Below are 144,179 nucleotides of genomic sequence, written 5' to 3'. Positions count from 1 at the left end.
ACGCTCTTATTTGTTTTAGGTTGAGAAAACCAGAAAATTTAAGGAAGTTTAATAACTTTCCAGAAAAAGAAAGAGAAGTAGAATTTTATCCTAGGTCCGATCAACCTCAAAGCTGTGTTCTCTCTGCTACACCCAATGGTGTGATGTTAAATGTTTAACAACCAGTGGAGGGGTGTGGGGAGAGAGCTGGTTTATCACATTTGCAATTCCATGATGTAATACTCCCACCATGATCAATTCAGGCTAACTGTAATACAGACAAGGCTGGCTGTAACATCACAGTTGGCCTACCATATTTGTGATTCCATCTGTGGTTGGTTGAACCCACCGATACTATGCCACTTTATATAAAGAACTGGTGCATCTGTGGATTTTGGTATTCAGGGGAATCCTGGAACCAATCCCCTGCAGATACTGCGGGACAACTGTATTAACATTTACCTATTTTTACCAATGAAATAATGTTGATAATGAGACAGTTAATATTATACATTAGCCTGACAGATTGTCATTGTGTAAAGTAAACCAAAATACTAAGAAAAACCAGTTTGAGATGTGAAAACTTATACAACAGCTTTTTAAGAAATATTAATCATAAAGGACTTATGGTAAAGATTGTTCAGAGTGATTCAGGGTCTTGAAGCTCTGTAAGTGTTTCTGACATTACCAAATAGATTAAACTGATGTTACAAACATTCAGCTATGAGGGCAATCCCCATTAAGAGGGTTTCTTAAGAAAAATTACTTAACTAATTTCTCCCATCCCAGGCACCAGAATTTTGACTGTAATATTCCAACAGGGTCTACCCAAATCATTCACAAATAAATAACAACGCTTAGAGGGTTCATTTACCAAGGGACTATGAAAGTGACAAACATACTTGCTTGCAAACAACTGAATACAATCTCTAAAACAGAAGCAAATTCATAATACAATGGCTTTAACTAAGTTATAAATACATACATAAGCATAGCTGATTCTCCATAGTGGAGGTCTAATATCAAGTTCTGAATGCTCTAAGGAATTAAGAATCTTAGCCAGTGAGACCCATCCTAGAAGGCCTAGATCCCTCTCCTGCCTTACATTTGTCATGATATCCCATAATGGTGACACCATTAGGCATCCTCTGATGGCATCCAGCTCATGGATATTACTCTGTAATCACTTTACAACCATTTTCACTGCACTCCATGAAGTTGTCATCACCCATCAATTACCTGCTGCTGGCTCAGGAAGTCAATGACAAGAGATGGGAGCTCCCCCATCTCTAATAATATTTATTTCCATAAAACTTCAGTAGAGCAACAGAAGTGTAATTTCCCATAGAGGTCCCATTTGGAGATTTGACTTGTTATGTGGTTATTTAGATATGAATTACTAACCTTGCTAATTTTGCCTGACCCCTTGCTGCTGTCACTGTTGCTGTTGCTGTTCCTCCTTCCTTCTCTCCCTTTTGGTCATTTTACTGGCATCATTTGCACTTTCCCCAACAGGTAAGGAAGAGAAAATACATGTGATAAAACCCAAACAAATACACTCATCAAAATATATGGTAAACAGGGGCTTCCCTGGTGGCGCAGTGGTTGAGAGTCCGCCTGCCGATGCAGGGGACACGGGTTCGTGCCTCCGTCCGGGAGGATCCCATATGCCGCAGAGCGGCTGGACTCGTGAGCCATGGCCACTGATCCTGCGCGTCCAGAGCCTGTGCTCTGCAGCGGGAGAGGCCACAACAGTGAGAGGGCCGCGTACCGTAAAAAAAAATAAAATAAAAAAAATAAGGTAAACATTTCTACTGAAGAGAAAAATTAACATATAATTGGATAATATAAATCTTGTTATTGGGCTTCCCTGGTGGGACCGTGGTTAAGAATCTGCCTGCCAATGCAGGGGACTCGGGTTTGAGCCCTGGTACTGGAAGATACCAAATGCCACAGAGCAACTAAGCCTGTGCACCACAACTACTGAGCCTGTGCTCTAGAGCCCACGTGCCACAACTACTGAGCCCACGTGCCACAACTACTGAAGCCCATGCACCTAGAGCCTGTGCTCTGCAACAAGAGAAGCCACTGCAATGAGAAGCCCATGCACCGCAACAAAGTGTAGTCCCCACTCACCGCAACTACAGAAAGCCCGCTGACAACAAAAACCCAATGCACCCAAAAATAAACAAAAAATAAATACATGTATTTTAAAAATTTGTCATTAAATTAATATTTTTAATTTTCTAAACCTAAGTAAAAAGACTTGGGTTTCCCTGGTGGCGCAGTGGTTGAGAGTCCGCCTGCCGATTCAGGGGATGCGGGTTCGTGCCCCGGTCTCGGAGGATCCCATGTGCCGCGGAGCGGATGGGCCCGTGACCCATGGCCACTGAGCCTGCACGTCCGGAGCCTGTGCTCCGCAACAGAAGAGGCCACAGCAGTGAGAGGCCCGCATACCACAAAAAAAAAAAGACTTAAACCTAAGTCCCTCCCTTGTAAACCTAAGTAAAAAGAACTAACTATACATATTACATTTTTGGGACTTCCCTGGCGGTCAGGTGTTTAAGACTTCACCTTCCAATGCAGGGGGTGCAAGTTCAATCTCTGGTCAGGGAACTAAGATCCCACATGTCTTGCGGCCAAAAAACCAAAACATAAAACAGAAGCAATACTGTAACAAATTCAATAAAGACCTTAAAAATGGTCCACATCAAAACAAAAATTACATTTTTATGTGAAATGAATTTTCCAATTGTAAATCTGCTAAATAAAAAGTAATTTAAGCAGCGATACTGTAAAGCTGTTACCACAAAAAAAAATTTGTCATAATCAATGATTCTAATTCTCTTAAAAATGTGCACCACGACAATAAGTATAATGATCTCATTTGACTATATTATAAATATGATATGTAATTTTTGAATAGCCAGACTTTCAGATTCCTATAACTTCACAGAGGGATTACTACAAGAGAAGTAAAGTCAGGATAGGATCAACTAGTCTGGCATTTATTATCTCTTGAATAACAAAATGTCTTAAGAGAACCACAGAAAATACCTAAGAGAAATTACCACAGGGCACATCTCCTTCCTCTCTTTTCACTCCTAGCTGTTTAAAATGCAAACCAACTCACCAGGGTCCTGACTTATTCTCTCCAATTTCTGAATGTCAAATACAGACAGCAATTGTTGGCTGTCAGGGTATGAAGTCTGTGGAAGCAGAGAAACTGGACATCTGGCATTTCAACATTCTGGAGCAAGTGATATAATTATTTAATTAGGGTAAGAGAAAAGCATCTACACAAAGATCCAGGCATCCACTCTGTCATCAAAAATGTCTCTAAAATAGCAAACACATATTAAGGGACTGAGAAAAGGAATAATATTGTATAAACTAGATTAACATTTCAATGATAAAAGGAAATCTAAAGTAACAAAAATAGGATTTAATTATCATAAGTAAATCCATAAAATTGCTGTTTGCTGAAAAATACTTTTTATACATTTATGAAGTTACTGAAAGTTTACATTTTCTATTGTTCAAAACTAAAAAAGTTATCTCGGTTTCGAGAGAAGATGGCGGAGGAGTAAGAAGCGGAGATCACCTTCCTCGCCACAGATACATCAGAAATACATCTACACGTGGAACTGCTCCTATAGAACACACACTGAAAGCTGGCAGAAGACCTCAGACCTCCCAAAGGGCAAGAAACTCCCCACGTACCTGGGTAGGGCAAAAGAAAAAAGAAAAAAAAAGAGACAAAAGAATAGGGACGGGACCTGCTCCTCTGGGAGGGAGCCGTGAAGGAGGAAAGTTTTCCACATACTAGGAAGCCCCTTTGGGGGCTGAAACTGCGGGTGGCAGAGGGGGAAGCTTCGGAGCCACGGAGGAGAGCACAGCAAGAGGGTTGCAGAGGGCAAAGCGGAGGGATTCCCGCACAGAGGCTCGGTGCCGACCAGCACTCACCAGCCCGAGAGGCGTCTCTGCTCACGTGCTGGAACGGGCGGGGCTGGGAGCTGAGGCTCGGGCTTCAGTTGGATCCCAGGGAGACGACTAGGGTTGGCAGCGTGAACACAGCCTGAAGGGGTTAGTGCACCACGGCTAGCCGGGACGGAGTCCGGGAGAAGTCTGGAGCTGCTGAAGAGGCAAGAGAATTTTTCTTCCTTCTTTGTTTCCTGGTGCATGAGGAGAGGGGATTAAGCGCGCCACTTAAAGGAGCTCCAGAGACGGGCGCGAGCCGCGGCTATCAGCGTGGACCCCAGAGACGGGCATGAGACACTAAGACCGCTACTACCGCCACCAAGAAGCCTGTGGGTGAGCACAGGTCCCTATCCACACCTCCCCTCCCAGGAGCCTGTGCAGCCTGCAACTGCCAGGGTCCCGAGATCCAGGGACAACTTCCCCAGGAGAACGCACGGCACGCCTCAGGCTGGTGCAACGTCATGCTGGCCTCTGCTGCCGCAGGCTCGCCCCGCATCCGTACCCCTCCCTTCCCCCAGCCTGAGTGAGCCAGAGCCCCCGAATCAGCGGCTCCTTTAACCCCATCCTGTCTGAGCGAAGAACAGACGCCCTCAGGCGACCTACACGCACAGGCGGGGCCAAATCCAAAGCTGAACCCCGGGAGCTGTGCGAACAAAGAAGAGAAAGAGAAATCTCTCCTAGCAGCCTCAGAAGCAGGGGATTAAAGCTACACGATCAACTTGATGTACCCTGCATCTGTGGAATACATGAATAGACAACGAATCATCCCAAATTGAGGAGGTGGACTTTGGGAGCAAGATATATTATTTTTGCCCCTTTTCCTCTTTTTGTGAGTGTGTATGTATATGCTTCTGTGTGAGATTTTGTCTGTATAGCTTTGCTTTCACCATTTGTCCTACGGTTCTGACAGTCCGTTTTTTTTTCTTTTTCTCTTTTTACTTTTAAAAATTTATTTTTCTTAAAAATTATTTTTTATTTTAATAACTTTATGTTTTTATCTTATTTTATTTTATTTTACTCTCTTTATTTCTTTCTAATTTTTCTCCCTTTTACTCTTAGCCGTGTGGATGAAAGGCTCTTGGTGCTACAGCCAGGAATCAGTGCTGTGCCTCTGAGGTGGGAGAGCCAACTTCAGGACACTGGTCCACAAGAGACCTCCCAGCTCCACGTAATATAAAACGGCGAAAATCTCCCAGGGATCTCCATCTCAACGCCAAGACCCAGCTTCACTCTACGACCAGCAAGCTACAGTGCGGGACAACCTATGCCAAACAACTAGCAAGACAGGAACACAGCCCCATCCATTAGCAGAGAGGCTGCCCAAAATCATAATAAGGCTACAAACACCCCAAAACACACCACCATACGTGGACCTGGCCACCAGAAAAACAAGATCCAGCCTCATGCACCAGGACACAGGCACTAGTACCCTCCACCAGGAAACCTACACAACCCACTGAACCAACCTTAGCCTCTAGGGACAGACACCAAAAACAACGGGAACTACGAACCTGCAGCCTGCAAAAAGGAGACCCCAAACACAGTAAGATAAGCAAAATGAAAAGACAGCAGATGAAGGAGCAAGGTAAAAACCCACCAGACCTAACAAATGAAGAGGAAATAGGCAGTCTATCTGAAAAAGAATTCAGAATAATGATAGTAAAGATGATCCAAAATCTTGGAAATAGAATACACAAAATGCAAGAAACATTTAACAAGGACGTAGAAGAACTAAAGATGAAACGAACAATGATGAACAACACAATAAGTGAAATGAAAAATACTCTAGATGGGATCAATAGCAGAATAACTGAGGCAGAAGAACAGATAAGTGACCTGGAAGATAAAATAGTGGAAATAACTACTTCAGAGCAGAATAAAGAAAAAAGAATGAAAAGAACTGAGGACAGCCTCAGAGACCTCTGGGACAACATTAAACACACCAACATTCGAATTATAGGGGCCCCAGAAGAAGAAGAGAAAAAGAAAGGGACTGAGAAAATATTTGAAGAGATTATAGTTGAAAACTTCCCTAATATGGGAAAGGAAATAGTTAATCAAGGCCAGGAAGCACAGAGAGTCCCATACAGGATAAATCCAAGGAGAAACACGCCGAGACACATATTAAACTATCATAAATTAAACACATAGAAAACATATTAAAAGCAGCAAGGGGAAAACAACAAATAACACACAAGGGAATTCCCATAAGGTTAACAGCTGATCTTTCAGCAGAAACTCTACAAGCCAGAAGGGACTGGCAAGACATATTTAAAGTGATGAAGGAGAAAAACCTACAACTAAGATTACTCTACACAGCAAGGATCTCATTAAGATTTGATGGAGAAATTAAAACCTTTACAGACAAGCAAAAGCTGAGAGAGTTCAGCACCACCAAACCAGCTTTAAAACAAATGCTAAAGGAACTTCTCTAGGCAAGGAATACAAGAGAAGGAAAAGACCTACAATAACAAATCCAAAACAATTAAGTAAATGGGAATAGGAACATACATATCGATAATTACCTTAAATGTAAATGGATTAAATGCTCCCACCAAAAGACACAGAGTGGCTGAATGGATACAAAAACAAGACCCATATATATGCTGTCTACAAGAGACCCACTTCAGACCTAGGGACACATACAGACGGAAAGTGAGGGCATGGGAAAAGATATTCCATGCAAATGAAAATCAGAAGAAAGCTGGAGTAGCAATTCTCATATCAGACAAAATAGACTTAAAAATAAAGACTATTACAAGAGACAAAAGAGGGCACTACATAATGATCAAGGGATTGATCCAAGAAGAAGATATAACAATTGTAAATATTTATGCACCCAGGGCTTCCCTGGTGGCACAGTGGTTGAGAGTCCGCCTGCCGATGCAGGAGACACTGGTTCGTGCCCCAATCCGGGAAGATCCTACATGCCACGGAGCAGCTCGGCCCATGAGTCATGGCCGCTGAGCCTGCATGTCCGGAGCCTGCGCTCCGCAATGGGAGAGGCCACAACAGTGAGAGGCCCGCATACCACACACACAAAAATATATGTATATATATATTTATGCACCCAACATAGGATCACCTCAACACATGAGGCAAATACTAACAGCCATAAAAGGGGAAATCGACAGTAACACAATCATAGGAGGGGACTTTAACACCCCACTTTCACAAATGGACAGATCATCCAAAATGAAAATAAATAAGGAAACACAAGCTTTAAATGATACATTAAACAAGATGGACTTAATTGATATTTATAGGACATTCCATCCAAACACAACAGAATACACATTTTTCTCAAGTGCTCACAGAAAATTCTCCAGGATAGATCATATCTTGGGTCACAAATCTAGCCTTGGTAAATTTAAGAAAATTGGAATCACATCAAGTATCTTTTCCGACCACAATGCTATGAGAATACATATCAATTACAGGAAAAGATCTGTAAAAAATACAAACACATGGAAGCTAAACAATACACTACTTAATAACGAAGTGGCCACTGAAGAAATCAAAGAGGAAATCAAAAACTACCTAAAAACAAATGACAATGGAAACACGATGACCCAAAACCTATGGGATGCAGCAAAAGCAGTTCAAAGAGGGAATTTTATAGCAATACAATCCTATATTAAGAAACAGGAAACATTTCAAATAAACAACCTAACCTTGCACCTAAAGCAATTAGAGAAAGAAGAACAAAAAAAAATCCCAAATCTGGCAGAAGGAAAGAAATCATAAAGATCAGATCAGAAATAGATGAAAAAGAAATGAAGGAAAAGATAACAAAGATCAATAAAACTAAAAGCTGCTTCTTTGAGAAGATAAACAAACTAGATAAACCATTAGCCAAACTCATCAAGAAAAAAAGGGAGAAGACTCAAATCAATAGAATTAGAAATGAAACAGGAGAAGTAACAACTGACACTGCAGAAATACAAAAGATCATGAGAGATTACTACAAGCAACTCTATGCCAATAAAATGGACAACCCGGAAGAAATAGACAAATTGTTAGAAATGCACAACCTGCCAAGACTGAACCAGGAAGAAATAGAAAATATGAACAGACCAATCACAAGCCCTGAAATTGAAACTGTGATTTAAAATCTTCCAACAAACAAAAGCCCACGACCAGATGGCTTCACAGGTAAATTCTACCTAACATTTAGAGAAGAGGTAACACCTATCCTTCTCAAACTCTTCCAAAATATAGCAGAGGGAGGAATACTCCCAAACTCATTCTACAAGGTCACCATCACCCTGATAACAAAACCAAAGATGTCACAAAGAAAGGAAACTACAAGCCAATATCACTGATGAACATAGATGCAAAAATCCTCAACAAAATACTAGCAAACAGAATCCAACAGCACAATAAACGGATCATACACCATGATCAAGTGGGGTTTATTTAGAAATGCAAGGATTCTTCAATATACACAAATCCATCAATGTGATACACCATATTAACAAATTGAAGGAGAAAAACCATATGATCATCTCAGTAGATGCAGAGAAAGCTTTTGACAAAATTCAACACCCATTTATGATAAAAACCCTTCAGAAAGTAGGCATAGAGGGAACTTTCTTCAACATAATAAAGGCCATATTTGACAAACCCACAGCCAACGTCGTCCTCAATCGTGAAAAACTGAAACCATTTCCACTAAGATCAGGAACAAGACAAGGTTGCCCACTCTCACCACTCTTATTCAACATAGTTTTGGAAGTTTTAGCCATAGCAATCAGAGAAGAAAAAGAAATAAAAGGAATCCAAATCAGAAAAGAAGTAAAGCTGTCACTGTTTGCAGATGACATGATACTATACATAGAAAATCCTAAAGATGCTACCAGAAAACTACTACAGCTAATCAATGAATTCGGTAAAGTAGCAGGATACAAAATTAATGAACAGAAATCTCTGGCATTCTTATACACTAATGATGAAAAATCTGAAAGTGAAATTAAGAAAACACTCCCATTTACCATTGCAACAAAAAGAATAAAAAATCTAGGAATAAACCTACCTAAGGAGACAAAAGACCTATATGCAGAAAATTATAACCCACTGATGAAAGAAATTAAAGATGACACAAACAGATGGAGAGATATACCATGTTCTTGGACTGGAAGAATCAACATTGTGAAAATGACTCTACTACCCAAAACAATCTATAGATTCAATGCAATCCCTATCAAACTACCACTGGCATTTTTTTACAGAACTAGAACAAAAAAATTTCACAATTTGTATGGAAACACAAAAGACCTCGAATAGCCAAAGCAATCTTGAGAATGAAAAATGGAGCTGGAGGAATCAGGCTCCCTGACTTCAGACTATACTACAAAGCTACAGTAATCACGACAGTATGATACTGGCACAGAAACAGAAATATAGGTCAATGGAACAGGATAGAAAGCCCAGTGATAAACCCCTGCACATATGGTCACCTTATCTTTGATAAAGGAGGCAAGAATATACAGTGGAGAAAAGACAGCCTCTTCAATAAGTGGTGCTGGGAAAACTGGACAGGTACATGTAAAAGTATGAAATTAGAACACTCCCTAACACCATACACAAAAATAAACTCAAAATGGATTAAAGACCTAAATGTAAGGCCAGACACTATCAAACTCTTAGAGGAAAACATAGGCAGAACACTCTATGACATAAATCACAGCAAGATCCTTTTTGACCCACCTCCTAGAGAAATGGAAATAAAAACAAAAATAATCAAATGGGACCTAATGAAACTTGAAAGCTTTTGCACAGCAAAGGAAACCATAAACAAGACCAAAAGACAACCCTCAGAATGGGAGAAAATATTTGCAAATGAAGCAACTGGCAAAGGATTAATCTCCAAAATTTACAAGCAGATGATGCAGCTCAATAACAAAACAACAAACAACCCAATCCAAAAATGGGCAGAAGCCCTAAATAGACATTTCTCCAAAGAAGGTATACAGATTGCAATCAAACACATGAAAGAATGCTCAACATCATTAATCATTAGAGAAATGCAAATCTAAACTATAATGAGATATCATCTTACACCAGTCAGAATGGCCATCATCAAAATATCTAGAAACAATAAATGCTGGAGAGGGTGTGGAGAAAAGGGAACACTCTTGCACTGCTGGTGGGAATGTAAATTGATACGGCCACTATGGAGAACAGTATGGAGGTTCCTTAAAAAACTAGAAATAGAACTACCATATGACCCAGCAATCCCACTACTGGGCATATACCCTAGAAAACCATAATTCAAAAACAGTCATGTACCAAAATGTTCATTGCAGCTCTATTTACAATAGCCAGGACATGGAAGCAACCTAAGTGTCCATCAGCAGATGAATGGATAAAGAAGATGTGGCACATATATACAATGGAACATTACTGAGCTATAAAAAGAACCGAAATTGAGTTATTTGTAGTGAGGTGGATGGACCTGGAGTCTGTCATACAGAGTGAAGTAAGTCAGAAGGAGAAAAACAAATACCGTATGCTAACACATATATATGGAATCTAAGGAAAAAAATGTCATGAAGAGCTTAGGGATAGGACGGGAATAAAGACACAGACCTACTAGAGCATGGACTTGAGGATATGGGGAGGGGGAAGGGTAAGCTGTGACAAAGTGAGAGAGTGGCATGGACATATATACACTACCAAACGTAGGGTGGATCGCTAGTGGGAAGCAGCCGCGTGGTACAGGGAGATCAGCTAGGTGGTTTGTGACCACCTAGAGGAGTGGGATAGGGAGGGTGGGAGGGAGGGAGATGCAAGAGGGAAGAGATATAGAAACATATGTATATGTATAACTGATTCACTTTGTTGTAAAGCAGAAACTAACACAGCATTGTAAAGCAATTATACTCCAATAAAGATGTTAAAGAAAAAAAAGCAATCTCAGTTTGATCTTGTTTTAAAATTTATATAATTAAAATTCATTATTTCTTTCATTAGTCTTCAAATGCTCATTAAATGTTTTCTCCATAATTTATCATTTACTGCTATCTTCAATACATAAATAATGATAAATTTGAACATTAATTGGAAAAAGTGTCCATTAAAGTTTTCCTTCGAATATCATTTCATCTGATATTATTTCAATTAAAAAATGAGACTTGAACAACATATATCAATAGCAGTGTGTGAATAGGTCAGCATTTCCCAAAGTGTGTTCCTTGGGAGGCTAGATCTAAGAATCTTTTTTAAAATAAATTCTTGTTTTGATATAAATGCCTTTTTAAGCATACTTTTTAGTATATCAAACACTCAGAAAAATACTCAAATTTTAAGTACATTGCTCAATGTATTTTCACAAAGTGAAACCAACACCCTGACCAAACCATTTCCAGCACCCCAGAAGCCCCTTTGAGTCCCCTTCCAGAGTAAACACTGTCCTGATATCTAATAGCATAAACTCATTTTGCCTGTCTAAAACTTGATATAAATAAATCATCCAGAATGACTTTTTTGTGTCTGCCTGTTATAGCTCAAAATTATATTTGTGATATTTACCCATGTTATTCTTTGTAGTTATAGTTTGTTTATTCTCATTGCTATTACATTTCACTGTGTGAATTTATCACACTTTATTCACTCTACTGTTGATAACATTTCAGTTGTTTCCAGTTTGCAGATCCTAACAAGGAGTACTGCTATGAATATGTCCGTGTCTTTAGCACCTGCCTTTTGCTGAACGTATATATGCGCTTTTGTTGGATAGACTAAGAGTAGAATTGCTGGGGCATAAGGTAAGCATCTGTTGAGCTTTAATAATATTGCCAACCAGTTTTCCAAAGTGGTTACACTAATTTACACTTCTACCAACAGTGGATGAGCACTGCCATTGGTTTACATCCTTGACAATACTTAAAATTTTGTTTTTATTTTAGCCATTCCTTTGTAACCACATTTTGGTTTTACTTGCCTTTTCCTGTTGACTAGTGAATTTGAGTACTTTTCCATATCTCTGTTAGTGCTTTAAATATCTTCTCTGTTCAAATATTTTGTCCACTTTTTCTATTGGATTGTCTGCCTTTTTGACACTGCTTTACAACAGCAACAGCAGTTTTTAAAACCTTTTGTCAGATATATATAGTACAAATATGTTGTCCCAGTCTTCAGCAGAATTCTTAATTTAAATGCAGGCAATTTACCATTCTTTTTCCTTTATGTCTCCCATTAAGAAAATATTAACCTCCATGTCGTGAAGATATTCTCTGTCCTCCATGTCATAATGACAGCCTCCTATATTTTCTCCTAAAAGCCATAGTTTCATCTTTCATATTTAGATATGAGGAAAGGATCTTTTTTTTCCTCCTGTGGACATCTAATTGACCCAGTACCTTTCACTGAAAAGACCATACTTTATCCACTGTACTGCAGTTTCACCTTCATCGTTAATTACTGTGAGGGTCTGTTATTAGACTCTGTATTCTATCCCATTGGTCTGTTTGTCTACCTTTATACCAAAAACATACTGCCTTAATTACTAGTTCTACGAAATCTTAATAGGAGAGATCCCATTGGGATGACTATTCAACAAAGTTAAACTGTTTTTTTTTTGCTTTTGTTTTTCAAATTAAAAACAAACTATTTGAATTATCAGAAATCTTATTTAATATGATAAAATGTATTATAATTTTCTAACAGGAAGATATATCTCCTACAGTGTTTCCCAAACAAATTTAACTATGGAAATTTTTTTTCCTACAAATGTCTTATAGGGCTAGTGCTCTAAGTAATGCACTTTGGGAAATAAATAGATGTATGTTTTCAGGTTTTAAGAGCTGACCCCCAGGCCAGGTCCAAGTTATTGATGAAACATAGCTCTCAGCATGACATAGGTTTCCAATTTTCATCACAACCTGTATGAGGTCAATTACATTAAGCTCTCAACATCCAGGTGCTTAAAAGAAGACAGATATCTATGTATTGGAATACACTGGGCAAAATAAAAAATCCTCTTTCAGACCTTTCCTTGCACTCCTAGATCCAAGAGGCTTTTGGTGCCTCATCCTTGATTTAGAATCAGAAGGTATAATAAAATGAGGGTTTTTTAACACAATCTTAACTACCTGTCCTTTCTGGCTACCTATAGATACTTACTCACTTGAGGCATATTAAAGTAAGCTCAGAAGAACTCATCACAGCAGGGCTACCTGCCTGGCTTCCCACGGAGCTCTAAGCTTTGAAGCTCTACTTCTTGTTATCAAAAATGGCAAAGAGTTCTAGAGCTGGAAAGAGTTCATATCTGTAAATCATGTGACCCTCTACTTCAAGTTTGTCTTATTTAAACCATAGTCAAGACTTTGAGAGCTTTTATCACCTAACACAAAGGCTGCTCCCTTGCCAAGTCAACATCATCCTGATGTCTGGTTAGAAAGGGATCCTTAAACACATTTTTCCATCACAGGATATTCCAAGTCATAAGGATACCATAAATAGAGTTCTAAAATTTCACAGTTTTTTCTTACATTCAAAACACTCAGGATTTCAATTTATGAAAAGAAACCAGTGTTATTCTGTCTATATTTAGCTACTGTAATGAGTCACTAAAAAATTAAATTTATGTATTTTACTCTAAAAGTACTGAATATTTTAACAGTGTCTTTCAATCAGTCATATATAGTAAATTAACATATCAAATGTGCTAGTTAAGGTGAGATTTATGAATATTACAAGACTCTTACATAACACCGATATCCAGCCCCTATAAGCAGCATTTTAGCACTCCTACTGGGGTTCAGGGTCTTTTAAAGACTAAAGAATTCAGTGAGGCATGGTGGGAGGAACCCAAGCCAACAGACCTGAATTCAAACACTTACCCACCACTTATGGTCTATGTAACACTAAGAAAGTTATTTAGACTTTTGGAACTCCACCATCCTGATTTAAAAATTAATATAATAATACCCACGCCTAAAGTTTTATTATGAATATTATATAAGATATTTATGAAAAGCACTTAACAGATCACCCATCAAACAGCAAATGTTCAATAAATATTCATTCCCTTTCTTCACCCCCTCTACTATCACCAGATGCTTGAAGATGTTACCAAATGATCGTTACATCTTAATGGTTATGTCAAGTTGATTACCTTCAGCTTGGAAATTCTGTACACCTTTGGACTTCTCAATACTTCATAATGACCTGGATTTCTAAGATGACAAATATAGCACTATGGTATCAACAGCAGAAGAACTGGGAATGATTTCCAGAAGAACAACATTCAGGTATCCACGTGATAAGAGCAAAATACCAAATTGACATTTCAGTGCCACAATTTTAGGGGTACTGCAACTGCTGAAATGCATCTTGGGGGGCTCTGAGGAGCTCCAATTCTTTATGTCTCAGGGCAGAAAGAATTCAGTGAGAGGCAAAGTGATTTATTAGAATAGGATGCTTGTGAGGCTTAAAAGCGGGCAGGCGAGAGGGTGCCATGGCCCAAGAACTTAGTGGGCTACAGTTTTATAATCAAAGGAAAAGTGGGGAGGGGGAGAAAACCACCCTTTTCCTCATTCTTGAGTAGACATCATGCTTTCATCATCAATTCCTCCTCCATTTCAGACAGGGAAGTTTTCTTGTCCCTACATGGTCAATCCAGGACTGTCATGGCGCAATGGAAATGAGCAAAACAGTGGTAACATATGCTAAAAATGGTAAATCATCTCAGGTTTTAGTATAATGTCACCTTTTCCTTATATTTCCATTTTTAATGTGCACAGAGGAGTGTGTCTTAGGAATTATTAACTTACTGACATCACTGGGCAGGATGTGGGTCTCATTCCGTCATGGCTTTATTGTATGGGGGCATGTCTCATGCTTCTGTTGCATGGTTTTGTTGCTAAGCAAACCTGCTTTCTTGAATGATCATTAGCTTACAGGGGTCTCCCATACTTTTTTCTTTACTTACAATCCCCTAGTGGGATTAACTATTTAATCACCTACTTTGTCCCTTTGTCCCTTTACTCTGTCCCTATCAGTACCAGAATTTCTCCATGCAGGAATATACACATGCCATCTATAACATATGCTACTCTAAGAGCAAAGCAGGTATTTCATTCTTTCTTTAGACTACTTAAGTTTGTATCACTTTCTTTTCTTCAGCCAAAGGCAGGCATAGCTGAGTTACTTTATGCTAGAAAATAGACTCATAAGACACTTCCAAAATGGGAAGCAGTTAAAGGTTTCTGTTCTCAAGCTATGACATTATGATGAATGCAAATCACAATCTTATCAGAAATATTTCAAGTTTAATGTTAGAACTGTTCTTAGCTATAAAAGTCTAAAGTGTGAGGGAATGGACATTGCTCAAGAATTATGTCACCTAAGGATCAGACTCCAGCAAAAACTGACAATGGAACACCTACTGTTACTACAGGAGTCAAGAAGTCCCACAACTACTTCTGCTGCTAACTACTTAAAATTTGTGCTAATCACAAGCTTATTATGGACCTTCTTTCTCATAATCTCTGCTCACATTCTTAATTATGTCATTAGGTAGGCCATGCTGGAGTCTTCTGCTCAAATATTACTGCTACATATTTGTCTATCATCCTAAAAGCAATACTGAATATAAAATTCCTGAACTATATGCCACTGAAATTCCCAGATTACATCATTTCCTATATTGGAAGCATTAAAGTTAGGAAAAAAGGGATGCGGGAACAACCTTCTGACGCACATCTTCAGACTGATGAAACAGAAAAATTAACCTACTTTTCAGATAAGCTTGCATTTAAACTAGAAATGGAGAAACTTCCCTCGTGGTCCAGTGGTAAAGAATCTGCCTTCCAATGCAGGGAACACAGGTTCAATCCCTGGTCAGGGAACTAAGATCCCACATGCTGCAGGGCAACTAAGCCCTCACGCCACAACTACTGAGCTCGTGTGCCTTAACTAGAGAACGTGCATGCTGCAAACTACAGAGCCCATGTGCCCTGGAACCTGTGCACCACAACTAGAGCAGACAAAAAAAAACCCTGCACACCACAACTAGAGAGAAGCCTGCATACCACAACTAGAGAGAGAAAACCCACACGCTACAACTAGAGAGAAGCCCATGCACCACAACAAAAGATCCCACATGCCTCAACGAAGATCCTGCATGCTGCAACTAAGACCTGATGCAGCCAAAAATAAATAAATAATCTTTTTTTAAAAAACAAAAAACTAGAGATGGAGAGGTGGGAAATACCAAATATTGGGCTGTCCCCTTAAACAGCAACTGAAATATGCCCATGGGAGTGGGATCAAAGACTTTTGAAAAAGTACTACAGCAGCAAAGAGCTGCCTTCAACTTATCCCAGACCTTCTGCTTTCTAGTTTCCCACGCCCTACTGTATGTTGCCTCTTAGATGCAGTGACTCCTTCACTGGACTCAGTTTTCTTCACATCCAATATCCATATTACTATACTCCATTTTGTGGAGCAACCTCACTAATACCAATCATCACCATTACATCTGCTATTCTCGCTCTTGAATGCTCTATTTCCTATTTTCTGTTACCAATTCAGTGCTGACAAACTGACAGGTTTTTACCTCCCCCAAAATACCAGTAGGGAAACTACTTAGGGAATTCAAGCTATTCGCAAATAATTATCACCAGGAGTGGTTTACCATTAAAGACAGTGTCTATGAGCAAATTCCAGCATTCAAATATCTTAGTCTTATTGCATGTATAATTAATCTAAGAATTATTACCAAGAGATTTATGGCATTGGCTATAAACTACATCTTGAAGGCAAAATGATTGGGATTACAAAAAACACTGTGAAGGCTTCTTCCATTTTCCCAAATAAAATGAATAAGAAAGTTAGGTTTAAAATCTATATTAATTAGTAAAAACCAAAGCCCAGAAATAATGCATATTTCCACCAATAAGAGACTAGAAAAAAAAAAACATGGTAAGTTCATACAAGGTAAAACTATGCAGTCTTAAAAAGGAATAAGGAAAATCTTTATATACTGCTGGGAATTATTATAAGAATATATAATTAAGTAAGTGAAAAAGGGCAAGATGCAGAAGAGTATTTGTAGTATGTTAACTTTTGTGTAAGAAGTGAAGGAAGAAAGAATGCAAATATAAATACTTATTTTAATATTAAAAAATGAAAGGATAATAAAAAACTAAAAATATGGTTACCTCTGGGGGAGAAAAAAAAAGGGATAGAAACTTGACATCTGTTATTAAGTGTTCATATTTTTGTTAAGTGTTCATCTTGTTCATAGTTTTGGCTTTGGAACCACATAATGTTTTACACAAGTAAAAATGAAATGAAATTTTAGTAATTCAGGTTCCAGTTGAGATAGAATAAACATGCTTCATCCTCTTCCTCACACTGAATATAACTATAAAACCTGGACAGAATGCACAGGCACATAGTTGAAGACTTTGTAAATAACAGCAAGTGTTACCAGAATTCAAAGAATCAATTGTGAGTTTACCAGTTTTCTGGTATAGGCTTTATTGAGTTCACCACAGCCAGAAACCCAGAAGTGAGCACTGTGATACAGACGGAGAAGCCCATAGGCTCTCCCTTGAGGGTCAGAAAAAGGTACTTGTGACGCTCAAAGGAAATGTAAGAATCCCCTGGCTTTTTCCCCCTTTCTTTTCTAGCTCCCCAGTCACCAGGCTATCCTGTGGTGGGAAGTCACTGACAGCTACAGGAACCCACAAGAACCACAAGAGCCACAAGAACCCACAAGGGCTAAGGAGGCCACCCTCCTCTCTGGTAGGTGGAGCTGCAGTTCTAAAGTGTGAGGCAAGCCCCTATGGATTCTCTCTCTCCCCCTCAACCCTCTCTCCCCCTCTCTGCTTGAGGCAGAACACAGACTCAGTCACAGAGGTGAGCGATAGAACACAACAAAGCAGGGTAACTAGAGCCCTAAGTTTCTGGCCAGACGATAAAAAGGAGAGTCCCAGAAATCAGAAAGTACTGGGGGGAGATTAAAGATGCATGGATCTAATCCTAATTACCATGGCAGCAATGTTGAGAAAGAAACAAATAGATATACCAATGCCCAGGTTATAGACTGACTGCTGGATGGCACACGCCCAAGACAGATCCAAAGAGCACTACAAAGGCTTTAAAAAGTGACCTGACAGGGCTTCCCTGGTGGCGCAGTGGTTGAAAGTCTGCCTGCCAATGCAGGGGACGCAGGTTCGTGCCCCCGGTCCGGGAAGATCCCACATGCCGCAGAGCTGCTGGGCCCGTGAGCCATGGCCGCTGAGCCTGCGCGTCCGGAGCCTGTGCTCTGCAACGGGAGAGGCCACAGCAGTGAAAGGCCCGCATACTGCAAAAAAAAAAAAAAGTGACCTGACATTGGAATTATCACCCATAAAAATCAAGTTGGAACTTGCAGCCCGAAACTAACCAGGTCTGTTGCCTGCTAAAACAAAAATGTCAACATTCTCCACAGAATTTAAAACGAGACACAGAGTCTCACGGCGTAATGTTCAAAGTATTTAGGGAACAATCCAAAATTACTCAGCATATGAAGACCCCAAAAAATTTCAAGTCACATGGTAAAAAACAATCAACAGACACCAACGGACACACTATTAACATAGATGCTGGAATTACCTGCCAAAGACTTTAAAGTACGCTGGAACAAGCAATTGCAAACATTCTTGCAACATATGTTAGAATAAAAGTTTCCGCAAAGAAAGAGAAAACATAAAGAAGAACCAAATAGAAATGGAAAGAACCACGTGGGAATTGTAGAACTGAAAAATATGATAACCAAAATAAAAATCTAATTGGATGGACTCAATAGCAGATGGATATGACAGAGGAAAGAGATTATAAACCTGAAGACAAGATAGATCATTAAAAATGATCCAACAGGAACAACAGAAAGAATAAAGATTGAAAACAATTATCAGCCTTAGGGACCACTGAGACAATAACAGAAGGTCTAACATTCATGTTTTCAGAGACTCAGAAGGAATGGTTAAAGAATGGAATGCTGAAAAAAATCTTTGAAGAATAATGGCTTTAAAACTTCCCAATCTTGGTGAAGGACAAATGTACAGTTTTAAAAATCTAAATGAACCCCAAAGAAGATAAGTTCAAACAAACCCATGCCCAGACCGTAATTAACTGCAGGAAAACAAGAACAAATAACATTAAAGCAGTCAGAGGAAAACGATACACAGTTTGAATGATTGAATTTCTAATCAGAAACCATACAGGGACCAGAAGTAAGTGGCACAATATTTTTAAAGTGCTAAAAGGAAATAACTGTCAACACAAATCTATATCCAGCAAGAATATCCTTCAGGATTAAAGGCAAAATAAAGACATGCTCAGATGAAACTAACAGAATTCATATCAGGTAGACCTGCTCTAAACATTGCTGAAGAAGCTTTTCAGACAGAAGGGAAACTTGGGCTTTCAGGAATGAAGAAAACACAATAGAAAAGGTACCTGGGTAAATATAATAGACCGGGGGTCCCCAACCCCCGGGCCATGGACTGGTACCAGTCCGTGGCCTGTTAGGAACCAGGGCTGCACAGCAGGAGGTGAGCGGCAGGCGAGCGAGGGAAGCTTCATCTGTATTTACAGCCGCTCCCCATCGCTCACATTACCTCCTGAGCTCCATCTCCTGTCAGCATTATGGTGAGTTGTGTAATTATTTCATTATATATTACAATGTAATAATAATAGAAATAAAGTACACAATAAATGTAATGCACTTGAATCATCCCGAAACCACACACACTCCCCGACTGCTGGCCCCTGGAAAAAATTGTCTTCCACAAAACCGGTCCCTGGTGCCAAAAGGGTTGGGGACCTCTGTAATAGACCATTTTTCTTCTATTTAGCACTTTAAACTGACAGTTGAAACTTTAAACTTGATAGTTGAAAGCAAAAACTATAGCATTGTTGTGATGCTTTATGTTTATAGATATAATATATAACACAACTGTAGCATAAAAGAAGGAATGCAAAAGGGATCATTATAGATCTATAATGTTTGTAGATATATGTATAATGTTTGTAGGTATAATATAGAACACAAATGTAGCATAAAGGGAGAGGCAAAAGGGATCTACATTCTAATTTAAGTTGTAAATTATTGATTCCAAGTAGACTGTGAAAATTATTTTTAAGCCCTAGAAACTACTAAAAACACTGTACAAAGAGATAGTCAAAATCACAATAGATAAATTAAAATGGAATACTAAAAAATATTGAATAAATTTGAATTTGAGATATTAGTATACCATAATTTATTTTTCTCTTCACAAAATATACCTATTTCCTAGCTCTGTCCACTAAAGGGGCCAAAAAATGACAACCCAATAGCAATAAAAACCCTCAGTGTCCAGATTGTGGTCTCTAAACACAATTACCCACTAAAAAAAACCCAGAGCATTTGGAGAAATCACTGATTTCAGGTCTGGAATAAAAAAATATACAAAATAAGCCTATAGTACCTTGCTTGTACCTGACAGTAAAGAGATGATGAAAAACAACTGGGCTCATATTTAAAGAACTTGAGTGGTCATTCCCCCTGGCCAAAGATGGGACAATTTGAACAGTGAAAAAAAAATGATGACTCCAGTAGATTTATGACTCCAGCACTATTGAAGTGTATGTTTTTTAAAAAGGAACTTAATCAAACCTCTAAATATAACCTCATTTATAGAAAATTCAGGGAATATAGGAACAGGAACATGTTAAACAACATCAGAAGAAACAATAAGCTAAATCCAAAACTTGAGAAAATCTACAGGACAAATGACCCAATTTGCTCAACAAGTTAATGGAAGGAAGAAAAAAGAGAAATTACAGATTAAAAGAAAGTAAAAAGGAGAGGAAACTTAAGAGAAATAACCACCAAATGCAATGTGTGTGTCTTGTCCAGATCCTGATTCCAACAAAGTACAAAAAGATATTTTTGAGACAATGAGGGAAAATAGAACAATGGACTAGGTGTTAGGTGATATTGAGAAATAAATGTTAAATATGTTGGCTATGTTAACATTATTTATGTTTTTTTTAAGGTCTCATGTTAGAGAAACATTTAAATATTTGTGTGTGAAATTATTTAATGTCTGGGATTTTCTATAAAATCCTCTAGATGTATTTAGGCGTTGCCTATGCACTCAATTACATTACAAACTAAGTAAAAATTTTAAATCCATATTGATTTTACAGCACCATGCAAGAGAAAGAACCATTTGATTGTAGTAAATAAGTAGCTCATGATACTCCATGTTTCACACCAAATTTCAACTGGCTACAACTAGTTCTGCACTAGTTGCGTGTAATGCATGGCCTGAACTATTAAGTTCTATCTGAACTATCACCACTGTACCCCATCCTTTTCTTGTAGGTGGTCAGGCTGAAATGGTACAGACCCCTAGAGAGACTCTTGTTTGGGATACTGAAACCAACGCTCTCACTAATTTTCCCATTATTCACCACATCAATCTTTGTGATCAGCAGAGTTCAATCATGCTGAATTGCTTACATTTTGTCATTTAACTTTTCTCCACGTAAGGTTCGGTGAGCATATGGATCAGTGTGTCACTAACAGATTAATCCAGTCTTCCCTCCAAAGCAATTTGAGCACCATTGAACCACTAAGTCTCCCTCATAGCATCACAGCCTACATGTTTTAGGCCAACATCCCAAGATTACCACAAAATGAAGAAAGTAATCCCCACCTTCTGGTGACTATAACTATGGATATGGTCTCCTGGTGTTTCCAAACTGCTAGAATAAGAATCTACAGTACCTGCTATGTTGAAGAGCAATCTGGTTAAGACTTGCTCATTTCTTGTCTGTTTTTGTTCTTCTGCCCAGGACAACTGTTTGCTTTTCATGCATATCTCATATGAGTTGGCAGGTGAATGATTAAAACAATCATTGGATCCTTCTTTTTCTGAAGAGGCTATCTCACAAGTTAGTAAAGTACTTCTCAGGTTGTCACATACCTCTTCTGTGATAGGTTTGTATACCTTTGTTTAAACTCTATATAATAAGTCCTGAAATAATAATGTAATTGAAAGCTTGGTTTTGTTCCCAAAATCATTTACAAAATCATTAAGAGCCCGAACCCACTCACAGCAAAGCAATTTAGAATAATATTAACTACCTCCACTTGAAAAAATCATTACTGTTTAATTACTGATCCTCTACTCTGCATTGATTAAATTTGAAGTCACAGTTTCAGGAACTGAAAATCAATTGCATCCAATTGACTGGATATTCTAATACAAATCATATTTCAAAATATACCTGCCCTTGGTGATTTCAGAGCAAAATTCAGAGAGAATACTTTTGGTGCATAGTGGCCTGCTGAGGCAAAAATCAGAACAATTTTTATTTTTCTTTAACAGTTTTAAAATGTTGACTGTAGTAAGGTTCATAGTTTTGACAGGGCATGTATTCCCTGAACAGAAGAAGACCCAGTTCTTTGTAAATATCTCTTGGTTTGTTTATTTAGAAGTGTTATATTCACTCCAAAATCAATCTTGCCATCCCACCAAAACAGTTCTGTGAATGTGAGAACACTTGGCCAGGCAAGCTTTAGCGATTATTTTTATGTGGAAGCAATAATGGAAGCAGTGTTTGGAAACCAATCTATGTGAATTCTTTCCAATCTTCTATGATTCTATGTGTTATTTGTGCCTTTCCAAGAAGAGATGGCTACCTATCCAGTCCATGAAAGAAACTAAAAAAACAGCCATAAGATGTATCCCATCTTTCTAGCTCTTCAGTTTCCAATACCTTAACTGAATATGAGTCCAGGAAAAATTAAATTGGCTTTTCTAAAACACTCATCTTAAAGATACAAATTCCTTTGCAAGAGCTGACATCATTGATAAACACAGGTTTTACTGCAGAGTAACCAAGCTTGGTCTCTGTTTACTTTTCTCTCCCTTTTCCATACCATTCATCACTTTTCTCCAATTCAGAGACTAAATCTTTATCTTATTCAACCTTTAATCATGAATAAAAAAACAACAGCAATTCCTATAGTAGCAATATTAAAACAGCCATATTACCAAGAACTGATAATGAAATTACTTCTCAAATACAAATCTAGGTGTCATTCTGAATCTTTTGAAAAGATAGGTGTCACTCTGAATCATCGGGTCTTAGTTGCAGCATGCAGGATCTTTGTTGAGGCATGTGGGATCTTTCGTTGTGGTGCGTGGTCTCTTCGTTGTGGCGCTTGGGCTTCTCTCTAGTTGCGGTAAGCAGGGTTTTTTTTCCCCCTCTCTCTCTAGTTGTGGGGCGCGGGTTTCAGGGTGCATGGGCTCTAGTTTGCAGCATGCAGGCTCTCTCGTTGAGGCGCATGAGCTCAGTAGTTGTGGCATTCGGGCTTAGTTGCCCCACAGCATGTGGGATCTTAGTTCCCCAACCAGGGATCGAACCTGCATCTCCTGAATTAGAAGGCGGATTCTTTACCACTGGACCACCAGTCTCACTCTGAATCTTTTTATGACTTTCTCTTACATCATTTTTCTGTCTCTGCCTGTCTCTGTCAATATTTATTTTTCCTGTCTCTTCTATTTTCTTTCCCTGCATTTTCATCTCCTTTTTCCATTCTTGCCCTATTCTTTAACTAGTCATTTATAACAGAGAATGCATTATTTCTCCTCCCTGAAACTTCTCTTATCCCGCATTCCTGTTTCAAGTAGTTTTAAGTATGTCACCATATAGAAATCCAGATCAGAAATCCAGGATTCTTCATAGACTCCCACCTCTCTCACATACAACGTCCAGATCTATTCAGTGAGTCCTATTTATTCTGCCTTCTAAATAATGCAAACATCCTCCCGAAGTATCCTCTCCATTCCCATTGTGCATTATTCATCAACTCTTGCCTAGACGACTGCAATACTCCATCATTCTGTGTCCATTCTGTGGGGTAACATGTGCAATCTAATCCATATCCACCCCCTCCAATAGGAGTCATTTCTCTAAAACACATGTAAGATCAAGTCTCTGTCATGTTTTTTTAAAACCATTTTTTTAATTGAAGTATAATTAATTTACAATGTTGTGTTAGTTTCAGGTGTACAGCAAGTGATTAGATAGAGAGATAGAGAGATAGATGATAGATGATAGATAGATGATAAATGATAGATTAGTTTTTTCAGATTCTTTTTCATTATAGGTTATTACAAGATATTGAATATAGTTCCTGTGCTATATAGTGGGACCTTGTTGTTTATCTATGTTATATATAGTAGTGTGTATATGTTGATCCCAAACTCCTCATTTATCTCTCCTCCCTCCCTGCCATCGCTATCCCCTTGGTAACCATGTTTGTTTTCTATGTCTGTGAGTCTATTTCTATTTTATAAATAAGTTCATTTATATCATTTTCTTAGATTCCACATATAAGTAATATCATGATATTTGTCTTTCTCTGTCTGAGTTACTTCCCTTAATATGTTTTAAATCTTCCAGATATGCTAAATTGTGAAGTTCTTTAGCATGGAATACAGTATTTGTATTTGACCCATGTCCACCTTTCAACCTGCATTCCACACCATTACCTTCACCCCCTCCTCTCCACCATAAACATACCTCAACACTCCAGAAATCTGAAGTCATAGTTTCCTCTTTCATACCTCTTTTTCTTTGTGCATATGTGTTATAATGTTATCACTGTGCTTCACATATCCTGCTATTACATAACTTACCACAATGTATTATAATTATCCATTAATATGCATCTGTCTGTTAGACTGGATTACTTGAAGATGAAGACTGTAACTTAAATATCTTTGTATATCTGGCTAATATTATGCCTGTCCCATTGTAGACACCTGATAGATACTTGTTGAATGCCCTCAAGTTAAACAGCTGATCTAAACATTTTGTTACTTATTAAATTCTTTATATAATGGAACTCTCAACTTGAGTTTAGGCTGTGCCCACTGTGGGAATTCAGACTTTAGTTGTTAAGACAGATTTGAGAGAAGCCTATTTGCAAGGGAGCTAAGAGACTCTTAGGAAACAACACAAGTTATTCCTCTGCTGAATCTGAGACATATCTGGAAATGTCTGGTAAACTTGGGGGCTGGCCTGACAAGCGTCTATTTGCAGGGTACCTAGGAGGGAACTAATTAAAAGGAAGATTGACTCTAAGTGCCAGAGGGAAGCAGTGATTGTGGGTACACTATAGTGCACTTTGTCCCCAACAAAGTCCTTAGACACGCCATAGAAACAGACACCAAGCAAAACTTAAAACACAAATTCACTAAAAACACTACAAATCATAGAACCACACTGCTTTAAAACCCTCTAAGAGAGCATAAGACAAAGGAGAGATAACATGTCTCTCCCACTTCTCCTCTGATCTGAAGGTCAGCTTTGGTCCAGTCAAAGTCAAGGAACCATCAGGGATTGCTTGACCAGCACTGTGGTGCTGCATCTATATCAGCAAGCAGCATACCAGTCTGTGCTACAGGACACCACTGCCTGCCCAATGCCATGACACCATGGTTTCTACCAGGCGACAGTAGCACCTGGCAGAGATACACACCTCATGGAATAGTGGTGGGCTCTGGCAGAAAATGCAGAGTTTTAGCAGGACCCTGGGAATATCGACTTATAGCAGTGTTTATAAGACATGACCAGGGAAATCCTAAATATGCTTGGAGGAAGGGTATTTATCATCCAAATAGGGACACAACTGAGAGTGAAAGGGACTGTTAAAAATAACCAAAATCACATCATTTTAAACTTTTGTTTATTGACTAATAAATTGGCTTTGTCATAGTGTTGTTCTTATAAAATAGTTCTATTAAAAAACTATTTTCAAAAAGAAAATTTTTCTTAGAAAATAAAATAACATTTATCCAGGTACATTAAAGCAAAGTAAAAGTACTTCTTTATAATTATTATCTGAACATTAAAAATAATGTAAGCAGAACAATCATTTTTTGAATATATTCACAATCTTTTTAGCTGTATCTATTTATTTATTTATTTTTAATATTTATTTATTTATTTTTGGCTGCGCTGGGTCTTCGTTGCTGCGCACAGGCTTTCTCTAGTTGCGGGAAGAGGGGGCTACTCTTCGCACTGGTGCGCAGGCTTCTCATTGCGGTGGCTTCTCTTGTTGCAGAGCACAGGCTCTAGGCGCACGGGCTTGAGTAGTTGTGGCACTCAGGCTCAGTATTTGTGGCTCACAGGCTCTACAGCGCAGGCTCAGTAGCTGTGGTGCACGGGCTTAGTTGCTCCGCGTCATGTGGGATCTTCCCAGACCAGGGCTCGAAACCATGTCCCCTGCATTGGCAGGCGGATTCTTAACCACTGCGCCACCAGGGAAGCCCCTGTAGCTATTTATTATACCATGCCAATGGTATATTTTATTTGGAAGAATATATGTTTTCAGAATGGTCCTATTATGTTTTATTACGTAAAATTGTATGTAATCCTCTTAAAATTGAATTTTATAATTAGAAAACCTGAAACTGTTAGACTTAAAATTGATTCTTTTCTGTAGACAATAATATATTAATTAGGAAGATATTCTCTAGACAGATGTTGACATACCTAGAAGACTCAGAGAAAAAAATTCTCCTAGATAGAGAATATTCTCAATTCTAATTTTTCTGTTGAAATTTCAGTGTTTAAATATCTTGCCCCAACTATTTCTACTGTCTTTTTGCCTCCAGACGCTTTTTCTCGTAAAAATATTTTACAAGAAAAAGCTTTTCTCTATTATTCTTTTGAACATTACATCAGAAATGTATGCAGCAAAATTCATTCCATAAAGGATATACATTTATTCAATTAAAAATCATAGTTCCATCAAAATATTCTTCCTGTAAGTTGACTCCAAAGTTTAATTATAGAATTTCAGAATTAAATAATGTACACCATTTGATCTGTGATGTAGTTTGTTCAGTTTCTTCCTTGCTTACATAGGATAAATTTTGGAGTCTTCCTGTTTGGAAAAAAAACAAATTGTACAGGCAAGGAGGGATCAGGTTGACAATCAAGTGGCCAGCAGCACCAAATATTTTTCCCACCACCAACCCAAGAAGAAAATAGGCACTCCTGTCCACATACACTTGGTTTTATCAGCTCTGGATGCTGCCCTTGTTAGTTACATTGAGCCTGGAAAGGGTTGTAAAAGAGATATGAGTTGTCACTGGTCATAATTCCAGATGTAAACATGTATTAAAGTGAGAACCGGGCTTCCCTGGTGGCGCAGTGGTTGAGAATCTGCCTGCTAATGCAGGGGACATGGGTTCGAGCCCTGGTCTGGGAAGAGCCCACATGCCGTGGAGCAACTAGGCCCGTGAGCCGTAACTACTGAGCCTGCGCATCTGGAGCCTGTGCTCCGCAACAAGAGAGGCCACGATAGTGAGAGGCCCGCACACCACGATGAAGAGTGGCCCCCGCTTGCCACAACTAGAGAAAGTCCTAGCGCAGAAACGAAGACCCAACACAGCAAAAATAAATTAATTAATAAACTCCTACCCCCAACATCTTCTTAAAAAAAAAAAAGTGAGAACCCTATTCACTGCATGTGGATTTCACACAACACTAGAAGAGACCAAGGTAGAATAGACATACAAAGGGGGTGTCTACCAAATCCATATAGCTGTATCTAAGCAAGTAGTAACAATACTTTGTTTAAAAAAATAAGAAATCCAGGACAAATTCTAAACAAGACAAGACACCAGTATAACAAGCATAAACTTAGACATTTCCCATTACCCATGATAGTCATCCTACTCAGAGGTGAACTTTTAGAAAGCTGGAAGCCCTAAATCAGTAAGTGAGAGTGATGGGAATAGAGCCAGAAATGTTTGAAGGATTGTTGTTCTCCTCTGTATCTGTGAGTGGCATAGCCAGGAGCAACTAGAATTGAACAGAGTGTATTATTGAAATATTTTCTAGTTCCTTCTGAAAATTAAGCACTAAATTAATGTACTTTTTAAAAATTCTGCCTAAAGATAGCAGCTCTCAGAAGAAGCAAGTTTTCTAATCCAGAGTTTGCAGACTTGTTATATGATGAGTGTTTAACTAGGGTAACAGTTTAAAATTCCCAAATACTATATTAATTAAGATCTCTACAAGTCCTCCTCTCCCTAAGGATAGATATAAGCTGAAATCTTTTCCACCGTCTCAGAGAAAAGAATGTAAATCCAACAGAGAGAAGCAGCTATTGCCCTAGAATCAGAAAATATAACTTCGGGGACTACTGCCTCTTATCCTAACCAACTTGGCTTCTCTTGCCTTTGGTAATTCTCCAGAATTTAGGGTGTGCAAGCAAGGACCTCTACTCAGAGTTCCTACGTACTCCTAACCACCTACCAACAGACATTTATTTCCCAAAGACACAATCTTGCTCTTTCCCACATACTTAACAACTTACTCATCTTAAAATGTTGCTTTGAAAGATGAGAATATCTGTTAGATGCTCTTGCTTTATCAAACTCCCTGTTCTGCCTCTCCTGGGGACTCTGGACCACAGCCAGCCATATCACCAGTTGGCATCATATCCTCTGCACAACTAGTCTATAAAGTCTTATAAGTAGTAACAATGTCTTCTACTCTGTCCTCTCTTATGTCACCAGTCTTTTTACCTTGAACAAAGTGAGTGCTCAATAAATATTCTTGAGTGGAATGAATCATTTGAAGAATCCTGGTAAAGAACTGAAGCTTCATCTCATTTTAAAAAAAGAATGAAATTAATTTCATGGCATATTCTTGATATCATAGAGGAAAATAACCCCACATAATAATAATAAATTCAAATTAAAATAACCCTGCCTTGTGTATTTTTCTGGATAGGAACAAGAAAAGATTCCCTGTGGTAGGAAGTCTAGAATAAGTAGAGTGCGAAAATCCATAATCTCTTCAAATATATTTTCCTTCTTATGTTAATTGGAACCTCGTCTATTGTATCACTAATTCACACAGCATTTAAATTTTTTGTTTATTTTTTAAGAGTCCACATATAAGAAAGATCATATGGTATTTGCCTTTCTCTGTCTGACTTATTTCACTTAGTATAATGCCTTTGAAGTCCACCCATGTTTTCACAGGTGGCAAGATTTCATTCTTTTTTTATGACTGTGTAATATTCCATTGTGTACACATACCACAATTTTTTTATCCATTCATCCATGAATGGACACATAAATTGTTTCCATATCTTGGCTATTGTAAACAACAAGGCAGTGATTTGAGTGCATGTATCTTTTTGAGTTAGTGCTTTTGTTTTCTTCAGATAAATACTCAGAAGTGGAATTGCTGGGATTGTGTGGTAGTCCTATTTTTAATTTTTTGAGGAACCTCCATACTGTTTTTCACAGTGGCTGCACCAATTTACATTCCCACCAACAGTACCAAGAATTCCCCTTTCCTCCACATTCCTCATCAACACTTGTTATTTCTTGTGTTTTTTCCCCTCAGTGGTAAACCAGTTTATTCACTACTCCCACAATTTATAATCTGATGCAAGTCACAGACAACAAAAAGCAAACATTATAATAAATAAATAATCTCACATAATGATAAATCATATGAAGAAAATAAAACTAGTTGATGAAGTAGAGAGTGGTAAGTGGGTCCACAGGGGGCCAGGAATAAAGAGTCTAATTTATTTTTTTATTTTTAAAATAAAACTTGTAGATTTTTTAATATACACTACTATGTATAAACCAGATAACTAATGAGAACCTACTGGATAGCACAGGGAACTTTACTCAGTACTCTGTGGTGACCTAAATGGGAAGGAAATCCAAAAAAGAGGAGATATATATACACATATAGCTGATTCACTTTGCTGTACAGCAGAAATTAAGACAACATTGAAAAGCAACTATACTCCAATAAAAACTAATAATAAAAAAAACTACATCTTGTCTTTTTGATAATAACCATTCTAACACGTAAGAGATGATACCTCATTGTGGTTTTTACTTGCATTTTCCTGGTGATTAGTGATGCTGAACACCTTTTCATGTATCTGTTGTTCATCTGTATGTCTTCTTTGGAAAATGTTTATTGAGATCCTCTGCCAATTTTTTAATGTGTTTATTTGGGGTTTTTTGTTTTGTTTTGTTTGCTTTTGAGTTGTAGAAGCTCTTTATATATTTTGGATTTTAACCTCTTGTCAGATATACAATTTGCAAATATTTTCTCCCATTCAGCAGATTGCCTTTTCATTTTGCTGATGGTTTCCTTTCCTGTGCTTTTTAGTTTGATGTAGTCCCACTTGCATATTTTTGCTTTTGTTGCTTTTACTTTTGGCATGAGATTTAAAAAATCATCACCAAGACCTGTGTCAAGGAGTTTGCTGCCTATGTTTTTTTCTAGGAGTTTTATGGTTTCAGGTCTTACTTTCAAGTCCTTAATCCATTTTGAGTAAATTTTTGTGTATGGTATAAGGTAACAGTAGAATTATATTCTTTTTGCATGTGGCTGTCCAATTTTCCCAACACCATTAACTGAAGAGAAGGTCCTTTCTCCATTGTATAGTCTTGGCTCCTCTGTTGTAAATTAATTTACCACATGTGTGAGGTTTATTTCTGGGCTCTGTATTCTGTTCCACTGAGCTGTGTCCCTGTTTTTATGCCAATACTATACTGTTTTGATTACTTAGCTTTGTTATATAGTTCAAAATCAGGGAGCATGATGCCTCCAGCTTTGCTCTTCTTTTTCAAGATTGCTTTGGCTGTTTGGGGTCTTTTGTGGTTCCATATAAATTTTAAGATTATTTGTTCTATTTTTGTAAAAAAATTCCACTGGAATTTTTATAGAAATTACATTGAATCTGTAGCTTACTTTGAGTAGTATGGACTTTTGTGTGTGTGTGTGTGGTATGTGGGCCTCTCAGCACTGTGGCCTCTCCCGTTGCAGAGCACAGGCTCTGGACGTGCAGGCTCAGCGGCCATGGCTCACGGGCCCAGCCGCTCCGCGGCATATGGGATCCTCCCGGACCGGGACATGAACCCGTGCCCCCTGCATCAGCAGGCAGACTCTCAACCACTGCGCCACCAGGGAAGCCCCAGTAGCATGGACTTTTTAACAATATTAACTCTTCCAAAACATGAGCATGGAAAAATCTTTCCATTTATTTGTGTCTTCTTCAATTTATTTCATTAATGTCTTGTAGTTTTAAGCATACAGATCTTTCACATCTTTGGTAAAATTTATTCCTAGGTATCTTATTCTTTTTGATGCAATTGTAAGTTGGACTGTTTCCTTAATTTCTCTTCCTGATAGTTAATTATTAGTGTATATAAAATACAATGTATTGAGAGATGAGGGGAAGATGGCAGAAGAGTAAGATGCAGAGATCACCTTCCTCCCCACAGATACACCAGAAATACATCTACACGTGGAACAGCTCCTACAGAACACCTACTGAATGCTGGCAGACGACCTCAGACCTCGCAAAAGGCACGTACCTGGGTAGGGCAAAAGAAAAACAGAAAAAACAGAGACAAAAGAATAGGGACGGGACCTGCACCAGTGGGAGGGAGCTGTGAAGGAGGAAAGGTTTCCACACACTAGGAAGCCCCTTCGCGGGCAGAAACTGTGGGTGGTGGAGGGGGGGAGCTTCGGAGCTGTGGAGGAGAGCGCTGCAACAGGCGTGCGGAGGGCAAAAGCGGGGAGATTCCAGCACAGATGATCGGTGCCGACCGGCACTCACCAGCCCGAGAGGCTTGTCTGCTCACCCGCTGGGGCAGCGGGGGCTGGGAGTTGAGGCTTGGGCTTTGGTCGGAGCGCAGCGAGAGGACTGCGCTTGGCGGCGTGAACACAGCCTGAAGGGGTTAGTGCACCACGGCTAGCAGGGAGGGAGTCCGGGAAAAGGTCTGGAGCTGCCGAAGAGGCAAGAGACTTTTTCTTCCCTCTTTGTTTCCTGCCGCGCAAGGAGAGGGGATTAAGAGCAATGCTTAAAGGAGCTCCAGAGACAGGCGCAAGCCGCGGATAAAAGCGCGGACCCCAGAGACGGGCAGGAGACACTAAGGCTGCTGCTGCCGCCACCAAGGGGCCTGTGTGCGAGCACAGGTCACTATCCACACCCCTCTTCCGGGGAGCCTGTGCAGCCCACCACTGCCAGGTTCCCGGGATCCAGGGACAACTTCCCCGGGAGAACGCACGGCGAGCTTCAGGCTGGTGCATCGTCACGCCGGCCTCTGCCACCGCAGGCTCACCCCGCACTCCGTGCCCCTCCCTCACCCCAGCCTGAGTGAGCCAGAGCCCCCAAATCAGCTGCTCCTTTAAGCCCGTCCTGTCTGAGCCAAAAACAGACGCCCTCTGGCGACCTACACGCAGAGGCGGGGCCAAATCCAAAGCTGAGCCCCTGGGAGCTGTGAGAACAAAGAAGAGAAAGGGACATCTATCCCAGCAGCCTCAGAAACAGCGTATTAAAAGCTCCACAGTCAACTTGATGTACCCTGCATCTGTGGAATACATGAGTAGACAACAAATCACCCCAAATTGAGGAGGTGGACTTTGAGAGCCAGATTTATGATTTTTTCCCCTTTTCCTCTTTTTGTGAGTGTGTATGTGTATGCTTCTGTGTGAGATTTTGTCTGTATAGCTTTGCTTCCACCATTGGTACTAAGGTTCTATCGGTCCGTTTTTTTTTTTTTTAATTTTTTTCTTAATAATTATTTTTTAATTTAATAATTTTGCTATGTATTACTTTATTTTATTTTACTTTATCTTTCTTTCTTTCCTCCTTCCTTCCTTCCCTCCTTTCCTTCTTTCTTTCTTTCTTTCTTCCTACTTCTACTAATTCTTTCTCTCTAATTTTTCTCCCTTTTATTCTGATCCATGTTGATGAAAGGCACTTGGTGCTGCAGCCAGGAGTCAGTGCTGTGCCTCTGAGGTGGGACAGCCAACTTCAGGACACTGGTCCACAAGAGACCTCCCAGCTCCACGTAATATCAAACGGCGAAAATCTCCCAGGGATCTCCATCTCAACACCAGCACCCAGCTTCACTCAACGACCACCAAGCTGCAGTGCGGGACATCCTATGCCAAACAACTAGCAAAATAGGAACACAACCCCACCCATTAGCAGACAGTCTGCCTAAAATCATAATAAGTCCACAGACACCCCAAAACACACCACCAGACGTGGACCTGCCCACCAGAAAGACAAGATCCAGCCTCATCCACCAGAACACTAGTCCCCTCCACCAGGAAGCCTACACAACCCACTGAAACAACCTTAGCCACTGGGGACAGACACCAAAAACAACGGGAACTACAAACCTGCAGCCTGCAAAATGGAGACCCCAAACACAGTAAGATAAGCAAAATGAGAAGACAGAAAAACACACCACAGATGAAGGAGCAAGATAAAAACCCACAAGACCTAACAAATGAAGAGGAAATAGGCACTCTACCTGAAAAAGAATTCAGAATAACTATAGTAAAGATGATCCAAAATCTTGGAAATAGAATAGACAAAATGCAAGAAACATTTAACAAGGACGTAGAAGAACTAAAGATGAAACAAGCAATGATGAACAACACAATAAATGAAATGAAAAATACTCTAGATGGGATCAATAGCAGAATAACTGAGGCAGAAGAACAGATAAGTGACCTGGAAGATAAAATAGTGGAAATAACTACTTCAGAGCAAAATAAAGAAAAAAGATTAAAAGAACTGAGGACAGTCTCAGAGACCTCTGGGACGACATTAAACGCAACAACATTCGAAATATAGGGGTTCCAGAAGACGAAGAGAAAAAGAAAGGGACTGAGAAAATATTTGAAGAGATTATAGTTGAAAACTTCCCTAATACGGGAAAGGAAATAGTTAATCAAGTCCAGGAAGCACAGAGAGTCCCATATAGGATAAATCCAAGGAGAAATATGCCAAGACACATATTAATCAAACTGTCAAAAATTAAATACAAAGAAAGCATATTAAAAGCAGCAAGGGAAAAACAACAAATAACACAAAAGGGAATCCTCATAAGTTTAACAGCTGATCTTTCAGCACAAACTCTACAAGCCAGAAGGGAGTGGCAGGACATATTTAAAGTGATGAAGGAGAAAAACCTGCAACCAAGATTACTCTACCCAGCAAGGATCTCATTCAGATTTGATGGAGAAATTAAAACCTTTACAGACAAGCAAAAGCTGAGAGAGTTCAGCACCACCAATCCAGCTTTACAACAAACGCTAAAGGAACTTCTGTAGGCAAGAAACACAAGAGAAGGAAAAGACCTAAAATAACGAATCAAAACATTTACAAAATGGGAATAGGAACATACATATTGATAATTACCTTAAATGTAAATGGACTAAATGCTCCCACCAAAAGACACAGAGTGGCTGAATGGATACAAAAACAAGACCCATATATATGCTGTCTACAAGAGACCCACTTCAGACCTAGAGACACATACAGACTGAAAGTGAGGGGATGGAAAAAGATATTCCATGCAAATGGAAACCAAAAGAAAGCTGGAGTAGCAATTCTCGTATCAGACAAAGTAGACTTTAAAATAAAGACTCTTAGAAGGGACAAAGAAGGACAGTACATAATGATCAAGGGATCGATCCAAGAAGAAGATATAAAAATTGTAAATATTTATGCACCCAACATAGGAGCACCTCAATACATAAGGCAAATACTAACAGCCATAAAAGGGGAAATCGACAGTAACACATTCATAGTAGGGGACTTTAACATCCCACTTTCACCAATGGACAGATCATCCAAAATGCAAATAAATAAGGAAACACAAGCTTTAAATGATACATTAAACAAGATGGACTTAATTGATATTTATAGGACACTCCATCCAAAAACAACAGAATACACATTTTTCTCAACTGCTCATGGAACATTCTCCAGGATAGATCATATCTTGGGTCACAAATCAAGCCTTGGTAAATTTAAGAAAACTGAAATTCTATGAAGTATCTTTTCCGACCACAACGCTATGAGACTAGATATCAATTACAGGAAAAGATATGTAAAAAATACAAACACATGGAGGCTAAACAATACTTAATAACGAAGTGATCACTGAAGAAATCAAAGAGGAAATAAAAAATACCTAGAAACAAATGACAATGGAGACACAACGACCCAAAACCTATGGGATGCAGCAAAAGCAGCTCTAAGAGGGAAGTTTATAGCAATACAGTCCTACCTTAAGAAACAGGAAACATCTCGAATAAACAACCTAACCTTGCACCTAAAGCACTTAGAGAAGAAAAAAGATAAAAACCCCAAAGTTAGCAGAAGGAAAGAAATCATAAAGATCAGATCAGAAATAAATGAAAAAGAAATGAAGGAAACGATAGCAAAGATCAGTAAAGCTAAAAGCTGATTCTTTGAGAAGATAAACAAAATAGATAAACCATTAGCCAGACTCATCAAGAAAAAAAGGGAGAAGACTCAAATCAACAGAATTAGAAATGAAAAAGGAGAAGTAAAAACCGACACTGCAGAAATACAAAAGATCGTGAGAGATTACTACAAGCAACTCTATGCCAATAAAATGCACAACCTGGAAGAAATGGACAAATTCTTAGAAATGCACAACCTGCCAATAAGGAATCAGGAAGAAATAGAAAATATGAACAGACCAATCACAAGCACTGAAATTGAAACTGTGATTAAAAATATTCCAACAAACAAAAGCCCAGGACCAGATGGCTTCACAGACGAATTCTACCAAACATTTAGAGAAGAGCTAATACCTATCCTTCTCAAACTCTTCCAAAATAGAGCAGAGGGAAAAACACTCCCAAATTCATTCTACAAGGCCACCATCATCTTGATACCAAAACCAGACAAAGATGTCACAAAGAAAGAAAACTACAGGTCGATATTACTGATGAACATAGATGCAAAAATCCTCAACAAAATACTAGCAAACAGAATCCAACAGCACATTAAAAGGATCATACATCATGATCAAGTGGGCTTTATTCCAGGAATGCAAGGATTCTTCAATATAAGCAAATCAATCAACGTGATAAACCATATTAACAAATTGAAGGAGAAAAACCATATGATCATCTCAATAGATGCACAGAAAGCTTTCGACAAAATTCAACACCCATTTATGATAAAAACCCTGCAGAAAGTAGGCATAGAGGGAACTTTCCTCAACATAATACAGGCCATATATGACAAGCCCACAGCCAACATCATCCTCAATGGTGAAAAACTGAAAGCATTTCCAGTAAGATCAGGAACAAGACAAGGTTGCCCACTCTCACCACTCTTATTCAACATAGTTTTGGAAGTTTTAGCCACAGCAATCAGAGAAGAAAAGGAAATAAAAGGAATCCAAATCGGAAAAGAAGAAGTAAAGCTGTCGCTGTTTGCAGATGACATAATACTCTACATAAAGAATCCTAAAGATGCTACCAGAAAACTACTAGAGCTAATCAATGAATTTGGTAAAGTTGCAGGATACAAAATTAATGCACAGAAATCTCTTGCATTCCTATACATTAATGATGAAAAATCTGAAAGTGAAATCAAGAAAGCACTCCCATTTACCACTGCAACAAGAAGAATAAAATATCTAGGAATAAACCTACCTAAGGAGACAAAAGACCTGTATGCAGAATATTATAAGACACTGATGAAAGAAATTAAAGATGATACAAATAGATGGAGAGATATACCATGTTCTTGGATTGGAAGAATCAATATTGTGAAAATGACTCTACTACCCAAAGCAATTTACAGATTCAATGCAATCTCTATCAAACTACCACTGGCATTTTTCACAGAAATAAAACAAAAAATTTCACAATTTGTATGGAAACACAAAAGACCCCGAATAGCCAAAGCAATCTTGAGAACGAAAAACGGAGCTGGAGGAATCAGGCTCCCTGACTTCAGACTATACTACAAAGCTACAGTAATCAAGACAGTATAGTACTGGCACAAAAACAGAAAGATAGATCAATGGAACAGGATAGAAAGCCCAGAGATAAATCCATGCACATATGGTCACCTTATCTTTGATAAAGGAGGCAGGAATGTACAGTGGAGAAAGGACAGCCTCTTCAATAAGTGGTGCTGGGAAAACTGGACAGCTACATGTAAAAGTATGAGATTAGATAACTCCCTAACACCATACACAAAAATAAGCTCAAAATGGATTAAAGACCTAAATGTAAGGCCAGAAACTATCAAACTCTTAGAGGAAAACATAGGCAGAACACTCTATGACATAAATCACAGCAAGATCCTTTTTGACTCAACTCCTAGAGAAATGGAAATAAAAATAAACAAATGGGACCTAATGAAACTTCAAAGCTTTTGCACAGCAAAAGAAACCATACACAAGACCAAAAGACAACCCTCAGAATGGGAGAAAATGTTTGCAAATGAAGCAACTGACAAAGGATTAATTTCCAAAATTTACAAGCAGCTCATGGAGCTCAATAACAAAAAAACAAACAACCCAATCCAAAAATGGGCAGAATACCTAAATAGACATTTCTCCGAAGAAGATATACAGACTGCCAACAAACACATGAAAGAATGCTCAACATCATTATTCATTAGAGAAATGCAAATCAAAACTACAATGAGTTATCATCTCACACCAGTCATAACGGCCATCCTCAAAAAATCTAGAAACAATAAATGCTGGAGAGGGTGTGGAGAAAAGGGAACACTCTTGCACTGCTGGTGGGAATGTGAATTGGTACAGCCACTATGGAGAACAGTATGGAGGTTCCTTAAAAATCAACAAATAGAACTACCATATGACCCAGCAATCCCACTACTGGGCATATACCCTGAGAAAACCATAATTCAAAAAGAGTCATGGGGCTTCCCTGGTGGTGCAGTGGTTAAGAGTCCGCCTGCTGAGGCAGGGGACACAGTTTCGTGCCCCGGTCCGGGAGGATCCCACATGCTGCAGAGCTGCTGGGCCCGTGAGCCATGGCTGCTGAGCCTGCACGTCCGGACCCTGTGCTCTGCAACGGGAGAGGCCACAACAGTGAGAGGCCCACGTACCGCAAAAAAAAAAAGAGTCATGTATGAAAATGTTCATTGCAGCTCTATTTACAATAGCCCGGAGATGGAAACAACCTAAGTGCCCATCATCGGATGAATGGATAAAGAAGATGTGGCACATATATACAATGGAATATTACTCAACCATAAAAATAAACGAAATTTAGCTATCTGTAATGAGGTGGATAGACCTAGAGTCTGTCATACAGAGTGAAGTAATTCAGAAAGACAAAGACAAATACCGTATGCTAACACATATATATGGAATTTAAGAAAACAAAATGTCATGAAGAGCCTAGGGGTAAGACAGGAATAAAGACACAGACCTACTAGAGAATGGACTTGAGGATATGGGGAGGGGGAAGGGTGAGCTGTGACAAAGCGAGAGAGAGACATGGACATATATACACTACCAAACGTAAGGCAGATAGCTAGTGGGAAGCAGCCACATAGCACAGGGATATCAGCTTGGTGCTTTGTGACCGCCTGGAGGGGTGGGATAGGGAGGGTGGGAGGGAGGGAGATGCAAGAGGGAAGAAATATGGGAACATATATATATGTATAAGTGATTAACGTTGTTATAAAGCAGAAACTAACACACCATTGTAAAGCAATTATACCCCAATAAAGGTGTTAAAAAAAAAAACAATGTATTTATGTGATCACGAATTATTTGTACTGATTATTTGTAAGTCTGCTCTCCAGTTCTACACATTTCCTGCTTGTCTACTGTCAAACAGTATTATTGAGAAAGGAAGTTTTTGCTGTGAGGGTTTCTTGCTAGGAAAGCTCTTCTGTGGATAATGAATAATCAGTATGAACACAGCTTCAGACAGTGTTAGCATCTTAGAGATCCTTGATGCTAATTTTCTCTACTTGTTCACTTATTTATTTAAAACTTATATATCTAGTTTAAGTAAGCAAATGACTTAATCTTAGATTTTTCACCTGGGTTATTTATAATCTAGTTTGATGAAAAGTAGATATAAGTAGATAATATTAATACTACCATAAATTTTAAAGTGATAATTATGAGTTTAACACTTTGGGCAAAAATACCAGTCTTTGCTAAATTACATTTCATTTAAATAGTTCCTCTCAAAGCAGTCAATCATTCCTCACATTTCTGCTATTATTCCTATAGTACAATTTCAGAGATTGGTCTCAGCAGCATCAAAATTTAACAAGAGAACTGTATAATGTTCTATTATTATGGATGGAATGCAGTGAGCTCAGTGTAAGTTGCACTCTGCCAGATCTGGGACCACCGTGCTTGGTAATAATTTCAGAAATCAGGTAAGATATTCATTATAATGATTTCCTTTGTTATGTTTTTTTGACTTTGACCTTTTGGCAAAACAAAAAAAATGACTCAGTTTAAGAGTTCAGAGTAATGGATAGGCCATAGACACTGGTCTTAAAAGTTCAAATGAGGAATAGTGTCAAAATCAGCTACATTTAATTATTTTATTATTTTTTTATTTAAGCAAATAATATATATTGCATTTCTTGATTAAGAAAAATTGAAATAATATAGTGAGATCTAAATTCCCTTTCACCAGTAACCCAAATATGGTTCTTATCCCTTACCCCTGAAATGTAACAATGGTTATCTATCAGTTACATCACTCTAGCCGCTTCACCATCATTACTGCATGTCTATAAAACAGAAAAATAAAAACATTGCTCATCACTTTAGGAATGGAAAAACAAAATGAAATACCCATCTTGAGCATACTCTACAGCAATGACATTGAATAAGAGAGGTCTGTGTTGACCAATATGGAAAAAAAAATCTCTAAGTTGTATTATGGAATAAAAAGGAAAAAGTTGCATGTCACATACTGTAATAGGATGAATAATGGCCCCAAAGATTTCAGGTCCTAATCCTTGGAGTCTATAAATATTACCTTATTTGGAAAAACAGTCTTTACAGATGAGATTAAATTAAGGATCTTTAGATGGGGTGATTATCCTGGATTATCTAGGTGGACTCTAAAGACAGTCACAAGTGAGAGGAGAGGGAGATTTGATACAGACACACACAGAGCGGAAAAGGCAATGTGAAAATGGAGCAGAATGAGATTTGACAGTGCTGGCCCTGAAGATTGGAGTAATGTAGCCACAAGCTGAGGAATGCTGGCAGCCACAAGAAGCTGGAAGAGGCTGGAAGAGGCAAGGAACATATTCCCTTTCAGAGCCTTTGGATGGAACACAGCCCTGCTGACACTTTGTTTTCAGCCTAGTGATACTGCTTTTGGACTTCTGGCCTCCAGATATGAGAGGGAATAAATTTCTGTGTTTTTTTTTAAACATCTTTATTGGAGTATAATTGCTTTACAATGTTGCATTAGTTTGTGCTGTATAACAAAGTGAATCAGCTATACATATACATATATCCCCAAATCCCCTCCCTCTTGCATCTCCCTCCCACCCTCCCTATCCCACCCCTTTAGGTGGTCACAAAGCATGGAGCTGATTTCCCTGTGCTATGCGGCTGCTTCCCACTAGCTAACTATTTTACATTTGGTAGTGTATATATGTCAATGCCACTCTCTCACTTCGTCCCAGCTTACACTCCCCCCTCCCTGTGTCCTCAGGTCCATTCTCTATGTCTGAGTCTTTTTTTTTTTTCTGTTTTTGGCGGTATGCGGGCCTCTCACTGCCGTGGCCTCTCCCACTGCAGAGCACAGGCTCCGGATGCGCAGGCCCAGCAGCCACGGCTCACGAGCCCAGCCGCTCCGCGGCATGCGGGATCCTCCCGGACTGGGGCACGAACCCGCGCCCCCTGCATCGGCAGGTGGACTCTCAACCACTGCGTCACCAGGGAAGCCCCTCACCTGAGTCTTTATTCCTGTCCTCCCCCTAGGTTCTTCAGAACCTTTTTCTTTTTCTTTTTTTAGATTCCATATATATGTATTAGCATACGGTATTTGTTTTTCTCTTTCTGACTTACTTCACTCTGTATGACAGACTCTAGGTGTATCCACCTCACTACAAATAACTCAATTTTGTTTCTTTTTAATTTGTGGTAATTTGTTACAGAACTCATAGGAAACTAATAAGGTACATATGATACCATTTATATTAAAAGATATGCAAAAACTAATACTGTATATTTTCTACAGAGCTACTGAAATTTAAATTTCAAAAAGTTTAAACTTCAAAAGGTTAGGGAGTTGTATGCAAAAGAATGAAATTAGAACACTCTCTAACACCATATACAAAGATAAACTCAAAATGGATTAAAGACCTAAATGTAAGACCAGAAACCATAAAACTCCTAGAGGAAAACATAGGCAGAACACTCTTTGACATAAATCGTAGCAATATATTTTTTGGATCTGTCTCCTAAAGCAAAGGAAATAAAAGCAAATATAAACAAATAGGACCTAATTAAACTTAAAAGCTTTTGCACAGCAAAGGAAACCATCCACAAAATGAAAAGACAACCTACTGAATGGGATAAAATATTTGCAAATGATATGCTTAATAAGGGATTAATATCAAACATATATAAACAGTTCATACAACTCAATACCAAAAAAATAAAAACCTAATTAAAAAATGGGCAGAAGACCTAAATGTACATTTTTCAAAGAGGAAATGCAGGTGGCCAACAGGCACATGAAAAGATGTTCAACACCACTAATCACCAGGGAAACGTAAATCAAAACCACAATGAGATATCATCTAACATCTGTCAGAATGGCTATCATCAAAAAGAACACAAACAACAAATGTTGGCAAGGATGTAGAGAAAAGGGAAACCTCGTACAATGTTGGTGGCAATGTACACTGTTGCAGCTGCTGTGGAAAACAGTATGGAGCTTTCTCAAAAAACTAAAAATGGAAATAGTATATGACCCAGCAACTCCGCTCCTGGGTATATATCAAAAAAACCAAAAATACTAATTCAAAAAGATACATGCACCCCAATGTTCACAGCAGCATTATTTACAATTGCCAAGATATGGAAAATACCTAAGTGTCCATCAACAGATGAATGGATAAAGATGTGGTACATATGTATATACAATAGAACATTACTCAGCCATAAAAAAGAATGAAATTTTGCCATTTGCAACAACATGGATGGACTTGGAGGGTATTATGCTAAGTGAAAAATGCCAGACAGAAAGACAAATACTGTATGATGTCACTTATATATGGAATCTAAAAATACAACAAAGGGCTTCCCTGGTGGCGCAGTGGTTGAGAGTCCGCCTGCCAATGCAGGGGACACGGGTTCGTGACCCGATCTGGGAAGATCCCACATGCTGTGGAGCAGCTGGGCCCATGAGCCATGGCCGCTGAGCCTGCGCGTCTGGAGCCTGTGCTCCACAACGGGAGAGACCACAACAGTGAGAGGCCCACGTACCACAAAAATAAAAAATAAAAAATAAATAAAAAATAAAAATATGACAAACTAGTGAATATAACAAAAAAGAAGCAGACTCACAGACATAGAGAACAAATTAGTGGCTATCAGTGGGGAGACGGAATGGGGGAGGGGTAATATGGGGTAGGGATTTAAGAGGTACAAACTATTACATATAAAATAAGCTACAAAGATATATTTTACAATACAGGGAATATAGCCAATATTTTATAACTATAAATGGAGTATAACCTTTAAAAATCATGAATTGCTATATTGTACACCTGTGATACATAATATTGTACATCAACTACACTCCAATTTTTAAAAAACTCTGAAAAAACCTTAGGAAGTTATCAGGCTGTGTTCTATTATGAAAGTTGGAAATATTTCATATTAAAAAAATAAAAATATGTGGCCATAATGGCTCAGATTATTTTTATTCGAGAAATAAAATGCTATAGAGAGGATTGAAGCTTTCTATATAACCACCTCAATCCCATTCTCTTCTCTTCTCCCTGCACCAAAGCTAACTACTATCTTCAAGTGGATGGATATTACTCCTACACATAATTTTATCCAGAAATATATAGGATTTTGTGTAAATGTATTATTCTACATATTTCATTCTGGAACTTGTATTTTTCCTTGATATTGACTTTGAGGATTATTCATGTCAATCTGTGTAGCTTTAGTTCATTCATTTTTTACTTCTCTATGGTATTTTATTGTATAAATACTCTATAACGTATTCATTCATTCATTCTCTTTTCCCCCAACAGCTATCAGTAACAACGTTACAATGAATAAATATGTGGCACATGTCTCCTGATGCATATGTCTAAGACTTTCCCTAGGGTATATATATTTGGAAGTGGAATGTCTGGGTCCTAGATTGTATGCATCTTTAAGCTTACTAGATATTGCCAAATTATTCTTCAAAGTGACCAAAATGGCCTTAACATTCCCCTCAGCTTGATGGAATTTTAAACAGGTCTCTTCCTGACTCTAGGCCACTGACCTCCCTTTTCTTAGTATTAACTTTAGAAAGCTTGTAATTGCAAATTCTTTCTCCTCCCCACCAGTCATCCCTTAGAGATATAAATCTTCTTAAAAGCTTCTTGTGGTTTTACAACCCAGGAATGCTTTCTCAAGGACCTGGGAGCCATACTTTTTTTTAATGTAATCCTCAAGGAAGTAGTGCTCCTGTTTCCCAGTTTCTGTGAGAGGGTAGTAGCCTAATTTAGATTAGCAAAAACAGATGCCTAATCAGATGGACCAACCTTGCCCCTAACACCCTCCAGAACTTTTTCCATTAGCTCACTACAGAACTTAAAACTCCCCCCACCTTTAATTTTAGCAGAGTTAAGTTCAATCTCTCTCCTCTATTGCAATAGTCTTGAATAAAGACTTCCTTGGCTAATTTATCCAAAGCAATTTTTCTTTGACAAATATACTCCAATTATTATTATTACTCATTTTTTATATTCACCATTAACAGTATTTAAGAGTTCCCATTTCTCAACATGATTATCAATACATCATGAGGTTTGTCATTTTAATTTTGGCTTACTTTATATGTGTGAAGTGGTATGTCATTTGACTATCTCTGATTACTGATGATTTTAATATTTTTTCAAATGTTGATTGGAAGTTCAGTTCTTCTCTGTGTAATCTCTGTTCATATGCTGTGCCCATTTTACATGCTTTTCCTCTTTCCTCTTTATTTATTCTGAATACTAATCCTTGTTGGTCTTCTGCCCATTTTTTGTTTGGGTTTTTTGTTTTTTGAAATTGAGTTGTATGAGTTTTTGCATATTTAGATATTAACCCCCTGTAAGTTGCATTGTTTGCAAATATTTTCTCCCATTCCATCGCTTGTCTTTTTGTTTTGTTGGTGGTTTCCTTTGCTATGCAAAAATTTTTACGTTTGATTAGGTCCCATTTGTTTATTTCTTCTGCCTTGGGAGACTGATCTAAGAAAATATTGCTATGATTTATGTCCAAGAATATTTTGCCTATGTTCACTTCTAGGAGTTTTATGGTGTCATGCCTTATATATAGGTCTTTAATCCATTTTGAGTTTATTTTTGTATATGGTGTGAAGGAGTGTTCTAATTTCATTGATTCACATGTAGCTGTCCAGCTTTCCCAACACCATTTGTTGAAGAGATTGTCCATTTCACCCAAGTTTTGAAATAAAATGAAGTTCCATTTTTCACAAAGGAATTAATAATGCTAAAATTAAGAATTCTAGTTTCTACAAAGCAGGAGGCATAACCCTCCCAGACTTCAGACAATACTACAAAGCGACAATAATCAAAACAGCATGGTACTGGCACAAAAACAGACATATGGATCAATGGAACAGAATAGAGAGCCCAGAAATAAACCCACACACCTATGGTCAATTAATCTTCAACAAAGGAGGCAAGAACCTACAGTGGGAAAAGGACTGTCTCTTCAGCAATCAGTGTTGGGAAAATTGGACAGCCACATGTAAATCAATGAAGCTAGAACACACCCTTACATAATACACAAAAATAAATTCAAAATGTCTAAAAGATTTAAATATGAGACATGACACCATAAAACTCCTAGAAGAGAACATAGGCAAAACAATCTCTGACATAAATTGTGCCAATGTTTTCTTAGGTCAGTCTCCCAAGGCAATAGAAGTAACAGCAAAAATAAACAAACAGGATCTAATTAAACTCAGAAGCTTTTGTACAGCCAAGGAAACCATAAACAAAATTAAAAGACAACCTATGGACTGGGAGAAAATATTCGCAAATGATGCAACTGACAAGGGCTTAATTTCTAAAATATACAAATAGCTCGTGTAACTCAACAACAAAAAAACAAACAAACTGAAAAATGGGCAAAGACCTAAATAGACATTTCTCCAAAGAAGACAGATGGCCAAGAGGCACATGAAAAGCTGCTCAACATCACTAATTATTAGAGAAATGCAAATCAAAACTACAATGAGGTACCACCTCACACCAGTCAGAATGGCCAACCTAAAAAGTCTACAAATAACAAATGTGGGAGAGGGTGTGGAGAAAAGGGAACCCTCCTACACTGTTGGTGGGAATGTAAATTAGTATAGCCGCTATGGAAAACAGTATGGAGGTTCCTCAAAAAACTAAAACTAGAGTTACCATATGATCCAGCAATCCTACTCCTGGGCAGATACCTAGACAAAACTATAATCCAGAAAGATACATGCACCCCTATGATCACAGCAGCACTATTCACAATAGCCAAGACATGGAAACAACCTGAATCTCCATTGACAGATGAATGGATAAAGAAACTGTGGTTTAAATCAGGGGTCCCCAACCCCCAGGCCATGGACCAGTACTAGTCTGCAACCTGTTGTCAACCAGGCCGCACAGCAGGAGATGAGCGGCAGGCGAGTGAGCGAAGCTTTATCTGTATTTACAGCCACTCCCCATCACTCGCATTACAGCCGGAGCTCCACTTCCTGTCAGCATTATGGTGAGCTGTATAATTATATTTACATATTTCACTATATATTACAGTGTAATAATAATAGAAATAAAGTGCACAGTAAATGTAATAAGATTGAATCATCCCAAAACCATCCCCCACCCCAGTGCATGGAAAAATTGTCTTCCATGAAACTGGTCCCTGGTGCCAAAAAGGTTGGGGGACTGCTGGTTCATATATACAATGGAATACTACTCAGCCATAAAAAAGAATGAAATAATGCCATTTGCAGCAACATGGATGCAATAGAGATTATCATACTAAGTGAAGTAAGTCAGAAAGAGAAAGACAAATACCATAAGATATCACTTATATGTGTAATCTAAAATATAACACAAATGAACTTATCTATGAAACAGAAACAGACTCACAGACATGGAGAACAGACCTGTGGTTGCCAAGAGGGAGTTGTGGTGGGGGGGAGGGACAGAGTGGGAGTTTGGGGTTAGCAGATGCAAACTATTATATAAAGAATGGGTAAACAACAAGGTCCTACTGTATTGCACAGGGAACTATATTCAATATCCTGTGATAAGCCATAATGGAAAAGAATATAAAAAAGAATGTGTACATATATATGTGTGTGTGTTTGTGTGTGTGTGTATATAACTGAATCACTTCGCTCTACAGCAGAAATTAACACAACATAGTAAATCAACTGTACTTCAATTTAAAAAAATAATTCTAGTCTCACCAATGAATAATAATATATGGAACCAAAATATATTATGTATCAATCACCTTTTTATTGATACTATTCCTTTGATTTAGAACCACTACTGCATTTCTGAAAGCTAAATATTTATTTTTAAGTGGAGTATAATTGCTTTACAATGTTGTGTTAGTTCTTGCTGTACACCAAAGTGAATCAGCTATATGTATACATATATCCCCTCCTTCTTGGACCTCCTTCCCACTACCCCGCGCATTGCCACCCATCTAGGTCATCACAGAGCACCGAGCTGAGCTGCCTGTGCTAAATATCTTTTTAATCAAATAACATTTTAAAGTTTTGCTTATTACTTGAACATGTGCCTTGAAATCACTGCTTATTGGGACTTCCCTGGTGGCACAGTGGTTAAGAATCCACCTGCCAATGCAGGAGACTCGGGTTCAATCTCTGATCTGGGAAGATCCCACATGCCGCGGAGCAACTAAGCACGTGCGCCACAACTACTGAGTCTGCTCTCTAGAGCCTGCGAGCCACAACTACTGAAGCCTGCGCACCTAGAGCCCATGCTCCGCAACAAGAGAAGCCACTGCAATAAGAAGCCTGTGCACCACAAGGAAGACTAGCCCCCACTCACCACAACTAAAGAAAGCCGGTGTGCAGCAACAAAGACCCAATGCAGCCAAAAAATAAATAAAAATTTTTTTAATGACTGCTTTTTTATTTTATTTTATTTTAATTTTTTTTTTTTTTTTTTTGGCCATACCATGCAGCATGCAGAATCTTGGTTCCCTGACCAGGGTTCAAACCCATGCCCCTGGCAGTGGAAGCATGGAGTCTTAGCCACTGGACTGCCAGGGAAGTCCCTATTTGATTTTAATATGATATTTATTTTTACCCAAGTTTTCACGTTGCAGATTTGTTCCATTGTTATTTGGGGTTTTTGTGTTTTGGTTTTTGTTGTTGGGGGCTTTTGAGGTTGTCTTTTTCTTTTTTATTTTTTTGAGTGTGTAGAATGCCACATACTACATAAAGTGATTCTTTTTACTTATGAACATTGTCTCCACCTTTAAAGGTAACTCGGAGAAAACAATACAGCTATGACTTGAAGTTTTCAGTAAAAGTGTCAAGATTTTAGCAACTTGGGAAAATTATTTCTCCTCATCCTATTTAGAATAGGGAAATGGAAAAATGTTCTGCTAGAGAACTCATTCATAATTTGCTGTACATACCATATTTTCTCAGTTCCATGTGGTGTTGTCTCCATTAATATATGGTTACGCAGCTCCAGTTCAAAGCTAAAGGCTTTTATTTACTGGGAAATAAATTCTTAGTAGTATCATATAAGCACCAGTTCTCTTACTATAGATGCAAAAAATTTGCCTTGAATATAATGGTAACTGGGGTAAAATAGACCAGTCACATCAATGTTAGAAAGTGTTGTATTTAAAAGAAGTTTTTCTTCCCTTTTAAAAGTAATGAATTTAAACAGGGTTTGTATAATAACCAACATATATAGAGCACTGTTTTAAATACTTGGCACACAATATCTCAATTCTCATGTAAACCCTCTAAGTTAATAATTTTTATAATCCCTATTTTACAGATGAAGAATTGACAGTACAGAATGATAAATAACTTGCCAAATGTCATACAAATAGTAAGGGAGAAGCTAGAATTCGAACTCAGGCATCCCACACTTATAACCACCACCACCACCAACCCACTAGTTTACCATGTTCCATGGCAGAATCTAATCTTTTTACCTACCTATTAATCTTTAATAATGGCCTAGACCTTTCTACTCCATGACTGATATAAATTATAAGTTAAAAACTGAATTAATTCAGTAACATTAAATTTTTTTAGAAACTTATTTATTTATGGCTGTGTTGGGTCTTCGTTGCTGCGCGCAGCTTTCTCTAGTTGCGGCAAGCAGGGGCTACTCTTCGTTGTGGTGCATGGGCTTCTCATTGCAATGGCTTCTCTTGTTGCAAAGCAGAGGCTTCAGTAGTTGTGGCTCTTGGGCTCAGTAGTTTTGGCTTGTGGGCTGTAGAGTGCAGGCTCAGTAGTTGTGGCTCACAGGCTTAGTTGCTCCGCGACATGTGGGATCTTCCCGGACCAGGGCTCAAACCCATGTTCCCTGCATTGGCAGGCAGATTCTCAACCACTGCACCACTAGGGAAGTCCAGTAATATTAAATTTAAAATAAAATGAGTTATACGAATAAACTGAAACTTGAAAAAAAATTAAACCATAGCAAGGAGAGTCATTTATTCTCAATTTGCCCAGCAACTGAACAAATACTGGATTTCCTTGACTCAGGAAACAAATGAAGTTGTTCATAATTTTCTCAAGGTCATAATAGGAACTCTGTAATGTCTTTGTACTCACCTACCCACAAATAAAACCCTAGAAGATTTATTGAGAGCATATTCAAAGATATTTATAACTTTTAAGGTTGGTTTGAAATCTAAGTAGCTGCCAACCCTCCAAACTGTATTTAAGCCCTTGGATATAGAAATAAGACTCATGTTTGTTAAAAAGCCTTCTTTATGTCTCCTAGTGCTGGACTGGCACACAGGCTAAAGTACCCAGAATTCAGCAAAGGAAGATGGGGGAGCTGCCCTCCATCTCTGTCTATGCCACATCATCTCTCTGAGGCTCGGTTTCCTTAGCTGTGAAATATGCACCAACATGGCCTCTTCCACCTGGCTTAATTGCAGTGAAGCACCCATGAGAGACCCATGTAGAAGCGCTTTATAAAAGAACAGAGTAGCCATTGCTGTTAATAGCAACTGTGGCAACTATTGTTGTCAGTTACTTCTCCTCCAAACTGGTCCCAAGTTTCTAAATTTAAGATTTTCAGAAAAAAATTATTACTATAGTTGTGTTCATTTTCTATTATTGTAATAAATCATCACAAATTTAGTGTTGCAAAACAACACTAAACAAACAAACAAAACAAATCTACAATCTTGTAGTTCTGGAGGTGAAAGGTCAGAAATGTGTCTCACTGGACTAAAATCAAGGTGTCAGCAGGACTGTGTTCCTTTCTGGACACTCTAAAGGAGAGTTTGTTTCCTTGTTTTTTCCAGCTTCTACAAACCAGCTTCTACAAGGATTTCTTGGCTACTAGCCCCTTCTGTCTTTAAAGCTAGCAATGGCTGTTTGAGTCTTTCTGACATTGCATTCACTCTGACAATCACTCTTCTGCTCCTCTCTTCACATTTAAGGACCCCTATGATTACACTGCACCCACCTGAATAATCCAGAATAATCTATCTATTTTAAGCTAATTAGCAAATTTAATTCAATCTTCACCCTTTACCATGTAATGGTAACATATTCACAGATTCTGGAGACTAGGACAACTTTGAGAAGCCATTAGTTTGCCTGCCAAATACTGATACTCAATTTTAAAATTCCATGGATAATTTGTAGTTACATTTTATACTGAATATATGTAAATAAATTTCATGAAGGATTTCACTCTGAATACCACTTAAAATTTTCCTCCTTAATTTTATTCCTTTAGCAATAAGATATAAGAGGGTACTATGTATTTAACTTGTTTTGATTACATTAAACTAAATTACATCAGCTCTATTTCAATAAAATAGTCTAATAAAGGTTAATATATTGCTGCATTTTCTACAGTAATTGAGATTATGTTTCGAAGGAAATTGTTAGGTGAAAAATGTCAATAGTTTTTCCTTTGTTTTAAGAGTCAGCACTGTACATTAAAATATTTTTTTAAATATATAGTTTCCTTAAAATCTCTTTTCTTTGCATAGCTTTTAATAGAATCTTAAACCTTTGAAAAGGCTAAATAAAATAGATTTTCTTTAAAAATTCAGAATTTATTTTTCAACACTCCAAGTAAAAAGACCGTGAATTTCTTATCTTGCAAAGTTAATATAATTTTCATCAGTTGAAGCACAGTTCAATTTCTAAACCTTGAAAATAGATGAAATGATAAAGAAATGAAACACCAAATCAATCTGCATAGTCATGGGAATTCATCAGATTGCATAGTTTTGTTCTTTGACATTTACCTTTATTGTTTTGGCCATTTTAACAAGTCAGTTCCTACTCTCAAACCTTCAGTTTTATGCTTCACTGTTTCTGGGATTAAATTTCTTTAAAGTCTTAATATTAGGCATTTTCTTAGTATTTGCTCTAGGGGGAAAAAGTCTATATTATAACCATCTTATCCTAAAAATTATTCTTTTAGGAAATCATTGAAAAGATCTTTTGAAAAATCTGAACCTCTAAACATGTCCTTAATACTAAATTTCTTGAGAGGTAAAAGTTGGGCCAAAAATTCCCCCCAATAGAATATTTACTCTTTGTTTACATAAGGAAATGTCTCCCTAGTTTAGCAGGAAGACTGTTCTCCAAGTATCTATAAATGTAGGTCATCAATGAGAATATGAACAAACAACAAAAGAATGCAAAGGTTACTGAGCCAAATTCTTATTTCTTCATATACATTATATGATAAAAATTTGAAAACTTTGTTTTGTGGGTTTTCTGCCATTAGAATTCAGTTTTACAATATCTTGAAAAATTAATAACTTGGTATTTCTAAAGCTTTTATCTTGATATTCTGAAGATTAATGATTGTTTATACAGACAGCCTTGTAAAACTAAAAAATATTCCATTAGATCAACAGCCATTGTGTTAACAGTACCATTATTCTTTAATACGAAGGGTAATAAACTATGGATTTAAGAATATTACATTGTAGCTGAGAGGAAAGTTAGCAGCTCTATCTTAAAAAAAAAAAGTAAAGAATTAAATTGCATCAGACAGTAAAACTTCCAACACTATTGTTCATAACATATTTCTAGAATAACCTACTGGTCGTGAGGTATAAGAATTTATAGCATTTTCTCTAAGCCCAGGTATCTTCTATTTACATGAATATCTTCTGTTTATTTTCTTATGAACACCACAGACCACATTAAACTCGTTCGTGTCACAAGAACTCTTCGCCACTTACATAGAGAAGAGATTTTTTGATTATTTAAGTCAGGACTCACTTATAGTATTCTCACTTGGTCCAGCAACCATTTAAATATTCAACGTTATGTTCCTACTCTAACCACTTGTGGTAGCTATCAATAGCACAGCATGGAAAAGTGTTCTAAGGAAGAATCCAGGCTTAATGGATTAGTACTTGATACTTAGCAACTTTTATCATGACTGCAAGAGGATCACTGGAGGCATGCCTGCTACAAATCTGCTGCAAAAATCAATGCCAAAGTATCAAATATGTTACCTTGTTCCTAACAGTAAGGAAATATGAAACACTTCGCTTAATGATAACACTAATATAAAAATATTTCATTTAAAAATAAGTTAAATTCCATTATCTCTACACCATAATTGATAAAATAATTAGATATGCATTTGTCCACACATAAATTTATTTTATCAAATGTTTGAGTGAAAATTGTATGTAAGGCACTGTGCTAGTACTATAGAGAGTACAGGTAGTGGAAACAATCCTGTGCTCAAGTACAGAAAGTAAACCTGAAGATATGGCAGACACTGTATTGTGTTATATTCATACACTCAGATAGGACAAACATACAACCACATGAGACAGAAACTAAAAAACACTATAGCTGAAAAAAATTATTACAGGAGTTCAGAGTCAGAAAATTTAGAATAGTGTTGAATAAAATTTTCAGACATAATAGTTAAAATAAATGAGTTTACCTAATATAGGAATGAGAGTGTGAGGGGGCACAATATGGAAAACCACCTGAAGCCTGAGGAGAAACGTGTCAATAATGTCATGAATAGGAACACAGAGAGCAGATTAAGTAGACGAAAGCATGAAGCATTCCACAGGCATGTGGAATGAGGAAGGGCAGCATGCCCAGTTTGATGCTGAGATGTGTCTAGCTGTGCATCTTGAAGAAAGCTAATGGGGGTTAAAGAGGAGTTTCTGGGAGAGGACAGCATGGGACCCAGTGGCTTTCACTGCTGCTGAGAGATCTTAAGTGAATAGAGCCAAGTGGAACTGGGTGTCCAGCTTCCAGGAGATGAATTTCAAACTTCTCAACTGAACTGAAGAGTGAGCCATGGGTCCCCAACATACAGAGATACGATGAGCAAGAGCAAACGTTCTTGTGGTCAGAGGACCAAAGGCAGCTGGTACCTGTAAGTGTTCCACTTAAGGAGAAACTGGATGTATCCAATATGTAAGTACGCAAATGACAAATATGCAAATGTTTATGAATGCTAACAAAATGTTACTTATTGGAATTTGGAGTCCCAGAAATTGATCCTTCAAAGGTTTCAAAATGATCATAATGCACTTTTTGGTTTTTTTGGATTTTTTGTTTAGCTTTCATCACTGTATTAGTTTTCTATTGTTATTGTAACAAATGGCCACAAACTTAGTAGCTTCAAACAATACAAATTTATTCTCTTACAGTTCTGCAAGTCAGAAGTCCAAAATCAGTCTCAATGGACTGAAGGCAAGCTGAAGGCAGGGCTGGTTCCTTCTAGAGAGTCAAGAAGAAAATCCATTTCCTTGCCTTTTCCCACTTCTAGAAGCCACCTACATTCCTTGGCAGGTGGTCCCTCCTCCATCATCAAAACCAGCCCCTAGTGTCTGGCTTCTGTCATCACAGTACCGTAATAATGCACTCTTGCTTTTAGTTCACATTTAACTAAAATCTTTATCAGTTGGGAAAAATAACTACCTATGTAACAGAGTGTATCCAACTTAAGAAAACCAGAAAAGATTTCACAGAGACTTCTCTCCTATATTCTCCATCCTAAGAAACTGCTCTGATGCTTTTCTCATTTTCTCCCCAAATATAAATATCCTCTGAATCATCCACTCTCTTCTGAGCTGCAACTCAAATGTCTTGAAACCCTCCACCTGTGGGTAGAGATGTGGAAAGATCTAGCCAGACCTTCTCCTCCTGCTACATTCCACATATGAGCTAATGACATCACTTCTCTGCTGCCATTTTTAAATCACAGGGCTCTCCCTCGGCCTCTCAAAACCCACTGTCACTGTACCTCCATTTTGTCCCCTAGCTACAAATGCCCTTGCCAATAAACTGCTTCCCCTGTACTCCTTACATAAAGCATTCTCTCCAGCTTCACACATTTCAGTGTATACGTGAACCCCTTAGTTCATGTCCCTGTCTCCTTCATTCCCCAAAGTCCCTTCCCAGTAATTACCACTCCCATTCAAGTGAAAAAGTCTCTACCTCTCTAAGTGTGGTCCCATTTTTCTGTACATTCTCTAGAGGGCATTTGTGAGTGGTTTACACAGGATTTATTCCCCCTCTGCCCTTGCTAATTATATCCCAATTTTTTAAATAGACACCTATGTTTCACTTATGCTACCTGTCTTTTGAAAAACTGACATTAGCTCTACCTCCAGAATTAGTGCATGCATTTACCTGGCCACAGTGACTGATTCAGGAATAATCCTATCAGAGCAAATCCCAGAACTTAGATTCAGTGGTTCTGGGAAATGGGTACTTTTTCTCCCACTAGAGACAAACTAGAAATTATGGATTCTTCATTACTGGTGATAGTTACCTTGAAACCATGAGAAAAATCAGCCTAAAGAAAAGGCTAATATATAAACAGAACATATAAACATATAAAGAGAGGAGGCAAAGAAATACCAAAAAAAAAAAAAAAAAAGTGGAGACAGCCCTGATCAAGCAGTTTCAGAAGCAACCCTACTTCTGGAATTTTGTTTGTTTTTTAAACAATTTGAGATGGGTTTCCTGTTACATTCATGGATTTTGTCACCACTAGAAATTGCTGATTCTCAAATTGCTACTTTAGGAAGCCTGTCCTCAGATGTTAGCCTTCTGTCCTTTCAGTTTCTTCATTTATACTTACAATATCTGATCAAAATATTAAATCCACTGACCACGTTTACTACACCTTCTCCTTCCTGTCTTCAGATATATGTTTTGTTTAGCTATGGCCAACCACAGTGAGCAATCAATACATCAGTAAACAATCAATACATTATGTGGATTGCTTGACTGAATGAGTGGTCTCCCTACCTTTGGTCTCACCCCTTCCCAAGTATGTATCATCTAGCAATTATTCTTTTTGTTTTTTCCAGAGTTCATAACATAAATGTGTCCTTATCATTCTCCCATTGAAAATCTTCAATTACTCCCATTTTGTCCAGAGTTAGACCTTAGATATGGTCCACATTAAGCTCCTGATATTGTTGCTCCCCAAAGATTACCAGCTTCCAGTGGGGATAGAGGAGGGCCATACCCTTCCTGACCCAAACCCACTGCTGGGACCTAACTAAAAATGTCAGCCCTACCTAAATATGGTCTAAAATAATGTACCTATACTAAATAACCATTATTCTCCATCATCAAAAGTCTTAGAAAAGCCAAGTAATGATCTCCCCCTGCAACATCTAATCTGCTAAGAATTGTATTCAGTTCTAGACATCAAAACTGAAAGGGACGGGGCTTCCCTGGTGGCGCAGTGGTTGAGAGTCCGCCTGCCAATGCAGGGTACACGAGTTCGTGCCCCGGTGCGGGAAGATCCCACATGCCGCGGAGCAGCTGGGTCTGTGAGCCATGGCCGCTGAGCCTGCACATCCAGAGCCTGTGCTCCGCAAAGGGAGAGGCCACAACAGTGAGAGGCCTGCGTACCACAAAAAAAAAAAAAAAAAAACTGAAAGGGACATTAGCAAAACAAATGTTATACAGAGAGTAACCAGGATGGTGAAAAGTCAAGAAACCACGTGTCAAAGGAAAAAGAGAGTTTCTGTGCAGGGAGAGGACTTATGGGGAACATAACTGTTGTGTTCTGATATGTGGAAGAACAAAAGCTGCAAATCTCTTCTTCTTTGGAGGGCATAAAAAGGTTAAATATTTGCTCTTTTTGCAGTTTCTTTTTCTAACCATTTACTCTTATATGGAGTCACATCTTAGCTTCACATGAGACAAAACAATAATAATGTTTATCCAGACTCAGAAGAGGCTTATGGGGCTTCCCTGGTGGCGCAGTGGATAAGAATCTGCCTGCCAATGCAGGGGACACAGGTTCGATCCCTGGTCCGGGAAGATCCCACATGCCGCGGAGCAACTAAGCTCGTGGGCCACAACTACTGAGCCCACGTGCCACAACTACTGAAGCCCACGTGCCTAGAGCCCGTGCTCTACAACAAGAGAAGCCACTGCAATAAAAAGCCCACACACCACAACAAAGAGTAGCCCCCGCTCGCCGCAACTAGAGAAAGCCCGCGTACATCAATGAAGACCCAACACAGACATAAATAAATAAATAAATAAATAAATAAAAATTAAATATATATTAAAAAAAGAAGAGGCTTATGTAAAAGCAAAGTTTTGTAAAGTATTGACCAAGTTAGTCTAGTTTGTGCTACAGCAACAAAGAACCCCTAAATTTCAATAGCATATCACACAAAACTTTATTTCTTATTCATATAACCTATCCAACACAGGTCACCAGGGGGCCTGCTCATTGTAGCACTCAGAGACCAACGATGACAGAGGGTCCACTATCCCATGACACTGCCATCCAAACACCAGTCACTGCAGGTCATTCTGGTAAGGAAACAGGGCTTGAATCACAAATTGGCTCCTAAAGCTTCTGCCTAGAAGTGATTCACATCATTTCCACTTAAATTTTATTGGCCAAAGCAATTCTATGGCCATGTCTAATTTTAAGGAAATGGGGGCATAACACCCCCAAGTGACTAGAAGGAAAAGAATGTCAGAAGTTTTTTTGTTTTGGGGTTTTTTACTAATTTAATCCTCACATCCACAGTAGCACTGGTACTTTTGTTCTTTTAATTAATTTATTTATTTTTGCTGTGTTGAGTCTTCGTTTCTGTGCGAGGGCTTTCTCTAGTTGTGGCAAGCGGGGGCCACTCTTCATCGCGGTGCGCGGGCCTCTCACTATCACAGCCTCTCTCGTTGCAGAGCACAGGCTCCAGACGCACAGGCTCAGTAGTTGTGGCTCACGGGCCTAGTTGCTCCGTGGCATGTGGGATCTTCCCAGACCAGGGCTTGAACCCGTGTCCTCTGCATTAGCAGGCAGATTCTCAACCACTGGGCCACCAGGGAGGCCCTGTCAGAAGTTTTGATAAGCACTTGCAACACTGACCATAACTCTAAGCAGGACTTAATCAGAGATCCAATCATCATTAAGAATATTATGGAAAAGGTTAGCTATCTAAGCTCCTGGAAACTAGGATTCTATATTCCAAATTTCCCAGGAAGTTCCTTTAAGACCACGGATTTTGTTTCCTAGGGTCAAATAAATAACCCTGGATGCTGAAATTCCCCTAAAGTAAGAAAATCAGGATTGGTTCAAGATGGCGGAGAAGAAGGACGTGTGATCATTCACTCTTGCGAAAGCACAGGAATCACAACTAACTGCTGAACAATCATCGACAGGAAGATACTGGAACTCACCATAAAAGATACCCCACATCAAAAGACAAAGGAGAAGCTGCTATGAGACGGTAGGAGGGGCACAATCACAATAAAATCAAATCCCATAACCGCTGGGTAGATGACTCACAAACTGGAGAACAATTATACCACAGAAGTCCAATCACTGGAGTGAAGGTTCTGAGCGCCATATCAGGCTTCTGAACCTGGGGATTCCGGCAACAGGAAGAGGAATTTCCAGAGAATCAGACTTTGAAGGTTAGTGGAAGTTGATTGCAGAACGTCGAGAGGACTGGGGAAAACAGAGACTCCACTCTTGGAGGGCACACACAGAGTAGTGTGCGCATCAGGACCCAGAAGGAAAGAGCAGTGACCTCATAGGAGACCGAACCAGACGTGCCTGCTAGTGTTGGAGGATCTCCTGCGGAGGTGGGGGACAGCTGTGGCTCACCACAGGGAAAAGGACACTGGCAGCAGAAGTACTGGGAAGTATTCCTTGTTGTGAGCCCTCCCAGAGTCTGCCATTAGCCCCACCAAAGAGCCTGTAGCATCCAGTGCTGGGTCGTCTCAGGCCAAACAACCAACAGACAGGGAACTCAGCCCCACTCATCAGCAGACAGGTGGATTAAAGTTTTACTGAGCTCTGCCTACCAGAGCAACACCCAGCTCTTCCCACTACCAGTTGCTCCCATCAGGAAGCTTGCACAAGCCTCTTAGATAGCCTCATCCAGCAGAGGGCAGACAGCAGAAGAAAGAAGAACTACAATCCTGCCACCTGTGGAAAGAAAACCACATTCACAGAAAGCTAGACAAAATGAAAAGGCAGAGGACTATGTACCAGATGAAGGAACAATATAAAACCCCAGAAAAACAACTAAATGAAGTACAGATAGGCAACATTCCAGAAAAAGAATTCAGAATAATGATAGTGAAGATGATCCAAGACCTCAGAGAAAGAATGGAGGCAAAGTTTGAGAAGATGCAAGAAATGTTTAATAAAGACCTAGGAGAATTAAAGAACAAACAAACAGAGAAGAACAATACAATAACTGAAATGAAACACACACTAGAAGGAATCAAGAGCAAAATGACTGAGGAAGAAGAATGGATAAGTGACCTGGAAGACAAAATGGTAGAATTCACTTCCGCAGAACAGGATAAAGAAAAAAGAATGAAAAGAAATGAAAAGAGTCAACAGACCTCTGGGACAACACTAAATGCACCAACATTTGTATTATAGGGGTCCCAGAAGAAGAGAGAGGAAGGACCTGAGAAAATATTTTAAGAGATTATAGTCAAAAACTTCCCTAACATGGGAAAGGAAACAGCCACCCAAGTCCAGAAAGTGCAGAGAATCCCAGGCACGATAAGCCCAAGGAGAAACACACCGAGACATGTAGTAATCAAATTGAAAAACTTAAATACAAAGAAAAATTATTAAAAGCAACAAGGGGAAAATGACACATAACACACAAGGGAACTCCCATAAGGTTAACAGCTGATTTCTCAGCAGAAACTCTACGAGCCAGAAGAGAGTGGCATAATATACTTAAAGTGATGAAAGGGACAAACCTACAACCAAGATTACTGTACCCGGCAAGGATCTCATTCACATTCGATGGAGAAATCAAAAGCTTTACAGGCAAGCAAAAGCTAAGAGACTTCAGCACCACCAAACCAGCTCTACAACAAATGCTAAAGGAACTTCTATAAGTGGGAAAGAAAAGAGAAGAAAGGACCTACAAAAACAAATCCAAAACAAGAAAATGGTAAAAGGAACATACATATTGATAATTACCTTAAATGTGAATGGATTAAATGCTCCAACCAAAAGACACAGGCTCGCTGAGTGGATACAAAAACAAGACCCATATGTATGCTGTCTACATGAGACCCACTTTAGACCTAGGGACACATACAGACTGAAAGTGAGGGGATGGAAAAAGATATTCATACAAATGGAAATCAAAAGAAAGCTAGAGCAGCAATACTCATATCAGATAAAATAGACGTTAAAATAAACAAAGTTACAAGAGACAAGGAAGGACACTACATAATGATCAAGGGATCATCCAAGAAGAAGATATAACAATTATAAATATATATGCACCTAACATAGGAGAACCCCAATACATAAGGCAAATGATAACAGCTATAAAAGAGGAAACCAACAGTAACACAATAATAGTGGGGGACTTTAACACCTCACTTACACCAATGGACAAATCATCCAGACAGAAAATTAATAAGAAAACACAAGCTTTAAATGACACAATAGACCTGATAGATTTAATTGATATTTATAGAACATTCCACCCAAAAGTGGCAGAATACACTTTCTTCTCAAGTGCACGTGGAACATTCTCCAGGATAGATCACATCTTGGGTCACAAATCAAGCCTCGGTTAATTTAAGAAAATTGAAATCATATCAAGCATCTTCCAACCATAATGCTATGAGATTAGAAATAAGTTACAGGGAAATAAATGTAAAAAACATAAAGACATGGAGGCTAAACAATACCTTACTAAATAACCAAGAGATCACTGAAGAAATCAAAGAGGAAATCACAAAGTACCTAGAGACAAATGACAATGAAAACACAGTGATCCAAAACCTATGGGATGAAGCAAAAGCAGTTCTAAGAGGGAAGTTTATAGCAATACAATCCTACCTCAAGAAACAAGAAAAATCTCAAATAAACAATCTAAACTTACACCTAGAGAAAAAACAACAAACAAAACCCAAGTTAGTAGAATGAAAGAAATCATAAAGATCAGAGCAGAAATAAATGGAAACAAAACAATAGCAAAGATCAATAAAACTAAAAGCTGGTTCTTTGGAAGATAAACCTGATAAACTTTAGCCAGACTCATCAAGAATATGAGGGAGAAGACTCAAATCAATAAAATTAGAAATGAAAAAGGAGAAGTTACAATGGACATCACAGGAATACAAAACATCATAAGAGACTACTACAAGCAATTCTATGCCAATAAAATGGATGACCTGGAAGAAATGGACAAATTCTTAGAAAGGTAGAACCTTCTGAGACTGAACCAGGAGTAAATAGAAAACATGAACAGACCAATCACAAGTAATGAAATTGAAACTGTGATTAAAAATCTTCCAAGAAACAAAAGTCCAGGACCAGATGGCTTCACAGGTGAATTATGCACATTTAGAGAAGAGCTAACACCCATCCTTCTCAAACTCTTCCAAAAAATTGCAGAAGAAGGAACACTCCCAAACTCATTCTATGAGGCCACCATCACCCTGATACCAAAATCAGACAAAGATACTACAAAAAAGGAAAATTACAGACCAATATCACTGATGAATATAGATGCAAAAATCCTCAACAAAATAGTAGCAAACAGAATCCAACAACACAGTAAAAGGATCATACGGGCTTCCCTGGTGGTGCAGTGGTTGAGAGTCCACCTGCCGATGCAGGGGACACGGGTTCGTGCCCCGGTCCAGGGGGTCCCACATGCCATGGAGCGGCTGGGCCCATGAGCCATGGACGCTGGGCCTGTGCATCCGGAGCCAGTGCTCTGCAATGGGAGAGGCCACAACAGTGAGAGGCCCGCATACAGCAAAAAAAAAAAAAAAAAGGATCATACACCATGATCAACTGGGATTTATCCCAGGGATGCAAGGATTCTTCAATACATGCAAATCAATCAAAGTGATACACCATATTAACAAATTGAAGGACAAAAACCATATGATCATCTCAATAGATGCAGAAAAAGCTTTCAAAAAATTCAACACCCATTTATGATAAAAACTCTCCAGAAAATCGGCAGAGAGGGAACCTACCTCAACATAATAAAGGGCATATACGACAAACCCACAGCCAACATCGTTCCCAATGGTGAAAAACTGGGAGCATTTCCTCTAAGATCAGGAATAAGACAAGGATGTCCACTCTCACCACTATTATTCAACATAGTTTTGGAAGTCCTACCCACCCCAATCAGAGAAGAAAAAGAAATAAGAGGAATACAAATTGGAAAAGAAGAAGTAAAATTGTCACTGTTTGCAGATGACATGATACTACAGATACAGAATCCAAAAGGTGCCGCCAGAGAACTACTAGAGCTAATCAATGAATTTGGTAAAGTTGCAGGATACAAAATTAATGCACAGAAATCTCTGGCATTTCTATACACTAATGATGAAAAATCTGAAAGAGAAATTAAGGAAACACTCCCATTTACCATTGCAACATAAAGAATAAAATACCTAGGAATAAATTTACCTAAGGAGGTCAAAACCTGTACTTAGAAAACTGTAAGACAGTGATGAAAGAAATCAAAGATGACACAAACAGATGGACAGATATACCATGTTCTTGGATTGGAAGAATCAACATTATGAAAATGACTATACTACCCAAAGAAATCTACAGATTCAATGCAATCCCTATCAAACTACCAATGGCATTTTTTACAGAACTGGAACAAAAAATCTTGAAATGTGTATGGAGACACAAAAGACCCCAAATAGCCAAAGCAATCTTGAGGGAAAAAATGGAGCTGAAGGAATCAGATTCCTTGACTTCAGACAATGTTACAATGCTACAGTAATCAAGACTATATGGTACTGGCACAGAAACAGAAATATAGATCAACGGAACAGGATAGAAAGCCCAGAGATAAACTCACGCCCGTATGGTCAACTAATCTATGGCAAAGGAGGCAAGAATATACAATAGAGAAAAGACAGCCTCTTCAATAAGTCGTGCTGGAAAAACTGGACAGCTACATGTAAAAGAATGAAATTAGAACACTCCCTAATACCATACACAAAAATAAACTCAAAATGGATTAAAGATCTAAATGTAAGGCAGGACACTATAAAACTCTTAGAGCAAAGAACACATAGGAAGAACACTCTTTGACATAAATCACAGCAAGATCTTTTTTGACCCACCTCCTAGAGTAAGGGAAATAGAAACAAAAATTAAAAAGTGGGACCTAATGAAACTTAAAAGCTTTGGCACAGCAAAGGAAACTGTAAACAAGACAAAAAGACAACTCTCAGAATGGGAGAAAATATTTGCAAATGAAGCAACTGACAAAGGATTAATCTCCAAAATATATAGGCAGCTCATGCAGCTCAATATCAAAAAACAAACAACCCAATCCAAAAATGGGCAGAAGACCTAAATAAACATTTCTCCAATGAAGGCATACAGATGGCCAAAGGCACATGAAAAGCTGCTCAACATCACTAATTATTAGAGAAGTGCAAATCAAAACTACAATGAGGTATCACCTCACACTGGTCAGAAAGGCCATTATCAGAAAACCTACAAAGTAAAAATGCTGGAGAGGGTGTAGAGTAAAGGGAACCCTCTTGCACTGTTGGTGGGAATGTAAATTGATACAGCCACTATGGAGAACAGTATGGAGGTTCCTTAAAAAATGAAAAATAGAACTACCATATGACTCAGCAATCCCACTACTGGGCATATACCCAGAGAAAACCATAATTCAAAAAGAGTCATGGACCACAATGTTCATTGCAGCACTATTCACAATAGCCAGGTCATGGAAGCAACCTAAATACCCATCGACAGATAAATGGATAAAGAAGATGTGGTACATATATACAATGGAATATTACTCAGCCATAAAAAGAAACAAAACTGGGTCATTTGCAGAGAAGTGGATGGACCTAGAGACTGTCATACAGAGTGAAGTAAGTCAGAAAAAGAAAAACAATATCGTATTTTAACACATGTATGTAGAATCTCAAAAAATGGTACAGATGAACTGGTTTGCAAGGCAGAAATAGAGACACAGATGTAGAGAACAAACGTATGGACACCAAGGAAGGAAAGCAGGGCAGTGGGTGATGGGATGAATTGGGAAATTGGGTTTGGCATATATATGCTAATATGTATAGTAGAGAACCTGCTGTATAAAAATAAATAAATACATTTTTTTTAAAAGAGAAAATCACTATGCTCAGTATTTAAATATACTCAGCTGAGCTTACAAAGACTTGGTTTTGAAGGGCTAAATATTGACAGGTCAACAGCTCTAACTCTGTTTTATAAGCTTGTTATGTTTCTTTTTTTTCAAGCATTGCTGCAAACATTTACATGTGACTTCTGCATAGGAGTTGTTGACTTTCAGTAGAGGTGGAAAAGAATGATGGCTGATAACTGTTCTTTGTGTTCTATACAATTTATTTCCAAGGTTTTGAGCTATTTTCCATATTTCTCTATAAAGTTGTAAACTTAGGGGGTGGGAGGAAGGCGCAAGAGGGAGGGGATATGGGGATATATGGATACAAATAGCTGATTCACTTTGTTATACAGCAGAAACTAACACAACATTGTAAAGCAATTCTACTCCAATAAAGATGTAAAAAAAAAAGTGTAAACTTAGCTAAATAGGTGGCATTAAATGTTGTCAGCTCTATTCTAGAGGCTTGATTGTGTCTTTCACTGTGTAAGAGCCCCTTCTTACAGGTTACGTTATATACATTACAATCTTACTCGATTCATTTTCCTGAAGACATAGCTTAAATTGAGAATAATTACCCAGCTCATTTTCGCTCATTTTAAAGCTGCTGTGTCCTCAGTTTTTCTTTAAATTATGGATCAAATACAGAAAGCTAAATATTTTCAGTATCATAAATCTGGATCTGTAGCTCTGGAAGGTGCCTTAAAGATCACCTAGTTAACTCCCTTGTTTTACATACAAAAAATTAATAACACCTAACATTTATTGAGAGTTTACCATGTTCTAGGCACTGGGCTAATGATTTCATATGTATTCTCTCAATGAATCTTAACAATAGCCCAATGAGATGAGCACTGTTATTATCCCCATTTTACAGATGCGTAAACTAAGATTAAGTATTGATCCACAGTTACTAGTTAGAAAAGGGTAATTTTTTGTTTTCATTAAAACTCCTACCTGTCCACCCTCCCAGAGACTTTTCACTATTGGATTGGGGAGTGGGGGGGACCCACAGGTACAACTCTAGATGTCCAGTTACTACATGGGATTCCCCATCACTTCAGGAACTTTATAATTATGCTGATTAAATAGAAATTCCCTCCCTTACAATGTGTATACATGTACAAACACATACACACACCCTTGCCAATGATGCCCATCATGAATTAAACCTCAACAGTACTTAGACCATCCACTGTTACCTGCATACCCTTAGTTTTCAAATCTCAACTCTTGTTCATACCTCTCACTCAGGCATGTGTCCTGTAAACACACATGGAACATGTGGAAAAAATACTTTTTTCATATTTCCAATGTAAATATGGAAAAAATATCAACCTTAATTAGAAATTCAATTAGAAATAACAATGAGAAATATTTTCCCCTTATCAGATGGGCCACTACAAAAAAAAAATATTGGCAAATCCTACTATTGGCAAGCACATGGATAAATAAGAATATGCCCTCCTTCACTGTTCAGTATTTTGTGAATTTAGCTCAGACTTTTTGACATTGAATCTTCCTCCATTGTTCCATAGTACTTACAGATCAATTTGAGAAAAGGTGACAAGACAATAACAAAGTCCAGAAAAGAAATTAGATGATCCAATGTATTAGATAATAAAGTGAAGGCTGGAGATATTCTGTAACATTACCTAATCTGGAAAAATGATAGGGAAGAGATACTAAAATTATTAGTCATTGAGGACTGGACCTCAGGCTCCCTTATTGAGAAGTATATGGAGTCGTTTGTAAAGTCGCTTTTGAAATAGTTTCCCCAATACTGATTGAAACCTTTAAACTAATAATGCTTATCTCTAGATGAAAGGGATTTGTGTGACTTTTACATTTTTCTTTGTAGTCTTCAATATTGTTTAATTTTCCATTTCCATGACAGTACATTTTATAAAATCAACAAGGAGATTTAAGTACATGCAACCAGTTTATTGAATAAGCTGAACTCCACAGGGAGAAAGCAAAAGAGCAACTTTGTTCTTTCTTACCACTGTACCTGCAAATCTGTTCTGTGGATCTCATTTAAGGAGGTGTTACACACCTTGCATGGTTGGGACTCTCCTCCCATTGCTAGAGGTCTACCGCTTTAAGAACTGTCTGCCTTTATCAACACAGGCTTTGACCCAGTCCTTCAGCATCCCCTCCTCAAACTCACTCTCACAAAGTTCCAGTCTCTGTCCTGCATAGGCACCTGTGTCAGGGCTCTCTCCAGTGATTCTGCGTCAAATGCCCTCAGGTGCCCTTGTGGGAGACTCTCTCCACCCAGCCACACCAGAGCTACCCTCCACCGTCTAAAGCTGGAAAAGTTCTCCACTCTCAGCAGTGGTGCTGAAGTGGAAGAAGGTAGGGCACAGGAAAATATGCTCCCTGCATTCCAAATTAGAGCCCTGAACTAACTCTCCAGTAGAAATTAATGGCGAAAGATTCTGTATCACTGAACTACAGACGCATCATAGGTTAAAGGCTTTGGCAGGCGGGGCTGGATGCAGAACCTTTATTCATCACGCTATTTATTACTATAGGAAAATGTGTGAAGTTCAAAACAACTGACCTACAAATGATCCTTAGGAACATAACTCACCTGGAAACTGCAGACTGCTTTTACAACTATCTCCAGCCTGTCAGGTCCAATAGATTAGAGCCAAGATAGCAGCACTGATTTACAGTCTTGGCCCTTTCGCTGAACCACTTCCTAATTCATGGTTTTAGTCTTAAAATGAGAGGCATAATGTGTCTGCTCCAACTACAAGGTTGTTGAGATAATAAGTACAGCTATTTCTGAGCAAATATGTCACAAAATTGACAATACTTGTGTGTTTACTATTTTTCCATATAATACATTATGGAATGTGCAACACATGTAATCAGTTATAGGGAAGTAGTTTCTGAGATTAATAGGGGTACCCCAAAAGTATCGTAAGCTCCTCTTTTTGCCTTTTCCTAATTTTTTTCTTAGCGAAATGTGTCTTTGTCTCTCTTAACCTATGTAGTATATTATTTTTAGAGTCTTGGCATTACCCAAAGCCTGTCTAAGTTTAGAAGCACTAATTGAGTGTATGATGACACACGTACAGCTTACGCATTTTAGAAAGCCTTAGAACTTGTCATTTCCCATGGTTTTCACAGTTCTGGAGGCTGGGGAAGCCCAAGATCAAAGTGCTAGCAGATTCAACGTCTGGTGAGAGCCCCCTTCCCGGTTCATAGTCGGCTGTCTTCTGGCTGTGACCTTCCATGGTGGAAGGGCTAGGAAGGTCTCTGAGATCTTTTTTATAAAACCACTAATCCCATTCATACAGACTTCACCCTCATGACCTAAGCACCCCCCAAAGGCCCTACTTCCTAATGCCATCACATTGAGCATTAGGATTTCAACATACGAATTTGACAAGAAGACACAAACATTCAGCCCATAGCAAAAAGATAATCCTAAAGTTTGCTGTTTTGTTGCCCTGTGGGCCAGTAACAATTTTATATCTAACCAAGCTAGCTTATTCCAACATTCTTTTACTTTTTAATAGCTTCCCTGATGGACCATATACATCCTTGTTCCATAAATGCTCTTGGAATCAGTTTTACCCTCATATTGGTTCTCTCATTAAATAATGAGTTGGGTAAAATCTCTGACAAGTATTCTCTCATATGTGCATGAAAGGCATGTCTTTAACTCACTGAAAATTATACTTTGATAAAAGTGAGAGAGGAAAAAAGTAAGCTTAGGCCTGAACACCTTATAAGCTTCAGGAAAAATTAACACTGGATATTTGCAATTGTTCTTCACTTCTGACCCAATAATTACTGCCTTTTATCACAGAGGAATATGACAGGCTTCCTACGCTCAAACACATCCCTTTTAGTTGCCATTGATTGGTTTATTTGTATGTTCCAAATGCTGTGTAAGGTATTCTGCTCTTAATATTTCTTTGAACAGTGTTTGGCACGTGGCAGGCACTCAGTAAATATTTGTTGAATAAAAGAACCAGTTATCTCTAAAACTTATAACAGCCTGCAAGGTAGATTCTGTTATTCTAATTTTACAAATGAGCCTTCCCTGGTGGCGCAGTGGTTGAGAGTCCGCCTGCCGTTGCAGGGGACACGGGTTCGTGCCCCGGTCAGGGAAGATCCCACATGCCGCGGAGCGGCTGCGCCCGTGAGCCATGGCCGCCGAGCCTGCGCGTCCGGGGCCTGTGCTCCACAACGGGAGAGGCCACAACAGTGAGAGGGCCGCGTACCGCAAAATAAATAAATAAATAAATAAATAAATCTAATTTTACAAATGAGAAATCTGATCACAGAAAGGATAACTGGCTTGCCTGGAGGCACAGTGAGTAAGTGGTAGAGCAAGGATTCAAATCCAGGTGTGTTGGGCTCCAAAGCCCACTCTCTTTACACTGTGCCTGATGGAAACACAAGCCCCAAATGTGCCCTAATATTTCCATTTTCAATAAAGATCAACACAGATTCTCTGAATGTCAAAGCAGACAAACAAAACAATACTAAACATAAGCCATTAAAATTACAGGTTTTGAAACTAGGAGACCTCAGTCTCCTTGACCGCTTTCTCACATCCTCCCACCTTCATTCTTCATCTTGACCTAGCTTTTACATGATAGTCCAATGGTCTTCAGACTGAAGTATGGACACAAAGACTTTCTGGAGTATAAATAGGCTTAGATAGCAATAGGGTAAAAATATCCAGATCTAAACTTCCAAAAACTCATTCCTAAAGCTGACCTGCCTGCCAGCTCTAATATCTAACAATTATTCCTCCCTTTCTCTCCTTTCCCATTGCCCTTCTCCACCTTAAAAAAGAAAGTCATGCTCTCCCTTATCCTGAATTGTATTTTGGTGAGCTGTTCCAGGGTGCAAAACTGTTCAAGGCATCAAAAATAGGAACCAATTTAGAATGACACTTTCCTGAGGGAAAGACTCTTGAAAGTAAAGCCAAAAACCTTCAGAAAGATATTCAGGGGGACCTTGTTTCATCCAGGAGACGAACCCAAGACAAGTATCCATCTATTCATCCATGACTTGTTTTATCCATCTATCCACCCACCTACCTACCTAGCAATCAATCACTCATCTATCAATTAAACTATCTCAGAATACAGAGGTGAGAAGAGTGTTAGATTCACAACCTATGAATTTTAAAATAAAATCAAACCTTTTCTGATGAAAAGTAACTCTGATTTGGCTGATTAGTTTCATAATGATACCTGATTATCTGAAGGACATGCTCTATAAATTGAATAAGCTAAATCTACAGCTCTAAGATTTGGATAAAAATACATTTAATGTATGTATATTACATAAAATAAACCATAAAAAACAACTTTTGCAACTATTTAATTTTATGATATTTAAATTTGTGTTAACATTTTTTAGATTTCCACTTTAAAAAATGTCTGAGTAGCCACTTTTTCAAAATTCTTTTGGGAACATGAGAACAAAAAAGCTTGGAGACAAGTGTCTAGTTCATCACTTCAGATGCTTGCTTATAAATGTCCCATTTACCTTGTCCCATTGCATTTCACTCACACCCAGTTAGAAAACACCCACAATGTCTGCTCTCTCCTTGCCAAAGCTCAGGACTTGAGCACTGCTGGAGAAAAAAAAAAAATCACATAATCATATTCGTGTCACTATAGTTTCATGCCATTCAACTTGTACTAGGTCCTCTATGCTGTCTGGCAACTTATCTGTGTTTTTTTAGCTTTCTTTTATTTCCCACAGCTACGATCAGAAACATTTTTCAAGCTCCTCAAACTTCCAACTCCCACCACCTCCTACCATCACTGTCAGCCTGCCAATGTGCTGTTTCTTGCCTAAACCCAGCCCCACCCTGACCCTGGTACAGCTACCCTGGGACTCTGTCCTCTCTTGCCTCTTCAGGGATCTTTTTTTCTTTCAATTATCCAACCACAAACCTGCTCCTCTTACTTCATCTTTAAGCTCTTCTTTTCATCTGTATTTGAACATACTCTGATCTCACTCATTAAAACAAACTGACAAAAAAAAAAACATAGACCTTTCCCTAGATACCTTAGCTATCTAGTATTAATTACTACTATCTTGTTCGGCTTTCTTCACATTCAAACTTCCCTAAAGCAGTGTGTACACTCTTGCTCTCTTTCTCCACATGCTCACCACCCACATACTTCTTACCTGTGAAGTGATTTCTGCCCTCCCCCTTCAAGGAAGCTGGCAAGATACTGATAACCACCTTATTACTGAGTCTTGTCTTCAACTCACCACAGCACGGCCTCTGCTGAGCATTTCCTTCTCGAAATATTTTCTTTCCTTAGCTTCCTTGACACCACACTCTCTTGATGTGCCTCTTAACTATCTGTTCACTTGTTCTCAGTCTCCCTGGCCAATTCCTCTTCCTCTGTCCATTTGTTAAAAACTTGTGTCTCTAAGGATCATGCTATAAGACTCTGCATGTTCACCATGAGCAACTGGATCAATTTCCAGGGTTTCTTTTCCACCCTTAGGCTGATGATCCTCAAACGTGTGTCTTTCATTCAGATCTTTTTCTATAGTTTTAGTCTTACCTACGTAACTAGCTTCTACTCAGGTACCTAAAACTTAACATGCCTGAAACTGAACTTATATTTCTGTCTCATTTTGATCCTCCTTCCTCAGAAAATGGTACCATATAGCACTTTGTGACTCAAACCTGGGAGTCACCCTGAACTCCTTGGTCTTTCACGTACATCATGCCCAACTGATCACCAAGATCTGGACATTCTTTCTCATAACAATCTTCTAAATCTGCCCATATCATGCAATCCCCATGGCCACCTCTCTGCTTCAGGTTATGATTGCCTCTCACTAGGCTGCTACAATCAGCCTTGAGTCCTCTCCATCTGTTTTTCACCCTACAACCAGTGACAGTGTTCTAACACAAGTCTAATTATGTAGTTCCTTTCCTTAAAAGCTTTCAGTGGCTTCTCATCATCCTTGGCTCTTACTAGTCACCTACTCAATCACTATTTTAATTAAACTCTAAGGACACATTCTGAACTCCTTGCCGTGGCTTCAAGGCCCTTCTGAAGTTGGCTTCTGCTTACCATGGCAGCTTCAGTTCACTCCACTCTTCACTCTGAAGGGTGACTAAAGTGTTTCCAGTTCCTAAATTTCACCAAGCTCTCCTGCCTCAAACATTCTTTCTGCCTCCCTCCGCTAGCAGGCTCCTATTTTAAATTAAGGTTTCAGCTGAGATGTTCTTCCTCTAGAATGTGTTTCCTAATCCCGCAAATCTGGGTTTGATCCTTATCTTACATGCTTCTGTGATGTGCTGTTCTTCATCCATTACAGAACTTATTCTATATTGATTTTTAACTGCTTACATGTCTATTTCTCCAAGAGCAGAGGGACATATGTATTATATAAGGCTAGGGTACTAGCCACTGCCAGGCATATAGTAGGCACTCAACAAACATTTACTTACTGAGTGAATGCATGAAACCACCAAACCTTTGCCCCCAAAACAAATCACATTACTTTTATGAATGGCTTATAAACCTGTTTAGTAACCAAATGTGAAGTATTCATCAAGTTCCCATGAAATTGTTTACCAGAGAGAACCCACAAGCTTCATGGGAAAAAATGCCAAGGTCCATCTCTCCAGCAATGGTAACAAAACCTATATCCTTATCCATATCTAAATAACTTGTCTGAGATCTGAAGGAGTCAAAGAAACTTAAATTTTCACTCTTTTATTAATTCATTCAGCAATCAATGGTCACCTAACCCTGTCCTCATAAATCTTCAGTCTAGCACTTGCTCCATGAAATTCACTGAATCCTGGACAAAAGCTGGGCCATTTCCAGCTTTTCAAATTTTATTATTTTGCACCATCTAGGAGCAGCTGCTTTTATCCAAGTAGGAATATTTTTTAAATAGCATTTTTTCCTTGTATGTCAGAAAACCAAAGTTGAAAATAAAATTACATTTCTTAAAACTTCCATGATCCTGATCTTTTTCTCCATTTCAGTTGAGCCAGAGGCATGAACCTTTATACCCCAAGCTCCAGTTAGGAAGATGATTTATTAAACAGACTTAAATGAAAGATGGCTTGGTGTGGATACACTTGGATTCACAGTCCATGCCTTGGGGCAGTTTTAGTACCAACTCTCTAACTAATTCAGAAAGCAAAAACTTCTCTCATTATTTCAAGATAAATGCCTCAACCTTCAAGCTCTTGTCAGCCTACCATAAAAATATCAAAAACTAAACCTGGAGATTCTGTTGTTCACATTTTCCTCTAGACCCTACAATGTTTGGAAAATGAACCAGTTACAAACTACCAACTAATGGTGTCCTTTTAGCACTTCTAGGTGTCACTGTATCAAACTCTTTCCTTTCTTTATACTGATCCCTGTACAATATTATCACTCAGAAGGTATTCTAGAGAAGTTATTTTCAATTTTTTCATTAGGTTCATAAAATCTACTCAGAACAGGTTAAAAAGCCATAATAAAAAGATATATATTTCAATTTGATTTATAAAAAGTCCTAAGCTTGTGCTTCTGCACAGAGAACAGAAAAATTACGTGACTAGTTTTCTCAGTTTAGTCTCAGAATTTGCATATATTTATTTCATTTCCTTGGTTTGACCCTAATTAAAGAGGTCAGCCTGGGACTTCCCTGGTGGTGCAGTGGTTAAGAATCCACCCACCACCGCAAGGGACACGGGTTCGAGCCCTGGTTCGGGAAGATCCCACATGCCATGGAGCAACTAAGCCTGTGTGCCACAACTACTGAGCCTGTGCTCTAGATCCCGTGAGCCACAGCTACTGAGCCCATGCACCACAACTACTGAAGCTCACACACCTAGAATCCATGCTCTGCAACAAGAGAAACCACCGCAATAAGAAGCCTGTGCACCACAACAAAGAGCAGCCCCCGCTCACCACAACTAGAGAAAGCCCACGCACAACAATGAAGACCCAACGCAGCCCAAAATAAATAAATAAATTTATTAAAAAAAAAGAAAAAAGAGGTCAGCCTGAAGAGTCAGCAATGCTAATATGTTGGGTCTTAAAGGGAACATATGCATATAATTGAAAGAAACAGGATGTCATTTTCTCATCATTGATGTGAATAGAGAAGATTTCTCAATGGCAGGGATCCCTTATAATGGGAAATAATTTGTACTGAACTCAGAAACTGTAGTGTTTTGCTTGGCTTCATTGATTGCATAAAGAAGCTCTTTATTCAGAACAAGTAGAGTTCAATGAATTGATATAGTCCAGAAACACATGAATATCTTTGCTCTGGTGAAAAGTAAATTTAAATTGTGAGAAAATTAGTTCCTTTCTGAGAATTCCCCAAATTCTTGTTCCTGATCAATTCAAAATCCATGTAGGTTTGGTCTTCTCATTTATTTCACAGAAAATGTAAATAATACTCTTCTTTTTATGTTACAAAAGAACAACATCCCAAATATCAAGATAGGGATATGTTTAAGTATACGTCACTTGTCCCTTTGTGTCTAAGAGAAATCATGTAAGCATTAAATAGCATATAAGTAATAAGCTCATCACCTATAGAAATGTCTTACACGCTGGAATTTAGAGAGCTTGGTAACTATACAGTCTTAATTACTGAAGATCACCAGTATTCTTTCAAACCAAAAGCTTTTATCTCAAAAACATGTTGCTAGAATTAAATATCTAGTTTATACATAAACAGAAAAAATAGGATAAACATACTTTAAAGCACAGAAAGACTCTGGCAGAAGTACAATTTATAGGTTCATATCAAAACTAAAATGAGAAGGGAGCAATTATGAATCATTTATACAATTTATAGTAAATCACAAAAATGGTAAAAAGAAGTGGCAAATAAAAATAAAATGAGGGCTTCCCTGGTGGCACAGTGGTTGGGAGTCCGCCTGCTGATGCAGGGGACGTGGGTTCGTGCCCCGGTCCGGGAGGGTCCCACATGCCGCGGAGCGGCTGGGCCCGTGAGCCATGGCCGCTGAGCCTGCGCGTCTGGAGCCTGTGCTCCGCAACGGGAGAGGCCACAACAGTGAGACGCCCATGTACAGCAAAAGAAAAAAATAAATAAATAAAATGATTAATAAGTAAAATGTTTTCTCAGAGTAGTTCTGTTTTTTACATTGCTCTGTTATATCTCTAATGGCATGAAAATAGATATTTTGCAAAGGAAAAAGGAAGAAAACAGATCCAATATAAATAATTTAAATAAAGGGAGAATAAGGTGGTCAGCAGTCTTTACTTATCTTTTCCAAAGTTATTTAGATATCAAAGCAATTTAATTGTGGTTTAAATGTGCTTTAACTACAAAAAGCCAACAAGCAAGTATATCTTACATAATTATTCAGAGTCAGCAGAGACCAGGCAGCCAGAGACAAATGTAAAAACCACAGGAGCAACTAAATGGAACAGGGGAGCTTCCTCCTATTGAGTGGAGAGTGGCTTGGCTGCAGGGTTGCAAACATCAAAAGAAAAAGAGGTAAGTATTCATGAGAGGCATAATAATGGGCCCCCAAAGATATCTACAGCCTAATCCTCAGAACCTGTGAATATGTTGCCAATTATATGGCAAAGGGGGATTAAGGTTGCAGAAGAAGGCAGAAGAGGGGTTGTTCTGGAGTAATTTGATATGACAAACACTTGACCATAGTTGCTGCCTTTGAAGATGGAGGAAACGAGCCAAGGAGTGCAGATGGCTTTTGGAAACTGGAAAAGGCAAGAAAATGAATTCTCCCCCAAGAGCCTCCAGAAAGGAATGCAGAATTGCCAACACCTTGATTTTTGTTAACTGAGAATCATTTCAGACTGCTGACTTCCAGAACTATAAGGTAATAAATTCATGTTGCTTTGTGCCACTAAATTTACGGTCATTTCTTAGCACACCAACAGAAAACTAATACAGTACTTCACAGTAAAAACTATGATGGAAAGGATTCCCAAAAGGCAAAGAGGGATACATTCAAAATGCCATAGTAGAATAAAGATGAAGACAAGAAGTTCAGGAAATAGTAGATAGAGGGCCAAAACAAAAGAATTTATGAATATCAACAAAACTAACTTCTACCTGCAATAGCTAGAATAACAAAGGGCTGACTACAGTACTAAGGCCAAGTTCTTCAGAGTAAAGAAGTAAAGTGGAAGATATTATACAATGTCCTTCACATGGCAAGCTTCAAGAGATATTTGCTGATACACTGCTCTTGGAAAATAAGGAAAGCAAAGAGAAAGAAAGAAGTGAAACTAGAAATGGATAACATAAAGAAAATCATAAAGCAAATAGGTATATACACACACACACATAGGGCATTGGGTTTCTTATGGTGTCTAGACTTAATTGGATAAAAAAATGGCCAGAGTAACATTAAAAGTTATGGACAAATCATATCCAAATCATTTAAATTAGCATATAATTCTACATTATTTGAAAGAAGAGTTATTATATATACCATAACTTCTGAAAATGACTTCACGACAAAACACACAGTTTTCAGTCATACCAGATGACTGAATGTAGGTTTTCTTGTACTTGTCCCTGCAGAGTCACATACTATCACATGACATAATGAAAAATTTTGTGTGAATTGCTGATGAGAAAACATAAACCACCTTTGAGGATGTGACTTTTCTTCAGTTGAATATGGATTTTGAACCTCTCCTAATGCTGTGCTCAATAAGTCCTAGCCAGAGTTGTTTTATGATTTCCAGAAATCAGCCAATTAATGTTTGGAGAATTCTAAGTCATTATTTCTCTATTTCTCACATCAAATACATTAGCTTATGACTGAAGATAAATAAGAAATTCCATAGGAAATATTGAAGGATATGATGGGAGGTTTATGATGCTATTAAAAAGTAAAGTTCAAAATGTAATATGCAGAGTTGTTTTGGAACTGACCCCCCTATCCCAACTCCAGTCATGATGGTAACTTTTAAGAATACTGAATAAACAAAAGTGTGTTCCTATTGATTCTGTTTTCCATAAGTTTAAGAAAAGGATTTGAAAGTAATGCCAAAGCACACACTGATCTGCTTTTTTTAGACATGTTTATTAAAAGATTAAGCCATCAAGAAGATATTTTCTATCTAATTCTTCTTTTATTATCTAACATTTCTTTCTCAAACAAAATAGAAACAGGAAAAAAATGGCTTTTTTTTTTTTTTCTTTTTTTGCGGGCCTCTCACTGTTGTGGCCTCTCCCGTTGCGGAGCACAGGCTCCGGACACGCAGGCTCAGCGTGGCTCAGCCACTCCACGGCATGTGAGATCTTCCCGGACCAGGGCACGAACCCGTGTCCCCTGCATCAGCAGGCGAACTCTCAACCACTGCGCCACCAGGGAAGCCCCAAAATGGCTTCTTTAGCTTCTGCATTATTATCATTTCTGAGAGAACAGTGAGGTCTTAAGAGGACATCCAATAAAGTGTGACTTGAAAAAGAATAACCCATACAATCACAGATTAATGCTAGGAGATACCAGTAAGTACTCCTCTGTAATCACAAAATCCAAGCATCTCAGAGAGGGAAGAGCCCTTTGAAGTCCCTAGATCAAGTTCCAATGTAAAGCAAGAAATCCCACCACCACTTGCCAGACAGGCTGTCATCCGGCTCTCTAGTTGAACATCTTCAGTGAGACGAAGCTTGCCATCTCCCAAGCACCTACTATTCAACTGTTTGTTCCAGTTTAACTTCCACTCATACTCTCAGTTTTGTTTTCTAGTTGCCAAACCCATGTCTAATCCTATTTTCCAAATTATGTCTTCAAATACTAGACACCGATATGATATGTCCCTCTTTAGTCAACTCCTTTCTAAAGCCAAGATATATAGGGCAAGCATATGTATACATGTCTATTATGTTGGACCCTCTTATATAATCTGATGATTACTTAGTACAATAACTCGTTAATGCATTCATCAAACGTGTGCTGAGTGACTACCAGCTTCCTGGCAAGGAAGAAAGACCAGATCCCTGTCCTCAAGAAGCCTAAATTCTAGTAAGTCAGACAATGAACAAATGAACAGGTAAATAAATAAGATTTAAAATAGCAGAAAGTGAATATATATTGATTAGGGAGATGATTTTTAAGATAAGACCTGAAGGATGAAAAAGAACTAGGCATGCACAGAGCCAGGGGAGGAGAACTTAATACCCTGAATTCTTAAAAAAAGAATTCAGTCTCTTCTAGATGCTCCATGTCAGCACATCTAGAACATTAGTAGAAGAGAAGTTGAAGTGACAGAAACCAAAACTGGAGAAGCAGACCCAGACCATAGTATGGAGTTCGTATTTTATTCCATGTGCAATAGGAAGCTAGGTAAGAATTGTAAGCAGGAAAGATACGTAATCAATTTGTTATTTAAAATACCACTCTGGTGGCCTTGTGGAAAATGGATGAGGGCAGGGCAAGGGTAGAAACAGAAAGATGACTTAGGAGGCTCTTGAAATGTGAAATTATGGAGACATACCTAAACATGGCAGCAGTAGAGAATGAGAGGTGTAGAAAGGTTTGAAGCATATGATTGGAGAAAGTACAGACGGATGTTTCTGATGGTGGACACAGATGATGAAGGAAGATGGAAAATAAAGGATGACTCCTGGGTTTCTAGTTTGAGTGACTCTGGATGGCAGATGAGAAGAGATATCCAGGAAAAGGTTTCAAATAGGCAACTTGGTGTGTAGATCTGGAGCTCAGAGGAAATGTCTGGCCTGAAGGTGTAAAAGATGGGAGTTACCAACATATGGATGGTATTTAAGATCACAGAAATGAATCAGAAAACCCAGAAAGTTTACAGAGAAGAATAGGAGAGCTCAAGACCTAGTCCTGAAGGATTCCAACACTTAGAGTAAAGAAAGATTACAAAGAAGCCAATAAGAAAAAAGGAGAACCAGAATATTGTTTGAAAAAAGGAAGAAGGGGTCAACTTCATCAGTGGTTTTTGAGAAGTGGAGCAAAATGAGAGTAAAGTGACCATCAAGTGTAGCACCAGGAAGGTAGCTGGAGATCATGACAAAAGCAGTGTCTGTGGAATAGCAGAGCTAAAAGCAGATGAGTAGTTTTAGGAGTGAATTAAAGGTGAGAAAGTGAGGCAAGGTATGTACAAGTTTTGCTGGGGAAAGGAGTGAAGAAAGGAGGATAGTAGCAAGAAGGGATATGGAGTCAAGATAGGATTTTGTCTTTTTTTTTTCCCTTCAGATGCACACTTACATGCCAAAAAACCAAAATTCAGTTATTAAAGAAAGCTTGACATACCCATATTCTAGGCCAGGGATTTTCAAACTGTTTTCAACAAAAGGCTGGATTTCTGAGACGGTACCCTGTGGCTGCTGCAAAAAGCAAGGCAGGCCTCCATCCTTACAAAAATAGTAACTCATATTTAATCCATTTTATGTATGGGGATTTAGAATAAGATGTCAGTTGAAAAATTACTGATCTGAGAAGAGCATAAGGTCGCCAAAACATCTCACTGTATTACTTGATTAATCCATATATGGTATGTATTCTTAATTGTGTCACATAATGGCTCTTCAGGCAAAACATGATGATAAATTGTATCTGAAGCACAAATTCAGGATACTAAACAAGTTTGTCATTGTTTCACAACCTCTTGGCAAAGATAAATTAAGTAGCTTCTTTTACACTAAACTCTTTGGGAACATCAGTATTCTCAAAACTTGATTTTCAGTAATTTTAATTAATATAGTCCACAGTCAATAGGTTTGATAAACTTGAGACATCTCAAACCTGTTTTAATAAAATTGACTTACAAAATAGAAAGAAAATTGTACATAGATCTTGACAGCTGTGCAGACTACCTCTTTATGTACTCAGTAAATACAATAAATATTTTCACAAAGAGATTTCCTGAGTTTTAGATATGCAGAATAAGACTTGAGCAATGACTTTTGAATTAAAAAATGTAATACAAGGGCACAGCTTTTTTTTAACCATATGAGATAAAAATAAGTGGGACAATAGGGAAAAGGAATAGACTCATGAGAAATTTGTTACTAAATTAATCAAACAAGCTGTTTTTGTAAAGGATATTTATGATGTTTATGACCTTCAGTAAACCTCTCTTAAAAGAATTCATTACAGTGATTATTAAGATTTTGCACTGATTTTGATATTATAAAACTATAGCTCTATTTCCCTACAACAGCATTTCTCAACCTCAGCACTATTAACATTTTGGGCCAAATAAATCTTTGTTTGGGGGGATTATCTTCTGCACTAAAGCATGTTTAACAGAATCCCTGGCCTATAACCACTAGATGCTAATAGTATTCCCCTCCCCCCAAGTTGGAACAATCAAAAATGTCTCCAGACATTGCCAAATATCCCCTGAGAGTCAAAATCACTCCCAGCTGAGATTTTGTTCTACAAGATAATGTGATCTCTTATTCTGGAGTTAAGCTACTATTTTCATAATTCTTAGGACTATATTTGGGCTCTAACTGAACGGAATAAGGATGACATTCAGACTCAGCTGTTCATGTACCTGTAACAGAGAAAGGGAAATACATACATCCCAGATGTGACTAAACAGCATGACAATCGGCTCAACAACACATGCAGAAAAGTAAAAATCTAGACAAGGCTGATGCTTTATACTACAGCTCCATCATAAAAGATCCGGTTACTGACCTTCACATAAGGAAAATGGTGAATGAGAGCACTTTTTGGAAGACTGTATATCTATGTTTCTCAACTAAAATCAGCAGTGCACTGCATGAAAAACTTTGTCAAGACATTAAAAGCAGGCAGATCATGTTTGGCTATATTCATTTTACATATTGTTGTGCATTATGTTACCAGTTTTTAAATAAAATGCCAGTGAGAAAAATACTAAAAGGGAAATTTTTAAAGGTGGAGCTAAGCTGCCACCTAGAGAATATAAAAATGAGAGCATCTTAGCCTTCTACATTTACTGCAAGAATAATATTGTTGGGTGAGAGAGAGACGCAAGAGGGAGGAGATATGGGGATATATGTATATGTATAGCTGATTCACTTTGTTATAAAGCACAAACTAACACACCACTGTAAAGCAATTATACTCCAGTAAAGATGTTTAAAAAAAGAATAATATTGTCCTATTAACTAAAAACAAATCAAATTTAAAATCTCAGAAGCAATGTGAAATTCTAATGCCATGATTTTTTAAATTAATTATATGATATCAAATTTAATTTTTTAGTTGTGTTTTAAAATTTCATAGAGAGTGAATTAACAGAGACAATCTTTTAAAAGTTCAAAATAATTCTAAAGTAGTCATTTCTGAATAATAGCAGAATATCTAGACAGAGAATGCTGTACTATTAATGCTGCAATAAAACCTTAGTCAAAAATTTAGTGTTTTTTAAATTTCCAAGAAGAACACATTATTGAAAAGGAATTGGAAGAATAATGAATGAAACCAAGTGGCAAGACTTTTCAATGTTTATCACCTTTCCTAATAATCATTCTTTCAAGTGAAGCCAACTAGGGAAACAATTATGGTAACTAAAATCCAATAGAATCATTAGCTGGAGGTAAGGGAATGCTATTTAAGCAACCTAACAGAAGCAAAATATAAAATATAAGAGAGGAAAAAGCCCAGTGGGAATAAGAAGACTAAAAATAACCTAACAACTCTAACAGAGATAAAGCATAAAGCAGAGCTATAATTTCTGGGGAAATACCAGTCTCCTTTTCTAAATATAACATTGTAATTGAATACTCATTAGGTTCTCCAGACAATAAACCATCGCCTGGTTAAGGTAGGCATTTGGGAAGCTGCATGAACTCTTTTGGGCCATGAGGGTCCCATTTAGTAAATTACTACTTCAATGTACTGAATGATACTCTTGTGGCCTGGTAGTGGATTCCAAAAGCCCTTAATTTACACACTGGGAGAATCTGGTGCTCATTAGGAAATGAGAAGTATGCCGGCTCACACAGCCACACAGAACAGAAACTACTATACTCATCTAAATGGAGAGTATTGAAGTGTGCCCTAGAGATTCAAGTGTCAGATTACCACGCAATGGTATACCCACATGACCTGGTCTACAATTACTTAACACTTATGATGAGATTTTTTCCCCTTTACAACTTGGGTTTTTTTGTTGTTGTTGTTGTTTTTTAATCTTATGTACATTTCTAATATCACTGTATTTGTAGCTTTGCAAGAAGAATCCTAGTTTCAGCCTTCCTGGAAGATTTTAGAGCAGCATGGATACTTTTCAGAGATGCTTACCAGACAGTCCACCATGCCTGGTATCCACCTGTACAAGTCAGTTAGTAAAATCCAATTGTTTAGAGGTGAATTTGCTCAACCCTTTTGTCATATAACGTGAACTAATGTTAGGTTTTACAGAATTTTTTTTTAGTTTTGAACTTTATCACAGTCTAGGAAAAAACCCCAAGGTTTCTTTTGTCCTGAGAATTCTCTTTAAGTACCTAAGGCATTTGAATTATGTATGTGAATGGCATTCTGCAACATTTTACCTAAAACTAAGCATTTATACAAGTAGTAATTTTATGATTAAAGTCTCTCTTATTCCCGTATCAGACCAGTAAAGTAATATTTTACATATCTCTCTTAAAACTCAGACTTCTAGGGCTTCCCTGGTGGCGCAGTGGTTGAGAGTCTACCTGCCGCTGCAGGGGACATGGGTTCGTGCCCCGGTCCGGGAAGATCCCACATGCTGCGGAGTGGCTGGGCCCGTGAGCCGTGGCCGCTGAGCCTGCGCGTCTGGAGCCTGTGCTCAGCAACGGGAGAGGCCACAGCAGTGAGAGGCCCGTGAACCACAAAAACAAAACAAAACAAACAAAAAAACAACACAGGCTTCTAATAATAACTCATACATACATGAGTAGCTTGGATGCCATTATAAATCTCAAATGATAGCTATTCATATCACACAACTGTGTCATCTGACAAAGTTATGCATTTGCCTATTTTTAAATAATGTGAAACAGAACCACCTTTTATGTGGTAAATATATCAAATCTCTCCAATGTGCTTTTCGACTGAGAAAATATATTTTTATGTAAGGCTTCAAAAAAGGCCTTTGTCAGTGAGAATCAATTTCTATGCATTTCAGAAATCTAGACCAATAATATACAGGAAATATACACTCCAAAAAAATTCTGAAGATCATTATAGAAATGGTAACACCCCTTTATTATCAATATTCTAATTAAAAAGGCAACATTAAAATCACTGTATTTAAAAGCATGGGGCCATGACATGTTGAACAATAAAAGCATTTAGGGGAATTCCCAATCTAGGAAGAGATTACACTAATCTCTTGGTTTCTGAAGTTAGAGAAATTAACTTCCATCCAGTGAGCATCTTACATGCCAGGCATACACATACATACACACACACACACACACACACACACACACCCCTATACATACACACAACCTATTGGTTCTGTTTCTCTGGAGAACCCTGGGAGTGAGTCCCAGCAATAGGTTTTTAACCTATTAGGAAACCTAATAGGTTTTCCATGCTAATGGAAATCAAAAGAAAGCTGGAGTAGCAATACTCATATCAGATAAAATAGACGTTAAAATAAAGAACGCTACAAGAGACAAGGAAGGACACTACATAATGATCGAGGGATCAATCCAAGATATAACAATTATAAATATATATGCACCCAACATAGGAGCATCTCAATACATAAGGCAACTGCTAACAGCTATAAAAGAGGAAATCGACAGTAACACAATAATAGTGTGGGACTTTAACACCTCACTTACACCAGTGGACAGATCATCCAAAATGAAAATAAATAAGGAAACAGAAGCTTTAAATGACACATTAGACCAGATAGATTTAATCGATATTTACAGGACATTCCATCCAAAAACAGCAGATTACACTTTCTTCTCAAGTGCGCATGGAACATTCTCCAGGATAGATCATATCTTGGAACAAAAATCAAGCCTCAGTAAATTTAAGAAAACTGAAATCATATCAAGCATCTTTTCTGACCACAACGCTATGAGATTAGAAATGAATTACAGGCAAAAACCGTAAAAAACACAAACACATGGAGGCTAAACAATATGTAACTAAATAATCAAGGGATCACTGAAGAAATCAAAGAGGAAATCAAAAAATACCTAGACACAAATGACAATGAGAACACAACGATCCAAAACCTATGGGATGCAGCAAAAGCAGTTTTAAGAGGGAAGTTTATAGCTATACAAGCCTACCTCAAGAAACAAGAAAAATCTCAAATAAACAATCTAACCTTACACCTAAAGGAACTAGAAAAAAACAAACAAAACCCAAAGTTAGCAGAAGGAAAGAAATCATAAACATCAGAGCAGAAGTAAATGAAATAGAAACGAAGAAAACAATAGCAAGATCAATAAAATTAAAAGCTGCTTCTTTGAGAAGATAAACAAAATTGATAAAACATTAGACAGACACATCAAGAAAAAGAGGAAGAGAACTCAAATCAATAAAATTAGAAATGAAAAAGGAGAAGTTACAACAGACACCGCAGAAATACAAAGCATCCTAAGAGACTACTACAAGCAACTCCATGCCAATAAAATGGACAACCTGGAAGAAATGGACAAATTCTTAGAAAGGTATAACCTTCCAAGACTGAACCAGGAAGAAACAGAAAATATGAACAGACCAATCACAAGTAATGAAATTGAAACTGTGATTAAAAATCTTCCAACAAACAAAAGTCCAGGACAAGATGGCTTCACAGATGAATTCTATCAAACATTTAGAGAAGAGCTAACACCCATCCTTCTCAAACTCTTCCAAAAAATTGCAGAGGAAGGAACACTCCCAAACTCATTCTATGAGGCCACCATCACCCTGATACCAAATCCAGACAAAGATGCTACAAAAAAAGAAAATTACAGACCAATATCACTGATGAATATAGAGGCAAAAATCCTCAACAAAATACTAGCAAACAGAATCTAACAACACATTAAAAGGATCATACACCATGATCAAGTGGGATTTATCCCAGGGATGCAAGGATTCTTCAATATATGCAAATCAATCAATGTGATACACCATATTAAAAAACTGAAGAAGAAAAACCATATGATCATTTCAAGAGATGCAGAAAAAGCTTTTGACAAAATTCAACACCAATTTATGATAAAAACTCTCCAGAAAGTGGGCATATAGGGAACCTACCTTAACATAATAAAGGCCATATACAACAAACCCACAGCCAACATCATTCCCAATGGTGAAAAACTGAGAGCATTCCTCTAAGATCATGAATAAGACAAGGACATCAACTCTCAGCACTATTATTCAACATAGTTTTGGAAGTCCTAGCCACAGCAATCAGAGAAGAAAAAGAAATAAAAGGAATACAAATTGGAAAAGAAGTAAAGTTGTCACTGTTTGCAGATGACATGATAATATACATACAGAATCCGAAAGGTGCCACTAGAGAACTACTAGAGCTAATCAATGAATTTGGTAAAGTTGCAGGATACAAAATTAATGCACAGAAATCTCTTGCATTCCTATACACCAATGGTGAAAAATCTGAAAGAGAAATTAAGGAAACACTCCCACTTAACACTGCAACAAAAAGAATAAAATACCTAGAAATAAACCTACCTAGGGAGACAAAGGACCTGTATGCAGAAAACTATAAGACACTGATGAAAGAAATTAAAGATGATACCAACAGATGGAGAAATATACCATGTTCTTGGATTAGAAGAATCATTATTGTAAAAATGACTGTAATACCCAAAGCAATCTAGATTCAGTGGGATCCCTATCAAATTACCCATGGCATTTTTTACAGAACTAAAACAAAAAATCTTAAAGTTTGTATGGTGACACGAAAGACCCAAATAGCCAAAGCAGTCTTGAGGGAAAAAAACGGAGCTGGAGGAATCAGGCTCCCTGACTTCCAACTATACTACAAAGCTACAATAATCAAGACAATATGGTACTGACACAAAAACAGAGACATAGATTAACAGAACAAGATAGAAAGCCCAGAGACAAACCCATGCACCTATGGTCAACTAATCTATGACAAAGGAAGCAAGGATATACAATGGAGAAAAGACAGTCTCTTCAATAAGTGATGCTGGGAAAACTGAACAGCTACATGTAAAAGAATGAAATTAGAACACTCCCTAACACCATACACAAAAATAAACTCAAAATGGATTAGAGACCTAAATGTAAGACCAGACACTATAAAACTCTTAGAGGAAAACGGGAAGAATACTCTTTGACATAAATCACAGCAAGATGTTTTTTGATCCACCTCCTACAGTAATGGAAATAAAAATAAACAAATGGGACCTAATGAAACTTCAAACCTTTGCACAGCAAAGGAAACCATAAACAAGACGAAAAGACAACCTTCAGAATGGGAGAAAATATTTGCAAATGAATCAATGGACAAAGGATTAATCTCCAAAATATATAAACAGCTCATGCAGCTCAATATTAAAAAAACAAACAACCCAATCCAAAAATGGGCAGAAGACCTAAATAGACATTTCTCCAAAGAAGTCATACAGATGGCCAAGAGGCATATGAGAAGCTGCTCAACATCACTAATTATTAGAAAATGCAAATCAAAACTACAATGAGGTATCACCTGACACCAGTTAGAATGGACATCATCAGAAAACCTACAAGCAACAAATGCTGGAGAGGGTGTGGAGAAAAGGGAACCTTCTTGCACTGTTGGTGGGAATGTAAATTGATACAGTCACTATGGAGAACAGTATGGAGGTTCCTTAAAAAACTAAAAATAGTATTACCATATAACCCAGCAATCCCACTACTGGGCATATACCCAAAGAAAACCACAATTCAAACAGAGACATGCACCCCAATGTTCACTGCAGCAGTATTTACAATAGCCAGGTCATGGAAGCAACCAAAATGCCCATCAACAGATGAATGGATAAAGAAGATGTGGTACGCAAGGCCACCTAGAGGGATGGGATAGGGAGGGTGGGAGGGAGGGAGACACAAGAGGGAAGAGATATGGGAACATATGTATATGTATAACTGATTCACTTTGTTATAAAGCAGAAACTAACACACCATTGTAAAGCAATTATACTCCAATAAAGATGTTAAAAAAAAAGAAGAAGAAGATGTGGTACATGTATACAATGGAATATTACTCAGCCATAAAAAAGAAAGAAATCGGGTCATTTGTTGAGATGTGGATGGATCTAGAGACTGTCATACAGAGTGAACAAGTCAGAAAGAGAAAAACAAATATCGTATATTAACGCATATATGTGGAACCTAGAAAAATGGTACAGATGAACCGGTTTGCAGGGCAGAAATTGATACACACATGTAGAGAACAAACGTATGGACACCAAGGGGGGAAAGCGGCAGTGGGGTGGGGGGGGTGGTGTGATGAATTGGGAGATTGGGATTGACATGTATACACTGATGTGTATAAAACTGATGACTAATAAGAACCTGATGTATAAAAACATTTTAAAAAAATAAATAAACCACTGTTCCAGGACAATGTTCTTCTGTAGGCAGGAGGGATTAAGACTTTTCAGACGGAAGGCTTGCCTTATACATGAGGAATTACTTTTTCCACTAGAAGGGGAGCAAAGAAGGGAGGGAACGGGGCTGGTAGATGAAGGTAAATTTGAGATTTGGTGGTGGGAATTTGAGGCAGTTCTTGTCCTGGCTTCTATTTTTTTTCGTAGAGCAGAAAATATTGTGATTTTCTAAGAGAAAGTAAGGATGTGGTAGGTGGAGAGAACTGAGAAGAGTAGGGAACAAAGTCTTGAAATGATCATCTCAGAAAGTATGCAATTTTGAGGGCCCATCGGGTTCAAAGGGTAACCATACCACACTAGCCGGTTGCAAGATTTTCCCAGATTTGGTCAGTAGTCTCAGTATGCAGGTAAGGATGATAACTGCATTCATCCAGGATTTGGATTTTCCCAGGTCAACAGAAGGACAATGGAAAAGAGAAATCGATGTGGTAATGAGAATAGAATCACTGCTATTGAATCCAAGCAGAGTAGGACAGGAGTGAAGAATAGAGGGGCTGGGAAGAACAGAAAACAGAGAATAAGCCTAATGATACCTGACACCAGTTCTCTGCCGTTCAGGGACACCTCTGCCATCCCTGATGCAGAGTGTTCCAATAGCTTCACCAGATATGATGAAATAACAGGGGAAAGATTCTACTTCCCATTGGAGGATATCTGGGAAGGCCTAGATGAAACGAGAAGGTGGAACATAAACAGCCTTAAAGAATCTAGATATGCAAGTTTGGGATAGAGTTAATAGCACAGAGAGAGTCTGTAGGAAGCAAGTTGAAGAATAGAAAATATTGTTTCAAATACAACAAGGATTTAAGTTTAATAGATATAGGAAAAGCCCAGGAAGGGATGAAGAATACTAATAGAAAGGGATATAGCGCATTAAGGGAAAAGATGAAAAGACACACTGCATTTATATTTTGGAGAGCTTTCGATTTAACTGTGTGCTAGAGAGCTATTAAAGACTTTTGACAAGCAGCATGACGCGATCATTGCAACCTTCACTTTTCCATCAAAATATTTGTAAAGATGGTGAAGATTGTTTGAACTGTTTAACTGATAGACAGACTAGATGCATTCCTAGAAGTTGTCCTCTAAAATTAAATTTAGTACATGAGCTAATACTTTACCTTTAAATATTAGCATTCCTGATATGAATAATATTAAAGTCTTCATAAGCAAATGGACAAATAAAGGAACAGGAATAAACAATTTATAAAACAGAAATGTAACTGGAAAAGAAAATAAATCTTTATGTTAAATTAATATTTCTATGCCAAAAATGAATCAGCCCTAGGATTTTTTAAAAAAACATCACTCATTGTTGCCCTAAAATTTTATTTCTACAATATCCTTTAGATCTATCTTTCTCCAAAAGATGGTGTAACCCACCTCTGATTATTTCCATTTCAGGGGGCAGGTGGGCATTTCCTCCTCTCTATTAGTGCCTCAAATGTGCCATATATATATATATAGTTGGATATCAATAAATGACTGTGGATGATGACTCCATTTTCTCCCTGAATTCTCTGTGACTGGTAAGACAATTTCCCAGCAGCACACATACAGAACAGTGTTTCCTTTTCTCCTGATTTCTCCAAATCTGAGATTGCTCTTTGTCATACCAAAACATTCTCAAACTGTATCTGTGCCCCAGAGAGGACACATAATTGAACTTCCACTTCAGTGGATCTTTGCCATCAGGCATGAGGAATGTCTAGGTAAAAGAATGGTCAGCACACCACAGGGCCATTTCACCAATAGAAAAATTTGAGAGGAGATTCTCTTTCTCCAGACTGAAAGGGTCTTAAAACTGTATAAATTTTTTGTTAACTTGGAATGAATGTATTCCTTGTTTTAGAACTCTCATTTTGACCAAACTCTTCATTGTGATGCTAGTGTTCAACACACAAAATGTAAGAATTAAAAATACAGCAAAAGGGCTTCCCTGGTGGTGCAGTGGTTGAGAGTCCGCCTGCCGATGCAGGGGACATGGGTTCGTGCCCTGGTCCAGGAAGATCCCACATGTCCCGGAGCGGCTGGGCCCATGAGCCATGGCCGCTGAGCCTGCGTGTCCGGAGCCTGTGCTCCGCAACCGGAGAGGCCACAACAGTGAGAGGCCCACGTACCGCAAATAAAAAAAAATACAGCAAAAACTTCAGCCTTCTTCTCCAATGGTTGGATTCCTTTAATCAAGCTTGATAGATGAGAAAGAGCAATGTTTGAAACTGCCCTGATAGATGGCACTTAATGATTTCCTCTTACTTCAACTTACAAGCAAGGTTTTCAATTAACATTCTAAAAATAAATTGGCAGACACATAAACTTATTTAGCAAAGAAACTGTGATTAAATATTATCTACTGAATTGCCTATATCTACTAATTTTACTTCAGAAAGCAATCAACTTTATCATATTCTATCTCCACTATCCTCCAGAAGGTTATAGATGCTCTCAATTTATACTATTATTTTATTATCCTTTATATGAAAGGATGATAATATTATGGTTTTCTTTTTAATAATTCATAAAGATCTCATGATATGTTTCAGGACACTTCCATCTTTTTTCTCAGCATTGGCTTTGAGTACACTACTTAAATATGTCTCTTTATATGTTTTACCCTCCTCCTTCTCCCTATTTATCTTAAACTACACCCAGCAAATCCTGCCAGCAATTATCCCATGGCTAAGATATTTCACTTGCTTAAACAGAAACATTATCAGCAAATAATAGCTGTTTTTATTCTGCACAACTCATCATGTAGCAGTCACTGAATTCATTTGCAATTTCTAGCAACAGATACTAGATGAAACCACCCATTGATATTGTTACTGAACCCAGGTCTGGCTGCTCGCTGCTTGAAAGCCAATTCTCGAGAGACAAGTGTTGGTAGGAAAGGAAATGTTGCTTTATTTCGGAGGCCGGCAACTGGGGGTGTGGGCATACTCCTGTCCCAAGGCCAACTCCCACCCTGACAATCAGGGGGCAAGAGCTTTGATAGACAGAGACGGGGGGCTACATGCAGAAACAATACAGTCAGCTCTGACAGTCATCTTGAAATTGGTCATCGGTGGTCTGACCTGCATCATCTCGATTGTTTTAGGTACAGTTAATCTTCATTTCCATGGTCGGCTTGTTTCCATTTCTTTGAGGCCAATTCCTGGAATTGTGGCAGCTTATGTCATGGCTACAGCCTGATCATCATGTAGTTAACTTCTTCCACCTGGTGGGGGTTTCAGTATCTATAAGACAGCTCACAGGATATGGCTCAGAATATTATCTATAGCCCTTGACTATGTTTAATGACTAAACTATTATTATTTGGTCTTCTTTGACTGTCTTCCTCTGTTTCTGCATTTTCTCACTTCTCTGATTAAACTTATTCTTTGGCTAAATTTTTTCCACAGACAAAATGCAGGCTGAGGACATGGTGGGAGCAGGGAGAAACATAGGGTCCTACTCTGTTTCAATATGATTTTCATATGTCACCTTAATGTCTTTGATTACTAGATAAGATGCGTGACTGGTAAAAAAAAATTTAGGCTTGTGTATGTAGTTTCCCGGGTCGATGGCATTATGATATGAACACGTCATATGGTTAATTCTACCTCTAACACGATATTGTGTAAAAGCAACAGGTAATTTCCTGCTGCAACAATTTTACCAGGAAGCTTTAGGCCAAATAAAATCAGAGTTGAAACAATCAGATATTTCCAAATCAAGTAGATGGGAGAGCAGAGACAGAAGTAGAAATTGAGAAAAATAACTCTGCCTATTCAACAAGAAATTTTTATAAGTTGGGAAAAGGAACGAACAAGAAGAAAAGTAATAAGAAGAAATTACACTGGAATGGAATAAAGAAAGAAATGGCACAGATCAATAAGCATAGATACTATTACATCAACCTTTGGTTCTTCTAATACCCTAAAAAAATATTTGGAAGTTTTTAGTATCTCTTTTTTATTTGTCAAGTACTAAAAAAACAACAACAACAAAAAAAAAACTATCAGGTTCCTCCCCTTAGATATCTTCAGAACCCCAAAGTGTGGAATATTTCTATACTTTAGCATGATGTTAACTCTAATATGTGTGCCTTTTACTCCTATTTTCCTTTTCATGTCTTAAAAATATATATATTTCCCCAACACATAAGAGAAAATGTCACTTTCCCAGTATATTGGGTCTATGGAAATATCAGTCTTTTTAGTAGGCAATAAGGAATATATGAGGACAAGGCAGACCAAAAGCAATCTGAAATGGGCACAGGACCAGCCAGCCAAGTTGGCATCAAATTCTGCATCATCATTCCACATCAAAAGACAGACTAGGTAAAGAATTTGATGATTCCAGAGCTAACTCCCAAAGATACAGTCAAAGCAATGGGCTCAGATATAGCAAAAGTCAAATATACAAACATATAAATATATCAATATGTGTTCAAAACCCTGCATTCAAATCAGCCATGAGGGACCCTGTAGATGATAAATAACTAAGTAGAAGAGCAAGAAAAGAATACCAGTAGCTAGTGTGATAAACGTTCACTTCAAGAACTATATGAGCACCCACTATGAGGCAGACAGTATTCTAGGAGTAAGCAGCAGTAAATAAAATGGACAAAAATCCCTAACTTTCTAGTGTCCATCCAGAGTAGGAGACACATACTAAACAAGATAAATGCAGAGTGATAACAGCTTAAAAGAAAATAAAATCAGGAAGAAGGGATATAGCGTATAGCTCCCAAAGATGACCACACCCCATTGCTCCTCTCTCTGTATTCACATCTCACTCCTCTCTGTAACAGATGGAGGATCTATCTTCCCTCTCCTTGAATCCTAGCTGGCTTTAGGACTAGCTTTGACTAATAGAATAGGCAGGAGCTCCAGCTCCAGGCCTAGCCCTTAAGAAACCTGGCAGCTTCTGTTTAGGTTCTCTTGGAACCCAGCCGCCATGCTGTTAGGAAGTCCCAACTATCTTCTGGAGAGAGAGGCCACATGGAGAGGCCCTGGATGATGAGGCCAACGTGGAGAAGGTGATAAAACGGGAGAGAACCTAGGTGCACCTTCTGAGCCCCCACCTGCATGCCGACACACTTGAGACCCCTGCTGACCCCATATGAAGAGAATAAAAGCCCAGAAATTAGTAAGAAATAATGAATCATTATTTAAATCATTAAATTTGGGAGTGTTTACACTGTATACACAGTTATACTGAAATAGATAACTGAAACATGGGAGGGTTGGGTAAAGAGGAAATTGGTAATTATCAAAGTGAAGAACTACAATGCAACAGATTATCTATGTCATTTCTGAGAATAGAGCAAAAAGAAAATATTTAAATTACCTAAGAAGAGAAAGAATTAACATAAGCATACTAAATTCTATTGACCACTGGAAAGGAAGACAGACACATGCTGCATTTCTAAGCTAGGGGCTGAGAGGCAAAGAATGATCTTGCTGACTCAGTTATAGGCAGCTACACCTGAGGAGCCACATTTAAGGAGTAGCGCCTAAGGAATTGCACCCACACACCTCAGTCACACCTGGACATGATCTAAATGGTAGGATCCTGACCTCAAGCCTAAGCTGGAGGCCTTAATGGGATGAGACCTTGAGGGGTCTTGGGGGATGGTGAGTGTATTTTACAGGTGGGAGGGATGTGAATTGCTTAGGTCAGAGGGCAGAATGGGGTAGACTTTTAGGTTGGCAACCTCCAATGAATGATACCTCCAGGTCTTCACACTCAGTGTAATCTCCTTCCACATTGACTTTGGGCTTGGCCATGGACTGGCTTTGGCCAGCAGAACATTAGCAAGTGTGATGCGAACAGAGGCTTGATAAGCCGGTCACCTTGGGGCCTGTCCTCCTGGAGTACTGTTACTGGGAAGCAAGCTTCCATGATTTAAGCAAGGGCTGACTATTCTGCTGGAGACAGAGCCACATGGAGAGGATCTGGAAGATGAATCATCAAGTAGAAAGAGCCACGTGAAGGAGACCCAAGACATACCAGCTGAACACAGTCACTCCTGGGGTAGGAGGGGGGGTGGTAGAGAAGCATCCACTCCACCTGCAAAATTGTCTTAACAAACCATTGCTGTTTAAGCCACTAACTTTTAGAGTGGCTCATTATGTAACAATAGATAGACATCTGAAATAGGGGATAAGGAATAGGGAGACTTCATTGAGAAGACTTAGAGGTGATAAAGAAGACATGTTGATATCTAGGGAAAAAAGCACTCCAGGCAGAGGGATGAGCAAGCAAAAAGGCCCTGAAGAGGAGTAGGCCTGGCTTATGTGAGGAACTGCAAGGAGACCAGTATAGCTGGAACAGAATGAGGAAGTGGGGGTGGGGGACACATTAAGAAATGAGCTAGGGCTTCCCTGGTGGCGCAGTGCTTGATTCAGAGTTCGCCTCCTGATTCAGGGGACACGGGTTCATGCCCCGGTCCGGGAAGATCCTACATACCGCAGAGCGGCTGGGCCCGTGAGCCATGGCCGCTGAGCCTGCGTGTCTGGAGCCTGTGCTCCACACGGGAGAGGCCACAGCAGTGAGAGGCCCGCGTACCGGGAAAAAAAAAAAAAAAAGAAATGAGCTAGAACCAGATCAACCCAGGCATTGTAGGTCATTGTAAAGACTTTGACTTTTATCCAGAGGTTGATAGAAAGCCATTGGAAATTTAACGCATTCATCAGTTCATTTAAAACTATCTGTTCAGCCTGACTGTATGCCAGTTTCATAGTACTGGGCATGCAACAATGAATAGGACCTTGCATGTGTTGGGACAGGGGAAGGAGGAAGGGTTTTAAGAGGGTGGAAGAAGAGGAGTGGGATCACAAAAAAGCTGGACCAGATGGGAGAAAGACTGCTTTCTGTTGGCTCAGTCCAACCTGAAGGATAGAGATCCCTTCAACCAGGACCCTTCTTTGCTTTCCTCAAAGTCTCTCTTCAGGATAATTTGCTACAGTTTTACATTAGGGTACATTATACCCGCATAAGAAAGCTCATGTCTCTTTTAACACAATTTAATTTCCTAAAAGCTTTTTCCAAACAAATGGTGGCATTTCATCAGCCATGCACAAGTATTCTCAAGAGATCTTGCCAGGCTCCAGCATTCTATGCTCTAAGTGTGTATCAACACATTTACAAAAAAAAGGCTTTGTTAAACTTAAAAAGATTCTCTTCAAAAGACACTATAGTGGTTGAGAGTCCGCCTGCCGATGCAGGGGACATGGGTCCGGTCTGGGAAGATCCCCCATGCCGCGGAGCGGCTGGGCCCGTGAGCCATGGCCGCTGAGCCTGCGCGTCCGGAGCCTACGCTCCGCAACGGGAGAGGTCGCAACAGTGAGAGGCCGGCGTACCACAAAAAAAAAAAAAAAAAAAAAAAAAAAAGACTCTATGTACTTTCCAAAAGGTACTTTACGAATATAGTGCTTTACAGATTGTGGTGAGGTTTCAGAGCATTCGACTCACCACCGCATCATATTCTTGTAACCAAACTAAATGGCAAAGTAACAAGCAAAGAAGGCATAGAGCTAACATTATTATAGCTTTAAATAAAAGTTCATGAGGCAATTTTCCTTAAGTGTGGTGCCACACACATCAAAGTATATTTGGTAGCACTGAAGGTGACAGAGTAACAAGAGGACTTTGTTGGGCCTTGACATGAGTAGTTCCTGGAGAAAAGTGTGAAGATCTGGTCGGGGGTGGAATAAATTGTATTCTTCCAGCTGGTCAACGCGTCAGTTTACACTGAATCTGGATGGTCTCCCAGTTCAGGTCGGACTATATTTAGAATAATATTTTCATAGAACTTCTTGTCAAACACACATTCTTTGTGGGAAGGAAGCAGAAATGCTCCCTTCAACAGAATAAAATCCTCTACTTATGCTATACTTTCCTGGGTTTAAAAAGACAAGAAATCCCAAAATACTTTGCTGCTTTAGAAGAGATCTTTGTTCAGCTAACTACTTTCTCCCAAAAACGCGACTAAATGGTCTTCCTTACCTTGTTATTTCTTAGATTCTAATTAATGACAAGATTTTAGTTTCTAGCTACCTAATATTTAATGACTTCACTGAGCATTTGTTCCCCACCAACAGCTTCTATTTTTCTGACTTAAGCCCAGGAAGATGCACAGGAGGACTATATTTTGTACATTTTCTCAGGGAATTCACAGAAGCTGTGAAGCCTAACAGTGGACCCTTTCCCCAGTGTGTCTGGACCCCTTCTTTAATAACCTTCTCTTTGACATCAGGGAAAACAGTGTGGGTAATACTTGGCACTGGCTGTGCTTTGTTCTGTTCTGTTGAGGAGAGCCATTGACAATTACCATCCTTTACCTCTGCCTCAAAATGAAGTGTGCTTCTTATCCAATTCACACAAGTATTGTGAAGCTGAAATTGTTTTAAGAGCTTTAGAGGAAAGGTACCATATAAATGCAAATAACAGGAGATTTGATATGAAGAATTGTCATATCCAGGTGCACAATGGCTGCCCTATCCAAATGAACAGTTTGCAGTTTCACTGCTATTGTCATTCGATATACATCAGAGAATAAAGACTATAAAGTGAGTCTTCTAGAATTCTTTCTACTTGAATTGCAGGCACATTTTTCTCATACTATAATATAATATGCCACCTAGAGAACTGAAAGATGAAAGAAGACACCCTGGACCACAAGTCCTACAGACTTGCTACTACCACCCCAAGAGGATAAAAGGATACTGGGGCCCTATCACTGATGGGAAATGCTCTACAACTTCCCATTCATAGAAACTCAGGGAGCTCTGAAGAGAATACTCAGATCAAACTATCTCCCTGTGGCAAGACATATTTTTAACACTTAGCGCAAACATCCATCCACACATTATAGAATCTGGCATTTACCAGTTCAATTGCTCAGGTCAGCATGTCTACCACGCCCCCCATCCATCAAGCTTGTTTTTGTAACCAGGACAGCAGTGCTGGCGTTCAGCCTAAGGGGATACTGAGAGCTAATTCAACACAAAAAAAATAATAAAGAACAAGGATTTTTTTAAAACACTCCTGCTCTTTGGATGATATATCAGCAACTGTTCCCAGACTTCCTCTGAAACTTTCTCTGAAACTGCTTACAATTTAGCCAATAGCGGACCACAGCACTCCTTCCTTGGTTGCTACAAACTGGGTGAGCAGTTAGATAAAATGCTTACATTAGCCAATGAGTGAGTGGCCAAGGACATTTTGCATGGCATCTTTCTAATTCCAAATAAGATGTTTTAAACAAAACCTAGGGAGAATAATAAAGGATGGGAAAGTAACCTCACCTTCAGAATGGCAACCTCTACACAGATCTTTTTGGTCTGAGCTCCAGAGTTCACATGTTAGATCCTCAACAACTGTACATGGCAGAAAAGGAGAAACTAATACTCTATCATGCCTGAGGCACCTCGGACCTTATCTTTGCTTGATATTATTCTTTTTGTAATTGCAGGCATACCTCATTTTATTGTGCTTCACATTATTGCCCTTCACAGATACTGTGTTTTTTTACAAATTGAAGGTTTGTGGCAATGAGCAAGTCTATCGACGCCATTTTTCCAACAGCATTTGCTCACTTCGTGTCTCTGTATCAGATTTTGGTAATTCTCACAATATTTCAAATGTTTTCATTATTGTTATATTTGTTATGGTAATCTGTGGTCTGTGATCTTTGCTGTTACTATTGCAATTGTTTTGGGGTGCCATGAGCTGTGCTCATATAAGACAGAGAAATTAATTGATAAATGCTGTGTGTGTTCTGACTGCTCCACTGACTGGCCATTCCCTGTCTCTCTCCTGCTCCTTGACCTCCCTGTTCCTTGAGACACAACAACAGTGAAATTAGGCCACAACCGTACAATTGCCTCTAAGCATACCAGTGAAAGGAGGAGTCCGTCAATGTGGCAAACTTCATTGTCTTATTTTAAGAAATTGACACAGCCACGCCAATCTTCAGCAACCACCACCCTCATCAGTCAGCAGCCATCAACACTGAGATAAGACCCTCCACCAGCAAAGAGGTTATGACTTACTAAACGTTCAGGTGATGGTTAGCATTTTTTAACAATAAAATATTTTTAAATTAAGGTACGCACATTTTAAGAAATACTGCTACGTCACACTTTAAAGACTACAGTATACTATAAACATAACTTTTATATGCACTGGAAAACCAAAAACTTCATATGACTTGCTTTATTGCGATATTCACTTTATTGCAATGGCCTCGAACCTGCAATATCTCCAAGGTATGCCTGTGGTGTCCTTTTATATTAAAGTATTAATTATCCTCTTGTTTGAAGAAACAGTTGGGATTGTTACTTTTCAGCAAACCCATAAAGAAAAACAATCTATCCCCACGGACTTAAAGAGCGGAATTTGATCAAATACAAAAGTCGAGGAGACCTTCAAGATGGCAGAGGAGTGAGACATGAAGATCACCTTCCTCCCCACAAATACATCATAAATACATCTATAGGTGGAACAACTCCTACAGAACACTTACTGAACACTAGCAGAAGACCTCAGACTTCCCAAAAGGCAAGAAACTCCCCACGTACTTGGGTAGGGCAAAGGAAAAAAGGAAACACAGAGACAAAAGAATAGGGATGGGACTTGCACCTCTGGGAGGGAGCTGTGAAGGAGGAAAAGTTTCCACATACTACTAGGAAGCCCCTTCACTGGCGGAGACGTGGGGTGGGGAGGGGCAAGCTTTGGAGCCACGAAGGAGAGCGCAGCAACAGGGGTGCAGAGGGTAAAGCTGAGAGATTACCGCACAGAGGATCGGTGCCGACCAGCACCCACCAGCCCGAGAGGCTTGTCTGCTCACCCGCCGGGGCAGGTGGGGCTGGGAGCTGAGGCTCGGGCTTTGGTCAGATCCCAGGGAGAGGACTGGGGTTGGCTGCGTGAACACAGCCTGAAGGGGGCTAGTGTGCCACAGCTAGCCAGGAGGGAGTCAGAGAAACAGTTTGCACCTGTCTAAGAGTCAAGAGACCACTGTTTCACGGTGCGCGAGGAGAGGGGATTCAGAGCACCACCTAAACGAGCAACAGAGACGGGAGCGAGCCACAGCTATCAGAGCGGACACCAGAGATGGGCATGAAATGCTAAGGCTCTTGCTGCAGCCACCAAGAAGCCTGTGTGCAAGCACAGGTCACTATCCACACCTCCCCTCCTGGGAGCCTGTGCAGCCCGCCACTGCCAGGGTCCCGTAATCCAGGGACAACATCCCTGGGAGAACACACAGCATGCTTCAGGCTGTTGTGACGTCACGTCACGCCAGCCTCTGCCGCTGCAGGCTCGCCCCGCATTCCGTACCCCTCCCTCCCTCCAGCCTGAGTGAGCCAGAGCCCCCTAATCAGCCGCTTCTTTAACCCCGTCCTGTCTCGGTGGGAAACAGATGCCCTCAGGCGACCTACACGCAGGAGCAGGGCCAAGTCCAAAACTGAAACCCAGGAGCTGTGCGAACAAAGAAGACAAAGGGAAATCTCTCCCAGCAGCCTCAGGAGCAGCGGATTAAATCTCCACAATCAACTTAATGCACCCTGCATCTCTGCAATACCTGAATAAATAACAAATCATCCCAAAATTGAGGCGGTGGACTTTGGCAGCAACGATATATATATATTGTTTTTCTTCTTCTCTTTTTGTGAGTGTGTATGTGTATGCTTCTTTGTGTGATTTTGTCTGCATAACTTTGCTTTTACCATTTGTCCTAGGGTTCTGTCTGGCTGGCATTTTTTGTTGTTGTTTTTTGGGGTTATTTTACTATAGTTTTTAGCACTTGTTATCACTGGTGGATTTGTTTTCTGGTTTTGTTGCTCTCTTCTTTCTATACTTTTTTTCTTCTGTTATTACTTTTTTTTTTTGGCTGTGTTGGGTCTTCATATCTGTGCGAGGGCTTTCTCTACTTCCAGCAAGTGGGGGCCACTCTTCATCGCAGTGTGCGGGCCTCTCACTATCGCGGCCTCTCTTGTTGAAGAGCACAGGCAACAGACGCGCAGGCTCAGTAGTTGTGGCTCACGGGCCTAGTTGCTCCATGGCATGTGGGATCTTCCCAGACCAGGGCTCAAACCCATGTCCCCTGCATCGGCAGGCAGATTCTCAACCACTGCGCCACCAGGGAAGCCCCTGCTATTACTTTTTAATTCTTTTATTTTTAATAATTATTTTTTATTTTAATGTCTTTTTTTCTTTCTTTTTTTCTCCCTTTTCTCTGAGCCATGTGTCTGACATGGTCTTGGTGCTCCGGCCAGGTGTCAGGCCTGTGCCTCTGAGGTGGGAGAGCCGAGTTCAGGACATTGAACCACCAGAGGCCTCCCAGCTCCACATAATATGAAACAGTGAAAGATCTCCTAGAGATCTCCAACTCAATGCAAAGACCCAGCTACACTCAACGACCAGCAAGCTACAATGCTGGACACCCTATGCCAAGCAACTAGCAAGACAGGAACACAACCTCACCTATTTGCAGAGAGGCTGCCTAAAATCATAATAAGGTCAGAGACACCACAAAACACACCACAGACACTGTCTTCCCCACCAGAAAGACAAGATCAAGCCTCATCCTCTAGAACACAGGCACCAGTCCCCTCCACCACGAAGCCTACACAACCCACTGAACCGACCTTGGGCTCTGGGGGCAGACACCAAAAACAACAGGAAATATGAACTTGCAGCTTGCAAAAAGGAGACCCCAAACACAGTAAGTTAAGCAAATGAGAAACACACAGCAGATGAAGGAGTAAGATAAAAACCAACCAGACCAAACAAATGAAGAAGAAATAGGCAGTCTACCTGAAAAAGAATTCAGAGTGATGATAGTAAAGATGATCCAAAATCTTGGAAATAGAATGGAGAAAATACAAGAAACATTTAACAAGGACCTAGAAGAACTAAAGAGCAAACAAACAATGATGAACAACACAATAAATGAAATTAAAAATTCTCTAGAAGAAATCAATAGCAGAAAAACTGAGGCAGAAGAATAGATAAGTGACCTGGAAGATAAATGAGTGGAAATAACTACGGCAGAGAAAAAAAAAAAAAAGAATGAAAAGAATTGAAGACAGTCTCAGAGACCTCTGAGACAACATTAAACGCACCAACATTCAAATTTTAGGGGTGCCAGAAGAAGAAGAGAAAAAGAAAGGGACTGAGAAAATATTTGAAGACATTATAGTTGAAAAATTCCCTAATATGGGAAAGGAAATAGTTAATCAAGTCCAGGAAGAACAGAGAGTCTCATACAGGATAAATCCAAGGAGAAACACTCCAAGACACATTTTAATCAAGCTATCAAAAATTAAATACAAAGAAAGAAATATTAAAAGCAGCAAGGAAAAAACAACAAATAACATACAAGGGAATCCCCATAATGGTAACAGCTGATCTTTTGGCAGACATTCTGCAAGCCAGAAGGGAGTGACAGGACATATTTAAAGTGATAAACCGAAGAATCTACAGCCAAGACTACTCTACCCAGCAAGGATCTCATTCAGGTTCAACAAAGAAATTCAAAACTTTACAGAAAAGCAAAAGCTAAGAGAATTCAGCACTACCAAACCAGCTTTACAATAAATGCTAAAGTAATTTGTCTAGGCAGGAAACACAAGAGAAGGAAAAGAGGTACAGTAACAAACCCCAAACAATTAAGAAAATGGGAATAGGAACATACATATTGATAACTACCTTAAATGTAAATGGATTAAATGCTCCAACCAAAAGACACAGGTTGCTGAATGCATATGAAAACAATATACATATGCTGTCTACAAGAGACCCATTTCAGACCTAGGGACACATACAGACTGAAATTGAGGGCATGGAAAAAGATATTCCATGCAAATGGAAATCAAAAGAAAGCTGGAGTAGCAATTCTCATATCAGACAAAATAGACTTTAAAATAAAGACTGTTACAAGAAACAAAGAAGGACACTACATAATGATCAAGGGATCAATCCAAGAAGAAGATATAACAATTGTAAATACTTATGCACCCAACATTGGAGCACCTCAATACATACGGCAAATGTTAAAAGCCATAAAAGGGGAAATCAACAGTAAAATGTAATAGTAGGGGACTTTAACACCTCACTTTCACCAATACACAGATCATCCAAAATGAAAATAAATAAGGAAACACAAGCTTTAAATGACACATAAAACGACATGGACCTAATTGACATTTATAGGACATTCCATCCAAAAACAACAGATTACACTTTCTTCTCAAGTGCTCATGGAACATTTTCCAGGATAGATCATATCCTGGGGCACAAATCAAGCCTTGGTAAATTTAAGAAAATTGAAATCATATCAAGTATCTTTTCCAACCACAACACTATGAGACTAGATAACAATTACAGGAAAAAATCTGTAAAGGATACAAACACATGGAGGCTAAGCAATACACTACTTAATAACCAAGAGATCACTGAAGAAATCAAAGAGGAAATCAAAAAATACCTAGAAACAAATGACAGTGAAAACATGAGGACCCAAAACCTATGGGATGCAGCAAAAGCAGTTCTAAGAGGGAAGTTTATAGCAATATAATCCTACCTCAAGAAACAAGAAACATCTCAAATAAACAACCTAAAGTTACACCTAAAGCAATTAGAGAAAGAAGAACAAAAAAATCCCAAAGTTAGCAGAAAGTAAGAAATCATAAATATCAGAGCAGAAATAAATGAAAAAGAAATGAAGGACACAAGAGCAAAGATCAGTAAAACTAAACGCTGGTTCCTTGAGAAGATAACAAAATTGATAAACCATTAGTCAGATTCATCAAGAAAAAAAGGGAGAAGACTCAAATCAAGAGAATTAGTAATGAAAATGGAGAAGTAACAAGTAATACTGCAGAAATACAAAGGATTATGAGAGATTACTACAAGCAAGTATATGCCAATAAATGGACAACCAGGAAGAAATGGACAAATTCTTAGAAAATCACAACCTTCCAAGACTGAACCAGGAAAAAAACAGAAAATAGAAATAGACTAATCACAAGCACTGAAATTGAGACTGTGATTAAAAATCTTCCAACAGGGCTTCCCTGGTGGCGCAGTGGTTGAGAGTCCGCCTGCCGATGCAGGGGATACAGGTTCGTGACCCCGTCTGGGAGGATCCCACATGCCACGGAGCGGCTGGGCCTGTGAGCCATGGCCGCTGAGCCTGCGTGTCCGGAGCCTGTGCTCCGCAACGGGAGAAGCCACAACAGTGAGAGGACCGCATAACACACACACACACACACACACACACACACACACACACACACACATCTTCCAACAAACAAAAGCCCAGGATCAGAAGACTTCACAGGTTTGAATTCTATCAAACATTTAGAAAAGAGCTAACACCTATCCTTCTCAAACTCTTCCAAAATACAGCAGAGGGAGGAACACTCCGCAACTCATTCTATGAGGTCACCATCACCCTGATACCAAAACCAGACAAAGATATCACAAAGAAAGAAAACTACAGGCCAAGATCACTGATGAACATAGATGCAAAAATCCTCAACAAAATACTAGCAAACAGAATCCAACAGCACATTAAAAGGATCATACACCATGATCAAGTGGAGTTTATCCCAGGAAGGCAAGGATTCTTCAACATACACAAATCAATCAATGTGATAAACCATATTAACAAACTGAAGGAGAAAAACCATATGATCATCTCAATAGATGCAGAAAAAGCTTTTGACAAAATTCAACACCCATTTATGATAAAAACCCTTCAGAGGGAACTTACTTCAACATAATAAAGGCCATATATGACAAACCCACAGCCAACATCATTCCCAGTGGTGAAAAACTGAAACCATTTCCTCTAAGATCAGGAACAAGACAAGGTTGCCCACTGTCACCACTATTATTCAACATTGCTTTGGAAGTTTTAACCACAGCACTCAGAGATGAAAAAGAGATAAAAGGAATCCAAATTGGAAAAGAAGAAGTAAAGCTGTCACTGTTTGCAGATGACATGATACTATATAAAGAGGATCCTAAAGATGCTACCAGAAAACTACTAGAGCTAATCAATGAATTTGGTAAAGTTGCAGGATACAAAATTAATGCACAGAAGTCTCTTGCATTCCTATATACTAATGATGTAAAATTTGAAAGAGAAATTAAGGAAACACTCCCATTTACCACTGCAACAAAAAGAATAAAATACCTAGGAATAAACCTACCTAAGGAGACAAAAGACCTGTATGCAGAAAACTATAAGACACTAATGAAAGAAATTAATGATGATACAAACAGATGGAGAGATATACCAAGTTCTTGGATTGGAAGAATCAACATTGTGAAAATGACTATACTACCCAAAGCAATCTACAGATTCAGTGAAATCCCTATCAAACTACCACTGGCATTTTTCACAGAACTAGAACAAAAAATTTCACAATTTGTATGGAAACACAAAAGACCCCGAAGAGCCAAAGAAATCTTGAGAAAGAAAAACAGAGCTGGAGGAATGAGGCTCCCTGACTTCAGACTATACTACCAAGCTACAGTAATCAAGACAGTATGGTACTGGCACAAAAACAGAAATACAGATCAATGGAACAGGATAGATAGCCCAGAGATAAACCCACGCACATATGGTCACCTTATTTTTGATAAAGGAGGCAAGAATATACAATGGAGAAGATAGCCTCTTCAAGAAGTGGTGCTGGGATACTGGACAACTGCATGTAAAAGAATGTAATTAGAACACTCCCTAATGCCATAAACAAAAATAAACTCAAACTGGATTAAAGACCTAAATATAAGGCCAGACACTATAAAACTCTTAGCGGAAAACAGAGGCAGACCAATCTATGACATCAATCACAGCAAGATCATTTTTGACCCACCTCCTAGAAAAATGGAAATAAAGACAAAAATAAACAAATGGGATCTAATGAAACTTAAAAAGGAAACCATAAACAAGACAAAAAGACAATCCTCAGAATGGGAGAAAATATTTGCAAATGAAGCAACTGACAAAGGTTTAATCTCCAAAATATACAAGCAGCTCATGCAGCTCAATATCAAAAAAACCAACAACCCAATGCAACAATGGGCAGAAGACTTAAATAGACATTTCTCCAAAGATATACAGATTACCCACAAACACATGAAAGGATGCTCAACATTACTAATTATTAGAGAAATGCAAATCAAAACGCAGTGAGGTACCACCTCACACCAGTCTGAATGGCCATCATCAAAAAATCTACAAACAATAAATGCTGGAGAGGGTGTGGAGAAAATGGAACCCTCTTGCACTGTTGGTGGGAATGTAAATTGATACATCCACTATGGAGAACAGTATGGAGGCTCCTCAAAAAACTAAAATAGAATAACCATACGATCTGGCCATCCCACTACTGGGCATATACCCTGAGAAGCCATAATTCAAAAAGAGTCATGTACCACAATGTTCATTGCAGCACTATTTACAATAGCCAGGATATGGAAGCAACCTAGGTGTCCATCGACAGATGAATGGATAAAGAAGATGTGGCACATATATATAATGGAATATTACTCAGCCATAAAAAAAACGAAATTGAGTTATTTGTGGTGAGGTGGATGGATCTAGAATCTATCATACAGACTGAAGTAAGTCAGAAAGAGAACAACAAATACTGTATGCTAACACATATATATGGAATCTAAAAAAAAAAAATTGGTTATGAAGCACCTACGGGCAGGACAGGAATAAAGACACAGACGTAGAGGATGTACTTGAGGACACAGGGAAGGGGAAGCTGGGACGAAGTGAGAGAGTGGCATGGACATATATACACTACCAAATGTAAAATAGATAGCTAGTGGGAAGCAGCGCATAACACAGGGAGATCAGCTCAGTGCTTTGTGACCACCTAGAGGGGTGGGATAGGGACGGTGGGAGGGAGATGCAAGAGGGAGGGTATATAGGGATATATGTATAGCTGATTCACTTTATTATAAAGCAGAAACTAACACACCATTGTAAAGCAATTATACTCCAATAAAGATGTTTAAAAAAAGAAAAAGTTGAGACGCAATCCAGGAACTACCTGATGAGAGATGGGAGATAGGAAAGAAAACTCCCGTTTTTTGGATAGTGTCTTTAGTTGCTCTAAACCCAAACTAGTACATCATCTTGCTTTCTTCCCACAGCTCCCCTATAGGAAGCAGCACAAAACTGAACAGAACAGCCTAAATGGCCCAAGATCAAGTCCCAATTCTAAATGCCTCCATGTATAATTAGTAGGCCTTAAGGAGAGAGCAACTTAATGCTTAAAAACAAAGATCATTTTGTATCTAGCACCTCTTTCTGTCACTTAAGGTAAAACAAATATTGTAACACATGTCAAAACCAAAGATCCCATAACCACAGCAGGAGATGCTATCTAAAGAAGAAAGCTGAAGATTCCTACTTGAACAACTTTTCTTTCACCTCAGATCACAAACTTTGAAACTACACAGCGTTTATGATATATCGTTCGGTGAAAGGATTCACAGGGCTAAGCAGTTCTAATTTTTTAGTGATATGGAATAAAGCCACTATCAATAAGACTGGAAATGTTATCAAAAACCTCCATTCTATTGGTTACATCAATAGAATTCTTCCATCATAATTCTAGTGAAAATAATACATCTGCATAAGACATTTGGACTGAATGTTAAATCTTTCTTTGAAATTGCGTATTATCTTGCCTTTTTAAAACATAATATATTCCTGCCACAGACTGGGTATACTATGTTATGACAAGGTCAGAAAAGTCCCACTCATGATAGAACGATTGTATCACTCTCTTTCATGTCCAAAGTGTTTCCAGCGTTATTGTGCATGCATGCAAATGGGGCTAAAAAAGAGAGCAGCAGTTTCTCCTCCACTTGGTACATGTAAAATCCATTTTTCATCAGCAGCTCTTTGAAGAACCTGCCACTGATTGCAGCACTGCTTTTCTCATCACAGTCTGATGGATGTTTTTGCTCAAAATAAGCCACCCTTTGCTGATTGCTGCAGCCTGCTTGGTCTGTCAATTGTGAAAATACAGCATTCTTCAGCTCGGCCACATTGCTTATTGTAATCAAAGAGTCAGATGCAAACATTCATTCCAATGATTCCTTGGCTCTGATCTCTGCTTTCTCGACTACAGTGTTCATTTTAGTTGTGAGATACACTCAGAACAAAAATGCCACAGGTTAGAGATCAAATCACTCACCTCAGCTGATTACAACCAGGTGGAAGCTGCCATTTTTTACGACGATTCAGGGAACTAGAGGATGTAGGAACTAGAGACTAAAGATTTGCATCCCTGACAGCAACTCTGAATGTCATAAGTTGAATACCCACCAGTCAAAAGAATGTCTGTTAAAAGTACATTTGTGTATGTCCACAACACTATTGGGAATGAAGTGGTTAAACAGAAAGGCCCTGAGCTACTTCCTAAGTACTGCTGCTAGAAGGGAGATGTGGAGTTTAATGGTGTTACTTTAAAAATAACTACATTATATTCATATTTATATACACAGAAGATCCATTTTAAATGCTTATTCCAAGTAGGAAATGACTTTCCCTGTCAAAAGGGGTTAGCATTCATATCAGTTAGGACTAGGTTCAGCTACATATAACAAATATCTAACAAGAGAACAGCTTAAAGTCTTAGAAGAGAGAAAGAATTTGTCTCTTACACTAAGAAATCTGAAGTTAAAACAATCCAGGGATGGAACAATGGGCCACAGCATCATCTCCTACTCAAGCACTCCTCTTTCTTCCCCCATCCTGGTGCATGATTTTCATTCTCGAAATCATCTTATGGTCTAGGTGGTTGCATGAGAGCTCCAGCCATTACATCACATTCCAGACAGCAGGATGGAAGAAACAAGGAGGAAAATTGCATTGCCTCTTCTTTAGAGACTTCCCAGCAGTCCCATGCAGCACTTCTACTCACATCTCATTGGTGAGAACTTGGTCACTTGGCTATACTTAGTTCCACTGGACACAGACAAATAGTTATATTTGAGGCCACAGCAAACTCAGCTGAACCTTAGGGTTCTCTTATTAAAGAAGAAGGGAGAATGGCTATTTAACAGAAAATTAGTGATACCTGTTACAGCACTCACTCTTCAACACCATCTCTGCCATCAGATATCATATGACCTTGGGCAAGCCAGTTAAATCTCTATGTACTTCAATTTCCTCAACTCTAAAATATCTACCTTGTACATTTGTTTGAAACTTAGATGATGTGTAAAGGGCCTAGGGCATATAGAACCTCCGTAAACATCAGCCTCCTTCCACATGTCAACAGGAGCCAGATTGAACCCAATCCAGCAAACTCCTTAGAGCCTGTAATTGGGACCATTGTCCCCTCCCTCAGGGACCACACTAGGTGACTTCTCCTGGCATTTGGTCCAATGCTGGCTTCCTCTTCTTTCTTGTATTATACCCCATACCCAGCTTGTGCCATAGAAGCCTAGGCAGGCCAGATAACTGGACCCACAGAGGCTGTGGCAACTGAAAGACTCATTGTACAGGAAGAAGTGGAGAAAGGAAAGAGGGTGAGCATGAAGGAGCCCTCAGGAAAAATGGAAGAAATACATTTTCAACTAAGACTTCATATGCCAGAAGGACTCTAAATCAACTTTTAAATATTTTGGCAAGGACAACAAACCATTCAAATTTCTAGCAGTTTCTACCGTCTGTTCAGAAGAAAGTGCTTCCAGGTTACCCACCTTTGAATTTTATTCCTCAAGTCATTCCTCTCACAGAGACTGCATGACTGGGAGAACCTATCACCACTAAGAAACAAACACTACGAAGTACACATCCTCCTGATAGTTCCATCCCTTTTATGGGGAAGCCAGGACAGGCCAGGTTCTCTGGAAGCAGATTCTGAGATGGAGCTTGGGATGTAAGCTCGATGTTTTGATGTTTATAAGGAATCAATCCTGCGAACACAAGGAGTAGAAGCAACATTGGGCAGCAAGAAAAGTTAAATTGCAATGCAGGCTCCACAAAGCTGGCAGAGAACCCTGGAGCAAGTATTGTCCCACATCAGGATGCAATGGTCTTGTCTCTATTACCATCACCACTACCCCCATCTCTCACAATCATCACTTATGAGATGTCCTCAAAGGGCACAACCTCAGCTGAGGCCAACCCTAAAGAAGCTGACATCTTCAGGCTGTCTGCTGACTTCATTCCCCACAGCTGGGTAGCAAGACCCTCCTGGGAAGGAGGATGGAGCAGCACAAGTCTACCCTGCCATAGAAAGTATTATCAACCACAAAAGGATTTTAAGGTTTTCCTGGCTCTGCTGTTCATATAGATTTCTTATCAAAAACGGAGTTGACACAAAAATCACTTTTTCACTCCTCAACTCACACATCACAGAGTATATGTTTAATTGATAGCAGGCTTGAAATGCTATATAAGCAACTCAATTAAGATTAGGAAGATTGGAAAGTCAGGCTTATTCTATCAGGCTTCTTGGTTTAATGATCAATAAATATAAATAAGGATCTTTCAATTAAAAAAAAGATTTGAATGTACTTTGTAATCAATAGCAAGAACCCTAAAGATGAAAACTATGGAGGAAAATGATGCTTTAGCAGATTTCCAATATTTTCTACATCTTGCTTTACCAGGAAGCAAATTGTTTTAGTACTTATTTTCCAATTTTCAGTTCTACTGAGATGCAATGGATGCTTTCATTTTCTACTTAAAATGTTCAGGGATAAACTGAATTTTCCCAATTCTCAGGGTAATCTTCAATCACTCTCTGTGTCTTTCCATGGGGATTCCATCTAAGAAAATGCTGGGGACCCTTCTTTATTTCACAAAACTACGAAACTCTCAAAGAAGCAAAACAAACCAAAAGGATCTTGTCACACTGGAATCAAAATCACTCCTTGTTTCACAAATAAAACCTAGTTTGTCATATTATTAAGTGTAAGTCCATCTGTCTGAAATACAAATCAAGCTCACTTTGTAATAAATCATTTTGAATTTTTTTGGGGGGGGGAGGAGATGGGAAACATTTAAGAAACCAGAGTTGTAACAGACCAGATCACCAAAACACTGGATTTCACATTGATGCACTTCAGTTAACCACCAGCTTCCCATATTAGCCTTCCTATGGAGATGCTATTACAACAACTATTAAAAAATTTTCTTGCCCAGAGAATTCTACTAGAGAATGTATCAGAGAATGTACCAGAAGGAGGAGAATAAGGAAGGAATAAGGAAGATGTACAAGAGCATTCAACTGTGTGGAGCAAAGTGTTTAATGAAGAAAGGACCAAAGCTGAGGGTTTTTGAAAAGACACCAAACCAAGACAGGTGACTCTAGATCAAGGATCAACAAACCAGAGCCCATGAGCCAAATCCAACCCATCTTTTGTTTTGTAAATAAAGCTTTATTGGAACACAGCGACATCCATTTGTTTACATATTGTCTATGGCTGCTTTGGTGCTACAACAGATGGCACAATTGAGTAGTTACAGCAGAGATTACATGGTTTACAAAGCCCAAAATATTTACTATCTGTCCCTTTAGAGAAGAATTTTGCTGATCTCTGCTCTAGATGGTTACAAGAGCTGAGTCACAGAGAGCACCAGGTCAGCAGCTGTGATAAAGACTCAACTGGAGAAGAAAGCTTCTTTGGGCAAAGAGAGAGCTGAGGTGGGGTCTTCATAACAATCAATGCTCTCTTGTAACTCCTATGCACCAAGCCAGCCAAGATATGTCTACCTTCAAATAATGATCCTGTCTGGGAGTCCCTTGACATATTTTTAGTGGCTCTTCCACATCTACTTTCCCCTTATATGGTGGTAGCCTCCAAGGTTCTTGCCTTGGACCTCCTCTTTTCTAACTCACACTCCTGGGGCATTTTCATCAATCTTCTTAGCTTCAAGTAATTTGTATAGGCTGATGACCCCCAATTCCACATCTCCTAAACCTGAGATCTGCATACCCACTGCCTTTGGAACAACTCTACTCCTCAAATGCAATGCATATATGAATTCAACCCCTCTTTTTGTAAATGAAATTAGCAATTAGTTCAGACTGCTTTAGTTAGGTTCCTAGCACCACCCTTACTAGCTACTAGTAACCCTTGGGCAGATTACTTAAACTCTCAAATACTTGGGTTTCCTCATGAATAAAGTGGAGATAATAATAGTGCCTACTACATAATGTGGTGACAAGGATTAAATGAGACAGTGTATGTAAAGGACTTAACACAGTGCTTGACACAAAGGAATAATAGCTCAATAAATATTAGGGGTAATGAAATTATCAATAGACTATTTTATGTCCAATATTAGTAAGGAGCACTTCTATTAAATGTCACTGTAAGAGATACTAGATGAGACTTAAAGAGGGACTTTTAAACCAAATCAGTGGGAGGGAGGATGAAAGGAAAAGAAGAATTTCAGAAAAGTTTAAAAGAATCAATAAAACTTGTCAATGATTAGATGTCAGGGGTGAGAGTAAATCATCCATTTTACCTCCCACCATCCACAAGTTTATCCCCTCTTCATCAAATAAGAATATTCTGCAACAGAGCAAAGAGTGCTGTTCTGAGCTAGCACTGGTAATAAGAGTGAGAATTAGATGCTTCTTCAGATTTCCTCTCTGTCCAGCTTTCATGTATTTGTCCTCACCCAGTTTCTTCATCAGTTTTCTTATTCATCAACTAGTTTAGCAAAAAGGATGAGAGCACAGGCTTTGAAGCCAGGCAAACCTGGACTTGTGTTTCAGCTCCTCCTTGATAAATGTGGACCACAGTTACCTAACTCCTCCAAATCTCAGCTTCCTCATCTTTAAAATAGGAGTGATGATTGTATATAACTTGTTGGTTTGTGCAAAACTTAAGTAGACAATGTATGCAGAGCTCTGGGCACAGCACCTGGAAAATAGCAAATGTTGCATATATGCTATTTTTATCTTATAAATAAACATAATAAAATAGATAATCTTTGAAACCCACAAATATAAAAATGTCAAGAGGGGACCTTCAAGGTGGTGGAAGAGTAAGACGTGGAGATCACCTTCCTCCCCACAAATACATCAAAAATACATCTACATGTGGAACAACTCCTACAGAACACCAACTGACTGCTGGCAGAAGACCTCAGACTTCCAGAAGGGCAAGAAAATAATCACGAACCTGAGTATGGCAAAAGAAAAAACAGAGACAAAAGAATAGGGACAGGACCAGCAACTCTGGGAGGGAGCTGTGAAGGAGGAAAAGATTCCACAAACTAGGAAGCCCCTTCGCAGGCAGAGACATGGGGTGGGGGTGGGCAAGGGGAAGGCTTTGGAGCCACGGACAAGAGCTCAACAACAGGGGTGCGGAGGGCAAAGCAGAGAGATTCCCACACAGAAGATGGTGCCGACCAGCACTCACCAGTCTGAGAGGCTTCTCTGCTCACCAGTCAGGGCAGGTGGGGGCTGGAAGCTGAGGCTTGGGCTTCGGAGGTCAGATCCCAGGGAGAGGACTGGGGTTGGCTGCGTGAACACAGCCTGAAGGGGCTAGTGTGCCACAGCTAGCCAGGAAGGAGTCTGGGAAAAAGTCTGGAACTGCCTAAGAGGCAAGAGACCATTATTTCGGGTTGCATGAGGAGAGGGGATTCAGAGCACCATCTACATGAGCTCCAGAGATGGACATGAGCCGCGGCTATCAGCGTGGACCCCAGAGACAGGCATGAGATGCTAAGGCTGCTGCTGCAGCCACCAAGAAAACTGTGTGCAAGCACAGGTCACTATCCACACCTCCCCTCCAGGAAGTCTATGGAGCCTGCCACTGCCAGGGACCCATGATACAGGGACAACTTCTCCGGGAGCTAACACCTACCCATCTCAAACTTTTCCAAAATACAGCAGAGGGAGGAACACTCCCAAACTCATTCTACGAGGCCACCATCACCCTGATACCAAAACCAGACAAAGATGTCACCAAAAAAGAAAACTACAGGCCAATATCATTGATGAACATAGATGCAAAAATCCTCTACAAAATACTAGTGAACAGAATCCAACAGCACATTAAAAGGATCATACACCATGATCAAGTGGGGTTTATCCCAGGAATGCAAGGATTCTTCAAGATATGCAAATCAATCAATGTGATACACCATATTAACAAACTGAAGGAGAAAAACCATATGATCATCTCAACAGATGCAGAAAAAGCTTTCAACAAAATTCAACACCCATTTATGAAAAAAACCCTCCAGAGGGAACTTTCCTCAACATAATAAAGGCCATATATGACAAACCCACAGCCAACATCATTCTCAATGGTGAAAAACTGAAACCATTTCCACTAAGATCAGGAAAAAGACAAGGTTGCCCATTCTCACCACTATTATTTAACAGAGTTTTGAAAGTTTTAGCCACAGCAATCAGAGATGAAAAAGAAATGAACAGAATCCAAAACAGAAAAGAAGAAGTAAAAGTGTCACTGTTTGCAGATGACATGATACTATACATAGATAACCCTAAAGATGCTACCAGAAAAAGACTAGAGCTAATCAATGAATTTGGTAAAGTAGCAGGATACAAAATTAATGCACCAAAATCTCTTGATTTCCTATACACCAATGATGAAAAATATGAAAGAGAAATTAAGGAAACACTCTCATTTACCAGTGCAACACAAAGAATAAATTACCTAGGAATAATCCAACCTAAGGAGAGAAAAGACCTGTATGCAGAAAACTATAAGATGCTGATGAAAGAAATTAAAGATGGTACAAAAGGATGGAGAGATATACCGTGTCTTTGATTGGAAGAATCAACATTGTGAAAATGACTATACTACCCAAATCAATGCACAGATTCAGTGCAATCCCTATCCAACTACCAATGGCTTTTTTTCACATAACTAGAACAAGAAATTGCACAATTTGTATGGAAACACAAAAGATCCCGAAGAGCCAAAGCAATCTTGAGAATGAAAAATGGAGCTGGAGGAATCAGGCTCCTGGACTTCAGACTATACTACAAAGCTACAGTAATCAAGACAATATGGTACTGGCACAAAAACAGAAACACAGATCAATGGAACAAGATAGAAATCCCAGAGATAAACCCATGCACCTATGGTCAACTAATCTATGACAAAGGAGGCAAAGATATACAATGGAGAAAAGACAGTCTCTTCAATAGGTGGTGCTGGGAAAACTGAACAGCTACATCTAAAAGAATGAAATTAGAACACTCCCTAACACCATACACAAAAATAAACTCAAAATGGATTAGAGACCTAAATGTAACACCAGACACTATAAAACTCTTAGAGCATAGAACACATAGGAAGAACACTCTTTGACATAAATCACAGCAAGATCTTTTTTGATCCACCTCCTAGAGTATGGAAAATAAAAGCAAAAATAAACAAATGAGACCTAATGAAACTTCAAAGCTTTTGCATAGCAAAGGAAACCATAAACAAGACGAAAAGACAACCCTCAAAATGGGAGAAATTATTTGCAAACGAATCAACAGACAAAGGATTAATCTCCAAAATATATAAATAGCTCATGCACCTCAATATTAAAAAATCAAACAACCCAATCCAAAAACGGCAGAAGACCTAAACAGACATTTCTCCAAAGAAGACACACAGAATGCCAAGAAGCACATGAAAAGCTGCTCAACATCACTAATTATTAGAGAAATGCAAATCAAAACTACAATGAAGTATCACCTCACACCAGTTAGAATGGGCGGCATCAGAAAATCTACAAACAACAAATGCTGGAGACAGTGTGGAGAAAAGGGAACCCTCTTGCACTGTTGGTGGGAATGTAAATTGATACAGCCACTATGGAGAACAGTATGGAGGTTCCTTAAAAAACGAAAAATAGAATTACCATATGGTCCAGCAATCCCACTACTGGGCATATGCCCAGAGAAAACCATAATTCAAAAAGACACATGCACCCCAATGTTCATTGCAGGACTATTTACAATAGCCAGGTCATGGAAGCAACCTAAATGCCCATCGACGACGAATGGATAAAGAAGATGTGATATATATATACAATGGAATATTACTCAGCCATAAAAAGGAAAGAAATTGGGTCATTTGTTGAGATGTGGATGGATCTAGAGACTGTCATGCAGAGTGAAGTAATTCAGAAATAGAAAAACAAATATCGTATATTAACACATGTATGTGGAGCCTAGAAAAATGGTACAGATAAACCAGTTTGCAGGGCAGAATTTGAGACACAGATGTAGAGAACAAACATATGGACACCAAGGGGGAAAAACCACCAGGGGTGGGGATGGTGGTGTGCTGAATTGGGCGATTGGGATTGACATGTATACACTGATGTGTATAAAATTGATGACTAATAAGAACCTGCAGTATAAAAAAACAAACAAAAAAAACAACTAATACTAAACTTTTTGGGGGTTATTTGTATGGAAATATGTTAATATAAGTGTTTCAGACATTACATGAAATTTCTAAAAATCTTGTATGTTCTGGTACAATGTTATAAGTCATAATTCTAGGTATTACTTTAAAATGTATATCTCAGAAATAATTAAATTTCCTTGTCAATTGCATTATTATGAACTTTCATCAAATCTTTAACCGTGGTCATTTTTAAGTCTTTTGTGATTACAGACAGCTCTGGGTGTACTCTGATGCTTTTGCAAAAATGTTCCTATAAAAGCGTTTCATCTTCAAGGAATTCATGGAAAAGACTGTGACAAGTACAGGTTTCTGGTAACTGACTATACTTCTGAACTGAATGAATAAGCATTTTCAGAACTCTTATGGAAAACTAATGAATTCATAAAACTGCTAACAAAAGTCAAGATGAAAAAAATTAATTACATGGGACTGAGTGAACTGATGAGGATGATTATAATTTTTGTGACTTTCTGTTTGAATAAAAAAAACAAAAAAAGTCCCATAAGGACTCAGAGGCAAAAAATATACAAATCAATTTTCACTGCAAAGTAAAGGAGCTGTTACAGTGGAGGATTACTGGACTGAAAGTCAAAATTATGAGATAGTATGAGTGTGTTTCTTGTTTGGTAATTGTAATCATTGTTGCTTTTGTTGTGGTCATACATTCACAACGCTTGGTGTCAGTTTATTTATCTCTTGTAAAAATAAAATACAGTGTGTGTGTGTGAGTTGTGAAAAAAAAGAAATGTACGCTTAAAATGGGTGAGTTTTATATAAATTATACCTCAATAATTCTTTAAAAAACTAAATGAAAAACAAAAAACTACAATGAGGTATCACCTCACACTGGTCAGAATGGCCATCATCAAAAAACCTACAAACAATAAATGCTGGAGAGGGTGTGGAGAAAAGGGAACCCTCTTGCACTGTTGGTAGGAATTTAAATCGATACAGCCACTATGGAGCACAGTATGAAGGTTCCTTTAAAAACTAAAAATAGAACTCCCATACGACCCAGCAATCCCACTACTGGGCATATACCCTGAGAAAACCATAATTCAAAAAGAGTCATGTACCACAATGTTCATTGCAGCTCTATTTACAATAGCCAGGACATGGAAGCAACCTAAGTGTCCATCAACAGATGAATGGATAAAGAAGATGTGGCACATACATACAATGGAATATTACTCAGCCATAAAAAGAAACGAAAGTGGGTTATTTGTAGTGAGGCAGATGGTCCTAGAAACTGTCATACAGAGTGAAGTAAGTCAGGAAGAGAAAAACAAATACCGTACGCTAACACATATATATGGAATTAAAAAAAAAAAAAAGGTTCTGAAGAACCTAGGGGCAGGACAGGAATAAAGACGCAGACATAGAGAATGGACTTGAGGACACAGGGAGGGGGAAGGGTAAGCTGGGATGACGTGAGAGTGGCATGGACATATATACACCACCAAATGTAAAATAGATAGCTAGTGGGAAGCAGCCGCATAGCACAGGGAGATCAGCTCGTTGCTTTGTGACCACCTAGAGGGGTGGAGTGGAGGGGGGTGGGAGGGAGACGCAAGAGGAAGGGAATAGGGATATATGTATAGCTGATTCACTTTGTTATACAGCAGAAACTAACACACCATTGTATAGCAATTATACTCCAATAAAGATGTTAAAAAATAATAAAAACATTAAAACGTCATGTCACAGAGCTACAGGTATCACACATCATAAAATATAATCATATCTCTAGTGTGGAATTAAGTAAGAAAGTAGGTATTGAATACCCATGAGGCCAAAACATAAAATCTCATCCTATAAAATCTCATAAAATCTCATCCTAATCTCATTCAGCTAGTGGTGAAAGATATCATTAGGGACAGGATTAAAAGAAAAGAAAGTTAACCCTCTGAAGTCATTTGACCTCACTAATTTGTTTCATAATAATAAGAATCTGTACTTTTGTTTGAAGAATAAATGGTGAATTCCTAATCTAAACTCTATCATATCACTACTCAAATTCCTTTACCTGTCAATTATGAATTAATTGATCATCAAGGCTTTAAATTTCTACATTCTTGTTAAGTACAGAAAAAGCAAAGACAGCTAACACATTTAATAATTTCTTCCTGTTAGCAAATAGAAAGTAAATGTTCTTAGTAGCATATTTTAGTACTATAGTCAATTTAGAAATGATTGGTTTACAGTTTTTAGTATTTGTTTTTGCTAAAGAAAACTATCAAATCTAGATGGACTATCAAGATCCTAATTGGAAAGTATTTTATTTACAAAAGTGACTAATATGACACTGACAGTAGTTGGTTGGCCCTTAGTTTTCTCATCATATCGGTCATCACATTACTGCCAGTATAGTGCCTTAAGAAGAGAAGTGACTTCTAAAATAAAAGCTACAAAAACCTAAGGGTACGTTCTCCCTAACTCTACTCACCCTCCAGCCCCATCACTGCTACTTCTGGGGCACAAACCTGCATGATATTTCAACTTAACAGGTTAAAAAGACAAGGGCAAGTTCTCTAAGCAAAATTAAAAAGACCTGCAGCTGAAAATTTATTATCTTCAGGTAGAAGGATTTTGTGGACATCACAAATACTACTTTCAAAATCAGACTGAAGGTAGGTGAAATGAAACCCATTCCAGATGGGGTTTTGATCCTCTGTGTAGCTTCAATCAAGTCAGTTCTTTCTGTACCTCTTTTTCTCTATTTCTGAAGCAATAATTGCCATTTCTCTATCTTGAAAGTGTGATTTAAGAACTAAATTCTAGGAATTTCTCCTGGCCTCATTTTGCCATTTGAAAAATAATGGAATTTTTTAGAAAATTTTATAACTTTTCTTTTAGCTTTAAAACACTATGACTCCAATAGGTCATAGGTTATTTCCATTAAACTTAAAGACATTTTATCCAAAAGGTCCCTGGCCAAGTACAGCTATGTTATCTATACAGAATAAGCATTTCAGTATTAACAAGAACAGAGTATCAGTATGGATTTCTTCAGGTCCCTAAGGAAACAGAACATCTGACTAGCAAATTTTGATGGAAATTTGGGAAATGGAAAGACCAGGACCACGAAGACCTATCTAGAGGGAGGTGAGCCATGTAGAGGTCAAGCCAAGAGGTCAAGGTTGATAGTGCTTTCTTTGTGGTAGATGCTCAACAGTGATGGTAAACTTTCTTGGAAAGCAGGAGTGGAGATCACCAGTGCAAAGAAGGGGGAGACTCAAAAGGGGAAATTTGTGGAACAGTAAAAACTATTTATCATGTTGAGTTATTTTGTCTCAAGATATCATCATTTCAATGATGATAAGAGTTTTATAAGAGTATCTCCTCAAAAATAAAAGTTGTAATCACATGTAAGAACTCTCACCATATGAACAAATATATTACATAGGTTAAAGTTGCTGTTAAAAATATTCTTATACTCATGACTTGTTCTAACTTCCAAACCTTCCTTTAGAACACCACTTAGAAGCAAGGTGCAGTAGAATGAGCATGGGTTTTTAAGTCAGGCAACATAGGTACGAATCGTGGCACCCTGTGTACGTGGGGAAATTACATACTTGCCAAGCCTTGACACCTAAAACTGCTGTGAAGTTTAGAAATGATAATATATTTAACACACCGACAGAGTTCCTGGCTTGAGTGAATGCAAGATAGGAGATTGCTCTTCTCCTTGTTTCCAGAATGGAGACTCCCCCAGTGGAGTCCCAGCATGATTGAAAAATCATCTGATAACTTAATTTCCAGTGGATATTAATAACTAGTGGGAGTTTAATGAGCTATCACTTCCTTAGTCACACAACAAAAATAAATTCTCAGAGACCCCATGCAGTAAGTCCCCTACATACGAACCTTCAAGTTGTGAACTTTCAAAGATGCGAACGTGAGTTTGCATGTCCTATCATGTAAGTTAGTTCACATGTCTGGCATACTGTCACATGCATGCATCCTCTACAAGTGGTTGTGCTTTTCTGTACTTTACACTACTGTATAGAGTACAGTAGTACAGTATCTTTATTTCAAGCCCAGGATGCCCAGAAGCAAGCATAAAAGCAGTGGTGATGTAGCTGGTAATGCTAAGAAGTGCCAAGTGATAACAATGGAAACAAAAGTCAAAATAATTGAGAGTGGAGCAACCAGAGGAAGAAGAAGTCACTAAAGAACCAAAGAGATTCACAACACAGGAAATGGCAAGAGGGTTTTCTTTATTTGAGGAGGCACTGTTAGTTTTTGAGGCACAGGATCCGAACATAGAATGGTACACGAAGGTTGCAGCAGCCATTCAGAATGAAATCCAGTGCTACTGTGTCATCTATGACAAGAAAAAAAGGAGCTACTACGCAGACATGGCTGGGTCGTTTTTTCAAGAGGGTAAATAGAATTGAATCCATCAAGGAACCAGAATCTGTGCTTCAACATCAGGCGTGAGTGAGATTGCAGCTTGCCCTCCATCTCCTATTGTTGATGATCCTTCAGCTCTACCATCTCCCACCTCCTCTCCCTCCTCCAGTCAGTAACTCTTCTTGCCTGTTCACTTGATGCCAGCCCCTGTATGCCAGCTGCTGTGCTGTACTACTGTACTTTTCAAGGTACTGTACTGTAAGATTAAAATGTTTTCTTTATTTTTTTGTGTTTGTTTGTTTTTTATGTATTATTTGTGTGAAAAGTATTATAAACCTATTATAACACAGTACTATATAGCCAATTGTGTTAGTTGGGTACATAGGCTAACTTTGTTGGACTTACAAACAAATTGGACTTATGAACAAATTGTACTTAAGAACGCGCTCTCGGAACAGAACTCGTTCCTATGTCAGGGACTTACTGTACTTTAAACACACAAGAAAGAAAATAGAATTTCTAGTTGGGAGTCAGGTAAACAGTAAAGTTGAATCTTTAGGTGTGCAGATAAATAGAAAAGTTGAATTTTTAGGTTTTCTGTCGCACAGGTTATATATTTTCCAGAAAACTTTGCATGGTATCTCTTTTGCTAGTGCTTAAGAAACCAAGTTTGCATATCCATGAGAAACTTGAAAAGTTTTCAGCTAAGAAATAAAAGTTACTCAGCACGTACAACTCAATAACAAAAAAAACAAACAACCCTACCAAAAAATGGGCAGAAGACCTAAATAGACATTTCTCCAAAGAAGACATACAGATGGCCAACGGGCACATGAAAAGATGCTCAACATCGCTAATTATTAGATAAATGCAAATCAAAACTACAATGAGGTAACACCTCACACCAGTCAAAATGGCCATCATTAAAAAGTCTACAAATAACAAATGCTAGAGGGGGTGTGGAGAAATAGAACCCTCCTACACTGTTGGTGGGAATGTAAGTTGGTACAGCCACTATGGAAAACAGAATTGAGGGTCCTCAAAAAACTAAAAATAGGGACTTCCTTGGGGGTCCAGTGGTTAAGACACTGTGCTCCCAATGCAGGGGGCATGAGTTCAATCCCTGGTTGGGGAACTAAGATCCTGCAGGCTACATGGTGAAGCCAAAAAAGAAAAAGAAAAAAAAAACTAACTAAAACTAGAGTTGCTATATGATCCAGCAATCCCACTCCTGGGCATATATCTCAACATAACTATAATTCAAAAAGATACATGCACCCCTATTTTCATAGCGGCACTATAGCCAAGGCATGGAAACAACCTAAATGTCCAATGACAGATGAATGGATAAAGAAGACGTGGTATAGTTATACAATAGAATACTACTCAGCCATAAGAAGAATTAAACAATGGTGTTTGCAGCAACATGGTTGGACCTAGAGATTATCGTACTAAGTGAAGTAAGTCAGAAAGAGAAAGACAAATACCATATGATATCACTTATATGTGGAATCTAAAATAGGACACAAGTGAACTTATCTATGAAACAGAAACAGACTCACAGACATACAGAACAGACTTGTGGTTGCCAAGGGGGAGTGGGGTGGGGGAGAGTGAGATTGGGAGCTTGTAGTTAGCAGACACAAACTATTATATATAGAATGGATAAACAATAAGGTCCTACTGTATTGTACTGGGAACTATATTCAATATCTTGTAATAAACTATAATGGAAAAGAAAAAGAACTAAAAATTTCTAATCTGACAGAACAAAAAGTAAGAGAAGCCAAAGAAACTTGTTTCAGAGGCAGTTCTAAAGTACCAAGATTTTCTTGATAGCTTAAAGAGGTCTTTCTATTCTTATGTAGAAGAGAGATATTATATGAGAAAACCTGTTACTTATCTTTGTGGGAAATGATAAGTGAAACTGAGGCCCACAAAATAGCCTGACTGTAGGGTATCAAGAATAAGACTTAATGGCACTGGTGATTTTATAATACCTTCCTTGCTGTGAGAGTATGATGATTCATTTTTTAAAAAATACTGTGGAAAAGAGAAAATAAAAAAGGTGAATCACGACCCAAAGAAAATTTCATTTATATCATAGAGTACTCATTTGTATGGATGGAATCATTCTTCCCAAAGTTTAAGTTAGTCATAATTAATCTATGACTATAGGGTAATTCTATAAGTTTCCATTGAAATGGGGGTTGGTGTAATTATCCAAGAAATTCAGGAATATTTTAAAAACCACAATTTTGGCCTAAATTACCCAGATAAGACATTGACTGCTCAGCTTGCTCTGCGGGGGAAGTGCGTTAAGTACCACCATATGGAAGCTGGCATTATCCCTGGAGCTTCTTTAAATGTTTCTGAACATCTGATTACTCATAGTCTATGACTCACAAATTATATAAATCATTGGAGAATTGAGAGTCAGTGCTTTCTTTTCATTCCCATTATATTAGAAAGTAATAACACTATCTCTGAAAGAAATTAGAGGACCACAGCTAATATTTACTGTTGACAATCTTACTCAGAGTAATCCTCATTAAATGTCAATTGTATGCACAGTCTACTAATCAGAGACAACAGCAGCCCTGAAAGGGAATTATGACCCAGCAGACTTCAGTCTATATGCCTGTCCTAGAGTGAAACACTCAGTGATTTCCCTAAGACTAGAACCTGGTTTCTCAACTTCAGGCAGGGCTCTTGCCCTTGTTCCATATTTCTACACTAGGAAGCAGGGTGCAGTATAAATACTTTGACCTTTGGGTTAGGTTTGCCACTTCCCAGCAATGTGACCATGGAAAAAAAAGACTGAACCCCTATGACACTCTAATTTCCTCATCTGTGAAATAAAAACATTATATCTAGCTTATACGATGGCCATGAAGCTTAAGTATATAGAGATAAAACTTTCTTAAGGTTATATTGCATCAGACAACCTCAACATCTAAATGGCTTCCAAGAACAAATATTTATTTCTTGCTTTCCTCACTCAGCTGGTGCTCTGTGTGTGTTATTATTCTGGAATCCAAGCCGAATCCTGGGTTCCAGAATAATAGTTCCAGGATGGAAGTAAGAGGTTGACTGAATACCCACAAACTCTCTTAAAATTTCAGATCACCAAATGCTTTTATTTCTGCCCATATTCCAATGACCAAAGCACCTCATGTGGCCAAGCCCCAAGTCAACAGGGAAGAATATACTACCTGTCAAGAAGAAACAAATAATTGAGAATGATAAACCAATCACCAGAGTACATAAAACATCAAATATAATCAGTGCTTCCTAAATATTGATTCCACACCCTACTACCTCTCTAAGCCTGTATCCCCAAGTTCGTAGATTATAGGCGTTCACTAGTGAATTACTGATTCATTAAATGGCTGGCTAATAATTATCATCATACAAGTAGTAGAAATAACAACACAGGTTTTGTCTGCAAATATAAGCAATTTTCTTTTGGACACTTTAATCACACAGTTTAATCACATGGATTTTAAACTGTATTATTTTTTCCAGTTTTCTATTTTTTAGTTTTAAATGTTTTCTAAGGCTTTAGAACTTACTCTATGCTGTCCAGTGCAGATTCTCAATATATTAGTAAAAGGTTGAAATCATTAACATCTCCAGCAATGACTTCTTAATTACATTAAGTTATAGTTTAATAACAAAGTTAAAGTCTTTAAAATAATAATTGTCATAAATTGGATAGCTGTAGTAAACTACTATAGTCTTAACCTACCTTCACAGATAATATAGATTGAAATAACTTTAGGAGTAGCTTTGCAGTGGTCACAATTATAAAAATCTTGAAAAACAACTCCAAAGGGGAAGGATGCCTCACAAGAATTTGTTTAATCTCACACAATATTAACTTTCACCACCAGCATCTTGTGTCAGAACTCGTAGGACTACAGGAAAAATGCAGTTACTATGATTAAGAAACAGGAGTTCTCACTTTCATCCAAAATTGCCATTTGCATGAAGGTGACTTTGTATAAATTATATTCATCTCTGTTCAGAATCCTTGACTATATATCACAATGAAATATTAAGCTGTGTACTCACAGAATGCCTGGTTAAGAAGAATATTCTCTTGGACTGATTTCAGTGATGAATGTGGAGTTACTGTCTCTCTCTGTGAGAGTCTATATTGTATAGGACAGCTTCATTTATAAAATGCCTCATTATAAAGTGACCCTGAAACAATAAAAGATGGACATGTAATACATGAAAAGGTCTGTTTGGAATGAATTTATGTATGTGCCATTCATCAAAAGGGATTAGCTATTCTCCAGATTAGTGCTATGCCATCATTACTGCCCTGTATGGATAAGACTTTCACAGTGATTTTCCATTTTCACTGATCTTTTGAATTAAATTGATTTTTAGTCTATAAGAGAAGGAAACAATTTCCCAAGGGAATCAGTTTCAGTCTAAGGACTGCTCTTCAAGCCACACTCTCAGATCCCAGGGCTTTATGCATTCACTCTCCTTTGATTATCAGGAGCACATTGATTTCAAGTTTGAGAAATATTGCATGGGAAATTCCTTAGGCAGGAAACATTACAGAATTTATTTAAGGGAACAGAATGTTTAGGGGAATTTGCAAGAATGGGCTTAAATACAAGAAAACAGGCAGCCGAAATATTTGTAGGAGTTTAGACAAACCAATATACATCTCTTGCCCAGCCCTCCAAAATCTGTCCCATCTAGTTGTTAAAACTTAAAATGTCTTTCACACTAGACTCTTCAACCCATATTCAGCAGTAAGGCTTAAAGTACATATAAACTTGAGAATGACAGCACAATATATTCCCAACATATATACAAGTAATTGAAATTAAATTTTCCCTGAAAGCAGGTTTTAATTGAGGGAAAGAGCAAGCAAGTTTGGGGTACATGAAGTACAGAAGAACAAGAAGGGAATCCATGCAATAGAAAAAGGAACCAGAAAAAGCAAGCTAAGAATATCAAAACAAGCTTCACCTACTTCAAAATTTTCCCTAGAGTTGCAATGAGCGGTTGACTTACATTTCTTTATCCAGCCTCTGAATTCTTCCCTCCTAGACCTTCGACTTGCTATCCTGAGGGAAGACTAAGCTATTCCAGCTGGCCACATACATGGTGGTGTCACCTGCTGCAATCCAAACCAAACTTAATACTATTTTGGTAGAAAGACGATTTAAGTTGTGCATATGAGATTTACTGGGCTCCATCCCTAAGAAGAGAGCAACCTCATTGTATACACTAGTTTAAAACGGGTAAATTGAATAGTGAACTGTCATGAAATGATATCGTATGCAGAGCTGTCCTGAAAAAGAGACAGTATAGGAAGGACATGACAAAACAATGCAAAAGGAGTTAAACTAAGCCACCAATGATAGTGAGGCATACTTGGTTTCAGTATAAGAAAGAATTTCCTAAAAATTGGAGTGGTCCAAATGAAAAGGGCTGCCCTTCAAGTACTCTTTGGTACTTAAATGTTCAGTTAAGGGCAATGAAGAAAGGATGCCTGAATAGTGGATGTGGAAGGAGTTTGTACCAACAACTAAAACAAAATTTAATGCTAAATACCTCTAATTTTCTATAGAAAACGTAACTTCTAAGGCCATAAAGAAAGGTAGTTTGGGAGACATTAATATAATAACCCAGTTTGCAACAGCCAAGACATGAAAGCAACCTAAGTGTCCACCAATAGGTGAATGCATATAAGAAAATGTGTTTTATACATATATATATATAATGAAATATTTTCCAGCTATAAAAAAAAGAAGGAAATTTTGCTATTTGTGATAACATGGATGGAACTTGAGGCTATTATGCTAAGTTAAATAAGTCAGACAAAGACAAACACCATATGGCCTCACTTATATGTGGTAAATAAATAAATCATAGATACAGAGTACAGACTGATGGTTCAGAGGCAGGAGGTAGGGCGTGGGTAAAATACGTGAAGGGGGTCAAAAGGTACAGACTTCCAGCTATAAAATAAGTGCGTCATGGGAATGTAATGGACAGCATGGTGACTACAGTTAATACTCTACTATATATTTGAAAGTTGCTAACACAATAGATCTTAAAAGTTCTCATCATAAGAAAATAAAATTGTAACTGTGTGGTGACAGATATTAACTAGACTTATTATGGTGATCATTTCACAATATATACAATTAGCAAATCATTATGTTGTACACCTGAAACTAATAGAATATTATATGTCAATTATATCTCAATTAAAAAAGAAGTATGACAGAAGTATATATCTAATAACCCAGAAAATAAGGGGTTAGAGAATGAACCACATTTCCTAAAAATGAAAAAAAATTAAATGTTACCATTAAATCTGGAGGCCAGAAAGGACATGAACAAAGGCATCACTGGCAGTGACAAGAAAGGGCAGGAAGCAGAACGTGTGGGAATAAGACAATCAGGTAGAATTAAGAAAAAACTAGGATGGGGAAATTGATGCTACTTTACCAGAGCTGAGGACACTTGGAATAAAGACACAGGGATATGCAAATCAGGAGAATGAGAAATTAGCCTGAAGTGGAGTTTCCCAAAGTGGGGGGAGGTTTTAATATGTGTTTCAGGGTAGGAGGAATTTCTAATGTCAAATATGTTTGGAAATACTGAGTTAAACACCATTAAACAGATTCTCATAGAGGCTTAGCTATTTATCACAATTCTAAGTCTCCAAGAGATGGGGATAACATGTAGTGCCCCCATTAAATAAGTTATTTACAGAAATCTTTGAGAGCTAGCATCCTAAATAATACATAATGAAAAAGAAATATTAGACTTAGGTGTCTGGACTTAGTATCTGCTGGTTAGGGGAAGTCTGGACATATAAAAAGGACTTTGGACTTATACGTAAAGGCTAGTCATAATGAACCTAGCTAATTCAAAGACAACAGAGTCCTTAGCCAATCTGGGGAGAAAGGAGAGTCTCAAAAGCTTTCCTCATGTTTTAAACCCTGTTTTAGTATGTGCCCCAACCTGTAAATTATTTTGCCCTGTAGTTTGAGAGCCCTACACTGCACCAGATCTGTATTCCATTGCTGGCCACAGAAATAGGATTTGGATAGTCCATTTAGAAGTAAGGTAAGAAACATGAGTTGGGGATACCTCAGAGGGCCCATTTTCACTATTTAAAGAAAATAATCATCATCAGGAAACTTGCATAAGCCTCTTAGATAGCCTCATCCACCAAAGGGCAGACAGCAGAAGCAAGAAGAACGACAATCCTGCAGCCTGTGGAACAAAAACCACATTCAGAGAAAGACAGACAAGATGAAAAGGCAGAGGACTATGTACCAGATGAAGGAACAAGATAAAACCCCAGAAAAACAACTAAATGAAGTGGAGATAGGCAACCTTCCAGAAAAAGAATTCAGAATACTGATAGTGAAGATTATCCAGGACCTCGGAAAAGAATGGAGGCAAAGATCGAGAAGATGCAAGAAATGTTTAACAAAGAACTAGAAGAATTAAATAACAAACAAACAGAGATGAACAATACAATAACTGAAATGAAAACTACACTAGAAGGAATCAATAGTAGAATAACTGAGGCAGAAGAATGGATAGGTGACTTGGAAGACAGAAAGGTGGAATTCACTGCTGCTGAACAGAATAAAGAAAAAAGAATGAAAAGAAATGAACACAGCCTAAGAGACCTCTGGGACAACATTAAACGCAAACACATTCGCATTATAGGGGTCCCAGAAGGAGAAGAGAGAGAGAAAGGACCAGAGAAAATATGTGAAGAGATTATAGTCAAAAACTTCCCTAACATGGGAAAGGAAATAACCACCCAAGTCCAGGAAGCTCAGAGAGTCCCAGGCAGGATAAACCCAAGGAGAAACATGCCGAGACACATAGTAATCAAATAGGCAAAAATTATAGAAAGGAGCAAGGAAAAAATGACAAATAACCCACAAGTGAACTCCTGTAAGGTTATCAGATGATTTCTCAGCACAACTCTACAAGCCAGAAGGGAGTGGCATGATATACTTAAAGTGATGAAAGGGAAGAACCTACAACCAAGATTACTCTACCCAGCAAGGATCTCATTCAGATGCGATGGAGAAATCAAAAGCTTTACAGAGAAGCAAAAGCTAAGAGAATTCAGCACCACCAAACCAGCTCTACAATGAATGCTAAAGGAACTTCTCTAACTGGGAAACACAAGAGAAGAAAATGACCTACAAAAACAAACCCAGGGCTTCCCTGGTGGCACAGTGGTTGAGGGTCCGCCTGCCGATGCAGGGGACACGGGTTCGTGCCCCGGTCCGGGAAGATCCCACATGCCGCGGAGCGGCTGGGCCCGTGAGCCATGGCCGCTGAGCCTGCGCGTCGGGAGCCTGTGCTCCGCAGCGGGAGAGGCCACAACATGAGAGGCCCGCGTACAGCAAAAAAAAAAAAAACAAAAAAAAATACAAACCCAAAACAATTAAGAAAATGGTCATAAAACATACATATCGATAATTACCTTAAACGGGAATGGATTAAAAATGCCCCAACCAAAAGACACAGACTTGCTGAATGGATACAAAAACAAGACCCATATATATACACTTCAGAACTAGAGACACATACAAACTGTAACTGAGGGCATGGAAAATGATATTCCATGCAAATGGAAATCAAAAGAAAGGTGGAGTAGCAATACTCATATAAGATAAAATAGACTTTAAAATAAAGAATGTTCCAAGAGACAAGGAAGGACGCTACATAACGATTAAGGGATCAATCCAAGAAGAAAATATAAAAATTATAAATATATATGCATCCAACATAGGAGCACCTCAACACACAAGGCAACTGCTAACAGCTATAAAAGAGGAAGTCGACAGTAACACAATAATAGTGAGGGACTTTAACACCTCACTTACACCAATGGACAGATCATCCAAACAGAAAACATAAGGAAACAGAAGCTTTAAATGACACAATAGATCAGATATATTTAATTGATATTTATAGGACATTCCATCCAAAAACAGCAGATTACACTTTCTTCTCAAGTGAGCACGGAACATTCTCCAGGATAGATCACATATTGGAACACAAATCAAGCCTCAGTAAATTTAAGAAAACTGAAATCATATCAAGCTTCTTTACTGACCACTAAGTTATGAGATTAGAAATGAATTCCAGGGAAAAAAACGTAAGAAAACAAACACATGGAGGCTAAACAATATACTACTAAATAACCAAAAGATCACTGAAGAAATCAAAGAGGAAATAAAAAAATACAGAGACAAATAACAATGAAAATACGATGATCCAAAACTTATGGGATGCAGCAAAAGCAGTTTTAAGAGGGAAGTTTATAGCTACACAAGCCTACCTCAAGAAACAAGAAAACTCTCAAATAAACAATCTAACGTTACACCTAAAGGAACTAGAGAAAGAAGAACAAACAAAACCCAAAGTTAGCAGAAGGAAAGAAATCATAAAGATCAGAGCAGAAATAAATGAAATAGAAAAAAAGAAAACAGTAGCAAAGATCAATGAAACTAAAAGCTGTTTCTTTGAGAAGATAAACAAAATTGATAAAACATTAGCCAGACTCATCAAGAAGAAGAGGTAAAGGAACCAAATCAATAAAAGTATACATGAAAAAGGAGAAGTTACAACAGACACCACAGAAATACAAAGCATCCTACGAGATTACTACAAGCAACTCTACACCAATAATATGGAAAACATGGAAGAAATGGACAAATTCTTAGAAAGGTATAACCTTCCAAGACTGAACCAGGAAGAAATAGAAAATATGAACAGACCAATCACAAGTTATAAAATTGAAACTGTGATTAAAAATCTTCCAACAAACCAAAGTCCAGAACCAGATGGCTTCACAGGGGAATCCTATCAAACATTTAGAGAAGAGCTAACACCCATCCTTCTCAAACTCTTCCAAAAAATTGCAGAGGAAGGAACACTCCCAAACTCATTCTATAAGGCCACCATCACTCTGATACCAAAACCAGACAAAGATACTACAAGAAAAGAAAATTACAGACCAATATCACTGATGAATATAGAGGCAAAAATCCTCAACAAAATAGTAGCAAACAGAATCCAACAACACAGTAAAAGGATCACACACCATGATCAAGTGGGATTTATCCCAGGGATGCAAGGATTCTTCAATATATGCAAATCAATCAATGTGATACACCATATTAACAAACTGAAGGAGAAAAACCATATGATCATCTCAATAGATGCAGAAAAAGCTTTTGACAAAATTCAACACCCATTTATGAAAAAAACTCTCCAGAAAGTGGGCATAGAGGGAACCTACCTCAACATAATAAAGGCCATATACGACAAACCCATAGCAAACATCATTCTCAACGGTGAAAAACTGAAAGCATTTCCTCTAAGATCAGGAACAAGACAAGGATGTCCATTCTCACCACTATTATTCAACGTAGTTTTGGAAGTCCTAGCCACAGCAATCAGAGAAGAAAAAGAAATAAAAGGAATACAAATTGGAAAAGAAGAAGTAAAACTGTCACTGTTTACAGATGACATGATACTATACATAGAGAACCCACCAGAAAACTACTAGAGCTAATCAATGAATTTGGTAAAGTTGCAGGGTACAAAACTAACGCACAGAAATCTCTTGCATTCCTATACATTAATGACGAAAAATCTGAAAGAGAAATTAAGGAAACACTCCCATTTACCATTGCAACAAAAAGAATAAAATACCTAGGAATAAACCTACCTAAGGAGATAAAAGACCTGTATGCAGAAAACTATAAGACACTGATGAAGAAATTAAAGATGATACCAACAGATGGAGAGATATACCATGTTCTTGTATTGGAAGAATCAATACTGTGAAAATGACTATTCTACCCAAAGCAATCTACAGATTCAACACAATCCCTATCAAATTATCAATGGCATTTTTTACGGGACTAGAACAAAAAATCTTAAAATTTTTATGGAGACACAAAAGACCCCAAATAGCCAAAGCTGTCTTGAGGGAAAAAAACGGAGCTGGACGAATCTGACTCCCTGACTTCAGACTATACTATAAAGCTACAGTAACCATGGCAATATGGTACTGGCACAAAAACAGAAACATGGATCAATGGAACAGGATAGAAAGCCCAGAGATAAACCCACACACCTATGATCAACTAATCTATGACAAAGGAGGCAAGGATATACAATGGAGAAAAAACAGTCTCTTCAATAAGTGATGCTGGGAAAACTGAACAGCTACATGTAAAAGAATGAAATTAGAACACTCCCTAACACCATACCCCCCAAAAAACTCAAAATGGATTAGAAACCTAAATGTAAGACCAGACACTATAAAACTCTTAGAGGAAAATATAGGAAGAACACTCTTTGACATAAATCACAGCAAGATCTTTTTGCTCCATCTCCTAGAGTAAAGAAAATAAAAACAAAAATAAAGTGGGACCTAATGAAACTTCAAAGCTTTTGCACAGCAAAGGAAACCATAAACAAGATGAAACAACCCTCAGAATGGGAGAAAATATTTGCAAACAAATCAACAGACAAAGGATTAATCTCCAAAATATATAAACAGCTCATGCAGCTCAATATTAAAAAAACAAACAACCCAATCAAAAAATGGGCAGAAGACCTAAATAGACATTTCTCCAAGGAAGACATACAGACAGCCAAGAAGCATATGAAAAGTTGCTCAACATCACTAATTATTAGAGAAATGCAAATGAAAACTACAATGAGGTAGCACCTCACACCAGTCAGAATGGCCATCATCAAAAAATCTAAAAGCAATAAATGCTGGAGACAGTGTGGAGAAAAGGGAACCCTCTTGCACTGTTGGTGGGAATGTAAATTGATACAGCCACTATGGAGAACAGCATGGAGGTTCCTTAAAAACTAAAATAGAATTACCATATGATCCAGCAATCCCACTACTGGGCATATACCTAGAGAAAACCATAATTCAAAAAGAGACATGTACCACAATGTTCATTGCAGTACTATTTACAATAGCCAGGACATGGAAGCAACCTAAATGCCCATCTACAGACAAATGGATAAAAAAGATGTGGTACATATATACAATGCAATATTACTCAGCCATAAAAAGGAAAGAAATTGGGTCATTTGTTGAGACGTGGATGAATCTAGAGGCTGTCATACAGAGTGAAGTAAGTCAGAAAGAGAAAAACAAATATCGTATATTAACGCATATATGTGGAACCTAGAAGAATGGTACAGATGAACTGTTTTGCAGGGCAGAAATTGAGACACAGAAGTAGAGAACAAACGTATGGACACCAAGGGGGAAAGCGGCGGGGTGTGGGGTGGGGGTGTGATATGATGAATTGGGCAATTGGGATTGACATGTATACACTGATGTGTATAAAATTGATGACTAATAAGAACCTGCTGTATAAAAAAATAAATTAAATAAAATTTTTAAATTTTTTAAATAAAAATAAATTTAAGACCACAAATCTGAAAAAGAAAAAAAAAAAATCATAGCCATCATGTTTCAAATACAAGCAGTTTCCAGACAATTTAATCCTCAACAATGTTCCCACTTTAAAGGTGAGGACACTGGAGATCCGAAAAAGTAATTAACGCTTCCAAGATATCTTTGCTAGTGAGCTGTAGAGCCAGGATTCAAACAGGCCTGGCAACTCCAAATCCAGAACTCATAACAACTGCTGCTATTCAGTGATGCAGGAAGCATTAGAGAAACAGCAATTTAGAGTGGGAGATGAGAATAATGATTTTACATGTAGACTTGTTACATTACATATACCATAACACTGGAAGCCATTCTCTCTCTCACTCATACTGCTCCAGCCACAATTATTCTGACATTTTCTAGGTCATGCCATGCTCTTCCTTGCCTCGGGCCTTTGCACTTGCTGTTCTCAGTGACTGAAACAGTTTCTTCCCCCATCTTTCACATCTTATCCCTCCAGTCTCAGCTTAAATGTCATTTCTTCAAAGAGTTCTTGTTTTCCACTGCATCTAAAATAGCTAACCCTCTCCTCTCCCATCACACACTCCCATTATTATTATCACAGCAGTATATTTTTTATTATACTTACTGCAAGCTATACAAATTTTCTTTCTTCATTTATTTATTTTCCTCCTGCTTCATTAAATTTCAATCTCCATGAGGGCAGGAGGCCTGTCTTCTTTACCCAGAGTAGTCTAAGGCCTGGTTCCTAGTGCCTACTCAGTAAATAGCAGTAGGATAAAATAAATTTCAAATAGGTATTATGCACTGGGGTCTGAAGAACAGAAATCAAGACTTACTTATATATTTGAGAGTAATGGCCTTAAAGGTGGCATGTGAAACTATGGATATGGATGGGTTTGTCCATAGAAAATGTGCGTAGTGACAAAAAAAAAGCAAAAACCTTGACATGGTAACCATCACCCAAGGTAGTCCACATGATTCTCAGCTCCTAGTACTCTAGCACTTGGGTGGTCCCCTCCCAAATTGAATAGGACTGACCTGTATGACTAATAAGATGCTGTAGAAGTGGCAGTGTTTGACTTACAAGGCTAGGTCATAAAAGATATTGTGGGTTCCTCCTTGAGCTATCTTGGATAGAGTCAAATGCCATGTTATAAAACACTGAAGTAGCTCTAGGGAGAGATCTGTATGGCATGGAATTGATGTCTCCTAATAACAGCCAGCACCAACTTGCCAGCACATGTGTGAACCACTGTAAGCAAACCCCCCAACCCCAGTCAAACTTTCAGATGGCTGCAGCCCTGGCTGACATCTTATCTACAATCTCCTAAGAGACTCAAGTCAGAAACATCCAACTCAGTTGCTCCTAAATTTGTGACCCACAGAAACTGAGTGAGATAATAAATATTTGTTGTTGTTTTAGACACTAAGTTTTGGGATAATTTGTTATACATCAGTAGATAACTAATACATGCAAGGAACAACAATATACTCTTAAAAATTTCTCCAACAAAAAAATACTGATAATTCATTTTATGAATTTTATAAAATGTCATGCCACAACTCATCTTTTCAGACATTTTCTTAGAAAAAATTATTCATCACATATAGCCTGGCTTGCATTTTTATTGAGTGATTCCTTATTATTTAAACAAACCAAAAAAAAAAAAAAGGCAATCTGTTCTTTGCTACATTTATTTGAGACAAACGTCTGTTCTTAGCCTTTTTTTTAATGGCTCTGTTAAATATAACGGACACACAGTAAACTGCACATACTTAAAGAACCAATATAAGTTCTGAAATATGCATATACCCATAGAACTGCCAACACAATCAAGAAAAGAAACATATCCATCACTTGCAAGTGTTTTAATGCCTCATTCATAAACCCCCTTTTTTTCCCCACATTCCACCCCTCCACATCCCCAGGTGACCACTGATACGCTTTCTATTGTTATAGATGTGTTTGCATTTTTCTAGAAATTTATATAAATGGATTCATACAGTGAGGACTCTTTTATCTGGCTTCTTTCACTCAATGTAATTATTCTGAGAGTAATTCATGTTTTTGTGGGTATCAATAGTTTATTACTTTGTTTTGCTGAGTAGTGTTTCACTGTATGAGTATACCACAGTATGTTTATTCATTCACCTGTTGATGGGTGCTCAAGGTTGTTACAATTCTGTTCAAAATAAAGATGCTATGATGATCCATGTACAAAAAAAAAAAGGCAAATTTGACAATATCAGAAACCAGGCAGCCAGTATTTATCAAACATACATACATATCAGAAGAAATATGATATATTTAATAACAATCAATTAGTGTAGGACATTTAAGATTTCAGAAACTTTTGTAGAAATAGGAAAGTATTTTATGAAATTCTATGATCAAAATTTTACATTTCAAGCAATTAGTCTGGGTTGCTTCTCAAGAAAAAAAAGAACAACAACTTTTGTTGAGTATCTGCTAAATTCAGACCCCGAACTATGGGCTTTACATATGAGGTAAATATTATTGGTCCCATTTTGACTTGCCCATCAGGACTTCCTCATCTCAGCTTCTAGTTTTTTGTTTGTGGCTTTAGATTTAGGTTGGAGAATTGTCATCAATTGGAAAGCATCAGATAGAGACCAGGTGAGCTTTACTTTCAACCCTTCTTAGGAATGAAATACTCTCTACAAACGAAAGAACATTCAAATAATGAAGGGAGGAGTCCTCGGGGAGGGGCAATGAATATTTGGATTTTCAAATGGAGCAGCTAAAGTTTTAAAGTCATGAATAATATTATATTAGAGCTGAAAGAACCTGAGAGAACATTTATCCAAGACCTCTCATTTTACAGATGAGGAAATGGGACTCATTAACACAGAATAACTTGTCAAATATCCCACAGTGAATTAGTAGCTCAAGCAGTGCGAGAAACAGCAAAGCTGCCTCCATTAGAGCTACACCTGTGCCTGGAATTTAGTAGATGCTCAGTAAATTAGATTAGTCTGTGATACATCATCCTAGAACAAGTACAGTTCCACCAATATTTAGTGAGAACTGGGAGCCTCCCTTGGAAACCTGGTGTGTTCACTTTCTTCCTTTACGAGCCAGTAGTATCAAGGGTTGAGATTTAAAATAGTACCTAGCTTTTGCTGTGCGGTAGAGAAGGGAGCTAGGAACATTACCATTTCCTTAGAGCATGTTCCAGTTATTTATTGTTGTGTAAAAAATCACCTCAAAACTTAGTGGCTTAAAAACAGCAATAATCGGGCTTCCCTGGTGGCGCAGTGGTTGAGAGTCCGCCTGCCGATGCAGGGGACACGGGTTCGTGCCCCGGTCTGGGAAGATCCCACATGCCGCGGAGCGGCTGGGCCCGTGAGCCATGGCCGCTGAGCCTGCGCGTCCGGAGCCTGTGCTCTGCAACCGGAGAGGCCACAACAGTGAGAGGCCCGCATACCGCAAAAAAAAACAAAAAACAAAAAAAAACAGCAATAATCATTTAGTTTGCTTATAAATCTGTAATTTGAGCAGGGATCAACAGAGATATCTAATCTGTGTTCCACACAGCATCATCAAGGGCAACTCCCTGAGGGCTGGAGGACCCACTTTCAAGATGGCTCTCTCATGGCTGGCAAGTTCGAACTGTCCATAATCTGGAAGTTTAGCTAGAGCTGTGCGCTGGATGCCCCTTGAGGGCTGCTGCACTGGCTGCTTAGGCTTTCTCATGGCATAGTGGCTGGGTTCCAAGAATAGGCATCCCAAGAAACAAGAAGTAGGAGCTGCTAGCTTCTAGAAGCCTGGGCCAGGGATTAGCACAGTGTGACTTCCAGTGCTATTGATCAAGCAGTCACAGAACCCTGATTCAAGGAAAGAGGACAAAAATCCATCCTCTTAATGAAGGAGTGTCAGAAATTGGCTGACCATGTTTTAAAGCCATCAGAGAAGTTATCTTTTTACTGCAAATAAGATTCCATTATTTTGATAATGGTAAAGAATTGATCATTATTGGACATGAGTCATAGATATAAAAATTATAATCTATTCAGTTATTAATCTCTTCATAATATGCTAATCAGCCTAGGCAGAAAACAGACCTACGAGTAATGCTCAATCTTTGCTTCCATTTACTCTTCCACATAAGGGGATAATAATACGCTCTTAAAGGAAATGGGAAGGTTTATTTGTAGCTATAAAAGCAGAGTGTACTTTTAATTGCCTTAATAAATGCCTATTAATGGGGAGCTATCTATAAAATGTCCTCACAGGTTAAAGGTATAATCATTATGTGCTTTAAAAATTTTACAACATGAAGCCTTTGCAGATCCCTTGGACAACTGTCCATCCCTGAACTGCAGAAGCCTCCAATTAATTAATTTTGCTGAACATGCACTTAAATATCAAATCCTACTTTTTTAAAGGATAGTTACTGTACAATCCTCTTAAGTACTTGATTATATGACAAGAAAAAAGATTTATGGGTTTTTAATTTTGACAAAAGAAGCAACACCTGATGGATACCACAGAATTTTGCAAATAAATCTTGTTTTCACAATATATGCTTAAGTCAAGATACAACATATTCAGTCAAATCTCCCAGCAACAGCCGTATTCAGGAATTGAACTATATCCAAGAGCAGACTCTTTTTAATAATATTTTAAAACAGCTGAATTGAATTGCCTTCCTTGCTATAACAAATAGGAAATTTTCAAGTTTAAGTGAAGGCCTGTGAGTAAAGATCTTAAAACTAGTTCTCCTTGTGAGGAGGAGCCAGTCAGCACCTTATTTAGTCCACAGGCATGGTAAACAGTTGGGATTGTCCCACAAGGGTCCTAGGATTTAGGTTAAATTATTTTCTAACAGGCAATTGAGACCACAGAAAGCAATAACTTCCTCAACTCAGCCACTTCTGGAAAGAAAGGTTAAATAAGATGAGACTTGTCCTAGCTAAAAATGGGGCCTGCAGCTGGGAGGTTGGTTTCTCAGGGACTCTGGAAGAGAGAGCTCTATTATATAGTGAAGCTTTCTTAGTGCCAGAAAACGGTGAGTATTATCCCGGAATAACGCCCAGCCAGCCACTGGACCTTAATAGTGCATGTGAATTTTATGCGCACACAGAGATTTAAAAGGCAATGTTAGTGTTAATATGACCCACTTTACTCATTTATATTTGTTACACACATCTCCTACAGGGTTTTAAGTTTGTGGTCTAGAGAATTACCTGGATTAATACAAATTTATATTCAAGGATTTCTCAAAGAGTACATTTGGTGTAAGTCTTTTTTAAGCCAGCTGAAAGATGACACCATATGCCCTACATCAGAATCTGTGTGAGAGAGAATCCAAGTGGATGAGGATAGAGACCCCAGAAGCATGGCTTCTACCAGAACATAAGACAATAATGTCTATACTGGATCTTTCCTGGCCCACTGACACCTGCTCTGGCTTGTTTCTTGCCATCTTTTACTCACTATGATTTAGGAGATGTTGGTGAAATGCTGAGATTGGCCCTTAAAAAATGGAAAACAAGAAGTTAAAGTCCAAAAATGATAATAGACTCAAAATTATAAATAGATATTCAAAAAAAGTTTAGGTGACTCTGGGTAAGACAAAAAAAGGCCGGGGTTGGGGGGCATTCTTAACACAGAAAGCAGATAACCACTCTAATGTAAATACAAGACTGACCCAAAATGATCTCAGTTACCCATAAAATTTCAACAAAACTGGCCTGGGTGTCAAACAGCCCTGCTATTTGATTATGACTATCTGCTCGGTACAAGTGGCCAAAACAGAAAGCCGTACTCATGGTTTGAACTACTTAAGGTATATAAAACATTTCATTTTGCTAATGTCATTTTGCTTCATTTGCTAATGTCAAAATATTCTGTCATTTGTTAAATTATAAATTAGGAGGCAATTTTTTAGCATGTCCTCACTAAGATTTAGAGAATAGAACAGATGTGAAGGGATTGAGAAACATGCATCGACTGTAGATTTCTCCAAAATCCATCCATAAAACAGTGAAAGGTTTTCTTTTTAATAAATTCCCCCAGAAAATCACATACTGTACTCACTGAAGCAAGAAGTAAAAAGAAATGATTGAGCAATATTAAAAGGTGGAAAGTCAGACCCTTTTCTCTATAGTGTTTTAATGTTGAAATAAAAGGCACTGAGTAACCGGTGGCTCCTCCAGCTGAGACACCAGCGCCCTACGCCTCTTCATGCTGCCAGGGCAAAGAGTCACTGGAGGGCCCATTTCCTCTCCATATTAAGACAATTTTTAAAGGCAAAACTTCCAAGTGGACTTTCCAATCTCAGATGATGTGGCTGGCTTGTCTACTAAAAAGGTTAGAGAAGCAGATTTTGTTTCAGAATTGTACTGAAGTTACTACTGCCTTAATCCATTTCAGGTTAGATGGGAGAGGGTTATTTTCTTCAACAAAATGTTATTTTCCTACAATCCAGTGTTATTCAAATATTTTAAAAGTCTAGGCTGGACTTTGAAAGAGATAATGGTGTTGCAAAATACCCTGGATTCTCTGTAATTGTTGGACTCACAGTAAGATTTCCACACATCCCCCTCCACTGGGTATATTGTAGTCTCCCACCCTTTCAGTGTAAAGAGCACATAGGGACTTACAAATAAGCCCTACTGTCTGTATTAAGCATAATCAGTATCAGCAGGAAGCAGAGTATCTTCATACACTTGAGGTTTAAATTTTTCCAGTGGGAATCCTATCTGCCTGACTCCTGTCTGCCTCCTTTCCCCTCCACCACCACCACTAATAGATCACAAAAGAGGACCTATGGCCAACTGCATTTCCAAAATTTTATATATTTTATATTTAGAGGATTTATGCAGCTCGTTAGGAAAAGATACATTTAAATACATGCCAAATATATCTAACACTAACATATTATGCTTTTTTCCCCCTGTCTACGCTTTGTTTCTATACAGAACAAATTGTTTCCCCAAGCATAGTTGAAAATTGTCACCTGTCATGTGTTATACAGGTGCCTGTGCACACTCTCTTTTTCAGGTATCTTTATACAAAGACTTTTCTAATCACAACACAAGTTATTTTTAAACTGTCTTGTTCCTCAGGCAAAGAGAATGATTCTTTAGCAATGTAATGCACATAATATCTACAAACAGTAGGAAGATATAATTTAAAATAAAAAAGTATCTTTTTTCAGTACTTTTAGTGTAATTTTCAGAGTTCAAACGCTGGAGTTGCCAGTGAATAATAGAGATGAGTCTGAGGGTATATACAAGAAAAGTATGATAAAATGGATTGTTTTATTCCTGTCGACCTTAAATACAGTTCCATGCAGCTCTTAGAAGTGTCTGCCTGGGTCAGACATGCTGCCATGGTCAGCATGCTCTAAAATCCTCACAAGCTTTCCTTTTCTTTTCTTCCTTTCAACAATCTGAGAATCTTTCTCCTTTCATATCTATTATAGTATCTTCTGCTATTGAACTATTTCTTACAGCATGTTCTTTCTTTGTTCAGCTGGGTTCCTTTTAATATCAGAAAAAGTGATAGCCTTATTTTATTTATATTATGAAGACAGATTCTGGATTCAGACCTCCTGATTTAGAGTCCCAGTTCCAACATTTATTAGTTGTATGACCTTGGGCAAGTCACTCCAACTTTTTGTGCCTCAGTTTCCTCATAATAGGAATAAAAAGAGAACCTAACTCAGAAGGTTGCTGAAAAGATTCAATTTTAAAAAGTAAGCAAAGCACTTAAGAAGATACATTGCACTTAATAGATGCTCTATAAATATTTATAAATAATTAGAAATCATTTTTGGAAAACTAGTAGGATTGTTTTTGGCTGATGCTATTTTCTTAGTTACACTGCTCACACACCCTTTCTAAACTTCTACCCTTTAGATTTCTGCCACGTTTTAATTTTTAACTTCAATTTACCTGCATTGTTTCAATAATTTAATTATTTAAAATCTTATCTCTTACTTGTGGTCTCAGAGCTGCAGCTTTCCTATTTGCAACAAGAAGAAACCTGGACAGACAGCAAATTAATGACTTTTCATGAAGCCACCAGAGAATTAAAGTCACACGACAGTCACCCTCAAATCTGGAGAGATGTGGGATGTCCATGTAAAAATAAGAGGGGTGTGCTGGGCACAGGGATCCTAAAAGCAACCAGTCCTTCTGCTGAACTACTTTTGTAGCAGTGAGTGATTCAAAAATAGTCTTGGTCCTTTTTTTTCCCATGCACACTCTGTCTTCTCTTCTCCATGCCAATGGAAGAAGAATAGAAAGGAGAGAATCATTAAGAAGATGCTGGATGAGGGGCAGCCGAACCACTGATAATAAAGGTTTGCTCCCTCCAAACCAGAACTAATACTCAGACTCAGGTGTTGTTAATCTAGAGTTTGGAAGTTATTTTGTGACAAAACAGCAAATAGAAGAACCAAAGGCAAATGTGCAAGGGGAATCAAACAACCTACACTCTTTCCTGCTTTATCCCATCCCTTGGGCCTCCAGAGCCCCCCTGTGACATATACAATGATCCAAACTGTCATCCCATCCATATCTGTTTTCCCAAAATGTACCTCTCCATGCTTTAACTCCCTATTGTAACTACCAAAGTTTCTCTTCCCTCCTGGTGTTGGGCTGCACCCCACAGGCCTACAAGGCCTGTGCTTGCCCAGTTTCAAGACCAAAGAAAGAGCCTGACGTCAGCAACAAAGACGTCAGTGGTTTAATGGATGGGGGAAGCTTACATGTCTGAAGTAAGGTCCTGGAGCGACAACTCACCGTGTAAGGTGGTCTGCAGGCAGGACATGCTGGTAGTCTTCGCTCTCCGCGGAAGTGGTGGCTGGGGGGAAGAGCACCAGTTAAAGGGGAATTGACTTCACCTGGGCTCATTAGTTACCAGGGAAACCAGTATAGAGGCACGCCCCTCACTGCCTCTTGGATAAGAACAATCACCAGCTGGGGCCTGGGGCAAGTAACTAGCAAGGTCAGTCCTGCATGTAAGGTTTAGGTGAAGCAGGCACTGGCTGGGCAGGGGATGTACAGAGAGCAAGGGAACAGCCATCTTGAGCGGCCTGACTATTCAGGTGGCTTCTTACCTCAATGAGAGGACTAATTATCTATTTTTAAAAAGTATTCTTAGTTATAAGTTATTGATAGAATAAGGGCTCACCACTTAGGGGGACATCTAGTTCTCTGTGACCACACCACGAAAGTAGTATCCTTCTCCCCAGCTTTTCTACCAGAGCTATAAAGCTGCACTTTCTATGATAAAGTAGAACACTACTATTCCTGGACCATCACCACCACGTTTTTATTTAACTTTTTATTTAAAAAGCAAAGAAAAAGTAAAAATTACCCACAATCCCATGTTTTTATGATTATATAAGGAATAAAACCATCCCTCATCTTATCCAATTCCTAGAATTAACTACTGTTAATACTTTGGACTATAGCCTTCCCAGGTTTTCCAATATACATGCATATATGTCTCTATCTACATATCTGCATGTAGGTATATATAGAAATGTAAGTATCTGGATCTTTACAATAATATATTTGTACTTGCATTTATTTACTCACATCTATTTTTGTATTGGTCTGAAACATTTTTTACTTATCATGTATATATTACCGTGTTCACATTTATAAACCTACCTTTAAACAAGCACTTAAAATTGTGTCTGGAACATAGTAAGCGCTCAATAAATCTTAGCTTTGTTTTATTACTATTTCGTCATTCTTCTAATATATGCATACTATTCAATTTTATGGCTATGTTTTTCCCTTATTGAGAGATTAAATTGCTTCTAATTTTTTACTCTTACAAACAGTGCTGCAATGAGCCTCCCTGTCCTTTCTAGGAGATTGATTCCAAGAAATGGAGTGGCCAAGTTAAAATATATTGACATTTTGACATTTTAAAAATACATGCCACAAAGGGTTATACTACCTTACCCACAAAGGATTATACCATTATACTCTTCACCAACAGTGAGGAATGTCCATTTCCCCCACTCTGTCAGCACTGAGATTTTACACCTTTTCATATGTTCGTTGGCTGGGGGTGGAGGGAGTGTGGGTATGGGTATGTGAGTGCAAAATGCTTGTTCATATCCTTAGCCCATTTTTCTGACTGTATTTCTTCTTATTAGTTTATGTGATCCCTCTGTATAGTAGTTATATAAATCCTTTGTCTATTTTTATTCCTTGCAAATATTTTTCCCAAAATGTCATTTGGTTTAAATATTTTTGTGTTAATTTTTACTATAATTACACAACAAACATGCACTTCTATACCAACCAAATAAAAATAAATCCATGAATACCATAGTCACTAATAATATATATTTAACATATATGTGAAATAAAAAGCTAGAAGGAACTTGATATATCATATCATTTTACAGATAAGGAAATTGAAAAGCAGAAAAGTTTTGTTCTATCCATAATCATAGTGCACAATATATGAAACTACAGTAAGATCATAAGCTATAAAAACTAGATGATAGAATCCTCCAAGAAGATAAGGTTCAAAATATAAAAGAAAAACAAGAACAGTTTCTGATGGGTCATAAGATCCAGACTGAATATGGCAAAAATATAATTTCAAGGTTAATATTTTAGCAAAATTCAAGCATACTAAGGTAAAGATAGTAGAAAAACATGAAACTAAAAAGTCCAAATCATAAATGAAACAATATACCGTGTACCAACATAGGAGTTTCAGGTGGTCACTAATGTTATTCACAAATATCTCTGGGTTTTTCTCTTTCTGGCATATGGTAGGATTGTAATTTCTTCCCCCCACTGAGATCCTATGATGCTATAGGACTTGCTCTGATGAATGAAATATGAGCAGCAGTGACAGCTGTGCAGGAGACTTATGGATCATCTTGCTCTCCTTTCCCCTCTGGCATAGTGACAGATAATACCCCAAATGGTGGCTACTCCATTAACTTGGATCCAGGAGTAAAGATGACACAGAGCAGAACCTCTAGCAGAACCACAATGAACAACTATCATAAGCAAGAAATAAACTGTTGTGGTTCTAAGACGTTGGTATGTGAGGGTTGTTCATTACTGCAGCAAAATACAAAGTAATTTATTCGTAAATATTTATTGAGCACATTCTTTGTGCCAGGCACTATCCTAGGTGGTAGGACTATAATAATATTTAAGAATCAGTCCATGATGTTAGATTTACAATCTAGCAGGTGGGAAAGAAAAGTGGTAAAATGTATAATTATAACATTGTATGATAAAGTGTTGTAATTAGGATAAGCACTATAATGCAAAGGATCCCAAATAATGGGTATATGGGCATGTCTTTTAGAGAAGGTTACTTCTAAGTTGAGAAGTATCAGACAAATGGGGATTTTTTTCAAAACTGTTGGTACCTCTCCAAATTAAGCTAAAATATGGAAAATATAATGCTGTTTTAGAAAAAGAGAATAATATATATGTAAATAAAATGACAATAAGGAATCAACAGGTACTCTTCAACTGGCCAAAATTCAAGAGACATTGCAGAGAATTGCCAAATTGTACTAGTTTACAAGGGATGTGATAACAAAGTACACAGATGGGATAATTAAACAACAGAAATTTATTTCCTCACAGTTCTGGAGGCTCAAAGTCCAAGATCAAGGTGTAAGCAGGGTTAGTTTCTTCTGAGGGTCTCTCTCCTTGGCTTGTGGATGGCCATCTTCCCCTTGTGTCTTTACATGGATGTCCCTCTGTACATGTCTGTGTCCTAATTTCCTCTTCTTATAAAACACTAATCATATTGGATTAGGCCCACCCTAATGACCTCATTTAACCTTAATTACCTCTTAAGGAGCCTATCTTCAAATATAGTCACATTCTGCAGTACTTAGGGTTAGGATTTCAATATACAAATCTGAGGAGGGATACAATCTAGCCCATGACACGAAGTAATTTCTGGCTGCTATAATAAGACACCATAGAGTGGGAGGCTTAAATGCTTGTTTCTCACAGTTCTGAAGGCTGGAAGTCTGAGATCAGGGTGCCAGCATGACTTCTTGCTGTATCCTTACATGGCTGAGAGATTATCTCTCTAGTTTCTCTTCTTTTAAGGGCACTAATCCCATTCATGAGGGCTCTGTCCCCATGACCTAATTACCTCCCAAAGGCTCCACCTCCAAATATCATCATATCTTGGATTAGGGATTCAGCATATGAAGTTTGCGGAGACACAAACATTCAGTCCATAGGATTGGTAACTAATTGAATGACGGATGCAAAGAAGGAAAGCAGCACAAAATCACACAAAAGTGTAACTCTGAGACCCTGTAAAGATGGTGACCCTGGGCAGTTAAACAGGGGTACCTATTTATTTAGGAAGAAGAACTCTATTCTCAACCTACAAAAACTCAGTTGAGAATAGGACATTTAACTGGAGATATCCTGAGGGCACATAGAGAGGATGCAAAGCCTAGGGTGAAAATATCCTAAATATGGAGGCCATTTATTTTAGAACTAATAATACCAATAAAAGTTAATTAACATCCTCAGGGAAAGAAAATAGTATTAGACGCTTAGAAAACAGTCAATATATTTTCTTAAACTGCACACAGATATCATAGTTGAAGAACCAAAATCAATTTATGATAAACAATTAGCCTAGATACTGAACAGCACAGGAGTAACCTTGCAATAAAAAGAAATGAAATGAGCAATACTAAAAAACAAAGGGGCAGTTTGAATCCATAGAGACAATTATTTTGTGACAAATACAAATTTCAGAACAAGAGTCTCACATGAAAATCATACCTAAACTAAGTTTACCTTCAAAATAAACTCAACAAAGAAAGAAAAGAATATTTCCCTGAATATAAGAATCGTATCCACATTTTAGAAGCAACACAACAAGTAGAAATCCATAAAGTGACTCCCTCTTGTGAGAGCACCAGAATCACAACTAACTGCTGAACAATCACCTACAGGAAGATACTGGAACTCACCAAAAAAGATACCCCACATCCGAAGACAAAGAAGAAGCCACAATGAGATGGTAGAGGGGCACAATCACAATAAAATCAAATCACATAACCACTGGGTGGGTAACTCACAAACTGGAGAACAATTATACCACAGAATTCCACCAAGTGGAATGAAGGTTCTCAGCCCCACATCAGTCTTCCCAACCTTGGGGTCCAGCAATGGGGCGGGGGGAATTCCAAGAGAGTCAACTTTGAAGTCTAGCAGGTTTTTATGGCAGGATTTCGACAGGATGGGGAAAACAAAGACTCAACTCTTGGAGGGCACACACAGACTGGTGTGTGCATCAGGACCCAAAGGGGAGGAGCAGTGACTACATGGGAGACTGAATCAGACATGCCTGCTAGTGTTGGAGGGTCTCCTGCAGAGGCAGGGGGTGGCTGTGATTCACTGCAGGGAGAAGGACACTGACATCAGAAGTTCTGGGAAGTATTCCATGGCATGAGCCCTCCCGGAGTCCACCATTAGCCCCACCAAAGAGCCTGTAGCCTTCAGTGCTGGGTCGCCTCAGGCCAAACAACCAACAGGGAGGGAACATAGTCCCACCCATCAGCAGACAGGGGATTAAAGTTTGACTGAGCTCTGCCCACCACCAGTCCCTCCCATCAGGAAGCTTGCACAAGCCTCTTAGATAGGCTCATCCACCACAGGACAGACAGCAGAAGCAAGAAGAACTACAAACCTGCAGCCTGTGGAATGAAAAACACATTCACAGAAAGATAGACAAATTAAAAGGCAGAGGACTATGTTCCAGGTGAAGGAACAAGATAATACCCCAGAAAAACAACTAAATGAAGTGGAGACAGGCAACCTTCCAGAAAAAGAATTCAGAAAAATGAGAGTGAAAATGATCCAGGACCTCAGAAAAATAATAGAGGCAAAGATTGAGAATGCAAGAACTGTTTAACAAAGAACTAGAAGAATTAAAGAACAAACACCTAGAACAACTAAAGAACAAACAGAGATGAAAAATACAATAACTGAAATAAAATATATACTGGAAGGAATCAATAGCAGAATAACTGATGCAGAAGAATGGATAAGTGACCTGGAAGACAGAATGGTGGAATTCACTGCTGCGGAACAGAATAAAGAAAAAGAATGAAAAGAAATGAAGACAGCTTAAGAGACCTCTGGGACAACATTAAACACACCAACATTTGCATTAAAGGGGACCCAGAAGGAGAAGAGAGAGAGAAACGACCTGAGAAAACATTTGAAGTGATTATAGTCGAAAATTTCCCTAACATGGGAAAGGAAATAACCACCAAGTCCAGGAAGCGCAGAGAGTCCCAGGCAGGATAAACCCAAGGAGAAACACACTGAGAGACATAGTAAGC

This window comes from Delphinapterus leucas, chromosome 2, assembly GCF_059928025.1.
Source record: "Delphinapterus leucas isolate spDelLeu-1000000601 "Yukka" chromosome 2, BTC_Dleu_Yukka2, whole genome shotgun sequence".
Classification (NCBI taxonomy): Eukaryota; Metazoa; Chordata; class Mammalia; order Artiodactyla; family Monodontidae; genus Delphinapterus; species Delphinapterus leucas.
The sequence above is the reverse complement of the archived record's forward strand: the minus strand, read 5'-3'. Positions refer to the sequence as shown.